The 144179-nt window shown below is 41.3% G+C and overlaps 1 protein-coding gene and 1 pseudogene across 2 annotated transcripts; one reads left to right on the forward strand and one right to left on the reverse strand.

Moving 5' to 3' along the window:
• Positions 1-22268: 22268 nt before the first annotated feature.
• LOC148037112 (serine/threonine-protein kinase PBL27-like) lies at positions 22269-69958 on the forward strand. Its single transcript, XM_087677070.1, has 6 exons — positions 22269-22385; positions 22805-23054; positions 23284-23412; positions 23532-23683; positions 69697-69798; positions 69902-69958. Exons 1-6 carry the CDS (start codon positions 22269-22271, stop codon positions 69956-69958), a joined length of 807 nt encoding a protein of 268 aa, XP_087533196.1.
• A 16101-nt stretch (positions 69959-86059) lies between these two features.
• Positions 86060-88701, reverse strand: LOC148037113 (dammaradiene synthase pseudogene; annotated as a pseudogene). Its single transcript, XR_015690577.1, has 2 exons — positions 88554-88701; positions 86060-88353 (listed from the first exon to the last, which is right to left on the reverse strand). The product of XR_015690577.1 is annotated as a dammaradiene synthase pseudogene (transcript).
• Positions 88702-144179: the final 55478 nt, after the last annotated feature.

The raw sequence follows: 144179 nt of genomic DNA on the forward strand, positions 1-144179 counted from the left end.
CTTTCTCTCTTTCTCTCCCTCTCTCTCTCAAATGCAAGATGAAGTTCGCTTTCCCTTTCACTCTCTCTTTCATGTACTCGTGCAAAATAATGCGCTCAGGTTTCGGCCCGCATTTTTTTCGTCTGAGCACCGTCGCTATTTGAGTCGCTATTAGCATCGTATTTGCGATGCAAATAGCGATGCCACTATTTTGCATCGGAAAGTGCTATCACTATACCTCCATATCCTTGTAGTAGTTCTAGTTCACTCTCACCATAAGAAAAGCATGCAATGAGAGATGCTAGTCTTGAGGTCCTAAAATGGGATGGATGCCCAAGAGGGATGCACTACAAGATATAAGCCTTATACTGACATTCATATTGGGGTAAAAGGTCCTTGGGCCTGCCCATATACAGTGACCACCCATATTTTTTATTCATATATATATATGAAAGTGCAATAAGACTGTTATAACATTGTTGACATCACCTACATTGTGTGTGCTCTTCTATCCCACGTCTAAGAGTTCAAGTTTGGATTTTGGCATGCTCAAGATGCAATGGTGATGTCGGATTTGTTAATTTTTGATGATATAATATTCTGTAACAGATTTGAGATCTAAGATAGCATGTATTTGTATGCATATGGCTTATGTGATGCTTCTATTGATGTCTATTGATACCAGATCACTTGTGGATGTTATGCCTCTTATGTGATAAGCATTTGGAGTTGACTTAGCTCAGCCATTGAATTTTTTGAACAGTCCTAGATCTGTCCAAAATAGGGCAGCCACCTATTAGTTCAATTTTATGCTTACAAGTCTTAGCATTTGATGCCCAATTATGCACGGTTGGTGCCTATACATACGAGAATGTATGCCTATGGATTTAAGCTTGGATTGAGTACTAATTTGTTAAGTTTATAGAGGTTATATGCTACTGGAAACTTCAGAGCTGAAGCTATTTACATGTTATGCCTATTGCGTATGGGGTGCTCCCAGCTACTTGGGTTGATGTATTCACGCATTTGGATGATACCACATGGTTCTTCTATGCTCCGAAATTGTTTTGAGCTGAGATTAGAGCTCAATTTTATGGTTCGCTGTCACTTCCTTGCAGCAGGCATTTCACTGTCATGACATGGTTTATGCCTAGGCTACCCAGTGCGAGTTATGATGTCTTGGTGAATGCTTTTGGTTGGTTGTGGATGGCAGTTGTTTGAGTCTCAACTTGACATTCATTTGAGTATTCCCTTGAGTACCTAGGCATTAACTTCGCTTTTTCCATTACGACTTGGCTTTTTCTATTACTACCTTGGATGCTATATGGGATTTGATGTTCTGATTATGGATCTTGGCTACCACTTGGATGCACTTACAAGTATTGAGTAATGAACTGCTCCCTTGTTTTGGCAGCTGCCTATTGAGTTGTGATTGCTCGTTTGCATTTGATATGCAGGATACTTACCGATCAGTGGACTTGGATAGTGCTTGGGATTTACAGTTATGGCCATCCTGCTTCTCGGTTGTATGGCATCTATGCTATTTGGGCTGCTATTGCCCGTGTATGTCAGGGAGCAGTTGATCTTTATGGCCACCCATGTATGCGCATGGTCTACTGCTATGTATTTTACAGAGCCTCTTACCTAGATTCTTGCAGGTTTATTTGTCACTTGCTGTTCTTGGCTAGATATGTATGTCAATACTACACGATATGAGACACTGCAAAGTTATGTATACTCCTATGTTTCGTGGATGCTTATGCATTTATGGCTCTGAGGCATGCTTATGCTTTTATGGTTGCAAGCTACAGTGGTTGGATATGTCATGCTTTTGTCTACTAGGCTTGTCTGTGTGGGAGCTTTTGCATCCGTGGTTGATGCCTTTGTATTCTCCCCTTCTGGTTTGAATGAGTCCCCTTTCCAGCTCTTCTAGTCATGCGGACAGTCCTCTTGATGAGCCTATTTTCTCTTATGAGAGTTTCCCTAATTCTTTGAGCTACTCATGCTATTACAGAGCAGTTATCCTCTTCTACAAGTTTCACATGTTCTGTTTGCTTTCATTGTGGAAAGACAAGGCATGTGAAGCATAAATGCTTCAAGTGGATTAGAGAGCAGAAAAGATTGCACCGCACTAGACATGAGAGTAGAGTCAGTGATACAGTAGGTGAGACCACTGCTGATAGTGGTATGGTGCATGTAGTTACCCATGATGATGTAGCTGAGCCCATACTATTGGCATCGTGTTACCCTACAGATTACTTGCTCAGTGATATGGCCTATACCTTTGATTGACTTTTAGATAGTATGGCATCGTGTCATGTTACTCCGCATAGAGCTTGGTTCTCTTCTTACAGGGAGGTTGACGGATGTATTTCTTTGAGCCTTGAGAAGGATTGTCATGTTATTGGTACAGATGATATACACTTGGCTTTGCGAAATGGGTCTTCTCTTATGCTCTGTGATGTCTTGCATATACCTACTCTCAGTAAGAGCTTGATCTCAGTCATTCAGTTGCATGGTGCAAGTTATTATGTCTCTCTTGGGGATACTTCATGGAAAATCCATCGTGGTTGCTTGGTATTGGCTAGAGGTGCTAGATATGGCAATGATTATGTAGTGCATGTCTCTCATGTGGAAGATTCTACAGTTGCAGTTACGCATATAGCATATGCATTATTATGGCATTGTTGCCTAGGCCATGTACGACACTCTAAGATGGATGCTTTATGTGATATGGACTTATTGCCTGCTCTTCCCCATGCTACTTGCCCTCATTGTACTCATGGTTCGTGCAGAGTCTCTTTGGCTTATGGCGATCATGTGAGGCATGCTCCTCTAGATCTAGTCCATGTTACAGTATATGGATGTATGCCTTCCTAGTCACTTGGTGGAGCATCGCATTTTGTGACCTTCATGGATCATACTACCCACCGTGTTTGGGCTTACCCTTTGGTACAGATTGAGGATGCTGTTACTATGCTTGACAGGTTTATGGATTCTGGTGGTAGCATGCCTAAATGCTTGCAAATGGATTATGAGAGTCATGCTATCTCTCCCAACTTACAGATCTCTTGTAAAAAACATGGCATTGATTTCTTATACCCATGGTATCATGGGATTGCTCATGGCATGTGTCTGACTTTACAGGAAAAGCTTGCTTCTATGCTTACCACAACTAGGTTGTCTTATGGATTTTGGGCTGAGGCCCTTATGATGGTAGTCTACTTGGTTAATCGGATATCTTTTTTCTCTTTGGACGTTATTACTCCACATGAGGCATGGAGTGGCATGAGACCCTTCTATGATCACTTGAGGATGTTTGGCTACCAGGCATCTGTCAGTATGCCACATGAGCCTATGTCACGTAGATGCATACTCCTTGGTTATCGAGATGGTGACTTTACGGCTTACAGGTTTTGGGATTTAGATGCCCAGTAGGTTCTACGCAGCCATCATGCTGTCTTTTATGAGACACAGACATCTCTCAGGCCTCTTGATGCGCATTCAGTGCGCTTTATGGCTGATTCTATAGCCATATGTCACTCTTCTGCTTTGCTGAGGCTGCATACTGTCTTAAGACTCCATTTGACTTGTGTTTGGGATGTTGGCCCTCTTTTGATGATTGACCTTGGAGAGTCTGTACTGATGCTATGCGCCACTCTGATGCTTTACACCTGTGGACTTATAAATTGTGTTACTTGCTTCATGGAAAGCAGTCATGGATTGCTCTATTGTCTATGGGATCTCTTGTAGCTCCTCATTGATCATCCCTCGACTCATCATGCTAATCTAAATATCTACAAAGATCACCTACACAGACAAAAATTGATGTTAATATAATCGATATAAATCATACAAAGCACGGTAATATAAATCTTCAAAAAATGATCTTCCTTAAAATACATATCTTATGTACCCTTATAAGTGATTCGTCAACAAATTGAGTAGATGGATGCTCCAAGTATGAAGTACCCTATGGTCCCATGCCAATCTCCTAACACAACTCCGCATACACTCGAAGATTGATAGACATGTCACCATAAAAGGATGAGTCCACCTCGTTCTCAAAGAATTCTTGGACTCCTGTATTTCATCATTGTTACCCGATTCTGGCTCCTCTATATGCTCCAAGCTTTCAGTGGCCTCCACCCCTTGCAATATCGACCCCTCTATTTACATGTTATCCTCATCTATACTCAGAACATCGCTTTGATAATATACTCTCGTACTTCGAGGAGCTAAATATATAACATACCACCATCGAGGTTGTCGAGGGTTTGGATAGAAAATTACTTATTCAAAATCACGTACAAGAGAGATTTAACGTTTATGACATGTACCATATGGTAATATAATTTAAAAAAAACATGAGTTCATGCACCTATTCACAATGGGCCGACAACACAAACGTGTAGTGTAAATCTGTCCATTTTTTTTTCGGAATCTATTTCGAGAAATCGAGATGGAACTTGTCGAATTGTTGCTCTACCTCCTTCAAGTACCACTTTGAACCACTGCACATCAAATAGGATCATGGAGAAGCTACGGTAATCCACCGTGACTATACTTTGCAAGTTTCCAAAATACTCCATCTAATCTAAAACAGTGTTTGGATCTGTTGGTCGTCGTCGGCTCTCTTACTCGAACTTTGCCATGATACCATAATCTGTTGTGGAGCGCATTTTGTCAATATGCTCCACGTGAAAATACCGTCCACGCAACCATGTCGCACTATATATTTTGTACTATACATTGAAACACTCAATTAGTTGTTACATATAAAATATAGATATGACAAACCCTAAACACGTCATCACCTTTGGACTACATTCCCTCGAGAATTCCCACTCCTCGGTTGAGACCTCCACCCCTTCGCGAGACGCTGCGATCAAAGCTCCATACAACCATCGCATTGACATAAACCGCAGCATCTCCTCCATGCCCTTGGGATATCGAATCGGTCAATAGCGTGTACTATGTCGAAATGAATATCACGCTTCTTTTCGATCTTTCTTAGCTTGCTGGTATCTAGCAAGCCACATCCCCATGGAGGGATGGTGCAACATACAAAAGTGATTCACTTTCTCCTCCACTGCAGCATCCATTCTTTTTTGTACCCCATTTCAACCACCACATCTCCGGTCAGTCTATCATCGTCCTTTAGCGACCATAGCATATTGTTGTCTGAATCCATACTTGGTAGCCATTGTGAAATATGCGCTAACGCCTCAGACACCAACCAACCTTCAACCATGCTACCTTCTGGCCAAGCTCGTTGTCCCAGAAAGACTTTTAGGGTTTTCATGAAGTACTCCAAGAAGAACATCCATCATGTATGGACAGGCCCAGCAATCTCCACTTCATCTACAAGATGCACAAGAAGGTGGATTTGTATCGTGAGTATGCTAGTAGATAGGTATTTCTCAAAGAGATGGACCGTCTCCACTGCTCCCCGCCTTGTAGATTCAATGGAGAATATCTTAATCTCCTTCTATGAGATCCATTGCACTAAAGTTGATAACCTGTAAATCGCCCCACGTATTTTTGGAGTAAGGCATCATGCGATCGCAATTGGTAATACAAACTATCACAAACAAGGAAGCATTATGAACAATGACTACACTCCAAATAACAAAATACACTGGCCACTTACAATCCATTGGTAGTACAAATCTGACATATCTTATGCCAATCATTGGATTTTAGCCCTGATAATTGGTCGTCTTTAGAAAACGCAGACTTGAGAGAATGCATCATACCTGTGACTATTTTCTTCACAATGTGCTCTTCTTTAATGGACAAAACCCAAGGAGTGCGAGGTAGCTACAAGTGACCATCAGCACTCGACTGCGGCCAAAGCATCTCTATCTTGCCTATCTCCTTCAAATCCATTCATCCTCTATAGCGTCTCTCTTTCTTGTGATGTGGTCCCATAGCAAGCTGCCCATATTCTTGAAAATATGCATGGGATCCAACAAGTGGTTGATTTATAAGTGGGTTCAATAGGCAACTCGTAGAAAACTAAGAACCGTTGCATTCTGTTTGGATGTGACTCCTGTGGACCATTTTCAGCTTGTATTAGCTTTGGGCATTCATGCGTGTTGGAGGTCATCCAAGAAAACCTTCCCTGAGTTCATGACCCTGTGGTAAGAAAGCGGCATGTCCTTGAGATACCATCTTCTTCGAGGTTCATGACCTTCAGGAGTCTAACTGTGGCCCACACAATGACATGCATGATAACTTGAGGTAACCAGACCTGTCCCAACACCTCTATTTAGTGAATACAAACTTGAATGTGCTATGATAGATATTACCAATGAGAGCGGAAGCCTACTTACCTCAACACTCTCTGAATCCCGGAAAGTCATGCATAGTCCACATGAGAATGGCTCGAATATTACCGAACCGTCGACCATGGCACTTGCTCATATCTTCCATGGTGACCCCCTCCTTCCGCAAAATCTTAAGCTCATCGACTAATGGACTAAGATACACGTCCATATTTTTTACTTTGTAGCGGCCGGGAATGAGCAAGCTAAGGATGAGATGTCATTTCTTCGTAGAAAGCCATGGAGGGATATTGTAATTGACAATGACTATAGGCCACACATTGTAAGAAGTTGAGCGCAGACCGAATGGGTTCACGCCATCCATAGCAAGACTGAGCTGAAGATTCCTTGGCTCTCGAGCAAAGCCTTGAAAGGTAGAGTTGATGTGGCTCCAAGTGCGTAAATCCACTGATATTCGTTGAACTCCATCTGTGGATTTATTCTATGCATGCCACGTTGTTAAGATCGCCATGCCGGACATATGAAACATGTAGTTTATGCGGGGAATAAGCGAAAAGTGTCTAAGAACTTTTTGAGGGATGGTTTTCCCTTGCAAGTCTTGTCGATACCTATGAGCACTAAACTTTGGACATGTCTCAATAGTCTCGCATTCTCCTCGAAACAGTATGCAATCGTTGATACATGCATGGATGTTGTTGTAGTCCATGCAAAGCTTTCATAAAATATGACGCGCATCATCAGGAGACTCGAACATGGTATTTGCAAGTGATAATATATGATACTTCAGTAACCTGAAAAAAATCATAAAACACCTTGAAAAAGCACAAATGTTTTTTAATGATAGTGCCGAAAAGAAATCAACGAAGTGTACATATAAGGTACCTAAACAACTCGGTTACACTCGCATCACTCCACTCGTATTTTGCTTGCACACTTAGGAGTACAAGTAGTGTTATCATGTGAGATACTTGGCACCAATAATATAATGTTATGGATGCTTTCTCTCTAAGCGGATCAGATGTCTTGATATCCATGGGCATTAATGCATCGATCATTGTCTCCATCTCAAGCTCCAAGATTGTAGAAAAGTCTGGAAGGCTACATGTCCTCTTTGGTATTGATGGTATAGATTAGGTAGTACCTTCCAACTGGTGGATTGACTCAGGCATTCCATCCATCGCACATCCATGAACTCTTCTAACTAGTCGCAAAGGGTGCACTCCTCCTTGGGACGAGACGTCACCTCCCAGGATAGAAAATTTGCTATCCACATCCAATGTTTTTGTATATGATATTCAATTAGCTTACGAATACAATGCATGATTGATGTACACTTTTCTTACCGTTTACTCAAAATATAAGATCACCCAATCAATGATCTCTAATTGAAACTCACCGAAGCATCGTACATATTCTATAGAGAAACAACGTTTTCGTCTAATTGCCAGCTTACATATTGAGAGCAAGGATATGGGACACGCTGATTAAGATACGTCTCGCGATCTTGAACATCACAACCTTTATCATTTTCCATTTGGTCTATGTTACGATTAACAATTGGTTTTTGTTATCATTTTTTTTTTCTTTCTTAAATTGTTTGAGAAGGGATTTCTTCTCTTGTAACTCAACAAAATTAACGTATGTAAAGTCTCCACCTACCCACAAATTAACGTATGTCACAGTATTTCCCGTCTCGTGGTGTTGCACTGGATTTCGCCACCACCACTACCACCACCACCACCACCACCACCACCACCACCACCACCACCACCACCACCACCACCACCACTACTACTACTACTACTATAAACAAGAAAAGAAGAAGTTAAAGAATAAGATCTCACCCTCTCTTTGTTTTTTATCCATTCATTCTCTTCTCTTCTTCTATCTCTCTCTCTTTTTCTCTTTCTTTATTATGTTGTATGTTTATTCCCTCTCTCTCGTTCATTCTTTTTTTTTTCTATTCTTCTCCCTCTCTCATTTCCTTTAACAAAACATATCTCTCTCTCTACTACCACTACCACTATAATAAATAAGAAAAGAAGAAAAACAACAACAACAACAACAACAAGAAACAAGAAAAGAAGAAAAAACTACTATTACAACAACAACTACAACAACAACAACAACAACAAACAAGAAAAGAAGAAAAAACTACAACAACAACAACAACAAACAAGAAAACTAAACAATAATAAACAAGAAAAGAAAAAAAACTACTACTACTACAACAACAATAACAACAAACAAAAAAACAACAACAACTACTACTACTACTACTGCTACCACGATAACAACAAACAAGAAAAGAAGAAATTAAACAACAACTACTACTACCACTACCACCACCACTACTACTACTATGACTACCACAACAGCAACAAATAAGAAAATAAGAAATTAAATGACAACAAATACCACTACCACTACCACTACTATAACTACCATAACAATAACAAACAAGAAAAAAAGAAAAAAAGAAATAAAAAAATAAAACAACAACAACTACTACTACTAGTAGTACTACTACCACTACCACTACCACTACCACTACAAAAAATAAGAAAAGAATAAATTAAAGAACCACTACTACTACTACACATAAGAAAATAAGAAATTAAAGAACTACTACTACTACCACTACTACCATAAACAAGAAAATAAGAAATTAAAGAACACGATCTTACCCTCTCTTTGTTTTTTATTCATTCATTCTCATCTCTCCCTCCCTCTCTCTCTCTTTCTCTATTATGTTTAATGTTTTTTCCTCTCTCTCATTCATTCATTCCTTTTCTCTCTTCCTCTCCCTCTCTCATTTCCTCTCTTTCTCTCTCAATACATATTATTTTTAACAAAAACAAGCAAAACAAAATGAGAAAAAACAAAAACAAAGCAAGAGGGAACAATACACTCACCGCAAAGGCTCGAGGATGGATTCGGCGGTTCCTCTTCGCCCTCCGTACACTTTCTCCTCTTCTTCGCAAACGGTGGTGGCAGGGGTGAGAAGCTATCATTTTCCCTCTTTCTCTCTTTCTCTCCCTCTCTCTCTCAAATTCAAGATGCAATTCGCTCTCCCTTTTGCTCTCTTTCATTCGTTTGCACAAAATGACACGCTCGGGTTTCGGCCCGCTTTTTTTCGCCTGAGTACCGTCGCTAATTGTGATGCAAATAATGACGCTGCTAATTCACGTCAAAAATCGCCGTCACTATACGCATGTATCCTTGTAGTGATGGAACAACCCTAACCCTAGAAATCATATATAAAAATTATAAGAATGAAGAGAACAAGCTATTCATGTGTGTGCAAACTTTGTACACATGCCTTCCTATTGTCATTGTGAGAGAGATTGAGAGAGAGAGAGAGAGAGAGAGAGAGAGAGAGAGAGAGAGAGAGAGAGAGAGAAGGGGGGTGAGGGTCCAAGAGAGTGAAGCTCTACTTATCTTCTCTCCAAGCACTCTCACTTGCAATGCCCATGCTTTTCTTTTGCATATGGAGGTTGTAGAGGGTTGACCATCGAAGGAGCACTCTTCTTGGATCTTGGAGTGTATAAGCACATCCTTCATGGGATTGAAGGAGGACCGTGCCACTCACTAGAAATGAATGCTTGTATTCATATGGAATAGACTATGTGAGAGGTAGTCGTTGGTTCTCGTGTGTCGAAGCTCTTGAAGGAATAACATTGTGTACAATATCCCAGTACATTGAGCTTATTTAGCACAACATTTTGGTTCCATCAACAAGACCTAGGACACCTTGACCATGAATTCACTCATGTGTTGCACATATTGAATAGGAGGGGTATGAAAGTGCTAACTTTGAAACTCAAATGCATAGTCAGGGTTTTGTGTTTAGAATGAAGGGATACGATTTTGTTGGCATGAAGATTGCAAATTTTCATTAGCAAGAATAATCTATTTTATTCCTTTTGTTATAGATATACGTTAGGGTATTTTAGTGCAATATATATATGTTAGGGTAGTTTACGATTTTGCCAATGGTTGAGATTGCATTTTAGTGATTGAGGTGCACTAACTCTAGTTGGCATTTGCATTTTGCTACCTAGAAGAAGAAGACATGGTTGTATTAAGTCCAAGTGGTGTTCACATTTTGGGAGAAGGAGAAGAAGGAAACACGAGTACATTGACTTTAGGTATTGTTCACATCTCATAAAGGAGAAAAGGAGAGGAAGAAAAGAGATTAAGAAAAATGAAGAAAAGAAATAGAAAGAACGAAGAAGGGAAGGAAGAAGAAGGAGACAAGAAAACCGAGAAGAAAAAGAAAAAGAGAGTAGAAAAGAAGAAGAAGAAGAAGAAGAAGAGGGGAGGGAGGAGGAAGACAGTGGGGAGGGGGGCACCCATTGAGCCCCCGCCTATCTCAAAAAGAAAAAAACGTTTCCCCTGCTCTGCTGTGCTGAGTAGGGCATCACCATCGCATGCGAGCCACCTTACCCACAAAGCCTGCAACTCTTCGCCACACGCACCGCCCTGGACAGCCCCGCCGAACAACTCTGTAGCCTACAACCTGCCATTCCCGCGGGCCGTCCTCCATGTCCACTCGTACCCCGCTCCACAATGAATTGTGGTATCATGGCAAGGTTCGAGCAGAAGAGCCGACGACAAGCAACAGATCCAAACACGGTTATAGATGAGATGGAGTATTTTGGAAACTTGCAAAGCATTGTTATAGTGGATTACCGTAGCTTCTCCATGATACTATTCGATGTACAGTGGTTCAAAGTGGTACTTGAAGGAGCTGGAGCAACAGTTTGATGAGGTCCATCTGGATTTCTTGAAATAGATTTCGAAAAAAAAAGGACGGATTTGCACGACACCTTTGTGTTTTCGGCCCATTGTGAATAGGTGCATGAACTCATTTGTTTGTTAATTGTATTATGACATGATACATGTCACAATAGTTTAATCTCTCTTATACATGTTTGTGAATAGGTAATCTTCTATCCAAACCCCCGACAACCTCGATGGTGGTATGTTATACCTTCAGCTCCCCGAAGTGCGAGAGTATATGATCAAAGCAATGTTCCGAGCATAGATGATAATAATATGCACATAGAGGAGTCGATATTGCAAGGGGTGGAGGCCACCCAAAGCTTGGTGCATGTAGAGGAGCCAGCATCGGTTAACAATGATGGAAATACAAGAGTCCAAGAATTCTTTGAGAACGAGGTGGACTCATCCTTTTGTGGTGACATGTCTATCGACCTTTCAGTATATGCGGAGTTGTGTTAGGAGATTGATATGGGATCATAGGATACTTCATACTTGGAGCATCCACTTACTCAATTTGTTGACTAATCGCTTATAAGGGTACATAAGATATGCATTTTAAGTGAGATCATTTTTTAAGGATTTATATTACCACGCTTTGTATGATTTAAATTGATTATACTAACATCATTTTTTATCTGTACAGGTGACCTTTTTAGGATGAGTCAAGGAATAAGTGATGAGGGGTTGCAGGATATCTTCACGCGCATGTCTCCAGATTAGATGGTGAGATTTAGAGACATGCCGGACCAAGAGCTGTCTCGAACATCGTCAAGCCGCTCTACTAGATCTACTTCGGCAAGATCAGATGCTTCAGCTTCGAGCGGACGAGGTCGACGCTCCAGACTTGGACGAGAGAGAGAGAGAGTGCTTCAGGGTCAGGGGGATGATATAGAGATACAGAGGCAGTGAGCCCGCGGTCGACACGGGATACATGTACTACTCCTCACACTCATGGCGGTTCCAGGGAGTGTGGCTCAAGTGGATGCTGTGGAGGCATGGACGCAGTGTCTCTATCTCGTCGTTCTACTAGAGTTGCGTCACCTCCAGGATTTGTCACACCTGTGGGGATGTCTACTCCAGTTACTCTGGCTTTTGCTCAGCCATCTGCAGGTGGTACCCCTATGGGTGCGACTCCGATAGATACTACCCCGGTCGGTACACCGGATGTACAAGGGTCTCCTGGATATGCCTAGGAGCATGGATGTAGGTGGGAGAAGACCCATCTTAGGCATACCTCAGAGGGATATGCCTATCTTGTCGATGATAGGTCAGGAGCCATCATCATGAATGATGAGGGGAGGAGGGTGATGGCTCGCATGAGAGAGTTGTGCCAACAAGTTTTTCAGCACAATGTCTTAGATCATTGGAAAAATATACCGGAGGGTTACATAGTAGCATCCTTGCATGAGGAGTTTCCAGTTCTAGCTACAGCAAATAGATTTTCTATGGGTGGGGCTGCAAAGCTCGAGTGGCTAGACGCGGACGACTGGCGCCGACTGAGGGAGGAGGCTACAGATTCTCCACGACGTTGGAGTCAGCAGTGCGAGGCAGCGAGGGCACGACTAGAGGCTAGAGTGGTCCATCATCTTGGGAGTAGTGGCCATAGGACATATCTAGAGAACTTTGTAAGTTTTTCTTTTGTTTTGCTTGCTTATTTTTTTGCAATATCCTTTGTACCGACAATCATGTTTCTAACAGTTAGTATTTTGTTTTCTTTGCAGCACTCCATTACAAATCGCGATTCGACTGGCCTTGAGACTCGATATGCAGAGAGACATGGTCTCACTGCATTGATCGACCGATTGTATAGATGCGGTGGCCTTGTAAGTCACTCATCTTTCTTGTCCGTAGTTACCATGTTTAATTAGAATGCATTATTGTATGGTGGACTGATGTGTAATTGTTTCTTTTTTTGCAGAGTCCGTTCGATGCTCCTTTGTGGTGGGACGAGCTTTCGGATGGTGAGGATATGTAGCTCACCCTTGGATCCTTGGAGCTCACACACCCTTCTTTTTTGGTCGCTTGATCTGTGTAGACATTTTCTATGTAGTAGTGATATCTTATCATGATTGTACTAGTCGCTTTCGTTATGCGATCATGTATTTATTTCATGTATTAGTGTTATGATTTCAGTACACTTTGTTTTTGTTTACACGAGCATTGTATACAGTGCATAAACTATTTTATCTGGCCCAAGCTGCCTTGCCACAAATTTTTTTTTCCATGTTACCGTCGCTATTAGCGTCGCAAAGTTACCTACATGCATCGTTATTTGCATCATTATTAGCATCACTGATACCAACGCGAATAGCGACGCTAATACTGACTATTCTATGGTGTCGCCAATAATGACACTTTTTGTGACGACGGGGGCAAATTTTGTTATTTACATTTTCGTTGCTTTTAACGTCGGTATAAGGCCTATATCTTGTAGTGCTTGCATGAAATTGATTCAAGCACACAAAATCTCTCTCTTAACATGTCAAAGTTGGATCTCTCGAGCATGATAAGGCCATTTAGAAGCTTAGAGGAGGTTATCTTCAATAGCATGTTTCTACTTGGTCACATTGGTCACCATATTCGAAGTTGATTATAAATGACCATGTGATATATGAGAAAGGTAACATGTTCTAAATGAAAGCTTGATCAATGTGAACTACCTTAAGATTGTGGAAAGTTGTTTGATAATATAAGGGCTATCTGGACTAATGAGAAAAGACCGAATTTTATGTGGAGATGGGTGGTGAAATGAAGATGAGGAGAGCTTATCTAGTAGTCTCAGATCATTCCAACATGAAGGCTAGGAAAAGTTCTCACCTCCACCTTAGATACATGCTAGCCTTCAAGAAAAGAGATAGACTACACATGGAGCAATCAAAGTTCCAGGAGATTGGTCTGAGACAATCAACCTTTGTAGGAGAAGAGAATGATGATTTCACACAGACGTACCATTTCTCTAACAAAGCCAACAGCCAAACCATCCATCTAATTATGCATACAACCAAATGAATGCATCTCCAATTTCGTTTGTTAGGGCCCTTGGCAGCTCAATCTAAACTCTACACAAGACAAGCAATGCAAGGTGGTAGTCTTTCAAAGAAAGATGCAAATGCATTTGTTTGTGCGGTTAAAATATTTGGAGACAAAAGTTGAATTGATATGATTGTTGTAGAATTAGGAGGGGTTTTTGAGAATTCACCTAAACGAGCACAAGTACAGCTCTAGGAAGATCTTGTAAGAGGTTGTGAAGATGCTATCAAGAATTTTAGTTCGAATGGAAAGGGGGCTATCTTGGAATTCTAGTTTGAATGGCAAGGGGGAATATCTTGGATTTTTTTTTGTGTGTCTACAAAAGCTCAAGAGACTCTTGATAGAATCAAAGATCTAAGTTTGTTAGCAAAGCACATAAACAGATATCCAGATGTCGTTTCCAACTTTTCCACCTTAAAACACATCCTAAAAACCCTTCATGGTCCAAGTCTTGCAATTGAAATCAAGTTGATGATGGTAGTTAACATAGATGGTAGGCATCGAAGGTAGTTTGGTTATTGAATTACACAGTAATAATGGCAATGTATATTCTGGTGGCAGACAGGATGGCGACTATGGATCGTGATGATAGGTTAATCACGCAATATGGCTATTGATTGATGAAGTAGAATGGCAATGATAATGGCATAATTGAAGGTCAATGCAAGGCGGAAAATGACATTCTACGCAATAATGATAATGGTGGCAACGTAGGTAGATGAGCAATTATGGTGACTTGACGGTATTGTGCAAAAAAATGGCATAAACACAATTCTGTTGTTGAAGTAGATAGCATTTTGACATGGCGGCACAATCAAGAGGATAATGGCATATTCTACGAGTCATTGATGGTGCTAGTCATGGAGGCGCAACTCGATCTTATCGCACTAGATCTCATGGCATTGACAATACATTAATGAATGAAGGCATTGCAGAAGATGGCAGCTTGATTGGCTCTCGAACATGACGATGGCTTAATCATGGGTAATGATTGCAAGCAAAAGGGTAGCAGTTTAAGTGTTTAAGATTTTAAGGTTATTCATAGTGTTAAAAGCATAACTTTAACGTTTTAAAGCCAAACGTTTAAAAAGCCTTATGTTTTTTTTTTGGTAATGAAAAGCACAACATGAAGATGTAGGAGAGAAAACTATATAAGGGTGACACTATAAGAGTCTTAGGGGGCCATCAAAATCAAGAGAGAGAGAGGCTTGAGGTGGAGCTTTGTATCCCTCGCCCTCTTTGAAGATCTTGCCATCAAAATCAAGAGAGAGAGGCTTGTGGTGGAACTTTGTATCCCTCGCCCTCTTCGAAGATCTTGCTATCAAATTCAAGAGAGAGGCTTGAGGTTGAGTTTTAAGCCCCTTGCCTACATTGAAATTTATGCTATCAAGTTGCTTATGAAGGTGGCTTGAGTCTGAGCTTGGTCCTCCTTGCCTACTTTGAAGGTTGTCATCAAGTTCCATGGAGTGGCTTTTGAGTCAAGCTATGAGCTCCTTGCCTTCTTTAAAGTTCTCCTCATCAAATTCTACGAGAGTGGCTTGAGTGAGCTTTGAGCTCCTCGCCTTCCTTGAAGATCTTTCCATAAAACCTGACATTCCACCTTCTTGTCTTCTCTCTCAGATCAAGATTTCAACCTTGTCTTCCTTGAGATCTTTTGATCATATCTGAAAGTCTTTTGATCTTGTATCATGCCTATATCTTTAATCAAAAAGTTTGTTTCCTCATTCGTCTTGAATCTAAAATTCTTCTAGAAAATTATTTTGCATTGAGTACTTGATGCCAAGAGGCATATTCCACGGTGGATTCCATGAGGTTTTGCGGTGGATTCCATAAAATTTTATTTATTGCAGGGGCTCATACACAAGGTGGATTCCTTGTGTGAAAAGTCGATGGGGACGCATGTCCTTTTCGAGTGTCTTGTTAATTTAATGTGCAAGTGGGTGATTTCGCAAAATACATATTTAAATTAATAGATGTTCATAAGTTTAGAGTGCGCACTCGTAATAAATTAAGGTTAGGATTGAATTCTAACCAATTTATTTATTTTGTAGCTGAAGACTGCTAGGTATTCACTTTTGTCGGTTTAATTTTATTATTTTCTAACAATTGTGAATGCTTCAGTTGATATATAGAGCAAGCAGCGGTGGCGTTGGAAAGCACTAGGCGATAGCGTGTATTCAAGTTATTTAGAAGAAATTATCATTTTTTTATAGGCGTGCATCTTAGGCATGGCACCAATATTTATTTTGACGTGCTTATTTATTGAAGCGCTTGATATTTATTTATTATTTTGTATGTGCTTGGGTGCACGATTTAAATATTTGTATTGGACATTGTATTTGGACATCGCTCGACTCTTTGGGCAACCAATAGCTTTAATTCTTTAGTGGGACAAAAGTAAACACAAAAGCTAAAGTGTGCTAATTATAAATTGGGCTATTTTTTGAGCTTGGAGATGAATAATATATCAAATGCATACTTTGTGGAGTGTTCATATAAGGCATGGGGGGAGATTGTATCCAATTAGTCTTTTGCTTCATGTCGTGCAAGCATTCTCTCTTGTTTTTTGTACAAAAGTAGAGTTCTTTTGTTCTTGGGAACCTTCCAGTGCTCACTATGCACACATACAGCATCCGATCTGTGCGCTAGTGGTATCAAAGCGAAGCTGAGATCGAGAGCTTCCAATCGCTTACCATCTCGCGTGAAGGCGGAGCTCCTAGAACGATCGAGCTCTACAGTCAGTCTCATGGCAATCCGTCAATACCAGTGTATTCCTAGCAGTGAAGAACCCCCTGCTAAGCACTCAGATCGCGAAGGATCGACCTCTGCAAAGGCGAAGGACCATGCGAGAAGCTTCTTCAACAAGACGTTTTTTCTCTCAGAGCAGATAAGCAATTCTTCATTAAGTTTGGATTAGAATCTTATTAAGATTTATAAAAAGCTTTTATAAAGCTTAAGGCCCATAATTTTTTCGTCGACGGCAGCAACATGTACTGCACGTCGCCGAATCCGCCATCAACATCCTCTTGTCCCAAGCGTTTCAAAAAAAAATTGTTAAGTTTTTACTAAAGCCTAAGGCTTTAAAAGCTTACTAAAGCTTAAAGCTTTACTAAGGCTCAAAATCCCAATTTTCAACTCTCTTCCATAGCGGCAATTCCCACCGAACTTGTCTTCAACCCTCTGCAAGCCCCTGTTTACATATATGGACTGACAGAGCGATATTCCAGCAAATAGTTTGCAACACGCAGTCTAGACACACGAATTGTCTTATTGGAAGATGACCATGATATCAAATTCTGCATCTGCAAAGAAAAAATACTACAAAAAGCCATAAAAGAAAAAAAAGAGAAATAAGCCTTGTAAATTCGACTTTGAGCTACGCTCATCTTGCTAACAAGATTTCGAGTGTGTGAGGTCTTTTGGAATTTTGTAGGATGTCCGATCAAACCATGGAAGATTTTATGGCTGAAGGTGACCTACCCGAACCAACGATGGAGCAAAAACTAGATTTGATTATGATGCAGCTTCAAGATGAACAAAGAGCACGTCAAACCTTGCAAGCTCAATTGGCCAATCTACAACAATCTACCATCGACCAAGATGGACCGCAATCTAAAGATCTTATACGACTTACGATCGATGCAACACTTGAAGTGCAATCTATTCGAAAAGAAACAAAGATCAGTAAAAGAAATTTTAAATTTCATACTTTCAATGGGTCACGCGATGGAAAGACTGTACTTGCTTTTATAAGTCAATTTGATGATTATTTCCATGAAGAACAGTATATTGAAAAAGACAAAATTAAGTGTGTCACTAATCATCTAGTGGACCGAGCATCCCTATGGTGGACTATTGTCCGCAAGAGCATTGATTGTCCTACTACTAAGGAGACTTTCCAGAAGAAATTTTTGCAAAATTTCCTTCCACCCCAATTCCACGAAAAAGCAATCAAACAATAGGATCTTCTGCAACAAAGGGATCGTGAGCTTATTTCACAATATATCGAGTATTTTTGGAATGCTTTATTGCAATTATGAATGCTTGAAGATGTAGCTGAGGCAACCTATATACGCAAGTTTATGTCTGGCTTATTTGGATATTTTTATGTGGAGGTCAACATGTTCAAACCAATGGCTCTTGAAGATGCAATTTTCTTGGCCCATGACTCTGAAGACAAAATTCGAGGACGAGAGAAGCGACCACAACAATTTCAAACTAATGGTAACTTTGGTTCAAAACAATTCAGTTCAAATTTTTGAAGATTTAATCAAAATCGTTTCCTTCCATCTTCATTTCGTAAATCTTGGACACGACCACCTGCTTTACCATCAAACACAAATCCAAACCCTAATTAGTCATCTCCCCAGCCAAATCCCAACATTCCTAAACTTCTTGCTATTACTAATAATGTATCTAAAGCCAAACCCATAGTCCGTTACAAATGTCATCAACCTGGACATCTAGTGGCGAATTGTCAAACCAAAAAGCCAACTGTTCATATCAATTATTTGGGAGCGACAGAGGATGAAGAACATGAAGAAATGCCGAATTTCACGGAAGACGATAACGATATTGGTATTACTTTAGATACTTTACCAGGTATGGCAAATCTCCATTCTTTATTAACAATGAAATGTCTTGTGCATGGTAAAGAAAAGACTGTTTTACATGATGATGGGAGCACACACGACTTTATTTCTGCAAAATTGGTCAAAGAATTGAATTTACATACTGTTTCTACACATTATCGCATTAAGGCTGTATCCTTAGGCACTAGATATAATGGAACACAAGAAGTGCATGACTTAGAAATTAAAATTGGTGATTATGTTGAACGTAAAATTTCTTAGTTGTGCCTTTGTAATCTAGTGATATTATCTTAGGAATGCCTTGGCGTCATCAGTACAATCCTGATATAGATTATTCCACGCATTCAATGAAGATTCATTCTAATGGGAAACAAATCACATTGCATGGTATGCACACTTTTGATAAATTTCCATTGCTTAGTCATACACATGCTAAACTACATAGGCTAAACGTGCATTACAAAAAGATAGCAAATCCTATTTAATATGGGTGAATGAAATCGAAGCTAAAGAAAATCAAATGCATCCTAGGCACACACAATTTCTTTCACAACTTCAAGGTTGTTTTACTGCTAACTTACCACCTGGCTTATCACCTATACGTCCCGAAGATCACAAGATAGACCTAATTCCTAGATCACAACCACCATGTAAAACACCATATAGACATAACCAAATTGAACAGAAAGAAATTCAAGCCCAAATTGAAGAATTGTTAACCTGAGGACTCATTAGACCTAGTAGTTCTCCATTTGGTGCACCTGTCTTATTAGTGAATAAGAAAAACAATACCTATCGCATGTGCATTGATTATCATGCCCTAAATAAGATCACTGTTAAGAATAGATATCTGATTCCTAGGGTAGATGACCTTATGGACAAGCTACAAGGATCTCCAATATTTAGCAAGATATATCTTAAATCTAGATACTATTAAGTAAGATTGGACACATCTGATATATTCAAAATTGCATTTAAAACACAATTTGGACACTATGAATTCCTTGTTATGCCTTTTGGTTTAACTAATGCACCGGCCACATTCAATCGTATGATGAATCACATATTTTTGATGCATCAACATTGTGTCATTGTTTTCTTTGATGACATATTGGTTTTCAGTAAGAATGAGAATGAGCATTATGAACATTTATCTTTGGTTTTCAAATTATTGAAAGAGAATCAATTATATGCCAATCCAGAAAAGAGCGAATTTTTCCAAACAAAAATTGAATACCTAGGATATATTGTTTCATCTGAAGGTATTAAAGTTGACCCTAAAAAGATAGATGCAATTTTGAAGTGGCCGATACCTAAAAATGTGTACGAATTACGTTCTTTCTTAGGTCTTGCTAGCTTTTACAGAAAATTTGTGAGAAATTTTTCATTGCTTGCATTATGTTTGACAAAACTATTAAAGAAAAGCATTGTGTATCATTGGTCCGACAATCAACAAAAGTCCTTTGATTTACTGAAACATGCTTTAACTCATGCTCCTGTATTGCAATTACCTGACTTCAATAGACCATTTTTCCTAGTAGTCACTGATGCTAGTGGATCTGGAATAGGAGTAGTCCTTATGCAAGATTCTCATCCCATAGCCTACTCTAGCTGCAAACTTAAACATTTTGAACTTAAGTATTCTACCTATGATAAGGAATTGCTAGCTGTAGTACAAGGTTTATGTCAATGGAAACACTATTTAATGGGATTTGAATTCATGATCAAAATTGACCAACAAAGCATTAAACATCTCCTTAGTCAACCACAAATATCTGACTGACACATTAAATGGGCTGGTTTTATTCAAAGTTTTCATCCACTCATACAATATCAACCCGAAAAAGAGAATGTTGTTGCCGATGCTTTAAGTAGAAGACCGACTACACATAATATTTATGTGATATCTTTTGACTCTCTTCTCCCTATGAAAGATACTTATGACCAAGATCCTACTTTTCAAGTTGATTGGAATAAATTAGTTACAAATAACTGGATTGCCATTGATTCATTATCTTACACTGATGGATTTATGTTTTATGAAAAAAGATTATGTGTAACTGTTCCATTTCGATCATTTGTTTTGCATGAAATTCATTGTCCCCCATACCAAGGCCATAGAGGAATTATTTCTACTTTACGTACACTGATTGAAGATTTTTATTGGCCACATATGGAATCTGATGTATCTAACTTTGTATCTGAATGTTTAATTTGTCAAAGAGTTAAAAGACACCATGGTAAACAATATGGTTTATTAATGCCTTTACCAATCTCAGAACGACCATGGGAATAGATCTCAATGGATTTTATCATGGGTTTAACTAACACTAAAGCTAATCATGACATGATTTGGACTATCGTTGATAGGTTTAGCAAACAAGCATATTTCATTCCATGCAAGAAAACATTAACCGCATCTCAAGTTGCTCAATTGTTCTTGAAAACAGTTTTCACTAATCATGGTTTGCCAAAAGTTATTATTTCTGACCGTGATTCTTGATTCTGCAATAATTTTTGGATTACTTTGTTTGTTAATTTAGAAACAAAGATTTCTTTTTCATTTACATTTCATCCTGAAACAAATGGGCAAACAGAAGCTACTAACAGTACCATTTTAGATCTTTTGCGTGCATACAAAATTTCAAAACCACAAACATGGGATAAACATTTACATTTACTTCAGTTTGCATATAATAACACACCACATATAGCTACACAGAAAGCACAATTTGAAATTATTTATGGATATAGATTACCTACACCTGTTACATCATTGTTAAACAAAGTTCAAGCTGCTGATGATATTGCTAACATACATGCTACTATTTTTTATGAAGTTAAACAAATGATTGCCAAAGCCCAGCAATCATACACAAAACAAGCCAACAAGAAAAGAAAAGCTATGAGTTTCAAAGTTGATGATTATGTTTGGTTACATATTGAAAAGCGAAGATTACAAAGTGTTGACAAACACCCTATTGTAAAGTTAGCCCCTAGATTTTATGGACCTTTCAAGATCATTCACAAAATCAATGACAATGCATTTAAACTGGAATTACCACAACACTAGAAAATCCACAACACTTTTTATATCAGTTTATTACGGCCTTTTAGAGGCCAATTACCTATACACCCTGTCTATGAAAACCCCCCTTTGCTAGAAGAAGAAACTGAAATCCTTGAGCCTAAAACTATTCTAGATACTGACTTTATGACCACTAGAACTGGCCGTTGTCGTGTTGCTGCGCATCCGAGTCGTATACACCTCCATTTCTTTTGTTGTGCATTTGTGTTAATTTCTGCGTGTGATTCATTGTTTGTGTGGTGCATTTTAATAATCCGCATCCAATGTATATATTCCCTTAATGCATTGCACACTGATCATGTTCTGGAGTTACTATCTGAAGTTGAGAAGACTGACCTCAAACCACTCCAACCATGTTTTGACAGTGCCATGAATATGTATTTGCAATTGAAGTGCTAAAAAGAAGTGGAGTCTTTGTTCGACAGGGTAAAGGCTGCGAATGTGCGGCCTGCACATGCTACTTTTAATATGCTTATAAAGGCTTACATAAACAGTGGACAGATGGAAAAGGCAGAACGTGTTTATCAAGAAATGAAGCAAACTGGTGGTATTGGTGCAAATTCACTCACATACAATTGGATGTTAGAGGCCTATGGTGTGACCTGTCTTAAAGATAAGGTACAAGAAGTTTTAAAGGAAAAGCTAGTCTATTCTGGGGAGATAGGGGGATATTTTTGAAAAAGGAAGAATGGCGAGCTGTGGGCGGACCAGAGTGGAGGAGTTCGGCAACTTTCGGAAGAAGGGAGGATCGTGAAGATTTTCCTTAAGCAGGGATCAGATTGACAAAGAAGGGCAATTCGTCTCCTCAGCAATTTGGGATCATCATGGCATCGTAGGCTAACCCGTTGAGCAACACCATCAGCTAAAAAGGATGCTGAAGGAAATCAGAGAGAGAGAGAGTAGAATCGGAGCTCGCCCTCTGTCGGCGTGCGTGTATTCTGTCTCCCGCACTGGACGAGGAGGAGGAGGAGGACAAAGAGGAAAGTGGAAGAGTCAGCCGCAGTCACAAAACCTCTAACGGAAAATTCAAACTAAAGCCATCTTCGGATGGGAAAAAGGATAAAGATGTCAGTAATATACGCCATATCGTTGCCCAGACTTTTACATTCAAAGAGCTTGCTGCAGCTACAAAAAATTTTAGACCAGAATGCTTGATAGGTGAAGAAGGTTTTGGTCGAGTGTACAAAGGCAAATTGGAGAGTACTAACCAGGTTGTGGCAATGAAGCAGCTTGATCGTAATGATCTTCAAGGAAACAGAGAATTCCTCGTTGAAGTCTTAATGCTCAGTTTGCTCCATCATCCCAATCTAGTTAATTTGTTAGGCTATTGTGCCGATGGTGATCAGAGACTTCTTGTTTATGAATACTTGCCGTTGGGGTCTTTGGAAGATCACTTGCATGACCTATCCCCTGAAAGAGAACCCCTTGATTGGAATACATGCATGAAGATTGAGGCAGGATGGAAGAACATCACAGATGATATTCCCTATTCCTGATCTGATTGAGGCTATTTCAGCTTGTATTACTTTGAAGCCTGGAGATATTAAAGCCACTGGAACGCCTGCTGGTGTTGGATCTGACTTCAATCCTCCAAAACATCTTTTGCCAGGTGATGTGGTTCGCATAAGCATTGAAGGCTTACGAGGTGTTGATTGATCTTGTCAAGAGACGAATTTTTGACTCCACAGATGAATTTGATGATGCAATTCCTGGAGACTGCGATCCACAGGATTTCTTCAAAGTTTATGGACCTGTTTTCATAAGGAATGCTCGATGGTCAATTTGGTACAGATCTTGACTTGGCTACAAGATTGGACATTGCTATTGATGTAGCACATGCAGTTAACTACCTGCATCTATATGCAGATGTGAAGAGTATTTACCTTCTTATTGCAACTGTCAACATACACCTGAATGTAAACAGTTTATGAGATACTTCGGATTATTCTGAACATGATTTTCTTGTAACTCATTTGACAAACAATATAGATTACTTTGGCATAAAAAAATTTGAGTTTTTCTTGTTAGCTCTTCCATTGCTGTACCTTGAACCCCGTGTTCTGCAGCCCTTACACGAAATCTACGACACCGTAAATATTCTAGATATTTGGTTAAGTTTAAAAATCATCCTGTTGAAGAGGCCCAATGGATGCATGCTCGAGACCTAAGTGCTTACCCCTCACTGCTGGCTCCACATTGAGCTTATAGCAATTGAGGACAATTGCTATCCCACCCCGGGGGTATGATGCCAAGAGGCATATTCCATGGTGGATTCTGTGAGGTTTTGTGGTGGATTCCATAAAATTTTATTTATTGTCGGGGCTCATACACAAGGTGGATTCCTTGTGCGAAAAGTCGATGGAAACGCTTGTCCTTTTCGGGCATCTTGTTAATTTAATGTGCAAGTGGGTGATTCCATAGCAGGTGATTCCGCAAAATACATATTTAAATTAATAGACGTTTATGAGTTTAGAGTGCGCACTCGTAATAAATTAAGGTTAGGATTGAATTCTAACCAATTTATTTATTTTGTAGCTGAAGACTGCTAGGTATTAACTTTTATCAGTTTAATTTTATTATTTTCTAATAATTGTGAATGCTTCAATTGATGTGTAGAGCAGGCAGCGGTGGCATTGGGAAGCACTGGGCAATAGCATGTATTCAAGTTATTTAGAAGAAATTATCATTTTTGATAGGCGTGCATCTTAGGCGTGGCGCCAATATTTATTTTGACCTGCTTATTTATTGAAGCGCTTGATATTTATTTATTATTTTGTATGCGCATGGATGCACGATTTAAATATTTGTATTAGACATTGTATTTGGGCACTGCCAGACTCTTTGGGTGCCCAATAGCTTTAATTCTTTAGTGGAGCAAAAGCAAACACAAAAGCTAAAGCTTGCTAATTGTATATTGGGCTATTTTTTGAGCTTGGAGATGAATAATATATCAAATACATGCTTTGTGGAGCGCTCACACAAGGCATGGGGGGAGATTGTACCCAATTAGTCATTTGCTTCATGTCGTGCAAGCCTTCTCTCTTGTTTTTTGTGCAAAAGTAGAGTTCTTTTGTTCTTTGGGACCTTCCGGGGCTCACTATGTGCGCATACAACATCCGATCTATGCACCAGTACTCATCACAAAGTGTCCCTATGGCGAGTGACTTTCACGAAACCCCCCCTCATGAATTCCGTGCGACACTGCATTGTAAAAGTAACCATAAATAGCTTGCATTGTAAGACATACACTTAGACATGCACCTCACATTGAGTGTGAATAAGGGAGGTGCAAGCATCAACATAAAACACCTGGGATATACAAACACTAGGACCCACAATAGTTGCACGTACATATACTAACTCAGACATCCACCCTAGAATCCATACACCTAAGCATTCCCATTGCACCACATGTCCACGTGTACCTAGGACAAGGTGGCACGTAGGTTAGATCGCACCATTGCACATGTGACACTTTGATTATGCAGTGAACTTTCAGGCATAGACACTAAATGCAAAGCGGAACAAAGAATTGAGCAAGGAAGATGTGAGGTATGAGGAGCCAAAGGATGCATGAAGCCAATGAAAGCCGAAAGCTCACGAGCCAACAAAAGCAAAGTGTACCACAATTCATACAATCATTGTTGAATTATGATTAGCTTGTTAAAGTGCTATAAGATATTTTCAAGATCCATGAGTGTTGAAAGAGAGGAAGCCTGCTTGTGCACTATGCACCTGCATGAAAGTAGAATCAAGGAAAAGGGCAATCATTTGCTTCTGATTGTCAACATGTGATTGAGGAAATTAGAATCAATACAAACACAAAGTCTAGGGATGCATAAAAGGGAACGAATCAAAAATTTGAGAGCACTTAACATAAAAAATGGACCTAAGACTGATCACTCACTTTCTTTATCAAACTCTTCACCTTGATCACTAGCCAAAAATCCTAGTTCCAACAAAAAGTCTTGCATTACTTCATGAATACAATGGATCCTTCTCAATGAACTTTGATATTAGAATTGTTTGTGATAATCTCAAGAGCTACAAGATTGAATGATGAAGTAAACATCCTAGGAAGCTGTAAGTTTGAGTACCCTCCCGTTGCCAGAAAGCAAACCACCAATGCACTCGACTCAAATCAAAGAACCCTCCATTTTTCAAATGATTGAAACTTGAATAGAGATAAGGAATTGGAGGCCAACTTTGCCTCCCAATCCATAGATAATCGAATCTTTTGAGTCTTGTAACACTCTCTACCTATAACCATCTTTTGTAGCCTGATTTATAAAGGCATCTCATTGTGGATTAAGGGGGGGCATCCTATCATGTTTTATCCAATGCCACCTAGCATTGAGCGGGGATGTTGAGAAGTAAGCATGTGAACTCTCCTTATACTGGAGAGGATAAGGGTAGCTAGGTGTAAATGAATTGGAGGATAGGGGGGCAAGGGGAAACCCTAACCGTTAACTTCTCTGGGGGCTATATAAACTGCCTAAAGGTCACTCTCATAGTTGAGGAGAGTGTACTAGTTGTACCTTTGAACAACTTACTAAGCAAGATCTTATTATTGTACTTGGGCTCTGTCTCTTCCTCTTGTGCACACTCTTTCATGCTTCCAACTTTGATTTCTCATAGTGCAAAGTTCCCTAGTCCTAGCAAGGAAATTCAAGTAGCTCTAGCCCCATTTTTAATATTGCAAAAATCCGATTCTCATGCAAGAAACAACAAAGATCATGGGGATACCACCACAAATGCCAGTGGAGAGTTAGAACAATGCCCCGATGGGTATCCAAAGTGTTGTTACATACTCAAGGGTATTACACAAGAAACTGATGGATTTAGTTACATAAAGCACCTGTGTCACCAACTTTATCAATCATAGCTCAAATGAAATGAAAAAAAGAACCCAATTATGGATCACAATCTAGGACAAAAATCACCCAAGAATTATGATAGCTAGGATAGAAACCATGAAGCCAAGCTACACCTGTAAGAAAAAGAAGAATCAGCCTAACATTGAGATACAATTGCTTGTGCATGTCAAATCCAAGAAAACGTTGGCTCTAACTCTTGAGACAACAAGTGCAAACAAGAAACCTAAGTACCCTCCCCATGGTAATATTCTAGCTACACAAGAATACTCAAAAGACAAAGAAGTTGCATCACCCACAAGCAATGAGCAGCCACTACAAGCATCTAGCCTTTTTAAGAGTTCTAGGTTTCCTAAGAATATTTTGCATAAGTAGAAACAATAAAGCCTAGCCGCAACAACCTTGTGTAGCTCCTCAACCTACACATGTAAACCCATAAAAACAAGCACAAGACATTTCCACACTTAGCCACGGTAAGGATTTGACCAAGCAACCTCCCTCGAGTAATAAAAGTAGCCGGTCCAACCCAAAAATAAGAAATAACATACTTGAATATTTACTAAATATGTTAGAAGTGTGGAACTCTAACAAGATAAATTGCCAAATATGAGCAAATCGACAACACTTAAGCCTCTTGTAGCCACAAAACACATGTAATGTAGAGCATAGACAAGCACCCAAAAAATAAATTTCTTAGCTCAAAAATTTCTAAATTCACGAAACCACAAAGGCTAATTCTACAATCCTTGAAGCTCATACGAATCAAAGCTCTTTACAAAAGCCCTTAGCCTCTTCAATCTGATTTTTTTTTGGTTTGACCCTCCTCTCCTCACATGAATAATTTTTTATGAAAAGAGAATGGCTCCTACTCCCTATTCTTCAAAAGCTTTTAGGCTTTTCTTTAACGTTTAAAAGTCTTGAGGCTTTTCCTTTTTTTAATACTTTTTTTAAAACATAAACCATCGCCCTTTGTTGTTGCCGATCTTGTTAGTCCACCTTTCTCCTTAACACATTTAGAAAATTTAGAGATGATCTCCTGTTAAAACATATCCCAACCCTATCTTAGTTTGCCTTCAAGATTTATGATGACCTCTTAAGTACATCAAAGCATATCTTCTATCCCACACTACTCATTGTCTTCATAGCTCGATGTCAACAAATCGACCCACTAAGGGCCTTGCCTTATAGTACTACCTCAAGCCTTACTGGTGTTGATATCTCTACATAGCAATCATCTTCCACTCACGCAATAAGTACATAAGCTCCGACTATAGCAGAAGCCATCTTTCCCATAACAACTGGGGCCTCTTTCAAATGCATGCTCCATTTCTTCCACCTTGACTTCTAGAATTGATTGATTATTTGCCTTCGTGAAGGATGTATGCTTCACTTTCTTCAGATCATCCTCATTGAGAGAGAGAGAGAGAGAGAGAGAGAGAGAGAGAGAGAGAGAGAGAGAGAGAGAGAGAGAGAGAGAGAGAGAGAAATATAAGGATTGGAGCAACAGAGGGGAGCTGTGTACTCTCATCTCATTTTTTTCAATATTCCATATCACATATATCTAAAGTGAATACAACACTCTAAGGTCAACAGACCATTCACACACAGCCTAAAGTCACCAACTTATTTAATGTCCCACACTTGTTGATACAACTGGACACAACTAAGACAATATCGGTTCTACATAAGAGCTTGAAGTCTCAACACTCCCCCTCAAGCTCAAGATAAACGTGTACATCAAGTAGCTATCGGAATCGACTGAAATTATATTTACCCAAAGACTTGGTAAAGATATCTACAACATGTTCATCAGTCTTTACATGTATAAGATCTACTTTCCTTGCAAGAACCATTTCTCTAATAAAATGGTAGTGTACCTCAATGTATTTAGTCATGGCATGATAAACTGGATTTGTTGCTAGTAGTACACTAATGATATTGTCGCATAACAAGGTCACTGGAGCATCCACCTATATGTCAAAATCAACCATAAGCTTGAGCAACCATGCAATCTCACATGCTGCCAATGCAACACCCTTGTACTCTACCTCAGTGCTAGACAATGCAACTGTAGGTTGCTTCTCGCTGCTTCAGTTGATCATTCCACTTCCAAATCCAAAGGCATAACCACTTATAGATCTACGGTCATATGAGCATCCTACCCAATCTGCATCCGTGTATCCAACCAGTGTCAAGGGCTTATCTTTCACATAAAAGAGCCCATAATCTATAATGGACTTTACATATTTCATAATCCACCTAACAACATCCAAATGTAGCTTTCTAGACTTCTGTATGAACTAACTTATGAGCCCAACAACATAACTCAAGCCAGGCATGCTAATGGTCAAGTAGATCAGACTTCCAACCATCTGCTTGTACATAGTCACATCATCAATTTCAGCTCCAGTGCTAATGTCCAACTTGACATTCTGATCAAGAGGTGTATCGAGTGGTTTACATTCAACCATGCCATATTTCTTTAGCATTTCCATGGCATAGTGTTTTTACATCAACCATAAACCATTTTCAGCCTTAATCACCTCAATACCCAAGAAATACTTCAATTCACCTAAGTCTTTCATATCAAATTTAGATTTCAGCATTCGCATAACATGTTATATCCCCAAGTCATCAACACCTGTGATTATCAAATCATCAACATAGATAACCAACACTACCAAATCTTTTTTTGTCATTTTCATAAATAGACTATGATTAGCCCTGACAACAATGAATCCCAAACTCTGCAAGTAATTATTGATGCTTGCATGCCAAGCTCTCGAAGCCTACTTTAGCCCATGCAATGCTTTTTCAGTTTGCATACATAATGCTAAAAATCGGGTGTACATGCCCTTCAGGTTGATCCATATAAACATCCTCTGCTAAATCACCATTGAGAAACATATTCCTAATATCCATGTACTGTAATTTTCAGCCTTTAGCAGCAGCCAATGCGATCACTGTTCGTATGGTTGCCATCCTGGCAACATGGCTGAATGTTTCCTCATAGTCTATAACCCATACTGCTAGGCATAACCCTTAGCAACTACCTTGGCTTTGTAACTCTCTACGCTACCATTTGACTTGCATTTAATCTTGTAAACCCATTTGAAGCCAATGGTCTTCTTTCCTTCTAGTAGTGGCACAAGATCCCATGTTCAATTTTTAGCCAATGTAGATATTTCCTCATCCATAGCTATGCACCAATTTTTTTCCATCACTGCTTTAGCATATGTAGCAGGTTCCTTGACCTCTATCACTTTTGTCATGTAAGCATAATGCTTCACAAAATAACCACTATAAGTTAGCCTATCCACAGGGTACTTGACTCTCTGCGAGCATCTTAGCTGTGGTGCACTACTCGATTTCCCTCTCTCATGAGGCGGAATACCAAGCTCATTGTCTAGACTATTAGCTAAGTCATAGCCTGAAGTCATCCTGCCAGGTGTCATCACACCAAATGTATCATCAATGAATTTTAATTTTCCTTTGTTGTCCATCACATCATATCTCCCCCTCACTAACATACTAGTATCAGTGGACGGTGGGCCAGAGCTTCGCATTCTCTCTGTCCATGGAGATACCGTCATACCACTAGGGCCTATCAATGCAGTACTCTATTCCAAATCAACTATAAAAACATGTATAAAAGATATATTTGATGGCACTGCAACTAGTGTAGTCCCTCGCACATCAAAGTGAACCAATTGCAATGGTCGCTTACTATTTCTTACATGCTTGATAAATGGCAACATTGAATATTTACCAAACTGACAAGCATCATAGACATGACCAATATCAGTGTAAGCAAACTTAGGTAGACCTATAACAAGATGTTTTTTCTGCATCATTTGCAGCCGATGAAGATTAACATGTCCCACTCTCTTATGCCACATTTCTAAATCTCTAATTGTGCTAGAGCCATGGGCAAACATGGCTAATTTTAGCTGTGGAAAAGTGGCATCAAGAATAAACATCCTACCATTCCTATGAACGTAAGCAATCAATTTACAGCCATTACCAAACTCCTCAATGAAGCAAATGTGCTTATTAAACCTAACATGCAAATTCTGCTTAGTCAGGTGGCCCACAAATAATAGATTTTTAGTAATTGATGGGACATGTAATACATCATGTAAGTTCTTCTTCTTGCCATCATGGATTACAAAAGGCACTTTGCCTTTATGTTCAATGCTATGCTATGTGTCATCCCCTATGCATACATTGCCATTCCTCTCAGGCACCATGTTAATAAACCAATCACCATGAGAGGTCATATGATTCGATGCCCCCAAATCAATATACCAAACAACATCCTCAGTAGAATTGTCAGCAGGCCTATCTTTCACATATGTCATGGTAAACAATTTATCCCTAGAAGCATCATCTATCTGATTGGAAGATGCATAATGTCCATGTTGCTTGCCCTTTTGATTTCCGTGCTTCTTCTAGCAGTCCTTTGGCAATATGACCTCATTTTCCATAGTAGTGATAATCCTTATCCTTATTAGGATTTTCAAATGAATGTTGCTATTGCCAAGAGCCTCTGCCTCTAAGGCTAGATCTCCCCCTGACTTTGAAATTTCCACCTCCTCTTGCATTCGAACCCTACTAGTTATTATTGCCATAAGATACATTTAGCTGGCCTCCTCTACCAGAACCATAACCTCTACCATGACTACCACGACTGCATTGATGCAAATAAAAGACAACATCTTTGCTCTTGGAGCTGCTAGAGCCTGTAGCCAAGCCAAATTTAACTTCCTCATGAATAAGCAATGCAACCAGCTCATTGAAATTTGGCATTTCAACCCACACAGATATGAAAGTATCAAATGACTTATATTCCGATTCCATGCCATTTAACGTCATTGCAACCATGTCTTCATCCTCAACCTGTGTGCCAATTGATGCTAGTTGATCCACAATCATCTTAATCTCTATGATATAATCATGTATAGATCTACCTTTTCTCTCCATGTTGTTGAATTTATGCTTTACCTATATCTTCATGGCAATGGTAGTTGTGCCATAATACATGATTAATATGTTCCATGCATCTGCTAGTGACTTGCAGCTCATGATCTGCATTAACATAGCATCCGAGATACACAAAGATAACTAGTGTAGCACTCTATGAGCTCTTTTCAACCAAGCTCGATGCGCTCATCTAGCTATAGGATTCCTCTCTAGGATTTTAGGTTCAACTTCAACACCTATCACCAAGTCCCAATATCCTTTAACTATCAAGAAGTTATCCATGTGGAGCTTCCATATTGCATAATTATTGCTATTAAGCTTTTCCCCATTATCTGGGTTATGTTGTCAGTCCTATCTGCATTTGTCATATTGTAACAGACAATGGCTCCTGACTTCCTGCAAGCCAACACATCTAACTGACCAACTATGCTCTTTGACTATTTATGACAATTTTTTGCACTTAACTATCTATTGTAATCATGATATTTCAGCCCATTAACTTCTCAAGTCCATCCACAAACATGTGGCATATCCTGTAGATACATCAGTCGACACATAAACCATGTAGTTGTTATAACTCTGTATCATGCAACCTTATTGCAGTCAACCAAACATGCATTCTAAAATCTGCAGACTGTCAATGACCAACAACTCTTTCAAGGCCAAAACTAAGATGTATACATGTCATACATACTCCAAAAACTCTCAGACATCTGTTAATACATGTAGGAGTCCATACATGATCATGTGGGCATAGTTCAGTGCATATACATCAAGTACAAGTGTTAAATACATTTCTTGTAGGTTGAAATCAGCCAATAATCAGTCAAATCATGTTTATCCAGCTCCAAAAAATCCTCAAAGTACTTCATACATGTGCTATCAAGTGTAGAGGTCAATACATGACCATACAGACAACCATAGGCACTCTGTCTTCAACAGACAATGTCATAGAATGCATTCGCTATTTGTAACGAGCCAATATAATATCAATGCATTTGTTTCCAGCTTCAAAATTTAGCTTTCATGAGCATTCAATGCTCGTCTCAGTCCTCTAGACATTTAGCATAAATATGCCATGCCATACATTTGATAGAAGCTAACTGATGTATGTAATGCTTCAGGACCAATGAGTACTTGTTGTCCACAGTTTTATGATAGTTTTAATCTTATCATATACTCCAAATTTGAGTATTTTCTTCAAGAAATTGCAACTCAAATGCATAAGAAAGAATACATGTCTTCCAAGAATGCATGTCAGATAGCTTCAATGCTTCACCAGGATCTAATATATGCTATACATTCACTATTTACAATAGTTCATGCTTTGTTCCAAGTCTGTGTACCTATGGATCAGTTCATATCTCGTCTACAAGTCAAGCATTTGCATATTAGATCATCAAAGTACCTTCCAAAGTTGTATGCAAGCTGTAAATCACTCAAGTAGTGATTATTGTCATGATTAGCAGGCATAAACAAATATTTTGATAGTAGGCGCAATCACATTGTCGAAAGGTTTTCGAAAGCAAAGTCGCAACCACAGAGGTTCTTGAGAAATTCCAAGATGGAAGATCAAGCGAAGCAAATAATCAAGACAAATATGATGCCAAGTAACAATTGTATTATTGCCAAGTTATCACTGTGAGCATAGAGAAACATCATAACAAAACCACATGTGATCTATGCAATTGACCCATGCCATGTATACAAGCTCTTATTAGAGTCCAAGCTTATGAAAAGAAAGGTTTCAAATGCACACAATTGACAACAGTTTCTGGCTGCTTTGCATCATCTATATGTGTTTGCAACAGTTGACAAATCTGTGCCACCCTCTCATGAGCAGTATGATAACTGAGAATAGATCTTCAAATCATGATGATTAGACTCTTGAAAATGACGACTTTGTAAACATAATCAAGCTTCTCATTATAGTTGTTATAGCTGGCCATGCTGCAGAACTAGTTCAAGATGATGAAGGGAACTAATGGGATGTTCACATCTAGTTTAAAGAGATGCATCAAGGAGCCATGGTAAAGTCCTGTCCATTCCCAGCCTTTGACCCCATGCAATAAGGGAAGGTATAAGCTTGGCAGTAGTAATTAGATGTAACAGCAACAACCCTTGGCCTTAATTGAATATCTCCAGTTGTGTGTCTCCAAAGTTGAGTACAGTCTTTGGACTCCCCAAATGTTTTGCATCGCTTCATAGGAATTATCTGACTATCAGCGCCTTGACCAAGACTTTGAATGGATAGATTTTGTTGCTGCTAGTTGTAGAGAATAGAATAACAGTTCCATGAATGTGCAAGCAAAAGGGCAATCAACCCCAAAGTTGGATGTACGAAAACAATCGAGTAGCACCGAGAAAATCATAGCAGTAAATGCTGGTCGCTTTCTGATACTTGCAAGTATCCATAAGGAAGACAAAGCAGTAAGTCGATGTTCCCAAATTTTTTTTACATGTGCCTCTCTGATAGGCCTTAGAGAGTTCACCCCATAGGATAGCGGCCATGCTTTTTCCCTTTTTGCATATCAAAGTGTGTTTTTGCTTTCTCCTCTAGATTGACGGAACTGCTGATCAAATCCAGGTTTCATCGCACATTGAACTTATTTGCAATAATTGGCTACACATCCTCAACACCAACCAAAGTCTCCAAAAAGGGCTTTTGATCCAGAATCTCCAAGTGTTGTAGTGCATACTGTCATCGCTGAAACCTCATCACATAACAGTAGTCTTCGATTGGAGCCAAGCCTCCCCTTTTAAACTCTACAGCCATGCTGATCGACCTGCGTTTGTTGAGGCTTCTACACTTCATCAACTCTAAGAGCTTCCCCTCTTCATTATCTTTAGCTGAATCTCCAACCTTTTGCCTGATAACGCTCCTCCTCTATTGCTTGTTTTAATTGACGGCCACCTCCTCTAGTCGGTGAGCGCAGGACAGTTCGTTGAATTGGGAAATCTTGCGACAGGGAACTTCACAGGAGTGCCACAGAGAAGAATTTTTATGCAGCATCACATGATTAGTATTTCCAGTGATCTGATTTGATCCTATGACAGATTGTTAACGATGGATTTTCATGAGTTCCCAATCGACAGCTCTTCCTCAGCTGTATTACCCTGTTCCGCTTCAGTGGCATTACTTTACCCTCTTTCTACATTACCCTGCCTTACTTCAGTAAGTCGAGCAGAAACTTCTGCTTCTGATTTCATGTCAATGTCAGCACTAAACTTTGCTCTCCACTATCAGTGGTCATCATATGGCCTAATAAGATCCCTTCCACGTTCATTTCAACACTTTCTGCATTACTGATTGTGCGATTGCAATCATTGCTAATATTTATCTCAGAGCTCTGAAGGCTCTCTCCATCCAAAAGCAATTATCTTCCTCCCTCTGTTTTCTTCCCCTTCCTAAAACAAAGGCGCCTCCCTTCATCGTCCCATTGTTTCCCCCAAAAAGCCTCTTTTCAAAAATAGCATCCGTTTCAAAATAACCATCCGTGGCTTTTCCTTTCCCCAGGCTAAATTTGCCATAGTCATAGCGCAATGCAAGTCCAAGGTCTTGAATTGAATCATCCCGAGTAAACGTGTGATTGTCATGATTATAAGTCCCAATCACATAGAAATCCAACTTGATATTATCCATGCTGGCCTTAAGGACATATTTCACAGTGTCCCCATAAATGGAGGTATCAACACCTGCAGAATCACCCGAAACTAGGATAGGATAAAAATCTAGGCATTGCCGCATGCCAATGCTTTCTAATATCAAAGCATGATAAGATCCTATCAATATGATCTGAATTAGATGCGGTAAGCTGAAGATCTAAACCAGCATGACCTTCTACAATCCCCAAAACTTCCTGAACTTGTTCAACTGTATCATTCTCGCCATAAAGACTCAGACTTTTTATAAAGTCCTTGATACAACATTGTGCTCAACATGTTCACAAAACACGATCTCCACATCCATAATATTTCCAAACTTCCCATACATACCCATCACTATGCTTCCAAACTTCTCTCCACTATACTCGCACACAGAAAAAAATGTAAACACAACGACTAAGTATGTACAAAGTAACAAATGTCACACACACAACTTTTCGGTGGATTCCACACCTCGGATGCAGAAGAGTACGACATCCATCCCCTCTAATCCTGTGCATCCTCCGGATGGGCCAACTACCCATGATCATTATCATTAAGATCCACGAATAGATCAATCTCTTCATTGTGTATTTCCGATACTTCAGCAAGATTATCTATCATACCATCTCTCTTCTACTGGAGTTTCTTCTCGTTGCTCTTTTCTTGCAAATTCTTCCAATGCATAATCCTCATCATCTCTTTTCTTGAAAATCTTGATTCTTTTTCCTACAATAGGCACTCTAAGCACTGTCCCATCCAATTCTGTCAGCTCATATGTTGCATTGTCAAAGACATGTCTGACTATGTACAGCCCAAACCATCTTTTCACCATCTTTCGAAGTGTAGTATGCTGATTTTCAAGGCTGCTATCAAAGACTAATACCCAGTCTCCCTCTTCTATTGCTCTAGGCCGCAAGCGATGCCTACTGTCAAACCTGTCCTTATTTCTTAGTCTAGCAACCTTCAACCTGTCAATAGCTAGCTGAATATCCTCTGGTCTTCTCTCCAACTGCCAAATTCAAAGAGCTAAGAGCTCCTCTCTCGTCAAATCCTCCTGCCAAGGTAAAACTGACCAAGTCAAAGCAAAGTCTCAGTCAGCATAACTGGTTTCTGACCATACATCAACTCTGCGGGCATATATCCTGTGGTAACACTGTGAGTCGTACGATCAGCCCACAAAGCAAATGGTAGAAGTCTCGGCCATTCTCCAATCCGTCCTCTGCATGCTTTGGCTAATGCTTTCACTATCGGCGAATGCCCTCTTTCACTCTTCCCATTTCCCTCTGGATTGTATGCTGTGGTTAGAGCCAACTTGATTCCTAGTTGAGATAAAAACTCCCTAGCTTCATCTGCATCCAATTCACCGTGATCTGCAGTGATCTTACCCACACAGCCATATCTGTAGAAAATTTCTTCCAATAAGAACTTACACACTGCACTAGTGGTCTTCATTCTCAAAGATCTGCCCTCAACATGATTGGTAAGATTCTCTCTAGCCAAAACAATATATCTCATTTGCCATAGACCCATAGGCATAGTAACCAAGTCAACTACCCACTTATAATGAATGCATAGCGGATAGGTCGGATGAAGCTCATCTCGATGACGCACTACCAAATATATCTGGCAGTCTTTGCAAGTCTCTACAAAGTGAGAAACATATCTATACATGCCTTTCCACCAATATTTCTCCTTGATTTTCTCATAAGTAGCCCACACTCCTCTATGACCAGCCCAAGGACTCTCATGAAACTCCCTCATTACCTGTAACTGTGTCTCTTTATCGCAGATAACCCGCAAGGATAATCCACCTCTTTTCTTCGGATGCTTCCAAAGAAATCGGTCCTTGAGAAAATAACCATAGGCTTTTCTTCTGATCTTCTTGAACTCTTCATCTGTCCATTCATCTCTTTTGCTTAGTGTACTAAGGTACTTGCCAATCTGCAACCAATCTCCAACATAGAGTTCTTCTATGAAAGCCACAATATCATAGACATAACATGATCAACCATAGCAGCTGAAATTTCTGCATCATCCTCTTCTGCAAGTAGTGTCTCCTTATCATCATATCTGGCTCTAGACATCATATCTGCCCCACTGGATTATCCTTTCCTACTATGTGTTTAAATTCTGGATTTAATGACTTGATGTATGCAATCCATCTCAACATAGCTATATCCAGAGTAGAGCAACTCGTAATCATACCTATCAATGGCAAGCAATCTGTCTCTACCACAACTGAGGCTCCAATAAAGTACTCCTTGTCACATTTGAGAGCCGTAACAATTCCCAGTAATTCCCTCTTGATTTGCGGATATCTCCTCTGTCTCTCGTTTAGGACTTTCGCCCCAAACTGAATAGCATACCTGTTTCCATCTGCATCATCTTGACCCACAGCCCAACCTATGCCAATTGGACTAGTATCAATTGTCAATACAATAGGCCTTCCGCAATTATAATCCGCTTTCCTGAGAGTAGGAGCAATCTGCAATAACTTTTTCAATTTCCGCATGGCTCTAGTGTGGCTCTCATCCCAATAAAATTTCTACCCTTTTCGAAGCAGCTGATATAAACAATCTGCTATGTGTGCAAAATGGGGTATCCAAATCATATAAAACGCACAAGCTCCAATGAATCTTCGTGCCTCTGAAGTGGTAGAACAATACTCCATAATCTTGCCTATAGCATCCACCTTCTTAGGTGAGGGTTTCCTGCCATAATACCCACACATATGTCCAACAATGACAACCTCATTTACTCCAAAAACAGATTTTTGCCCTGATAGTGTCAAATTCACTTCTTCTAACCTGGCCAAAATCTTTTCACAAGCTGAAATATGATCAGCCACAAAATATCTGCATCCTTGCTCATTTAGACTCTCATTCTTCTCTTCTTCTGTACATCCCTTAATGGGCACATCATCCAAGAAAGGCATGGTAAGCTGAGGTATGTAATCATGAAGGACCTTATGCATGGCATTCATCATATGCGCAACAGAATTAGTGGCACCTTGAGGCAAGGTACACATCCTGACAAGCCCAATAGGAGTTCTCATAGTGGTTATGTCCTTGCTTTCCAAAGCTAGCTGAAACTGATCATATCCCGAATACAAATCACCTAAAGAATAGATGGCACATCCAACAAATGCTTCTGCAAACTCATCCACAACTGGACCTATACCAACATTCTTGATAGTAACTCTGTTTACTGGCTGCATGTCCTATATAAATCGGAGAGTACCATTCTTCTTTGGAACCGTAAACCACCTATTTGATTATGGTGCAGATGATGGCTCTAGGATTCCCATCCTGATTTTCTCATTCAACAAGTCAATTACCTTTGGCAGGTGTGCTTTAGGCACTGGAATAGGTTGGAGGTTCCATGGAATATGAGGAATAGTAAAGATCACCATAGGAGCAACAATATCTGGATTCACACATCCAATCTCATGTGGGAAAAAAGAAAACCCCCTTCCATGTTGCTCAAGCATCTCCTGAAAGCATTGCTTCTCTGTGGGTAGCAAGAAATCACCATTTCCAATTTTTAATTCAGCAAGAGTCTCTGCTGAAAATTTATGGCCTATATGCTCTGGATTCCTCAAAATTGGCTGTTTGGTAGCCCTCTCTATTTGCTGATCACTGTTAGGTGGAAGCGGTACAGCTAGCGGCTTCACCTTCTTATCCAGAGTCTTGTATTTCGTGTCAACCCTGGCTTCATTATGATCCTCTGCATTACTCAAATCTTGCTGTAAATCAGCAATTCTGCACTCTAGTGGCTGAATATCCTCAGCCCTCTGCTCTATGGACTGCATAGGAACAGCCCTAGACTCTTGATGCTAAAATATTTCAGCAGTAAACTCTGTTGGCTGAAAATTTTCAGTCCTCTATGTCTCTGTAAGCTGATCATAATCAGCCGAAAACTTTGTTTGCTAAATTTCTTCAGCACTCAATACTTTTTGCTGAGTCACCTCAGCCTCTGACTCTATCTGTGATACAAAATCTGCAATTTCATGAAACATGTCCAGGGATTGCACTAATACATTACTGTGACAACTCTGCATATCAGTTTTCAGCATATTTTCCATCTCTATCATTGTATCTGCACAAATCATACTATCATACATCCCATCTATATACTCATCATCCTCTAAAATACCTGCATTTTTCAAAATTTTCTCCTTCCTGCATATGTACTACCTGGCAGATCTAGGCAACTTAGAAGTCTTCTGATAACTTATCGAACTGTTTGCTAAAATTCCAACAAAACTAGAGGAGAAAACACTGCTGCCAGGAGGCGAGAACTCCAATCTCCTCTGCTCTGTACCACCATCGTCTCGCGAAACAGCAGTACCTAATGAAAACCCGAATCTCTCACAGTGGGCAAAGGTGCATCTCTAAGAGTATCCCTGTTTCTAACATGGTTCACACACACAGTCATAAACTGAACTGCTCTCATGCCATCTTTACTGCGAATCCGTGCATAAGTAGATCCATCATCCTTTACTTTTGTTTCCATGCGCATCTCTGTGATGAATGGCTGTCCAAGAATTATGGGATAAGAGCATGAATCCTGCACAAAGAAATGGAAATCCTCCTCTACATCTCCAATAGAAACCCTGACACTGGGACAGGCAGCATACGAATCACCTGTAGTGTTGTTGGCGGCTCTCATATGCCACCCATGCTCTACATCCATAGGCTATCTATTACTTTCATAAACTCCACGAACTATGAGATTAATGTCTGAACCATGATCCACCAAAGCAACATAAGGCACCTGTTTCTCTCCAATTTTTACCATCGTTTCTGTATTGCCCTAGCCCAATGACTCCGCAAAAAGTGACTACGCGGTATCAAGACAGGCTCATTAGTTTCAACATAATGCATAGGCTGAACCCTCTATCTGTGGAAAAACAGAAGCATTATCAACCATAACCTCATCCTTATCCTCATCCAACTCCCCAATCAAAACTCCCTCTGTATCAGTAGTAGGCAATGCATGTCTTTTCCTCTTCAAGAATTCTCGGAACTGATCTTGAAACTCTCTTTTCGAGATGCCCAAAACCTCAAAAATAGTAAAAGTCACCTCACTGCCAAGTATCTTGTCATTAAATATTTTCTTCATGTCCGTAGATGTCTCAATATCGGACATCAATCTAAACCCTGGCTGCTTTCTCTCTCTAGGCTCTTGCCTCTTTTCTTTCTTTTGAGCATCTTCCATCTGTCATCCTGGCCCTGGTCTCAAAGATGGTCCTGCAATGGATGGAGTAACAAACTCACCCCCTCTAGTCTTTTTAGCTGCACTTGGATTTTCTTCATCCCTCTTACGCTTCTCCTCAACAAGTACTTCTGCTCCCTGAGACTTAGCCAAGTAGGCATAAATAGTGTACCTGTCAATATGCGAATCCCAACCTGTCTCAGATCTGATGCTAGAGCCTGTACTAGTCAAAATAGTTTGCTGAATTTTTCCCTTGTTTGCTGTCTCCATAGCATAAGTCCATAATGCTGACTGATTCTCTGATCCTTTCTCAATCTGGACTCCATATGCAGAAGCATCTCCTCTAGCTGCCACATAAGAAGTACGCGCAGCCATGTCATCCACTAATTTCTTCATTCCGCCTTTCCCAAAATTGGTAGCAAGCGGAGCTCCTATTTCAGTCAACCAAATCTTACCATCTTGTCCCCAAAATACCAAATTCCTCCTCCTTGCATCCTGAAAAGATTCACAATCCCTACAATGCTAATGGTCCGTACTATCACACCAAATACATCTTCGATCTCTCCTTGGTGCACTAGGAGCACTCCTAGGTGCAGTAGGAGCACTAGAAGAAATAGTAGGCGCAGTCAAAGCAAACTGCTTTTTCAATTTTCCCACCAATTCTGCTTTAACTAACTCTAGTGTCAAATCCATTATGCCTTTGATTATATCATCAAGAGAGAAAGGCACCGATGGAGTGGATGGTTTTGGAGCAGAAGGAGCCAGCATCAGTCTTGGAGCAGGAGGAATAGGAGGAGTAGAAACAGTAGGCACTGGCATAGGCCAAGAAACTGGCTGAGGAAGAGAAGAAATAACAGGGATAGAAGCAGGCATAGGAGCAGAAGACTGCATCGGTGTCATAGATCCATTCTGTAGGTGGGTCTTCCATATCCTCCTCTTGGTCAAAGTCGAGACTGCATCCTGGGCATCTTGCCAATCCGTTTTAAGACCCATAGGCTTTGTGCGATCCTCAAGAAGCTCTCCTAATTCTTCCTGAAGAGCAGGATCTGCAGCTTGCAAGAAAAGCTCAACTTTCTCAACATCCAATGCTCTTTGTTCAATGGCATCAAGCTGACTATACCTCTCTTCAAATTCTCGTATCAACTCTGAAGTAGCTAGACCTTTATTTGGCATGTAGACCCACTCTCAGAATGACCATCGTGTAGCCATCCCAAAGTCCTCAAGGAAATACTCTTCTTTTAGGGCATTCTTAAAATCTTGCCAATGCGAATTTTGAATAAAAAGATCAATCACTTTTGCCCTCAAGGCGGGTGTGACAAGACGAATGAAATACTTACTCATAAGTCCAGCTGGTACTCCAAAAAATCCCATCTTGATCTCATACGTCTTCAAGTAAGCTGAAACATTACGGCCATCAAATAGCTTCTTCTCATTCTCAACTGCTTCAATCACCTTAGTCACGCTGATTGCATTTTCCTACTCTGAATATAGTTTCCTTTGCTGAGACAACTGTTGTTGATGCAATTGCTGCTGCTGCTGCATATACAATTGTGTCTACTGATTTTGAAGCTGCATATACATAGACATATTCTGCAAAATTTGCTTTAAATCATCCGTTGAAGTACTTGAAGCAGCAGTCAATGATGGATCTTAAGTAGAGGACGAAGCAGGAATCATAGAAGAGGCTGAAACTGATGCTAAAGTATCTCCCATCCTAAAATTTATGCGACGCTTTCACGTCGGGTTCACCAAAGATGTCGAAAGGTTTTCAAAAGCAAAGTCGCAACCACAGAGGTTCTTGAGAAATTCCAAGACGGAAGATCAAGCAAAGCAAATAATCAAGACAAATATGATGCCAAGTAACAATTGTATTACTACCAAGTTATCACTGTGAGCATAGAGAAACATCATAACAAAACCACATGTGATCTATGCAATTGACCCATGCCATGTATACAAGCTCTTATTAGAGTCCAAGCTTATGAAAAGCAAGGTTTCAAATGCACACAATTGACAACTGTTTCTGCCTGCTTTGCATCATCTATATGTGTTTGCAACAGTTGACAAATCTGTGCCACCCTCTCATGAGCAGTATGATAACTGAGAATAGATCTTCAAATCATGATGATTAGACTCTTGAAAATGATGACTTTGTAAACATAATCAAGCTTCTCATTATAGTTGTTATAGCTGGCCATGCTGCAGAACTGGTTGAAGATGATAAAGGGAACTAATGGGATGTTCACATCTAGTTTAAAGAGATGTATCAAGGAGCCATGGTAAAGTCCTGTCCATTCCCAGCCTTTGACCCCATGCAATAAGGGAAGGTATAAGCTTGGCAGTGGTAATTAGATGTAACAACAACAACCCTTGGCCTTAATTGAATATCTCCAGTTGTGTGTCTCCAAAGTTGAGTACAGTCTTTGGACTCCCCAAATGTTTTGCATCGTTTCATAGGAATTATCTGACTATTAGCTCCTTGACCAAGACTTTGAATGGATAGATTTTGATGCTGCTGGTTGTAGAGAATAGAATAACAGTTCCATGAATGTGCAAGCAAAAGGGCAATCAACCCCAAAGCTGGATGTACGAAAACAATCGAGTAGCACAGAGAAAATCATAGCAGTAAATGCTGGTCGCTTTCTGATACTTGCAAGTATCCATAAGGAAGACAAAGCAGTAAGTCGATGTTCCCAATTTTTTTTTACATGTGCCTCTTTGATAGGCCTTAGAGAGTTCACCCCACAGGACATCGGCCATGCTTTTTTCGTTTTTGCATATCAAAGTGTGTTTTTGCTTTCTCCTCTAGATCGACGGAACTGCTGATCAAATCCAGGTTTCATCGCACATTGAACTTATTTGCAATAATTGGCTACACATCCTCAACACCAACCAAAGTCTCCAAAAAGGGCTTTTGATCCAGAATCTCCAAGTGTTGTAGTGCATACTGTCATCGCTGAAACCTCATCACATAACAGTAGTCTTCGATTGGAGCCAAGCCTCCCCTTTTAAACTCTACGGCCACGCTGATCGACCTGGGTTTGTTGAGGCTTCTACACTTCATCAACTCTAAGAGCTTCCCCTCTTTGTTATCTTTAGCTGAATCTCCAACCTTTTGCTTGATAATGCTCCTCCTCTATTGCTTGTTTTAATCGACGGCCACCTCCTCTAGTCGGTGAGCGCAGGACAGTTTGTTGAATTGGGAAATCTTGCGACAGGGAACTTCACAGGAGTGCCACAGAGAAGAATTTTTATGCAGCATCACATGATCAGTATTTCTAGTGATCTGATTTGATCCTGTGACGGATTGTTAGTGATGGATTTTCATGAGTTCCCAATCAACAGCTCTTCCTCAGCTGTATTACCCTGTTCCGCGTCAGTGGCATTACTTTACCCTCTTTTTGCATTACCCTGCCTTACTTCAGTAAGTCGAGCAGAAACTTCTGCTTCTGATTTCATGCCAATGTCAGCACTAAACTTTGCTCTCCACTATCAGTGGTCATCATATGGCCTAATAAGATCCCTCCCACGTTCATTTCAACACTTTCTACATTACTGATTGTGCGATTGCAATCATTGCTAATATTTATCTCAGAGCTCTGAAGGCTCTCTCCATCCAAAAGCAATTATCTTCCTCCCTCTGTTTTCTTCCCCTTCCTAAAACAAAGGCGCCTCCCTTCATCGTCCCATTGTTCCCCCCAAAAAGCCTCTTTTCTAAAATAGCATCCGTTTCAAAATAACCATCCGTGGCTTTTCCTTTCCCCAGGCTAAATTTGCCATAGTCATAGCGCAATGCAAGTCCAAGGTCTTGAATTGAATCATCCAGAGTAAACGTGTGATTGTCATGATTATAAGTCCCAATCACATAGAAATCCAACTTGATATTATCCATGCTAGCCTTAAGGACATATTTCACAGTGTCCCCATAAATGGAGGTATCAACACCTGCAGAATCACCCGAAACTAGGATAGGATAAAAATCTAGGCATTGCCGCATGCCAATGCTTTCTAATATCAAAGCATGATAAGATTCTATCAATATGATCTGAATTAGATGCGGTAAGCTGAAGATCTAAACCAGCATGACCTTCTACAATCCCCAAAACTTCCTGAACTTGTTCAACTGTATCATTCTCGCCATAAAGACTCAGACTTTTTATAAAGTCCTTGATACAACATTGTGCTCAACATGTTCACAAAACACGATCTCCACATCCATAATATTTCCAAACTTCCCATACATACCCATCACTATGCTTCCAAACTTCTCTCCACTATACTCGCACACAGAAAAAAATGTAAACACAACGACTAAGTATGTACAAAGTAACAAATGTCACACACACAACTTTTCGGTGGATTCCACACCTCGAATGCGCAGCAATACGACAACGTGATGCAGCCTGGGGTGTATTTCAGCAAATCTTCAGCCCAATGAGAATCAATGTTATCTCGAATATGGTCAATGAAGCCTCCAAATGCTTGGCACACTCCAATAGCAAAGGAAAACATGAATGACCTAACACTTACTCAGCATGAACAATGGCAATCTGCTCCTCTTCACAGAGATCCTATGTCTTCAATCTTCATGCCTTTTTCACTTTGTTAAGCTGTAGAGAGCCCATCCGAGATGGCTCTGATACCATGTTGAGAGAGAGAGAGAGAGACAAAGAGAAGGGTTGGAGCAATAGAGAGGAGCCGTGTGTTCTCATTTTATTTTTTTCATTATTCCATATCACATATATCTAAAGTCAATAGACCATTCACACACAGCCTAAAGTCACTGACTTATTTAATGTCCCACACTTGCTGATACAACTAGACACATCTAAGACATTGTCGGTCACACATAAGAGCTTGAAGTTTCAACACTCCTCTAGATTTCCATGGTTGTTAACCTCACATGTTATCCTAGGGTCACAGTTATGAGATTGAGACAAATTTTCTATTTGTTGCAAGCATGCTACCTTAAATCAATGATGTAAGCGTAGCTCCTTATCCCTCTCGACTCCCTCTCCCTATCCTTCTCTAGAGATCAATAGCCCCTACTCCGTGTTTGCAACTTGTATATCATCCACCCTCTTAAATTATGTAGCCACCTATATATCAATCAAGTAGCCTCGATCTTGTCTTGAGCGGATGTTGCTACATTGTATTCTTGTTTGAAGTTTAATATGATCAGCAAAAGGGTCTTCCCTTGTAAGAACTCTACCACATTTGAAGTAGCCATGCAATGCATTGTCAAATCTTGTCTTGCCTACCTTCATTGTCATCATCTTCATCACCAGTACCATACTCAAATCCAAGTAAAGATAAAGTCTCACCAGGGTTATATCCATTAGTAGTAGCAGATCCATGTCTCTCCTTAACAAACCCTACAATTAGTTCCTTATATTTCATAATATCTGTATAGTACTTGTGAAGATAATGGTCAGAATTGAGAAACCCAAACATTGTATTTTTTCCTTGCTTCACCTTTAAAGAAATTTCAAACTAGCTCCCATGTTCAGAGACAAACTTTACTGTGGAAACAAAGTGTCTCTATAAATGGTCTTGCATGTCAACTTTCTCTCCCAATTATATCCCAAACAAGCCTCTCATTCTCTTCCAACCATCCAATACACCTTTAATATTTTCCCATATTTCTTCATGAGTGTATCTAAATGATCCCTATTATAAAAGCACTCCAACCAACACAATCTATTCAAGAGATTAGCCAAACACTTTAGAACCTACAAGAACATCTTCAAATTACAACCTCCGAATATTCCAATCTCCCTTAATAATTCTCCACAATCATTATTCCATAAATCCCACTATGGTGTACAAATCTCTTAAGTCTTCAAAAAGTAATATTTTTTAAAGATGCATCTTCCTTTGTTCATGCAATATGTCCTATTCAAAAAAATATGCTTTGAGGATGAACTTTATACTCAATCATACATGAGATTGAAAAGAAGTGCAATGTTAAAATCTATGCCATTCAATCACACAATCAATGAAATATATAAAACGATGAATGCACTGAAGGAATAGTGCCTAGCATATCTACAAGTGGCTATGCATAATGCAAGATACAAACATAGTTCTTTGCTTAAATTATGATCCTTAATCTTACCTCTCATAGCTCAATGGAAGAATGAGATGTTGTACTCTATCCCACCCACCCGAATCTCACAATAACTCTGAAAAATAGTGTTCCTCATGATGTTGATGAATTAGACAACCCATCTCACAATTGAAGGCATACTTTACAACCCTCAAACTCACCCAACCACCTTTTCCACTCATCTAGAGGTTCCTAATTATGTGATGAATATCCCAATTCTTGTGTATGTAAAGAACCGTGCATGACAATGAAGGCGCTCTCTCAAGTACACATGCATCTAAAGTTTATTGCATATAGCTATAATGGACATCATGCCATATTAGTGCTCAACATTGATGCAAAGAGTGCATCAACCCAACCCATGGTATGGAAGTAACTGAAAATATTGAAGTGCACAGACCACAGAGTACAAAGCTTCTATGGATGCAACAATGTAGGTTGAGATATATATATATATATGACATAGTATAGTTCCCTCGAGTAATTCACTATATGTATACCCTCTATATCACGTGCGTTCCAGGCCTTTTTATAAATATCCTTATCTATGAATTTTCCCTTGACAAAATATAACCCTTTTCTATTCAATCTATAAGCAATCCCTTTACATGGGACCCTTCTGTATGTAAAAAAATGTGTAAAAATTATATTTTAAAAAACCCTTATGTTGAATCCATGTGGTATACACATATATTTATGATTGAACTCCCCGGGATAGTGCCTTAATGAGGTGGCATGGGCACGATGGCCCTTTATTCCCTACAACCTCCTCCCTATAAAGGCAACATGCCTAAAGATAGAGGAAAAGAATAAGCTAAGTCTAAGTATGTACAAATATGAAAACCTATATCTATCCAACTCCCATCATCTGTAGGGTTATCATTAGTATGTACATTAACTAGCTCAATGCTCTTGTTGGTGTCAAGTACTTTCCTGATGAAATGATACTTCACATGTATGTGCTTTGTCTTTGCATGAAAGGCATGATTCCATGCTAACATGATAGCACTTTAGCTCTCACAGTGGAGGATAGGAACATCTGTGATACCAAGCTCACCAACCATACGTGAAAGCATAAGGGCTCTTTGCATGCCTCAATGGCAGCCATGTACTTTGCCTCTGTAGTAGATAGCATAACACACTTCTGCACCCTGGGTATCCAAGAGACTAATCCCCCTGTGTAGACTTCATCCAATCTACATGTCTATCATAGTCTACATTTGTAAAGCCAACAATAGATGCCTTCTTCTTTCCAAAGAAGATACACAAATCCTTTGTGCCCTTGAGGTATCCCATGACACCTTTCACTATTTCCCAATGCTTCTTGCTAGGGATTGCCATGTACCTGCTAACCACTCCCACTACAAAGGCAATGTCAGGACATGTGGCAACCATAGCATACATCAAGCTACCAATAGTTGAAGAATACAAAATCTTGGTCATTTCAACCTTCTCATCATCAGATGTAGGGCTCTCCTCTGCATTGAGTTTCACCTAAGGAGGCAATGGAACACCAATCGCTTTCACCCCTCCATATTGAAACACTACAAAATCTTGGATACATACTCCTATTGGGACAGATAGAGAAGCCCTTCAATCTATTCTTGAGTATCCGCATTCCAAGGATATGATTTACATAACCAAAAGTTACCATGTAGACTTTGCTTCAGAGAGTCCAAGGCATGAACATCCTTGCCTACAATTAGTGTGAAGGGGATGCAATGCAATGGAGAAGAAGAAGAGGAAGATGCGGGAGAAAAGCGCACACACAATGTAGGTGTTGTCCAACTAAACTGATAGCCTTTTTGAGCTATCATATTATATATGAATAAATAATGGGCAGTCACAGTGTACACGAGCAGTCCCAGAGGCCTTTTACCCCAGCAACCTCCCACTAAAAGGCCAATGTGGCTAGGGAGTAAAAACAAAGAAAAGAAAAAAAAAGACAAGGTGAGGAATCATGACATCTCACCCAACACCCAATCGGAAAGCAAGCTATGCAAGAAGTGTCGATAACCTCTGTAAAACAAGAGTCAAGCATCCCCGAGTCCATGACATCCAGGAGATAAGCGATCCCGCAGCTCCATACAATGGAGCAATCCAAGAATGCTTCTCATGAAGCAAGCATAACTCATTAGTGCATGGCTGTAAAGCATTAGAGTCATGCATAGCATCACCGTAGTGCATACAAGACAACGAAGAGTAGTAAAACTCTCTAGAGTCAATCATTGAAAGAGAGCCAACATCCCGGACACTCGTCCAATGGGGTCTTAAGACTACATGTGGTCTTAGTGAAGTGGAAGACTGACATATGGTTGGATGTCCAGCTTGCAAAACTACAATAAAATGGCTCTCATGAGCCTGCAAGGGGTCTAGTAACAGATCACCAACATCCTGACTCTGACTGCTATGCATAGCTACATCATCTAGGCCAATAAGTGCCTCATTTTTAGCATAAACAACTTGTTGTAATGGCATTATAGCTAATGTAAAATTAGCCATAAAGCGTATTGAATTCTCATCAAGAGGCTTGAGAGGTGTCTTGTCTCATAAAGAACAACATGACAACTGCGTATGACCTATTGGGCATCCAAATCCCATAATCTGTAGGCCTTAAAGTCACCATCTCCATAACCAAGGAGGATACATCTACGTGACATAGGCTCATGTGGCATACGTACAAATGACTAGTAGCCAAACATCCTTAAGTAATCATAGGAGGGTTGCATGCCACTCCATGCCTCATGGGGTGTAATACGATCCAAGGTCAAGCACGACGTCCTATTAACCAAATAGACTGCTGTCATAAGGGCCTCAGCCCAATAGCCATAAGACAACCGAGCTATGGTAAGCATAGAAGCAACCTTTGCCTATAAGGTCAAGCACATTTCATGAGCAATCCCATAATACCATGGGCACAAGAAATCAATACCATATTGTTGACAAGAGGTTCGAAAGCTGGGAGAGAGAGCATGACTCTCGTAATCCATCTATAAGCACCTAGGCCTACTACCAACAAAATCCATAAACCTGTCAAGCATAACTGTAGCATCCTCAATCTGCACCAAGGGAAAAGCCCAAACACAGTGGATAGCATGATAAAAAAAGGTCACAAAGTACAACGCTCCACCAAGTGACTGAGAAGGCATAGGTCCATATACTACACAATGGATAAGATCTAGAGGAGCATGCCTCATATGATTGCCATAAGCCAAGGGGGCTCTGCAAGGACCAAGAGTATAATCAGGGCAAGCATCAAGATCTATAAGTGACATAGGAGGCAACAATGAGTCTGTTAACCCCAAGCCGAGAGGGTGGAAGAACGAATGAAAAAGCAGAAAGAAGATGGAAAAGGAGCAAGGACACAGAGGCAGGCTCCAAAGCTAAGCCGGGGCCAAAAGCGTAGTTTTAAATAAAAGGCGCCTCAAAAAATCCAAAAACTCTTGTAAAAGAGCGCCAGGCTCCCTCCTGTGCCACCTGTAAAAGAATAGTCGAATATAGGCCTAGGGCATGAAGCAAAAAGAGGGATTTAGAAAAACGGACCTTGCCACAATGGCCGGTCATGTAAAAAAATATGGGTTTCCATGGGGTCTTAGGGTTTGTATATATAAAGTTCAAAAAGTGAATGGAAGCTCATTCTTTGGTGTGTGCCCAACAAGAGCTCTTCTCTTCTTCTCTTTCTCTCCTCTCCTTGCTTGTGTGTGCTCTTGAGATAGGGAGTGATTGTGAGAGTGAGGGAGGGAGTGAGTGGAAGTGAGGGATCAAGGGGGTGAAGCTCTTCACCATCTTCTCTTCCTTCTCTTCTCTTTTCTTCTTTTGCGCGCATGGCTATGGCAGTTGGAGCTGGGAGAAGGAGGAGGCTTGAGCATGCTTGAGCTAGCATCTCGGATTGTGGAGCTACCGGAGTGTGGAAGAGAGGAGGAAACTCATATCGGCATCAAGGTAAGCTCACTACACTCGTAGGATCGAGGGCGCATTGGCTATGTGAGAGGTAGCCATTAGAGCTAGCTTGGAACGCTTGAAAAAATAAGCGGTCCGTGGGTCTTGGCGGTTGAGCAAAATCTCCCACATTTTGGTTTTGTTTCCAGGACTAACGGATTGAAGCTTGAGCACTTGCACACCCTATATCAAGCATCGAAGTAAGGGATTCTCCCCCAAAATGGAGCTTGAGGTAGGTAGGAAGATTGGGTGTTTTGATCTTCGAAACAAGTAAGTATTTTGGGTTAGTTTTTTTGTTTGATGATTGGAAAATAGGGAGAAATAATGTCAGTTTGTTGCTTTTGAATCTCGTCGCATTTAGTGTAGGATAGCATTAGGAAATCGAACCGGGAAAGGGTAGGGCTTGATGTTGCAACCAGGGAAAAACAGAGCATAAAACATACAAAAATTTTCAAAAAGCTAGCTTAGGATGCTTAATGTCGGCAAGTGAATGATTGAGAGTGTCAAAGCCTTGCCGAGAAGGGGTTTAAGGGCCAGGAGGCCAAGGGAGAGCTCATTTGCAACCATTGCAGTGAGAGAGAGAGAGAGAGAGAGAGAGCCCCTTGCAAAGATTCGATTCGATCGCGTCGTCAAAGAGCCTACCGCTCACCCCAGGTATACCAATCACTTCCCTTGGTGCCTTAGCCCCAGGATCTAGAATTTTATGTGGGGGATGATTGCCTGACTAGGGAGATCGATCAAAATTGTCATTGTGTGGCATTCGTCGTGCCGTGTTCGGCCCATCCGAATGGCCCTTGTTAGGCTGAGTCCTAGACTCGGTCCTCGGACCTGATACTCGATTCGGCCCGTCCGAGTTACTTGGTTCGGCCCATCCAAGTTACTTGACTTGGCCCTTTGACCAAACTAAGACTTGGCCCGAAGTCCACTCGACCCAGGACATGATACTCGGCCCTCAGTCCAACATCTGGCTCGGACTGTCCGAGTTACTCCACTCGAACCTCGACCTGCGAAAAAACTTTTTGCACTAGGATAGGCGAGATTCGGCCCGTCGGAGCCACTCTCTCAGCCCCTACAATTCAAACCAGTTGGGCCGAGTGTGTGCCCCAACTCAGTCTAAGAGATTTGACTTGACCCAACTGGAGCTCAACGGCGCAACTTGTCGTAAGCCTTCCTGACGTTTAAAGCCTGATTCTAGCACACCAAGTAGACAAAATTGTAAGGCATGACCGCTTAACAGTTTGAGTGGGCTGTTGCAATACCTAGAAACCCATAGACCTAGAGATAGCCGGTTGAGCCATAAAACCCTAATCGAGCCCAAAAGAAACGGAAAGGCAACGTAGCCAAGAGGCCCTAAATCCCTCCTAGACGGCCAAAGAATTGATCTACCAAGCCTATGAGGCCCCAAGGGTGTATGAGACGCTTAGAGGCTGTTTGTCGCACTCACCTTGAATTTCCGCACTTTAAGGGCACTTAAGGAAAACTGAAAGCCTAGTTGAACACATGTGCACCAAAAAGAACACATGCACGGAGTGGAGATAACTTGAGAACTGCATTTAATAAGTTAAGGAACTCACTCAGATAAGCCACTCAAGGAATCCACGAATAGGAGAGAATCCACGAACGGAGACAAACCATCAACACGCAAAGTGGGACCAAGCAAGTGGCACAAACAAAGGGGATTTGACAAACCCACTCAATCCGATTGATAGCTTGGTGAAGTACGAGAACCCAACTATGGCAGAGGAAATCTCAGACCTCAAGTCTAACGAGGAACTCGACTTGGGCATCTTCCCAGAGGCTATTCAGCAATTGGTCAGCAGCTACGATGCACATGCTCAATATGAGCACCGCAATCGGACATCAGAGGCTCTCATCACAGACTTGGAAGAAAGAGAAAGCTAGCCCATAAGGCTTTGCAAGGCATAGCCACGTACAATAGAGACCAACATGCCAGGAGCCAAAGGCAAAGCACAGAGTTGCGTGAGGTATAGCGAGTGCTGAACTTAGCCGGTAGAAACCGAACGGATAACGAGAGAGACCTAAAAGGAGACTTAATGCTGAGTGAACTTCTTATGAAGCGATTGTTAGACAACACCGCATCAGAGTAAAGTGCTGCAGTGTTAGCAACCTCACTACTGACTGGATTAGGAGCAACCCAAGGCTCTAAAAGCCAGTCTAAAATCCCGATAGTTGCAAAGCAACTCGACAAGTACCAACCCCATGACGACCCATATAGCTTTGTAGAGCAGTTCGAGCAAGTCTACGAAGCCAATGGCCTCAGCGACTTGACTCAGCGTTCTCAAGTGTTCGGACTCTACTTAGGTGATAAGGACAGGACTTGGAATACAAGTTTAGATGCTGCAGAGCGAGCAAACTTCAATAGCCTCAAGGATCTCTTCATTAAGAGATTTGCCGAGCCTGGATACTCCGACAATCTGCTGGTGCGATTGATAAATGTCAAGCAGAAAGAGAAGGAGGACATTTGCGATTATGCAACCCATGTAAGGAGCCTCTTCAAGAGAATCCCTACAGGTGAACAACTGATTGAAAGAGCAGTTTCAACTGTGTTCATCAGCGAAATTCAAAACGAGAAACTGTAGAAGGCGTTGACAGTCAACTCAAGCTTGTAGCGAGACACGCTAGCTAGGGTTTTTGAGGAAGCTATCAGAGTTGACGACCAACTGAAAGGGAGGAGCTCCATGAACTCCAATTCAGAAGGAACCGGCTCGTGAGGTTTGGAAAGAGCACCAACCTCTGGTGAGTGACCCGCACCATCATCCCAAGATAAGGGGAAGGCCACCGAGACGAACCACGACTTGGCTGATGTCAAGATGGAGATAGTCAAGCTGTAAGACCTGTGGAGAAGACCAACACGGTCACACATCCAATGTGTGTATTGTGGTGGAAATCATTTTCCAGCCGAGTATCAAGACCCTTAGTCGACCTTATGCTAACTGCAGTAGGTTCGGTCACGATGCTATGCACTACAGATTGCCCAAGAGACTTTCGAACTCCCAACCATATGGTCAGCCTTACCTAGCAAACAGACCGCAACCACTTTTCGGAAGGGGAGCCCCATTGGCCCTTCCTGCGCCTAACGACATGAAGTCGGCTATCCCCAGGATGGACATAAACCCTACAGGTATATCTAGGCTGCCCGGTCCCTATGTGACCCATCCACCGAGTGACTCTCCAGTCCACTATGTGGAAGAGCCAAATGAGAAAGAGAATCACTTATACCCTTATGTCTTTCACGATGAAGAGGGTAATGCCGTCCTCATGGACTATCGACCAGTACCCGCAAGACGGCCGAAAAGGGGAGTGCCAAGGTAGGGGAGTACCCGCATCCGAAGAGCCAACTCGAGGTCATAGAGAAGATTAGGGACTGGGTAAAAGAGACACAAGTGCACTTAAGAGGCATTGAGCTCATCCTAGAGGATGGGAGCGAGGATCTCATCAGCATGACCATGGCAGACTCACCCCCTCAACCAAAGTTAGGAAGGGCAACTGCACCCCAGACAGCACCCCTTAGGGCAAGCCTTGATGCTGAAGGCCACAAATTAGTCACGGCCATTGGCTAGGACAATTCGGCACAGGAGAGGGACGAGCAACCGATAGCCTCCTCACCATGCTAGTGATCACCCTAGTGACGTTAAGCCTAGGAGACCTGCTTAAGCAGCACCCCACCCTATGGCGAAACCTCAAGCAGTGGATCGAGGAGTCACGAGAATAGGCGTCGGATCTACAGGATCAGGAAGCAGAAACACAAATATCGAGTCTAACGCTACACTCTGTGCCAAAATCCTTGCACATTAACGCTTTCTGGGAAGGCACCAATATGCATGCAGTGTTACCAGTCCTAGTCTTAGGAGACACAACAAGAAAGGGGATCATAGACACGGGAGTCGGGGTTAGTGTGCTAAGCCATGCGGTATTGCAAACCTAGGGAAACCCACCTGTTGAGACCGCTCGGTTTAACGTCACGTTAGCAAATGACATGAGGGTGAGGCCATTCGGGGTACTTAAAAATTGGCCAGTAAAAATCGTAGGTGTCCAGTTCTTGGTCAACTTTATAGTCATGAAGGGGGTGGACTACGATGTCCTGTTAGGCCAGCCCTGGATGCGCAATGCCAGAGTTATCGAAGATTGGGGTAATGGCTTGATATTCTTAGGCAACAGGACGGAAGCTGTGAGGGTGGAGATGGACACTTGGAAAACCTCACCAGTCAACTTAGATGCCATCTCCTCGATGCTCAAGGGTGACAGTCAGGTCAAGAAGTCTTATGGGCCCTTGACCAAGTATATCCGATGTCTAGAAGACGAGCAGGATTAGATGCATGTCCTTGCTACAATCGACCTATCGTTCTCGAACTATGAAGCGCATGAGCAAGCCATCAAGATGATGGGCAATGGCATGCCCACTATACCGGTGTGCATGATGGAAGGAACCCATCTTGGGAGTCCTAAGCCCATCACATTCCAAGTGCTAGGCAACAAGAAAGAACTCCAGGAGGCCCTGGAACACTTAACCGATAAGATGGCTGACAACTCAACAGCAAACCTCACATCTCTTTAGGACCTCTTAGGCGAATCTGAGTGGCAATGGACCAAAGTGCATGACTTGAACCTTATGTACAACTGGGCCAGATCCGAGTGTGGTGACTCATAACATACCCATGACACCAGACGCAGCACCGGTGAAGCAGCGACCGTACCCAATGAATCCTAAGCACGCTCATGCTGTCAAGGAAGAAATTGATAAGCTGATGAAAGCAAGATTCATTTACGAAATTGAGCACACAGACTGGGTATCACCCATAGTCATTGTGATGAAGAAAAACAGAAAAATTAGAGTGTGCGTCAATTATAAAAAGGTGAACGCTGCTACAAAAAGGGATAATTATCCATTGCCATACACCAAGCACATGCTTGAAAGAGTGGTAGGCAAGGAGGCCTACAGTTTTCTGGACGACTTCTCAGGATACAACCGAGCGCAAGTGCATCCTACCGACAAAGCATAAGACTGCCTTCGCCACCGAGTGGGGCGTCTTTGTATACATATTCATGCCTTCCAACGTCTCATGTGTACCATATTTAAAGACGTGCTTTGCAAGGAGTTAGAAGTCTTTGTCGATGACCTCTGTGTTCACTCGACCTGGATGGAACACTTGAACAAACTCCAAGCAGTCTTTGAGCGGTGTTGCCTATATTGTCTCTCCCTGAACCCCTTGAAATGCCAGTTTTGGGTGAAATATGGATGCATCCTCGGCTATGTGGTGTCGAAGAACGGCATTGCCACTGACTTCTCGAAGGTCAAGGCTATTGTCGACCTTCCATCCCCAACCAACTACAAGGGAGTTCAATGCTTCTTAGACATACGGGATACTATCAATGGTTTGTGTTGAATTGCGCATTGATAGCAAGACCTTTATACAAACTGCTAATTGTCTTCGAATGGACTGAAGCCTACCAACGCGCATATGAAGAGATGAAGAAGGCTCTAACCGCAACACCAATTCTACAAGCCCCAGATTGGACCATAACCTTCCACGTGCATATCGATGCTTCTAAAATTGCTGGGGGGGTAGTGTTGTGCCAACCTGGCCAGCACAACATAGATTATCTAGTGAGCTTTGCTAGCTGATAGCTGACGGAGATGGAAATGAACTACTTGATGACCGAAAGAGAGGCCTTGGCCATGGTGTTTGCTGTAAAGAAGTTTCGGCATTATCTATTGGCTATGCCCTTTACCTTCTTTGTAGACCATCAAGCCTTGCTATACCTAGTGAACAAACCTTGCGCTACAGGATGCATAGCTTGGTGGCTCCCTCTACTTTTGGAGTTTGACTTCTTTGTGGTTGTACAAAAAGGGAAACAACACTACATGGCTAATCATATGTCATGCATCCCCACAAGGGAATCCGTTGGAGAAGGCATTGCCGATGAATTGCCAAACGCCCACCCCTTTAATCTCTCCAATGGCAGGGATTTATTCAAGGCCGATTTAACACCATACTGGGCGGATGACATAGTCCAACTACTTGAGTACGAACTGCCTAAACGACCAATAAAGAAGACAAGACAGAGGCGAATTATTCTCAAAATCCAGCCCTACCAATTGATAGCAGGCTAGCTATATCGCTTAGGGCAAGATGGATTGATGCGCAGATGCGTATGCAAACATGAGATGCACGACGTGCTCTTGGAGGCACACAGTGGGATTGTTGGTGGACACTTTTGTGGAGACAATGGCCTGCAAGGTGTTGCAATCTCAACTATGATGGCCAACGACGTTTCATGATGCCACGCGATTTGTTAAGCATTGTGACAAATGTCAGCAGAAAAAGGTCCCGATTCACAAGGATCAGATGGAGTTGACCCCAGTCATTGCACGACAACCCTTCAAAAAATGGGGGATCGACTTCATGGGACCCATCAGCCCTGCTGCATAGTATTCTTAGGCCAAATACATCAATGTGGCCACAGACTACCTAACAAAGTGGGCAAAGGCAAGAGCAACCCGAAAGAACGATGCTCGAATGATTGCCAAGTTCTTATGGGAGCAAGTGATCTCACAATTCGGATGTCCCATCGAACTAGTCAACGACCAGGGGACACACTTCATCAATGAAGTTATAACTCATCTCCTATCCACCTTCCTAATTATCCATCAGAAATCCTCTCCATACTACCCTCAAGAAAATGGCCAGGCAGAATCCACAAATAAGATTCTTGTCAACATCCTAACCAAGGTAGTCTCGGCCTCACGCAGTGACTGGGATAACAAGCTGATGACAGCCTTGTGGGCTTACTGCACAGCTTACAAAATGGCCATCGGACAGACCCCCTTTAGGCTGACCTATGGAACCGAAGCAATTCTCCCCGTAGAATTCTTCATGCCTAACCTACGGATTGCACTTCAGGAGCGATGGGAAGGAAAGGAAGCATGGACGCAATGCCTAGTAGAACTCAAACGCCTCTCGAAGACCCGTCTTCTAGCCACTCATGCACTCATATGTGAAAAGGCATGACGTAAGAGCTGGTTTGACAAGCATGTCAAGCAACGTTACTTCAAACAAGGCGACCTAGTGCTCCTATACTCAGTCAAGGGGCACAAGCAAAAAATGAAGTTTCAGGGTCTTGGACCTTTCAAGGTTCGTGCGATCAGCCAAACGGGCAACATCGAGCTTGAAACTCTAGCCGGTGAAGGAATATGCTTCTTCAATGGCAGCCGTGTTAAGAAATACTATCCCCTCGCGCATCCTTTGCATGAACCACCAATGTTGGAACCACCAGTCAAATGTCCAAGTAGCCACTATCATCAAAATCGATGACGTGGATGAGAAAATCATGGAATGTGCATACCTGCATATCACGGTCACTACCAAGCGGACATGCATCTTCAATGCCTTAATTGACGAGGGAGTGGACTTCAACGTCCTAACTCACAATCATTGGACCCAACTTGGAAAACCACCACTACAACCCACTAGCTCTAGGTTAAATCCATATGGGAGCCGCTCCTATGCACTCCTCGGCAAGTGTAGGACTGTCATTTCTATCGAGACTGAAACTGTACCAATGGTCTTCTACATGTTGCCAAACACCAAGGACGCAGGCACGGAAATGCTGCTAGGGTGAACCTTCAAGAAGTGAACCCGTTGCCACGTCGATTATGAGTCGCAACATGTTCACCTCGCCATCTTTTCAGCAAGGGTGGTGTGATGGAACAGCCTGCACGACCACCAATTGAACTATTAGCATCCAGATCTAAGGAGAAGGGTAGTGCCCGGCCGCCCCCCACCACCTCTCAAGAACCACTACTCGTGGTGACAAAAGCTAAGGCTCAACAGCCTAGTTTCCAATGGATGCCTAAATAGCTGCAACTGCCACCTAAGAGCCATCACACACGAAGTCATAAGACCTATAGCTCTAAACCTAGGACACCAAGGCGTAGCTGTAGAAATCAGGGCATGATCCGACAAAGGTGGGTCTCCAAAGCCCTGCTGCATGCGCAAGGCTACTATGAGGGAAACACCTGGTTATATATCCTTAAAGCCCACTTGGCCGAGACCACCACTCGTATGCTATCCCTGAGCTTGATCACCCCTAGCCCCATCAAACCTCAAAACCATGAGTCATAGTGCTCCCTAGGCCCACATCCATCAAGCCCATCTACATATATGCCCGAGAGACTCAAACAAGCCTACCGGCCCAAAAGACAAACACCATCGCATGACACATCACCCACTAGAGTCCATTTGACAACAATGATCCACTCTGAAGGTAGCAGTCCATCAGAAGTAGCTGCTGCTCCCCGAGCCCTAAGCCCAGAAGCCCGACCGCTACCTAAGGCACACCCACAACCACAACTATCCACTATCAAAGGCTCTAGTGCCATCAAACCCCAACCATCAGCACGTCTTAAACCCTCCCACAAGTGGAAGTCATTTTTGACACTGGCCTCAGATCTAGCCACGCAGATACAAGGGATGACATGGTTGATTGCATTAGACGGCTTGATGCCTTTTGCAACCAAATTTCGCACAATGCCTTGTTCTTGGGAGACGTTTGAACTTGCCTTCGCAAAGTCAGCAAACTCCGCTGCTGTATTGCTCGACAGCAAGGTCTCTAAAGAGCAAGCCCTCAAACAACGCCTCATAACGTCATACGATTAGCGAACCACTTCTACCATCACCGACCAACAAATCGCAGAATTATTCCAACTTGCTGGGAGTGAATCCCCATTTTTGCGGCACTGCTACACTCTTAGGTTGCAATGGGAAGTAGAGGAATGCCGAGTCATGACCAACATGGAGCAGCGCCGCGCAATCAAAACAGCGGAGTACGACCCCACTTATATCGCGCCAACCTCCTATAGAGTGTTAACCACTCTTCACAACCGCCCCCTAGAAGAGCACATCAAGGGACATCCTCACCTCGATCGCCTGCTGACTGAGGAGGAACTACACATTGCTAGCCGTGGTGCCTCCGATGACTTTCTAACATATGTCCTCACTTACATAACACACGTTGGCACTCGCCCCTTTGATCTCGATCGCACATCTCAGTTAGAGTACAACCCCGATTTTTACACTTGGTTCCTACACCGATGACTCCTAAGACCCATTGCCGAAGGTCCTCAATCTCCCGCCCCTTCAATCCTAGTAATGATTCTTCTCGAGCTGGGAAGGGAATGGGAGTAAGATGAACCAAGAGATCAATTAAAACCAGTGAAAATCAAGCAAAACGCATAACCACGTGGACAAAAAGCGAGGTAGAAAGATGCCAAAAGAACTTTAAAATAAAAGGCAAAAAGTTAAAGCTGAAAGGAAAGGCTCCACATTGGTTAGGATTTTTAAGGCTTTTATTCAATAAACACATAGAGTCTTTCATTTTCAATCTATGATGTTTTTGTATTATTACTTTGGAAGAACTAATGGAAACTGGGGTTTATGACAGGAACGAAAGATGTCGCAACAAGACCATGCCCACTGACTTTCATTCACGGAAGAGGAAAGAGCGCAGTACAGCATCACTCTGGAGAGCCGCGCCTACAACCAGCTAAAGTTCCGAACCATCCACAACATAGAAGGTTTGGTGGCCAAGGAGGAGGCGGCCATGAGAGTCATTGAAAAATGCAACTTCACCAAGTACCTGGAAAGATTCACACAAGAACCTGATCACACAAAGTGTGTGGAATTTCTCATGTCTTACGACCCTGACAACGAGTGTGGCACCATCACAATAGGAAGGGGACAAAACGCCAAGCAGGTGCCGGTTCACTTAACCCTTGCCTTGGTGGAGAAGGCGCTAGGACTAGAACCAAAAATAGAAAAGAAGCAGAAGAGAGATGTGTACGCCATGCTGGGATGAGAAAGGAGGACGTACTGACGAATGACGGCATCAGCATTCAGGACATCCCTGATGCAGAAACCAGATTTCAAGAAAAACTGGTGCATGCGCTCTTCTCCAACCAGTGCTACAATGCATTGATGCACCAAATCAGTGTGCCTGTGTGCTGGAGAATGTAGCAGCTCATACCCTGCATGAGGTTGATTGGAATGGCTATGTGCGCAAAACTATCGACCAGGTAGCTAAAGTGCTGGCTTTAGAAAGCACGCCCGCAAGAGGAGAGTCTCCAGCATCTAAGGCCATAGAAACAAAGAAGGCCTTGTCCAAGGATTCGTTCATCGCCTATGGAAGCATTTTAACAGCGCTCATCCAGGAGGCCGTGAAAGAGACGCAGGATGTAGAAGAGGGGGAAGGGGAAATGCCTGATAGGTTAGCCCCTCATCAGTACCAAGAGAGGTCCAGCGACAAGACTGAGACCGATAAGGAAGGACAGGGGCAAGAAGAGCAATCAAGAAAAAAGCAGGTCAAGCAAACCAAGAAGAAGATAGCGCAAAAGAAAAAGAATCCGGATGAAGGCCGCAGAAAGAAGAAGGATTTGGAAAAATCAAAAAGACAATCCCTCAAGGAGGCCGAGGAGAGGGAGAAGAAGAGGAAGTAGGAAGAAGAAGAAACAACAGAGCAAGTCAGGCTAAAAAGGCATCGAAACAGGAGGTTGAAAAGAGAAAAAGAGAGGAGCAAGAAGAAAGGGAGAAACTGGAGGGAGAATACAGGAAGGTCAAAAAAGAAAGACAAAGAAGAGCTGCAGAGGAAGAAGTGCCACAACGTCTCGCGAAGGGACATAGGTCTCAATGGAGGAGTGGAAATTCTCGAGGGGATGTTGTCCAAAGGTGATGACGTGTTTAGGATTTGTCGTATCTAAATTTTATATGCGACATCTAATTTGAGTGTTTCAATGTATAGTACAAAATATATAGTGCAGCGTGGTTGCACAGACGGCATTTTCGCGTGGAGAGTATTGACAAAATGCACTCCACAATGGACTGTGGTATCATGGCAAGGTTCGAGCAAGAGATCCGGCGATGAGCAATGGATCCAAACACTGTTCTAGATGAGATGGAGTATTTTGAGAACTTGCAAAGTATTGTTACGGTAGATTGCCGTAGCTTCTCCATGATACTATTTGATGTGTAGTGGTTTAAAGTGGTACTTGGAGGAGCTGGAGCAACAGTTCGACGAGGTCCATCTAGATTTCTCGAAATAGATTCTGAAAAAAAATAGACGGATTTGCACGACACCTTTGTGTTGCCAGCCCATTGTGAACAGGTGCATGGACTCATTTGTTTGTTAATTGTATTACGACATGGTACATGTCACAATGGTTTAAACTCTCTTGTACGTATTTGTGAGAAGGTAATCTTTTATCCAAACCCCCGACAACCTCGATGGTGGTATGTTATACCTTCAACTCCCTAAAGTGTGAGAGTATATGATCAAAGCGATGTTCCGAGCATAGATGAAGACAATATGCAAATAGAGGGGTTGATATTGCAAGGGGTGGAAGCCACCAAAAGCTTGGAGCCAACATCGACTAACAATTATGGGAATACAGGAGTCCAAGAATTCTTTGAGAACGAGGTGGATTCATCCTTTTGTGGTGATATGTCTATCGACCTTCCAGTGTATGCGGAGTTGTGTCAGGAGATTGACATGGGACCATAGGATGCTTCATACTTGGAGTATCCACTTACTCAATTCGTTGACCAATCACTTATAAGGGTACATAAAATATGCTTTTTAAGTGAGATCTTTTTTAAAGGAATTATATTACTGTTCTTTGTATGATTTAAATTCATTATTCTAACATCATTTTTTTGTCTGTGCAGGTGACATTTTCAGGATGAGTCAAGAGATGAGTGATGAGGAGTTACAGGATATCTTCACACGCATGTCTCCAGACCAAATCGCGAGATTCAGAAATATGGCAGACCAGGAGCTGTCTCAATCTTCGTCAGGGCGCTCTGCTAGATCTACTTCAGCGCGATCGGATGCTTCAACTTCGAGCTGATGAGCTTGACGCTCTAGACTTGGGCCAGAGAGAGGGAGTGCTTCAAGGTCAGGGGGATGCTGCAGAGATACGGAGGTAGAGAGCACGCGGTCGACACGGGATACATGTGCGAATCCTCGCTCTCGTGGTGGTTCCAAGGAGTGTGGCTCAGGCTCAGGTGGATGCTATGGAGGCAATAACGCGGTGTCTCCGTCTCGTCGTTTAGCTGGAGTTGCATCATCTCTAGGATTTGTCACACTTATGGGAACGTCTATTCCAGTTACTCTGACTTTTGCTCAACCGTCAGCAGCAGGTGGCACCCCTATGGGTGCCACTCCGAGAGATATTACCCCGGTCAGTACACCAGATGCATAGGAGTCTCCTAGATATGCCCAGGAGCATGGACATAGATGGGAGAGGACCCATCTTAGGTAGACTCCAGGGGGATATGCATATCTAGTGGATGATAGATCAGGAGCCACCATCATGAATGATGAGGGGAGGAGGGTGATGGCTTATATGAGAGAGTTGTGCCAACAAGTTTTTCGGCACAATCTCTTAGATCATTGGAAGAACATACCGGAGGGGAGCAAGGACTACATAGTAGCATCCTTGCATGAGGAGTTTCCGGTTTCAGCCTCAGTAGATAGAATTTCTACGGGCTGGATGATGGATTGCATGCATGCATATATGTCACAGAGACGATCCGACGCACGCAAGGCAATTAAGAGTGGGGTTGCAAAGCCCGAGTAGTTAGATGAGGACAAGTGGTGCCGACTGAGGAAGGAGGCTACAGATTCTCCAGGACGTTGGAGTTAGTAGCGCGAGGCGGCGAGGGCATCACTCGAGGCTGAAGTGGTCCATCACCTTGGGAGTGGCGGCCACAGGACATATTTGGAGGATTTTGTAAGTTTTTCTTTTGTTTTGCTTGTTTATTTTTGTACAATATCCTTTGTACTGATAATCATATTTCTAACTGTTAGCATTTTGTTTTCTTTGCAGTATTCCATTACAAATTGCGATCCGACCGGCCTTGAGACTCGATATGCAGAGAGGCACAGTCTCACTTCATTAATCGACCGATTGTATAGATGTGGCGGCCCTATAAGTCACTCATCTTTCTTGTCCGTAATTACCATGTTTAATTAGAATGCATTATTGTATGGTGGACTGATGTGTTGTTTCTTTTTTTGCAGAGTCTGTTTGATGCTTCTTTGTGGCGAGACGAGCTTTCAGAGGGCGAGGATATGTAGCTCGCCCTTGGATCCCTAGAGCTCACACACCTTTATTTTTTGGTCGCCTGATCTATGTAGACATTTTCTATATATTAGTGATATCTTGTCATGATTGTACCAATCGCTTATTATGCCATCATGTATTTATTTCATGTATCAGTGTTATGATTTCAGTATACTTTGTTTTTATTTGCAAGCCCATTGTACACAATACATAAACTATTTTATATGGTTTAAATAAAGCATACAATGCTAGCTGCCCTGCCACAAATTTTTTTTCCCTGTTACCGTCGCTATTAGCATCACAAATTTACCTGCTCGCGTTGTTATTGGCGTCATTATTTTTGTCACAAACCGTCGCTATCAGTGTCGGTATTGGCGTCGGTATCGCCAATACCAATGCTAATACCGACTGTTTTATAGCGTCGCCAATAACAACACTTTTTGCAACGACGGGGGCAAATTTTGTTATTTGCATTTTCGTCGCTTTTAATGTCGGTATAAGGCCAATATCTTGTAGTGTAAAGCGTACTAATTATAAATTGGACTATTTTTTGAGCTTAGAGATGAATAATATATTAAATACATACTTTGTGGAGCGCTCACACAAGGCATGGGGGGAGATTGTACCCAATTAGTCTTTTGCTTCATGTTGTGCAAACCTTCTCTCTTGTTTTTTGTGTAAAAGTAAAGTTCTTTTGTTCTTGGGGACCTTCCGGCGCTCACTACGTGTGCATACAACATCCGATCTGTGCATTAGTGGTATTAGAGCGAAGCGGAGATCGAGAGCTTCCAATCGCTTACCATCTCGCGCGAAGACGAAGCTTCTAGAACGATCAAGCTCTACAGTGAGTCTCGTGGCAATCCGTCAATACCAATGTGTTCCTGCAGTTAAGAACCCCCTGCTACGCACTCAGATCGCAAAGAACCGGCCTCTGCAAAGCAGAGGACCATGCGGAAAGCTTCTTGAACAAGACTTTTTTTCTCTCAAAGCAGATAAGCAATTCTTCATTAAGTTTGGATTAGAAGCTTGTTAAGCTTTATAAAAAGCTTTTATGAAGCTTAAGGCCCATACTTTTTCCATTGACGGCGGCAGCATGTACTGCATGTCGCAAAATCTGCCGTCGACGTCCTCTTGTCCCAGATGTTTCAAAAAAAAATCGTTAAGTTTTTACTAAAGCCTAAGGCTTTAAAAGCTTACTAAATCTTAAAGCTTTACTAAGGCTCAAAATCCCAATTTTCAACTCTCTTTTATAGCGGCAGTTCCCACCGGACTAAACACAAACTTGTCTTCAACCCTCTGCAAGCCCCTATTCACACATGTGGACTGACAGAGCCAGATTCCAACAAATAGTTTGCAACATGCAATCTACACGCACAAAGTATCTTCTTGGAAGACGACCGTGATATCAAATTCAGCATCCGCTAAGAAGAAATACTACACAAAGCCATAAAAGAAAAAAAAGAGAAATAAGCCTTGTAAACTCGACTTTGAACTACACTCATCCCCCTAACAAGATTTCGAGTGTGTGAGGTCTTTTGGAATTTTGCAAGATGTCTGATCAAACCATGGAAGATTTTATGGCTGAAGGTGATCTACCCGAACCAACGATGGAGCAAAAACTGGATTTGATTATAATGTAGCTTCAAGAGGAACGAAGTGCATGTTAAACCTTGCAAGCTCAATTAGCCAATCTGCAACGATCTACCACCGACCAAGATGGACCGCAATCTAAAGATCTTATACGATGTATGATCGATGCAACACTTGAAGTGCAATCTATTCGAAAAGAAACAAAGATAAGTAAAAGAAATTTCAAATTTCATACTTTCAATGGGTCACACGATGGAAAGATTGTACTTGCTTTTATCAGTCAATTTGATGATTATTTCCATGAAGAACAGTATATTGAAAAAGACAAAATTAAGTGTGTCACTAATCATCTAGTGGACCGAGCATCCCTATGGTGGACTATTATCCGCAAGAGCATTGATTGTCCTACTACTAAGGAGACTTTCTAGAAGAATTTTTTGCAGAATTTCCTTCCACCCCAATTCCACGAAAAAGCAATCAAACAATGGGATCTTCTACAACAAAGGGATCATGAGCCTATTTCACAATATATCGAGCGTTTTTGGAATGCTTTATTACAACTACGAATGCTTGAAGATGTACCTGAGGCAACCCATAAACGCAAGTTTATGTCTGGCTTACTTGGATATTTTATGCGGAGATCAACATGTTTAAACCAATGACTCTCAAAGATGAAATTTCCTTGGCCCATGACTCTAAAGACAAAATTCGAGGACGAGAGAAGTGACCACAACAATTTTAAACTAATGATAACTTTGGTTGAAAAAACTTCAGTTCAAATTTTTGAAGATTCAATCAAAATTGTTTCCTTCCATCTTCATTCCGTAAATCTTGGACACGACCACTTGCTTTATCATCAAACACAAATCCAAACCCTAATTAGAGGTGTTGGAAAAGGTATGGTTACCTCAGGTTATCATGCATGTCCATTGTGCGGGCCATAGTTAGACTGCCGAAGGTCACAAACCATGAAGAAGATGGTATATTAAGGACATGTCGCTTTCTTGCCAGAGGGTCATGAACTCAGGGAAGGTTTTCTTGGATGACCTCCAACACATATAAATGCCCAAAGCTGGTATGAGCTAAAAATGGTCCACATGGTGTCACATCCAAACGGAATGCGAATGCGACGGTTCTCAATTCTCTATGAGTTGCCATATTGGACCCACTTACAAATCAACCACTTGTTGAATCCCATGCATATTTTCAAGAATGTGGGCAGCTTGCTATGGGACCACATCACAGGAAAGAGAGACACTATAGAGGCACGAATGGATTTAAAGGAGGTAGACAAGATGGAGGCGCTTTGGCCCTGCAGTCGAGTGCTCATGGTCGCTTGTAGCTACCTCGCGCTCCTTCGGTTGTGTCCACTAAAGAAGAGCGCATTGTGAAGCAAATAGTCAAGTCTATCCATACTCTGACGTGTATGATGCGTTCTCTCAGGTCTGTGTTTTCTAAAGACAACTAATTATTCGGGCTAAAATCCCATGATTGGCATAAGAAATGTCAAGTTTGTACTACGAATGGATTGTAAGTGGCCTGCGTATTTTGCTATTTGGAGTGTAGGCATTGTTCATAATGCTTTCTCATTTGTGGCAGTTTGTACTACTGATCGTGATCACAGGATGCCTTACTCCAAAAATATGCGAGGCAATTTACAGGTTGTCGACTTTAGTGAATGGATCTCACAGAAAGAGATTAAGGCGTCCTCTATTGAATCCGTGAGGCGGGGAGTAGTGGAGACGGTCTGCCTCTTTGAGAAATACCTGCCTACCAGCATGCTCACGATACAAATTTACCTTCTTGTGCATCTTATAGATGAAGTGGAGATTGATGGACCTGTCCATACGTGATGGATGTTCTTCTTGGAGCGCTTCATGAAAACCCTGAAAGGCTTTGTGCAACAACAAGCTCGGCTAGAAGGTAGCATGGGTAAAGGTTGGTTGATGTCTGAGGTACTAGTGCATATTTCACAATGGCTACTAACGGTGGATCCAGACAACAGTATGCTATGGTCGCTGAAGGACGATGATAGACTGACTGGAGATATGGTGGTTGGAAATGGGATAGAAAAAAGAATAGATGCTGCAATGGAGGAGAAAGTGAATCTCTTTTGTATATTCCACCATGCCTCTATGAAGACGTGACTCGCTAGGTATCAGCAAGCTAGGCAAGATCGAGAGGAAGCACGATCTGAATTTCGACATAGTATGCGCCATCGATTGATTCGATATCCCGAGGGCATGGAGGAGATGCTGCAATTTATGTCAATGTGATGGTTACATGGAGCTTTGACCGCAACGTCTCACGAAGGGGTGGAGGTCTCGACCGAGAAGTGGAAATTCTCGAGGGGATGTAGTCCAAAGGTGATGACATGTTTAGGATTTGTCGTATCTATATTTTATATGTGAAAAATAATTGTGTTTCAATGTACAATACAAAATATATAGTGCAGCATGGTCGCGCGTACAGCATTTCCACCTGGAGCGTATTAACAAAATGCACTCCACAACAGACTATGGTATCATGGCAAGGTTCGAGCAAGAGAGCCGACGATGAGCAATGGATCCAAAGACGGTTATAGACAAGATGGAGTATTTTGAAATTTTCAAAGTATTGTTACGATGGATTATCATAGCTTCTCCATGATACTATTCGATGTGCGATGGTCTAAAGTGGTACTTGAAGGAGCTAGAGCAACAGTTCGACGAGGTCCATCTGGATTTCTCAAAATAGATTCTGAAAAAAATAGACGAATTTGCATGGCACCTTTGTGTTGCCGGCCCATTGTGAACATGTGCATGAACTCATTTGTTTTTTAATTGTATTACGACATGGTACATGTCACAATAGTTAAATCTCTCTTGCACGTATTTGTAAACAGCTAATCTTCTATCCAAACCCCCAACAACCTCGATGGTGGTATGTTATATCTTTAGCTTCCCAAAGTGCGAGAGTATATGATCAAAGTGATGTTTCGACCATAGATGAGGTCAATATGCAAATAGAGGGGTCGATATTACAAGGGGTGGAGGCCACCGAAAGCTTGGAGCATGTAGAGGAGCCAGGATCGGGTAACAATGATGGAAATACAGGAGTCCAAGAATTCTTTGAGAACGAGGTGGACTCATCCTTTTGTGGTGACATATCTATCGACCTTCCAATGTATGCCGAGTTATGTCAGGAGATTGACATGGGACCATAGGATACTTCATACTTGGAGCATCCACCTACTCAATTCATTAAAGAATCACTTATAAGTGTACATAAGATATGCATTTTAAGTTAGATTATTTTTTAAAGATTTATATTACCATGCTTTGTGTGATTTAAATTGATTATGCTAACATCATTTTTTATTTGTGCAAGTGACCTTTGTGGATACTTAGATCATCAGGATGAGTTGAGAGATGAGTGATAAGGAGTTGTAGGAGATCTTCACACGCATGTCTCCAGATCAGATGGCAAGATTCAGAGACATGGCAGACCAGGAACTGTCTCGAATACCATCAAGCTGCTCTATTAGATCTACTTCGGCGCAATCTAATACTTCAGTTTCGAGCAGACAAGGTCGACGCTTCAAACTTGGGCCAGACGGAGAGAGTGCTTCAAGGGGATGTTGCAAAGATCTGGATACAGTGAGCTCGCAATCGACTCGGGATACATGTACTACTTCTCACTCTCGTGGTGGTTCCAGAGAGCGTGGCTCAGGTGGTTGCTGTGGAGGCATGGACGCGGTGTCTCCGTTTCATCATTCTACTAGAGTTGCCTTATCTTCGGGATTTATCACACCTATGGGGTGTACATGGGTCTCCTGGATATGCCCAGGAGCGTGGTCGCAGGTGGGAGAGGACCCATCTTAGGCATATCCCAAAGGGGTATGCCTACCTTGTAGATGATAAGTTAGGAGCCGTCATCATGAATGATGAGGAGAGAAGGGTGATGGCTTGCATGAGAGAGTTGTGCCAACAAGTTTTTCGACACGTCTTGGATCATTGGAAAAACATACCGGAGGGGAGCAAGGACTACATAGTAGCATCCTTGTATGAGGAGTTTCCGGTACCAGCCGCAGGCAGATAGGTTTGGTACAGGCTAGATGATGGAGTGCATGCATGCATATATATCACACAAATGATCGGACGCACATAAGGCACTCAAGAGTGGGGCTGCAAAGCCCGAGGAGCTAGACGCGAATGACTGGCGCCAACTCAGGGTGGAGACTAAAGATTCTCTAGGATGTTAGAGACAGCAATGCGAGGCGATGAGGGCACGACTAGAGGCTGGAGTAGTCCATCATCTTGGGAGTGGCAGCCATAGGACATATCTAGAGAACTTTGTAAGTTTTTCTTTTGTTTTGCTTGTTTATTCTTTTGCAATATCCTTTGTACTGACAATCGTATTTCTAACAGTTGTATTTTATTTTCTTTACAGCACTTCATTATAAATCGTGATCCGACCGGCCTTGAGACTCAATATACAGAGAAGCACGATTTCACTGCATTGATCAACCGATTATATGGATGCGGTGGCCCTGTAAGTCACTTATCTTTCTTGTCTATAGTTACCATGTATAATTAGAATGCATTATTGTATAGTGGACTGATGTGTAGTTTTTTTTTTTTTTTTTTTTTTGCAGAGTCCGTTCGATGCTCCCTTGTGGCAGGACGAGGTTTCGGATGGCGATGATCTATAGCTCGCCCTTGGATCCCCGGAGCTTACATACCCTTCTTTTTTGGTCACGTGATTTGTATAAACATTTTCTATGTAGTAGTGATATCTTGCCATGATTATACAAGTTGCTTTCATTATGTGATCATGTATTTATTTCATGTATCAATGTTATGATTTAAGTACACTTTGTCTTTATTTACATGAGCATTGTATACATTGCAGAAACTATTTTGTATTGCCACAATTTTTTTTTCCATGTTATCGTCGCTATTAGCATCGCAAATTTACTGCACGTGTCGTTATCAGCGTCGCAAAGCATCGTTATCAGTATCGTTATTTGTGTCGGCAAATGCGATATTGATACCAACACAAATGGCGACGTTGATAATGACGCTAATACCGATTGTTCTATGGCGTCGCCAATAATGACACTTTTTGCGACGACGAGGGCAAATTTCTTTATTAATATTTTCATCGCTTTTAATGTCAGTATAATGTTTATATCTTGTAGTGAACCTTTGCAAATTTTCCAAAGGAGCCTATGCTATCATTACAACTTGCATGCTCGGCTTGTGGATTTCCATTATTAGTCAATACAATTGTTACAACCTCTTGGCAATTTGAATATATAAGTGCACATTATATTATGGTGAATTATTTAACGATTAATCTAAAAAACTACACTTCTTGTACTTGCTTACACATTGTATTCATGCACATTATATTGTGGTGAATGATTTAAAGATTAATCTAAAAAACCTACACTTCTTATGCTTGCTTACACATTGTATTCTATGTACTTCTTACAGTTAACCAATGCAAATGAGTCCCTTACAAAGAGTATATTCTCCTTCCTTCACAAGGTTGATCATAGTTTAAGCTTTGACAATGCCAAGATAATGTTCAATCATGCTTCATTCAATATAAAGGAGGTCATTTTATCCAACATGGATGTCATCCAAGATGATCTCAACACCTTTAAAGACCTTGTGGGCTCAAAAATGTTGTTGAAGATTCCATGATTTTCATATACTTTCCAAGAAAATAAGTATAACCCAAAGAGAATTGTTAGGAAAAGACTATGACAACTTCTTCATGATTGCAAGAAACATTGGACTATCAATTTCATAAAACTGAATTTTATGAATTATACTCTGGTTTCTTAATCTTTCTAGTTTTATATCAAGAAGAGCCTACTGACCCAACAAGGCTTGTTAGAGACTACTTCCTTATGCAATAGGATCATAGATGTTCAGGAAGCTAACATTGATATGGAGGAGATTCTACCTATTGAGCAACAGGACTAGACTATGTCAAATGTGCTAACATGGATATGGAGAAGATTCTGTCCATTGAGCAAGAGGAGGTTATTTCAAATGAGCTTAATATAATTAGTTGAAAGTGGATAATCTCATGAAAGAGGAGCATAACACATACCAATGACTATTGAATTTCTAACTCTAGCCAATCTCCACAAGAAACTCTAAACCACTTACTATATAGGAAAAAAAATAGAATTTGCTAGTTAGATTTCCACATAACTAGAAAGAGTCTAATATAGGAAAAATCAAACTTTACTAGATTGTCAATCTAGAAACATAGTTTCCAATATAGAAACATTTTTCTAGTTAACTTACCATATGGAAAGCTTTTTTTGGTTAACTTACTATATAGGAAGTTTATTATCATAACTATCTATATAGTAACTTTATAAAAGAAAGTTACTATATAGTAACTTCAGAAATAGACATTATCTATATAGTAACTTCATCGAAAAAGTTACCATATAAGAAATTATAACATATCACATCTATGTTTCCTGCTCTTTTATCATTCTCAGTCTGTCATCTCCTGGTTGTGAACTCCTGTCAGAGTCTGACAGGAGACAGAGGAGCTCTGTCAGTCCATTAGTGGCTGTTTTTTGTCAGTCTTCAGCCTTCGGGAGACACACAGCCCATACTGGGTTGTTTTTGTGCAGTCCGCCCAGTTTTCTGGGCAGGTCGACCAGATCTGGCCAAAGTCGGCCAGATTTGGCTGGTCGGCCAAATCTAGCCAGGTCGGCCAGTTTTTTGGCCTGGGGCTATATATAGCAGCCCCCCAGTCATTCCCAGCATTGTATTCTGCAGGTTCAGCACTGTCTCCGTCGTCTCCCGCTCTGGCATTGGTGCTGCCATTGCCTTCAGTCTGTTCTGGTGACCTCACTGACGCTCCGGGCTGCGTGCAGGGGCTGCTCTGTCCATTTCAATGTATTTCGCATTCATCTCAGTCAGTGCAAACTTTCTTCCTTCATTCCCTGCTTTCTCTCTCCTCTCCTTTGTGTTCATGTTCTTCTTTCGTTGCGCACTCTCACATGGTATCATCGCCTGATTGAGAGCACAGAGGACATACCCTCTGGAGAGAGATACCTCACTGCTGCTGTCATCTGATCAGTGACTGCCCAGGCAACATCTTCTGGAGGCTTTTCAGCCTACGTTTTCTGTACATGCTGACTACAGAGGCTTCCACGTCATCCAGCGACACAACAACCCTGCGTTTTCCACCAGGCTGTCCCTCCTTCTGCTGGGCAACTCATCTACAGCCTGCGTTTTGCTGTTCTACTGGTCGCTTCCACTCCAGGAGGCACATTTCCTACTGGCGACTCATTTCCTGGCTATTTCCTGGTGCTGGTGGTCTCTTTTCTCGTGATCATCATCAGTTATCTTTGTGTTTTGCAGATCCAGGTTTTTGTAGGCATTCTCAGCCTGCGTCTTGGTGGTTGGTGACCACACTGCTGGTCATATTTTGACATCGGCACAACTTTCTTTGGTATTTTGTAGATTTGAAGATGTCTTACCAGTTTTCGGGCTTTGATGACTCAGAGGATGAACTTCTTTCTCATCATTCCTATGAGCGAAGGCGGGATTATCACAAGGTTCGACATCGGGAAGAACCTCCTCGCACTCGTCCTTCTTCAATCCATGCATCTCAGAGGGTTCCATCTACCACAAAGGTATCTTCCGTGAAGACTGCTTCAGATGTGCGGATGCCTTCCTTGATTCCCTCCATTCAGGTGCCGATTCTCCCTTCCTTTCCGAAGGAAGATAAGTGGAGAAGGCTCTTGCATAGGATATTTGGAGACAGGCTATGCAGGCCGAGCTCGATTCCATCGAGCGAAACCATACTTGGGAGCTTGTTCCACGTCCCGAGAAGCGGAAGGTGATAGGTGTGAAATGGGTCTTTAAGACCAAGTATCTTGCAGATGGCTCCTTGGACAAGCATAAGGCTAGGCTTGTTGCCAAGGGTTTTGCATAGCGCGTAGGCTTGGACTACTTCGAGACTTTTGCTCCTACAGCTAGGATGTCCACCATTCGAGTTCTATTGGCTCATTCTGCTCACCACCGTTGGCCTGTTTATCAGATGGACGTCAAGTCTGCTTTTCTGAATGGCGTTCTTGAGGAGGAGATTTATGTTTCAAAGCCTCCTGGTTTTCTTGTCCAGGGGAAGGAGGATCATGTCTACAGGCTGCGGAAGGCAGAACATAGTAGCGGATCATATCTTCAGATTTACTAAGATGAGGCAGAACATAGTAGAGGAGAGAGAGAAATTCAATATGCTGCCAAGAAAGTGTTGTAACAGCAACCTCTGTTGTTTCAAAGATAAAAAATAAGGTCACCTACTGGTTATTAGGGTTCTACTGTCTGAAACCCTAATTTTTGCACCAACACTTGTCAATAACCTCGTTTTTGGGGCATCCTGTCATTTGCAGCCCTAGAATCTCCCCAACATCAAATTGCCCTGCTATCCTAGAGCTTCAGCACCTATCCCTTACTCACAACTAAGTTATCCTTCAGATCTGCCCCCAAACAACCCAAAATGGGCGAAAAATAACCCAACATGGAAGATACACTTTCATGCAACCCAAAACTAATCCAAACTTGGCATTAATCAATCGGGAGGGTGGGACTAGGCCTAAATATGAGGTGATTCCTTTCCACTCCCTATTTCCTTCAAGGAAGGAGGTGACTCATCAGCACATGAGTGGGATATGTGCCTATAAGCAACAAGGGAGGGGGGTACAGTGTGCTAGGGGAGATTCCCCACATGACCATATCAGAGGATAGAGTATGATTCTTTTGAACTATGATGCATAACTACCATGGCCTTTTTCAAAAATACTTCAGCAATAGAGAAGTGATACATGCCATGTATCATGCCAGATCTAACCTATGACAAAGAGGATACATGCAATGCATTCAAATATGTCCTCTGATGTCCCAAACTTCTAAGAAGCATAGGCCTGAACAATACTGGAATAGAGGTCCTGACCTTTGAAAAGTTCTCAATATCCCAAACAAAGAAACTATGATCGACATATACAACAATTGGAAAAACCAAAATATTTGATGTAAAAATAGTGATTGAAGAGAAACCTGACTAATGTATTATCAAAACTGAAGCACTTTAAGCCTAACAGCTTTAAGTTTCTTCTCAATGTAAGGACTCACTAATGCTATCTCAAAATAAAACTTACCAAGCTTGTGCGATGTTGCAAATTGACAAGCAACAGCATCAGGATATGAGATCCCATTTACATTATGTGCGGCAAGGTAGGACTCAGGAGCATGTGTTTGTATCTGTCAAGTCATGGAATCCAAATGGCGCTAGTCAAGGAAAAGTTGTAGTAAATGCAAGAGACTCAAGCATGAAAATCTGCACAATACCATCACTGCATGTAAAAGCAATGTGCAAACTTGAAATGGCTAAACCATGGCCTTGTCGAACCTGCAACAAGTAGTTGAAACTGTTGTTGATGTTTGCAAATAAGAAACCACAGAGAGATCCTTGCTTTCATATCAGAGGATACCTTAAGATTAACCCATTTTTTCAATGCAAGTTCACAATGTAGAAGGCATACTATTCCTGTTGAACATCATATATGTCAACCACAATTCTCAATTCACTAATTATACTAAATTAGTAGTAGAATCCATCTAGGACAAGACCTGAGCCTATTCAGATCATTGATGTCTTGCATTTGACCTGATAGTCCAATGTTTCAAGTGATTACCACCTGCTGTAACAAAAAAACTTCCATCTGAAGCAACATGAATCCCACTTTTTGGCATGGATATAGCTGTTGCTTTGACTTTGGCTATCAATGCTGCAAACTTGAAATCCCAGAGGCAAAATAAACCATCATATGGAAATCCAACTGAAGCAAGATGTTTTCTTGGGCACCAAAGGCATCATAAAAATTCAGCTAGAGTTTCCATATTTATTCCTATTAACGTATATGTTGATGTAAGTATTGCAAAAACATGTTGTACTAAAAACTTTGGCCTCCCATATTGATTCAAAAGAACAAAAACTTAAATCTTCTGATTCACCCTCATCATTTTCTAGAATGGTCTCTGCAACCTTGGCCTGTGCCCAATGCGGCAACAGGGACAAAAGACATCAGAAACTATGATGACAAATATTGTACACAATCCCAATGTCTTAAAGATCAAAAGTAGCAAATCTACAGACAGAAAAAGTGAGATATAAAGAGATGTGGCTTTGCCAATTATCTTCAAGTGGTCAACCTTAAGAAGAACAAGGTTCAATCCTTATTATATTGAGCTTTCTTATTTGAAGAGAGCAGAAATCCTTGTAAAAACATGAATTTGATCTTATGCACCATTTGTAAAACATCAAAACACACATACCTTTTTTGCCCTGTTCTTTACACCATTTGACAGTAAATTGAGCATGTGAAAATAAGGAATTCATTGTTCATACTTTTTTTGGGCTCAACAACTTCTCCTTCTGGTTTGAAGCATCTTACAGACTTCCCACTAGCAAGATTGAGCATGTTCAGCTTCTTATCCTGAAACCATACAAGACAAATAACTTAACATATTAGCCAATCATGTTTCAATATAAAACTTGTGGTAACCTTCCATGAAAAGAACTTCCAACCTGTCCAACAGTTACTGCTATCTTGTTGTATGGATCAATATCCATATCATAAACTATGCCACGAGAAGCCATTTCTTGATGATAATGTGTACTCTTGATGCCCATTGTTGTTGCCTCTATGTTGCAAAACACCACAAATCTACAGGTAAGTGGTTTTACAGTTGAGCCAAAACAAAATAGACTTGAGAATCTAAAAATTCAAAGTAAAAACCATGACTTTAGGAGGAAGCCATACTTGTCTGCACTAGCGCTTAGAAAATTGAAACCACCACAAGTAAATTTTGTCGCGCTGATTAAAGCTGAATGATCATCTCATGTCTCGATGACATCAAAGTTCCTAAATTCAAAAATCAAGCATGCTCAAAGAAGTACTCTATAAGACAAACTCTTCAATAGCATAAGACAAAAAATATATCTACCTCCAAAACATGAACTTTGAAAGTGAATTAAATGACCACCATGTTGACAAAGGAATGATAGACTATGAATGTACAAGTCACAATAGTTGCAAACATCATATATAAGAACAAGATAGTCTCTACCACCAAAAGCCAAAAGGGGAATTTCAATGGCATTAATGTTAGCACCCATGAGGGCCACAGCTCCAAGGCATTATTTCATTCAAGGCAATTGGTAATTCTACAAAATCCATGAGAAATGCTCTTCTCCAAAATTGTCATGATGCACTACAAGGATCACAAATGCATCAAGAGTGCACCAAAGAAGCTTACAAGGATTTTAAGATATCCCCAAATGTGAGCAGTTGCTGGTTCTAGAAAAATGCATGAGAGGGGCTCTTCAAAATTGTCATAATGTACTACAAGGATCATAAAATGCAAGAGTAGTGCATTGAAGAAGCTTACAAGTATTTCAGGATATCCCCAAATGTGAGTTGACCAAGGGCTTGCTAGACATCAGAGTGTCCTGGCCTCTTGTTGCGCCTGGGGATGTTCTTCTAGATGGCCCTTGTGCTTGGGCACTCAACTATTGTCCTTGCACTTCCAGACTATGCTGTGCCAACCCACCAACTCAGCACCTATACAAACTATAGCAATCCAACAATCCTGAACAATCAACCCATCTAGGTACTCCATTATGCCAAACAAGAGTACACCCAAGTCCATAGTATGCAAATTCTCCTATGACCAAAGGAGATTAAAAATGGATGTAAAATGTATCCCACGTCATGATATAATGCTGCCCACTAGATGCCTACCTTCTCCATCGAGTTCACACCAAAAGCTCACTTATATTAACATAGCTCAATAAGCAAAACTGTTTTTGCAAGAACATAGGTCTCTGCAACCTTGGCCTGTGTCCAATGTGACTACCACTTCAGGTGCCAGACTAAATAATCTAAGAGATTAATAACAGGATGGAACTCATGGCATCTCCCATCATGGCAGGCTCACCTCATACCCTAGATTGAATACAAATGACATAGCCGACATAATCTTCAAAAATTCAGCTGCCAAACTTAATAATGTATTTGCATTTACTCTTGCATCCAACTTCTTCTGTTGTCACTGACTAACCCTGAAGTGGCCAAAGCCCTTGATATGACAACTCACTTGGATCTTGGATCTTTGACTTTAGGCTTGTGCACCAAATGTCTCGATGTTCATTCACATTGCACGCCTATTCAAAGAGTTAGCCACAAACCCACTGTACTAGCTATAAGTGCTTCAGCTACATAAGGACATAAATATGGGAGATCCATAAAATTTAAGCTAATATATGTAACTAGAAAACAGTACATTGCCCTGTTCGAAGAAACAACTAAAGAAAACAAGTCAAAAAATGGTTGACACATCATACCATTGATAAAACCAGGAACTATCACCATGCAATTGCACATTCAGATCTTGAATGTAAGTCCCACATTGAAGAATGGTGAATTGCAATGATCCTCCTTCCTCTTTGATATTTTTTGAGACCCTGTCTCCATCCCAAGAACCAGGATATCAGCTTCACCTGCATCGGAACAAGCAGTACAGTATTACCGCCCGGCTCGGGCCATGAGCTGGCGGGCACCCTGCCTTTCCTTGGGAATTTCCTGCAGGTGGTTGGGAAGTCGCCACACATGTGGCTGCGCGTACTGGCCTGGCGATACGGCCCCATCATGTACCTGTGGTGGCTAGGCCGGGTCCTGTGCATCGTGGTGTCGTCGGCCGCCATGGTGCGCCCCTACTTCAAGGACCACGACCACGTCTTCGCCGACCGCCCGTGCTACGCATATGGCCGTCTCCTCATGTACCACTGCAAGGGCATCATCGGCTTCACCCCCTACGGCCCCTGCTGGTCCCTCATGCGCTGCCTGTGCACCTCCCACCTCTTCTCCCCCAAGCAGTTCCAGTCTTTCTTGCACTCCCAAGCTGCAGAGATCTCCTCCATGATACAATCCATATGGCTCGCTCACCATAAGCACCAATCCGTCAATGTCTCTCACAAGGTTAGTATTACATCAAATGAACTGCCTTGTTCTCTTTTGCTGTAAAAGCCACAAAAAGTTTAGAAAAAAAACCTAGGTTTAAGGTACAATGAATTTCAAAAAGGACCCCTTCGACAGTTTAAAGAAGGAACAATATTACTGGTTGTAAAAATGGCAAAGACGTCATATAATTTCGTTCAAAAATCTCTCCACATTTTTTGAGTTGAAGATTTCTATATCTACTACTACCAAAAATGTCTTTTGTGAACCTTGGACAAGGTTTTCACGTTGGCAGCCAACAACATCAGCCACATGGTCATGGGGAATCGTTTCTTCGAGTGGACTAGTGCTCCCACCCCCCAAGTGGAGGAGTTCAAGCAAATGATCAATTCTTACGAAGCCTTGACTTGCAAGGATATGAGGGAAAAATGAAATAGCTCCACAAGAAATTGGACTCTTTTTGGGAGCGCACCATACAAGAGCACTCTCACCTAGAGTGTGGAAGAGGGGGGCATTTCCTTGACTTCCTTATGTCTCTTACTACTTCGACTACTCTAGAATTGTACAAGCTCAACATGGAGGAAGTTAAGGGTGCCTTGATGGTTTGTATTGAATGGTTTTCTTCTTCTCACATCTTGGAAGTTAAATTTGGATCTTAGGGTTCTTCTTATTATGGTCATCTTGATGGGCATAGTTGCATATTATATTCATCTTCACCAAAGGTTGTCTCTGTGTACATGTAGGACCTCTTCGCAGCTGGCACTGATACCACGGCAGTTTGTTTTGAATGGGCAATGACAGAGCTCCTATATAATCCAAATGTGTTGAAGAAAGCTCAAGCTAAGCTTGATTGTGTAGTGGGAAAGAATAGCATGGTGCAAGAATCAGACATCCAACAACTCAAGTACTTGCAAGCCATTGTAAAGGAGACATTACGACTCCATCCACCATCACCCCTTCTTGGAGCACATGAAGCTTTAGACTCTTGTGAAATCGCAAGATATTCCATACCCAAGGGCACACGTCTCATAGTCAATGCATGGTCATTGGGACATGATGAAAGTGTTTGGGAGAGACCTTTGGAATTTATTCCTGAAAGAGTCCTGCACATAAGCATTGATGTTCACGAACACAATTTTGAGCTAGTTCCATTTGGAGGAGGTAGACGCATATGCATGGGGATACCATTGGCCTTGCAAGTAGGTAGGGAATTAGGGGGTAGGTAGGGAATCCGCCATCCTCTTCTTCTACTTCTTCATCCCCTAGACTAAGGGCAAGATCACCCTCGAGGAGCTCTCCTTCTTCTTCGACCACCGCTTTGGCCACAAGAAGAGATCGGTAGCAGTTGATGATCAATGCCGGGATGAGCCGAACTAGGGCACTCGTGGTGATGTGAATGCTTGTTGAAGCTGCATTAATATTGAATCAACGCATAGCTTCTAAGGCTTAAGGTTTAAATTTAAAGTTGCAATGTTGAATCAATATTTTCAGCATCAAATTGCATTCAAATCCTAACTTAACAGATATTTCCCCCTCACACTACCAAATCGGTAAACTTTACTTACCCTTGTTGTACTTATATTATATAGCCTTGAGAGGTGAGCCGCACACATAAGATGGTAGTCACAATAAGTGTAACCAATTAACTTGGTAGTTCCAACATGGGCACACATTTGGCATAGTTTAGCTATCCCAAGGTTTAATTTCTTTGAAGAACTTGAGGCACACATTTGGCATAGTTTAATTTCTTTGAAGAACATGAGGCCTACTCGTAAGCATGTACGTGTTAAATGTTTATCCACTATATTAAACAATTGCCCTTCATTTCATCCCCACTAAAATCAATAGATTGCATGCTATCCTTTTTCCTATAAGATTTGCTAATGTGAAGGGTTCCTAATCTATAAGAGAGCTAATTCATATTCAAAGAACCACATAGAAGCTTGAAGAAGAATTCAAATAAAATAAAAGTATGTTCTACACAATGCATACTAGATGTTCTATACAAATGTACTTGTGTGTCCACACTCGCACTTCAATTTCTCCAGACACGATACGTACATGTGGACTAATGTATTGCATCTTACTCTCACACATGTACAAATTGCCCCAAAGACCTTGTACCCTAGTTCTTATCCTAAGGTACTTGAAAGTGTGTGTACAAATGCATCTACAATGTGTGAAAGTATTTGCACTCTTGTCCAAGAATCGTGCAAATTTGGCCTTATATATTACCTGAGTGCATAAGGTAATCAGCTGCTTCAATATGTCTAAGTAATCGAGTGGATAAGGTGTTCTTTTAGTAAAATGCTATGAGCCATAATGACATAGAATGGCCATTTTCTAGCTTGCCATCCTAGACCTAGCTTATCCTCAAACCAACCCACATCCCAATCCCATCCACTTATAAGAGCCCTCTTTGATGGTGACAAAGGAGGGCAATTCTAGTCCACATCCCCATTCCCATTCCCAAAACCATCCACATCACTATGCTATGAGCACTAAGTAGTAGAGTGTGATGGTGGTATAGTGTCTAAGTATTATATAATCATGTGCTAATGCTACCTAGAGTGATTCATGAGTGCCTAATGTGGCCTAAATTGCTGAGTGAGGTTATTGTCATTAAAAATGAAGTTCTCAATCTGGTCAGAGGGTGCCTCGTGATCAAGGGTAAGAGAGTGGAGATGGTAAAGTGAGTTGAACTAAAGTGCATGATTGTGCAACTACGTGACTATGTGATTGAGTATGTGCACGTGGAAGAGTGTGCTTGAATTTTTGCCTAATTAAACATGTGGCCAAAGTGCTCCAAGTAGTTAGGATGATGTGCTTCAAGTGATCGAGTTCTCCAATGTGGCTAAACAATCTTGTGGCCTATCTACATAGTAGTTAAGTGGACTAAGGTGCTTAAGTGGTTGGGTGAAAAAAGCAATGTGTGGTCCGCATGATGAAGAGGGAAAAGACAGTGTGGTTCAAGGGTACTAACCAATGTGGTGAATGCTCATGCATAGCCATGGTTGATGCAAATATATACCCATATAATATTGATAGCTTGTAGATATGTTGCAAGATGAGACTCATGTAGGTACTTATGATATAGGGGAGATGCCATGTACACCTCAACCTATAGCTAAGTGAGAAAAATGCTACTCGATGCAATGGGAACAACACTCCACTCATCAATAAGCTAGTTACTTGTGCACAAGTGAGAGATCAACTTCTTCAACTAATCTTGCTAATTCTCAGTCCCTTAAGATAATCTATAAAGTATGTGGTGTAATATTTTAGTGGTTCACTACACTAATACTTCAACCATTACTTTGCTGCTATGATCATAGACCATGTGTAAGAATCAACTCCATGATATCAGAGCGATGATTGCAATGGAAATTTGAGCCAAATGAATTACAAAAGCATATTATAACTAGCATTAAACAGTGTAAATGAGGATGACTCAATCGCACTCAAAATTATTAGTTCTGACATAAGCCTCAACTTAGCTCTAATCTTTTATTTGTAATATTATAATTACAATTAATTAATAAAAAATTTAATGAATATGAATAAAATAAAAGAAAATAGAGACAACAATGCACTCTAAATAGATGAGTACAATCGCTTTAAAGCTAAAGCATATAAATTTTCTTTATGTGATAACAGCCTCCATAATAGTAATAATTTCACATTGCACTCCACTAGTGATCAATATTACAATCATTACATCTCTATACTTGTCTAGTTATTCACTCACCAAAAGTAAAACAAATTAATTGCCTATAATCGTCTGTTTAGCACAATATGATCATCATCACACATATAAAAAGTTAGAATTGTACTACAAATAGGTCAAAATTAATGAGAATCCACAAAATGACTAAATACAACTTATTTTAATAGAAGTAACACATGATGTATAAGCCTATCTTACTCTCTATATTCTTTACCTTAAATTAGAATTAGACTCAATATATACTAGGCTTATACTACATTAAAGGTTAGTGTTGGGGCTAGGCTTGTAGTAAGGTAGAGCTTAATCTTAGGCTTAGGTTTAGATTGGATTAGTTATATAGGCAAGGTATATGCATAGGCTCCTCGTACAGACAAACTGATAGAGGCTATAGAGTGGCTAAACATAGGTATGTCTAACATAAATACACAAGGGGTAGGCATAGGGTACACATATGGCAAGTTAGGAAAATACTAGGCATACTATAAGCCAATCCTATGTGTATACATAGTCTAAGCATATTCTAGGAAGAGTTTAGACATAGGGTAAGCGTATGCTAGGAGCCAACGCCTAACACAACCCTATCCTATTCTATGGTTACCTTGTGCCTAGAAAATGCTAGATATAAGTTGTATTCTTATGCATAGCATATAATGTTCCTACTTTATATTATCGAGCCAATGCCTAACCTAGCATGTGCTTATCCTATGCCTAATGTATAAGCTAGGCTATATATAAGCTATGGATAGGCTAGACTAATCATAGGCTACACAAACTAACGAGTATAGCTATAAGTGTGGAATCAAAAGCTTAGCTCATAAGTGAGTAATATACAAATGTAAATTTCAAATAAACTAATATTTATTTACTAGTTTTACCTAGCAAAATCGTGAGTCTACGTTAACTTGAAAGACTATCCATAATTTCCTAGTTAGATGATAGTACTTGCTAGTTATGACTAGTGAAAAAAAAAATCCTAGTTATGTTGATATTGTTACTAGATATACAATAACTTACTAGATAATGTTACTAGATAAGGCTTCAACTTTCTAGATACTATCTAGAAAAAGGGATTTACTAGTTAGAAGAGATTCCTGATGACAAAATTATCTAGTTATAACTAGAAAATTCTACATTCTTCCTAGTTTGGTTGCTATTCTTCCTAGTTATAGTGTGAACTTTCTATATAATAAGTGGTCTAGAGTTTGTTGTGCTCTCATCTTGGTTTTGGAATAATTCTTTTTCAATATTTCCACTTTCTAGGTTCTACATATTATTTTGTTGCTTGTTTACTCTTTTTTTTCTCTTTGTCCTCTTTCTCCTCTCAATATTTCTCTTTCTCTATGTCTCTCCACCCCATTGGAAGAAGCAATAAGGTTGATAAGGTAACTAGAATGTAAAGGTTGTTATGGTTTTAGAAGTTATTTTCACTAATGATAGGCCTTTTTCTTTAATTTTTATCTTTCTTACTATTGTCCTTGCTCTTTTTATGTATTTGCATGCTCCTTTGAAAGAGGCTTGCTAGGTCAATTGAATTGAAGGAATCAAGAAATTTATGAAGGTAAGTGAAATGCTAACTATAAGGGATTAAGAAGTCTTTTTTATTATAAGAGATGCTCTCTTGCTTTTTATGTATTTGCATGCTCTATTGAAAAAGGCTTCATGTGCCAATTGGTATGGAAGAGGCAAGGAATTTGTCGTTGTTATCTTTCTTCTTCTCTTCCATGTTGTTGGCCCTGTATATACAAATAAAGTGAGATAACTAAAAGTTTAAAAATGAAAAATTGGAACTCAAAATCTTTCTACAATTTCTTGCAAATTACATGTTAATTTTTAAGTTAATTATCTAAAGATCCACATAGCTCATAGTTCGGCATAGTGATATCCATTTATAGATGTGTAAAATGATGCATTCTTCTGCATCTCATATATTTTACCTATCCTATTACATGCCTTTTGACATGCTCTCACTTTGGATAATGCTCTATTAAGAGTTGTTTTAAACCACAAAAGTGTGCATTTATAGATCCATATATGGGGTTATTTTTCTACATCTCTTGCATACTTCTCACATTTTTACATGTGCTAAAACATGCTCCTACTCTGCATAATGCATTTCTTTCATTCCTAATGACCCAATGAATGAAGGGACCAAATGGGACATTTCTAATGGCAATGAGGAGAGGGGGCTTTGTTGAGTTGAGGGCCATTTTCATAACATGAGGGATAGGTTCTATCAAGAGAAAGCAAAAAGCGTGATTGGATGGGATAATTGCAGTAGGCCTTCTGAAATGAGTCAAGAGATGGGTGGGTAATAGAACCGCAACTCTATCTAGTCTAGAATTATAGGAGAGTGATTGCGATATGTAGCATCTAACACGTCTATGTCTTTGATGAAGCTCTCGTGGAAGGGTATCATGACTTATTTGTCTATCCATATTTCTTGTCTATGAATAAGAAATGTTTAATCGAAACTAAACAAAGTCAATGTCATTTGATTGCAGTGCTCAAAGTGGTATAACTTGTTGGTCAGTTAGTGCTTATAATTAATCAGAAGAAAGCTGTCCCGTTCAGATTTTTATTAGACTTCTTTGTAGCAGTTTGTTTGTTCGTGAGTTTATACTGCATGTGCGCCAGAAATAACGCGTAATCTTCTTTCTGTAAACACGAGTTTCAGACCATGCACATAAGCGTACGTTATGTGCTAGGTTATGTGCATGCTGTATTAGGGCCGGGTCGCACTCAGCGCCTATGGGGGAATGGGGGTGGGATCGACCAGTTATCGGGAGGTCGCACTCAGCGCTTGCAAGGCAAGTGGGGTTATCCTAAATTTCCATTACCCCCATTAGTCCTCTGGGAAATGGGAGTGCTAGGCTCTAGCGATGTGTTACAAGCGCTAACGAATCCTATTTGGAGAAGTATTTTTTGTTGCAGGCGATGGACGAATGACTAGCAAGCGAGCTTTAATTTGCAGCAGGATTCCGTTACCCCCATTAGTCCTCTGGGAAATGGGAGTGCTAGCGTTGTGTTAGCAGCGCTAACTGCTAACGGATCCTATTTGGAGAAGTATTTCTTTTTGCAGGCGATGGACGAATTACTAGCAAGCGGGCTTTAGTTTGCAGCAGGATTTCTTTAATTCTCTTGTGCCCCATAGCCTAAATAAACGCCGCACGAGAGAGCCAATCGTCTTGTTTACTTTTCTGCAATAAACTGGCCGTGCGTTACACTCAGTGCTACGGCGTGACCATAGACTTGGCAGCCTCTACGTTTCAGGTCCAAAAAAACCTTGGAAAGGCTGGTGCGACCGTGCGACCCGGGTCTTATAAGCGCTCATGAGTCATGATAATGTTAAATGCAGCGTCTGGTATAGATAATAAGAGGTCGGGCGACAACAGTCTGTACTTGAGCGCCGACTCCCACAAAGAGAAAGAATGAGAGAGAGAGAGAGAGAGAGAGAGAGATACGAAGTGGATACTCGGGATTCGGGATACATTATACAACAGCTGGCCACAATAGTGACTATACTCGAGCGCTGGCCCGCGGGCCGAGAGAGAGAGAGAGAGAGAGAAAATCATTCTTCGTACATATTACTTCGAAAGTACCTCCTAGTTTAAGTTAGATTTCGCAAACGGATGACCTTGGACGGTAGACCTAAGACCACCGTTTTGAGCTCCAGTCCTGTGGCCTTCCTATAATAATTGTAACCTAAGAATAAACTGGTCTACAATAGAGACGTTTCCCGTGTTTGCTATACATTAAATTGGACCTTGCTTTCTTAGGTCTATTTCTACTGTGTAGAAGGGCAAGAGGAAACGCAGTTCTGCAAGTACTAGAAGAAGTGCTACACAGCACGAGCGCAGACATGTCTCAAGTTCACACAATCCTTATTATATCATCAGTATAAGCTCCATGATTGTTAGGACCGATGGATTTCTGATACACTGAAGTCGTTGCTGTTTCAGTAACATTGCTCAGAGACATGACTGATCGTTAGGATCTATAAAGCCAGCGGATGGTACAGCACACTGTGAGAAAACCGGATTCAGTCCATTTTCAGCTTTATAAAGCAGTATTATTCCATTCCCTTGACAAAAGCAAGCATACATGTTAACAATCAGCTAAGACTGCCAAATTAATCGCATATAATTTTGGATAGAAAGACAGGGCGTTGGAAGATGGGGGTCCTAGAATACACAATCGACTATGTTTGCACAGGAAGATCAGAATGGCGCATGAGGATCTGCTTGGCGTGGAGACGACCATGGTAGCGACCTAATGCAGTGAGAGTGAAATGCTGCGCATAAAAGTGATATCGCAGATAGAAGTGGCCAGGAAAGCCCGTGCCAGTGAAGTGAGCCTCATGCCACGACCCGTCGCTTCTTTGGGATCGGATAAGATAGCCGATCCCATCCTCGATAGCATCGACCTCGTACTTACCCATCGTGTCTCCAGCCGCCATTAGCCCCATGAGAGCCCACGCAGTTTGGGAGGGTGTGCTGGGGACGCCTTTGCCTTTGAGGAAAGGGTCATTGTAGCTGTAGCAGGACTCGCCCCATCCGCCATCGCCAATCTGGGTAGTCCTAGAGCCGTTCTGCATGCGCACCAGCCACTTTGCGCCTTTCGAGAGCTCGTCTTGGTGGGACGAAGGGTCGACGAGGGACAGGGCGACCATGGCCCCGCAGGTGCCGTAGATGTAGTTGACACCCCAGCGCCCGAACCAGGAGCCGTCGGGCTCCTGCTCTCTCCTGAGGTAAGCCACGCCGCGGTTGATGGAGTGGAGGGGGGGCAGGCAGGAGTAGTACTGCTGGCACTTCAAGCGCCCGACCATCTCGAGGACACGCGCGGTGACGTCGGCCGTGTTGGGGTCGATCATGGCCTTGAGGTCACCGTACGGAGTGGCGTTGAGCCAGTCCTGGTCGTTGTTCTTGTCGAAGGCGCCCCAGCCGCCGGCCTTGCACTGCATGGAGGCAATCCACTCAACGGCGCAAGCGACGGCGCCCTGCTTCACGGGCTCGCGGTGGGGCGGCAGACGGACGGCCTGCAGGGCCATGACCACCACCGCGGTGTCGTCCACGTCCGGGTACCAGCGGTTCACGAACTCGAAGGCCCACCCGCCGCTGCCCGCCTTGCCGCCGTTTTTGAAGGCCCAGTCGCCCGGCTGGGTGATCTGCTTCTCCATCAGCCACTCCCCCGCCCGCTGCAGCGCCGGGTGGTCCGGAGCCAGTCCGGACTCTACCAGCGCCCGCACCACCAGGGCCGTGTCCCACACGGGCGACACGCACGGCTGCACCCAGTACTCCTCCTCCGTCTCCATGGCGAAGTCCCGTAGGGCCTTGAGGCCGCGCTGCATGACCGGATCTGTGAGCTCGTACCCTAGCGTCTTCATGCACAGCAGGGAGTAGAACATTGCCGGGAAGATGCCCGCCCAGTCGCCGGTATCCTCCTGCCTCTCCAAGACCCATCTCTCAGCTTCCCGCAGCCCCCACCGCCTGAAGGGCACCAGGTTCAGCTTCTCGGCCACCTTGAAGGCTCGATCGACGGCCAAGAAGACGTCCGTCCACTTGCCCTCGAACTTGGCGTACGTCGGCGCGTTCTTCCGCCCTTCCGCGTACAGCTCGTCGAAGGCGTGGGGAGTCACCACCTCCGAGAACACGGGCTTCTTATCGAACACCACCATCAGAGGGACAGTGCATCCCCGCGCCCAGCTGGACATCTCGTAGATGCTAGTCAGGAACCAGCTGGGCAGCAGCATGAACCAGACTGGAAGGGAGGGTATCCCCCTCCAGTCGAAGCAGCCCAGCATCGCCAGGCAGAGCTTGGTGAAGATGCGAGTCTTGGTGACGCCCCCTCTCTCAAGAATGAACTGCAGGGCTCTCTCCAGAGCCGGGTCCGTCTTAGGCACACCTAGGAGACGCAAGGCCAAATACGCCTCCGTCGTGACACTCACCTCGCCGCCGTCCCCGTAGAAAAGCTCCCATCCCCCGTGATCACACTGCTTCTTCCTCAGATGCCTCTCCATCTTGTCCTTGGGGTATTGGTTGTCCTGCATGCCCAGGATCTTGTACAGGAGCACGGTCTCAGCGGTTATGGACGCGTTGCTCTCCAGTTCCGCCCACCAGTAGCCTTCCGGGTACTGCAGGGACAGTAGAAAGTCTTGGCTCTTCTTGATGGCCTCCTCCAGCTGGGACGACGTCATCGCCATAGTTGGGCACTGTAACGGCCTCTGGCTGCCATCTAGCTTAGTTTCTAGGTCAGGACCCCTCAGCAGGCCGCTGCTTATGTCTTGACTGTAGGGCGTCTGCATGGCTGCTCACGAACTTTCCTGCAAAAAATGAGACATCAGATATGATCAGTGAGCTTCTAGGCCTGATTAAGCTACAGTGGGATACGTCAACACTAGTTCGTTGATTCATGATTCATGATGACAAGCAGCAGACTTCTCGACGGATGAAAGGAAACATTAACAATGACGGCTCCTTCGATACATCAGCTAATCGAATCAGGTAATTTGTGGTTACATGCCTGCTGGTGAATATAATTGCTGATGAAAAAAAGGACAATGAGCTGCTGCGCCTACTTAGTGCTGCTGAGCTGTTGAGAGTTTGAGATCGACAACACATAGGTGGATGCCGTCTCTTTATAGGGATAGTTTAGAATCCACAGAAGAGATGAATCGTGACGCGTGAGACCACATGAATCACCATATTTGACTTCAAGATTAAATGAATTGAATGATAGGGTTGACCGTCTTACGGGAATCATTAATAGTCTCGTCGCGGTTGGTCGACCAACAAGCGGTGAGTGCACAGTTTGACGCTGACATGGCAGGTGAGCAGCTGATCTTAGGATATCTTTGGGATACATCATAACGCTTTTAACGACAAAAAGCCTTGCTTAAAGCAGCATAACATGCGAAATCTATATCAAATTTGAATTTCGAAATACAGTTCAAATTTTTAATTTGAAGGGCTATAATAAAACCTCAATTTCTTTGTGAAGAGATTCGAACGGTAGCCTTCTTATTCTAATTCCTAATTATAAATTATGTCGTTATTTTGACCGGAAATTGTATTTCCAACCCTGCAAAGGCTGAACCCCCTTTCAAAGGCCATTGCAACCTTCAAATTGGAGCCTTGTATAATATAAGTATTTATGACGACTATTTGCTATATATAGGGTTCCTTTTTCAAAGAGATAGCAAACTGGGCTAACACTAAAGGGAAAGTTCCAATATTGTAAACCTAATCTATCACGTTTCTTTTGAAGATCAACACTCTCAATACTTAATGGAAGACCAACAAGTTGCTTTTGAAGATAAGCCAATCCCAATACTTTTAAAGATCAACTAGCTCCAATCACAAGTTACTTTTGAAGATCAACCAATCCCAATACTTACACTTATATCTAGAGATAATAAGCAATGGTGTTGAGATATCCTTGAGTGGAGTTACATCAGAGCCTAAAAACATACTTGTGAGGGAGCTAATGAGACCCCACAAAACATTAATCTTAAACCAAAATGTTTGAGCAATAGTTTGACATCCATTGGCTTTAATATCTTCTTGTTGTACCTTTAATAATAAGTAGAATGTTGACCAACTCTTACTCCTCACCTGCCCATCTTTTAGTAGGGAGACTATTAGCCCCTCTAAGTAGAAGCTCCTTCCATGAGTTTCATGAAGGTAGAATTCTTCAATGACAAAGTGTAAAAAACTAATGCAAAGGGTTGTTTTATTGAAAACTTTAATAATAAGTGTAAGTTACACTACAAGGATATGGAGGTATAGCGACGGTGATTTTTGAAGCAAAATAGCGATGGTACTTAGACGAAAAAAACACGGGCTGAAACCCGAGCGTGTTATTTTGCGCGCATACACGAAAGAGAGAGCAAAAGGGTGAGCGAACATCTTGCATTTGAGAGGAAGAAAGAGGGAGAAGGAAAGCTTCTCACCGCCGCCGCCACCATTCGCGAAGAAGAGGAGAAAGTGTACGGAGGGCGGAGAGGAGTTGCCATCGCGACAGAGGAGCTGCCAAACCCTTCTTCAAGCCTTTACGGTGAGTACATTATTCCCTTCTTGCTTTGTTTTTGTGTTTTCTCTTTCTCTTTTATTTGTTTTTGTTAAAATTCATGTGTATTGAGAGAGGGAGAGGAAATAAGAGAGAAAGAAAGGGAGAGGGAGAGGGAGGAAGAGAAAGTGAGAGAGGGAGAGAAAGAGGAAGAGGGAGAGGGAGGAAGAAGGAGAGGGAGAGGAAATGAGAGAGGGAGGGAGAGGAAGAGGGAGAGGAAAGAGAGAGAAACATTAAACATAATAGGGAAAGAGAGAAAGAGAGGGAGAGGGAGGAAGAGGAAATGAGAGAGGGAGAGGAAGAGAGAAAAGGAAATGAGAGAGGGAGAGGAAGAGAGAAAAAACATTAAACATAATAGGGAAAGGGAGAAAGAGAGGGAGAGGAGAGAAAAAAACCATTAAATATAATAGGGAAAGAGAGAAAGAGAGGGAGAGGGAGAGGAAGAGGGAAAAGGAAATGAGAGAGAGAGACGAGAGAGAAAAAACATTAAACATAATAAGGAAAGAGAGAAAGAGAGGGAGAGGAAATGGGAGAGGGAGAGGAAGAGAGAAAAGGAAATGAGAGAGGGAGAGAAGAGAGAAAAGAGAGAAAAAACATTAAACATAATAGGGAAGGAGAGAAAGAGAGGGAGAGGGAGGGAGGGAGAGAGAGGAGGGAGAGGTTGTTGTTTTCTTATTTGTAGTAGTAGTAGTAGTAGTAGTTTTTTTTTTCTTTTCTTGTTTATTGTTGTTTAGTTTTCTTGTTTTTTGTAATAGTAGTAGTAGTAGATTTTTTTTGTTTTCTTGTTTATTGTAGTAGTAGTAGTAGTAGTTATTGGTTTTTTTCTTCTTCTTTTCTTGTTTATTATAGTGGTAGTGATAGAGGTAGTGGTCGTGGTTATAGTAGTAGTAGTAGTAGTAGTAGTGGTAGTGGTAGTGGTAGTGGTAGTGGTCGTGGTCGTGGTCGTGGTTGTGGTTGTGATCGTCATGGTTGTAGTAGTAGTAGTGGTTTTTTTGTTTGTTGTTGTTGTAGTAGTAATGGTTTTTTTTTTTGTTTTCTTGTTTATTGTTGTCTAGTTTTCTTATTTGCTGTTGTTGTTGGAGTAGTGGTAGTAATAGTAGTTTTTAGATTCTTTTCTTGTTTGTAGTAGTAGTAGTAGTAGTAGTAGTAGTAGTAGTAGTAGTAGTAGTAGTAGTTGTTGTTGTTGTTGTTGTTGTAGTAGAGAGAGATATATGTTTTGTTAAAGAAAATGAGAGAGGGGGAGGAAGAGAAAAAAGAAGAAGGAACGAGAGAGAGGGAATAAACACACAGCATAATAAAGAAAGAGAAAAAGAGAGAGAGATGGAAGGATAGGAGATAATGAATGGATTAAAAACAAAGAGAGAGTGGTGGCAAGGACCGTGAGGTCCGGTGCAACACCACGAGACGAGAAACACTCGTTAGTTTGTGGGTGGGTGGGTTGAGATTTTATATACGTTAATTTTGTTGACCATAAATAAAACGCATCCTCAAATAAAGTCCACATCCTTTATAGAAGTCTAGCTAAGCTCAGGGAGGGGCGGTTTACTATATATAAGAATGTGTATCACATGAGTTCGAAAAGAAAGGAATATAAAAGAAAATCTATCTAGAGATACACATTCATAGAAAAAAATATTTTAAAATGTATCAATTTATTCATAGGAGTATTTATATTCCACATGCATGATTTTTATATAAGGGTTCTATTAATTCATAAAGTTGGCTTGAATTTTCTTACCAAAAAGAGGTCTTGAATAGTATCTTCCACTTGCATAGGGGAGGGGGTTTAGCTTGTAGCCAATAGAGCTAAGTAGATGTAATAGGAGCTAGGAGTTATATGTAAGGAGCATCGGAGCTCTTACAACATTGATGGAGTTATTCCACAAGTGGATGTCCAAAAGACCTATGAATGACGGTTTAGAGCATGGGTATGGTAGTTGTGTAGCCAAATGGTTTAGAGCATGGGTATTGTAGTTGTGTATCCAAATGGTGACTCCATATATCCCTAAGTATTTCCAAACTTGATTTGACATGTGCGTGGAATATCTCTTAATATCCCCTTATCATTATCCCTTAGTTAAAACCTCATTGAAACCGTCTTTATCCCTAATTAAAATGAGATTAAAGTACATCCATTTTCATGATCTCTCTCTCTCTCTCTCTCTCTCTCTCTCTCTCTCTCTCTCCCCCACCCCTTAAACACACATATACACATACACAATACACACTATGAATATGTGTGTATATGCATGCATGTATGGAATATTTCTCTCACTCACCCATTAAACATGAAGCTTGAAGTTTTCATGATGTCGATTATCACTCTCCCATTATACGTTGTTATGGATTTTTGCAAAACCCATAAAAACTCTTAAGTTTTCATATGAGTTTTTTGCAACACCAAAATAACTCCTACTAAGTTTCGTACAAGTTTTTGGCAAAACAAAAAAAACTCCTAAGTTTTGATACAAGTTTTTTGCAAAACCAAAAATGCTCCTAAGTTTGCAAAAGATGGCTATGATTTAAGATTTTATTTGTTTGTGTGTTAGTGGCATTTGAGTTTTGATCATTGAATAAGAACTAAATCTCCAATAGGTTAGGAGCTTATATGCTTGTACTTTGATTTTTCTTATGTGTATAACCTTTTTGTTGAGCATGGATGCATTGTAAAGGTTGAGAGGAGGAGCTCGGTCAACAAGTTCAATGAGTAATCTTGAGACAAGCATTGTGTTTATGAGCACCGACACTACTTGTGCCAACTCTAGCTCACTATTGGATCAAGAGCACCTTAGAATTGACTCCAACATTCAGATATTTGCAAACATTGATAACCCTAAGGAGCATTACTTTAAACTTCTCCAAAAGGATAGTGCCATCCAAGAGGAAGCCATGGCCTTTCTCCAAGAGGCAGTCACATCATAGTAGTATACCCAAAGGCTTCCAGTAGGAGCTCGTGGACCACCCACGCTTCCATCATCATGTTTGGATCCTAGTGCCTTTATAAAGAAGAGATGTTGAGAGGAGAGAGAGAATGAGCAAAAGAGAGAGAAAGAGACGCAAAAGAAGAGATAAAGACTAGGAGAGGAGAGAGAAAGATAAAAAAGGGGGGAGAGAGAGAGAGAGAGAGAGAGAGAGAGAGAGAGCCATGGAAGCTAAAGGATAAGGTGAAGAGTCAGTTCTTGATTATGTGTGGATACCCTAAACTAGATCTCTTACACCTTTTATATCCCAACAATGTGACTGGGTATCTAACCCCTAGTTCCTGTGCATCTTGCTCATTGCACTCTATCCCAACCTTGAAAGTTTTTATCCTAAAAAACAAAAGACAACTAGAGGGACTTGCCACTGTGGGTAGTGAGTAGGGCTATGGAGTACTACTCTAATTAGCATTACAAAGAGAAATTTTGATGGGTGAGGGGCTTGTATCTAAGAAGAATTGGGACATAAGGCTATATATAGCTAGCATGCATGCCATGGGTATAGGTGCAATGGAACAATGTCACCAATTCATTTTAATTAAGGACATGAAGACTATGGAAAGCACTCTATCGACCATAAGCCTACTGAGGTAAATCTACCATAACTTTTGATGAGCTAATCCAAAATGGGACATGTGGCATGTCAAAATGAAGCTTACAAAGAGCCTCGAGCAAGTTACTCATGAATGTATGTGTGCATCATATGGGTTCAAAATAAGGTATTTTTAAAATACCATTTATACATATTTTTTTACATACAGAAGGGTGTAATATAAAGGGTTTATTTACAGATTGTATAAAAAAGGGTTATGTTTTATTCAAGAAAAATTCACATATAAGGATATTTATAAGTAGGCCTTGAACACACGTGATGTAGAGGATGTATAGGTAACTTCTCATAGCAAAGAGCACTTTCACCCATGTATAAAGCTTGTGGCTCTAATTAATATAAGTACAAAACTATTCTAAAGTAGTGTATACTTTGTATATAGTATGGGATCAAAATAGGGGATATCCATCTACTCTTTAGCCCATTGGGCCTCTCATAAGTATAGAAAATATTCATTCTAGTAGCTGTTGAGAAATGTGCAATCACATCCACCATAGTCTCTTTCTATGGGACAAACAAGGCAACAAAGAAATGGGCTGCAAATAAAGCCTTAGACTAGGTCATGTATGCATGGTTTATTAAAACCATCGTTGTTGAATATCATGGTCCCTTTCCACCTATCTCCACCTACTAATACCACCTACTGTAAGCCTATAAAAGGCACTCATCCCCACACTCATTCCATCAGTCATTATCAATCAGTTGTACTTGCATTATGCTTGGATAATATTAGTTGTTCTTCCTTGTCAATGCCTCTGCCTCATTATGATTGTCTATTTACTCATCAGTGACCCTCCATATCATGCATTCTCAATACTTAAACATGGTATCAGAGTGGGTTTTAAGTCAGTGAGTCATCACGCCACTAATTGAGTCATTTCAATTTGAATTTCTGGCTCCCTTCACTTTTCCTTGGATCTCTCACCTACCTCTATAGCTACCCACCTTCAATGGAGGACTTGAAGCTCCCAATCCATGCCATTTTGACTCGTGCTTCCTTCTGGGAAAACCTTCCCTGACTCTAGACACTCCTCCCTATCACTTCAAAGCCCAGCATTGTTGCTTCTCTGCTCCAAAATTGCGCATGCAATAGATCGTTGTCTAGTTTGTGCCATCTATAGTTTGTATTGTCGATTCAACCTGCACATGCATCGATGTTGCCCATGACCGTAGGGAAATTGAAGCTACACAAACACTCTATCCTCAGCTCAGAGGGTTTGTAAAATGATTGAGTCTATGTGCTGCAATAATGAAAAAACCAGTCGCCTGTCAAAACCCTAAAGAGGACAGCCATAGCTATCAAGCTTCAAGCTCTTGTTTTACCTTCTTCTCTCACTCTTGTGGCTCAAATCAAGTCACTGACTCTCTAATCTACTCCAGCACTCAGTCTTCAACAAGCATTCAAGTTATTTACCAGCAAGGAGAGGAAATCTTAACAAGATTCTCAAGCATTTCAAGAAACAGTGTCCATTGACACTCATCTAGTGCTTTTAGCACTAATGTCAGTTAATACAATCAGCTTTGCCTCCAATCAATTTTTTTTTTTTTGCAACTCTAGCATCAAATCAAGGAGGGCAAGACTCAGACTTGCATCAGATCTTAAAGATTCCAACTTCAAGGGCATCATAGTCACCAAATTATCTAGTATCTCTTGATACTAATTACCTAGGGCTTCTTAGCGGTTGTGCTCAACTAAAATTGGAATTGTTTGGAGATAATTTGTTGCTGATTTTGCAATCTTAAAATGGGCAAGGATTCACTGACATCCCGATTCAATGATGTTGGATTCCATACATGGCAAACTAGGATCAAATTGATCCTAATGAAGAAATGCTTGTGGTCAATCACAAGTGGTCAAGAGAAGAAACCAAGGGAAGCCACACTTTCAATTGTATGGGATAAAAATGATGATAAGGCTCAAGCTATTATCAAGCTCAAACTTGATGATAGCTACATTCATCATGTTGATGATCGTGAAACTTCTTACACGACATGGGATTGATTAGAAACCTTATTTGGAGCTCATTCCAAATCCTCAAAAAATGGTTTACTAATTGAATTTTTTAGGCTCGACATGCAATGTAATACCCCACTTGCAACTCATTTGAATTATATGGAAAGCTTGTTGACACAACTTGCAGGAATCAACTTGAAGATGGATGAAGACATTTGCATTGGAGTGCTTCTCAAAAGTCTTCCACCTAAATTTGATAATGTGTCTACCACATTAATCAACATACCAAAGCCAAAACTTGTGGATATCAAAGCCTCTCTCTTGTAAAAGGAAAAGAAGATCAAGAACAAAGGAGAAACAAGCATCCCAAGAGGAGACCAACAACTTCTCTATGTGAGAGGGAAGAAGAGCGTAGTCTGTGACTTTTGTAAGAACCTAGGTATATTGAGAAATTCTTGCTACAGTCAAAGAAGATGAAGACAAGATTGAAGAAGAAGAAGAAGAAGAAACCAAAGATCAAAAGGATAAGACTCACCAATCTCTCTTTTGTAGCTCATTTACTAATGATAGATTGTTTTAAAGTTTAACATGTGGACTTGCCTTATATTCCCACCATAAGCTCCTAAACTCCTCATGTAGCCTCTGCACACTACAACCTCTACACACTTAGTGAAGCCTTGTAACAGCCTCTAGATTTGTATGGTTGTTTTTGTTTCTTCCATGTCTACACTTAGCAAGGTTCTATTCACGACAGCCTCTGTATACTCAGTGTCTTTTACGGTTGTGATTGAGAAGGGGTGTTGAGAAATGTGCAATCACATCCACCATAGCCTCTTTGTATGGGACAAACAAGGCAAAGAAACAGAGTGCAAATAAAGCCTTAGACTAGTGTTGGAGATAAAGGCGCCTTCGCCCAGCCGCTCGTGTATTACTACAGATGACTGTACCCACCACTGCACACTGCAAGTGGCGAGCACCCGTCACAGTCACTTATTCTTTATTCTTTTAGTGACAGCTTGAATAAAGGAAGGTACGGCCACACATTGTGGTTGTTGGAGTTTCCACTTTAAGTTTCACTCTCTCTCTTGCTCTTGCTCTCCATCCACTATAGCTCTCACCGCCAAGCTTCTTCCTCCTAGGTTCCACTTCCCTTTCAGCTGGTATGAGAGCAAAGGTATTGGAGCTTGCCCGACATTCTCTACAATTTGGATTTGAAAAGCTTCAACCCAAGCTTCAATGGCAGCCATGGCACCTTCATTTGCATGTATGTTTTGATATGTCGCCTCCTCCCCGAGCTTCCAGACCTTCATTGGCATCTTCCAAGGTTGCATCGGAGCCCCCTCGACATTGCCAAGTGCCCTCAAGCACTGTTGAAGACCTCCCAGCCCCCAAGAATAGCCAACGCAAAATGCGGCGCATTTTCAGGGGGTTGGGCTGACCTGCTCATGGCATTTCCCGCCAACTCTTCCCCGGCTTCCTGGCACTCTTGGCAACCTTCTCGATCATTGTTGGACTCCTCGGCACTAGTGCTTGGCTCCCGGTGATCGATTCAAGTGCTTTCCTCTTTAGCCCTTGCTATATACACAGTCCCAGGGCTGTCAAAATAGGATAGCACTTGACATTTACTATTTGATGCTTCTTGGTATTGCTCGTTTGTTGCTTATTGATGCCCGGATGTTATGGGATGTTATGTCTATGCTTTGGGAGTGATTTGGAGTAGATTTGGGCACCCTTTGAGCTTCATTTAACAATAAATCTGCTATTGTAATACAGTGGACTAAAGCTCATTTACTTGGTGTATGCATTGGTTCTTGGATACGGGGTGCTTACTAGAGCTTTGAATGATTATACCGATGTATTTGAAGATTTTCAAATGCTTTCTTTTGGTTTTGGAATGCTTTTGAGCTTGGAATAGGCTCTGACTTGGTCGTCCTTCACTAGTATTTGGCTTTAATTGGCATGCTTTGGACCGGTTTATGCCTATTGTCATTGCTTGACATTTAGGCTTCTTGCATTTATGCTTTGGTCAAATATGGATGCTACTTAGTTTGCCCATTCTTGACAGTCACTTGGAGCTTCGTCTTTAGATGTATTTGAGCATTTTGGACCTACTAGGCATGACATTTGGTTGTCAGTTACGTGCTCTTTGAATGCTTTCAGGATTATGCTTTACAGGTCTGAGATAGCTTGGGATTTATGCTTCAGCTGTACCCTATTGGGATTTGGTATGTCTAATGCTATGTATTCGATGTATTCGAGTGTTTCTTGCTCTCTTTGCATCTGATTTTACTTCCAGTGGGAGCCTCTTCGTATATTCAGATATACATAGAGTCTTACTTACACTTGAGCTTGAGCTTGTGGGATAGTTACATGCATTTGCTCTCTTGAGAGCTTTATGTCTACTGTTAGTCTGTAGTGGGCTGATTGTTGAGATATCGAGCTCCACTCATGATATGCCAGGGTGACCATTGTGCATTTATGTCACTGACTTGTCAGTTTGCAGATGCGGTTGGTACACTGCCCATGAATAATACCTAGATGACAGCTATCCTTATCTACTCTAGTTCGTGGCTCAGTTAGTATGCCACCTTAGTTAGTTGAGTTTGGTTTTGAGACCCATATATAGGGTTCTTCTATTTCTATGTACTTGAGTTCTTTTGGCTTACACAACTAAGAAGAGGAAAACTGTTTTCAGCCTCCACCTTTGTGTGTATTCCCCATTGTGCAAGCAAGAAAGCCACAAGTGAGACTCCTTCCTTCTCTCCCACAATCTTGACATGGTATCAGAGCCTTGTTCGTGGAAAAGAGCTCAAGAAAGCAAACCAAGTTCGCGGTGTTCTGGTAAGAGGACCAGTGTTGCTTTCATTTTTCTGTTTTGGGAGCAAGTCTCTGCAGGTAGTAGAGCTAGAAAGTGCAAGAGTGCATTGTCTCAGATTGAGACGCCCTTTGCGGTGTAGCCAGAGGGTAGTATATGCTACGGGACAGGGCTTTAGCCCTTGGTTGCTCTATTTTTTTTAATTTGAGGCCATTTCAGGGCCTGTTTTGGAGGCGGAAGTTTTTTGCACGCACTCAGGAAAAGGCCTTGTTTTATGCTGTGCGACCACTATTCTGCAGTTTTGCAGATTTGCCTTTGTGAGGCTGAAGCTGTGTTCTTTGCAGTGACAGAATTTTTTGCGGTGTTTTGTAATGGCATCTGATTCTCTTTCACATATTGTCACTGAAAAGCTTGACAAGAACAACTTCCAAGCATGAAAGTTTAGAATGACGAATTTCCTTATGGGAAAAGGATATTGGGAATTCGTTGCAGGAATGAATGAAGAACCAGTTCTTCTTGATGTTCCCAATCAACAACAAATGCAGGCATTCAAAGCATGGCATGAGAGAGCCAGGAAAGTTATGTACTGGCTGTCTATTAGCATTTCAGACTCTATGATTGTGCATATTCAAGATGTAAGTACGTCAAAGGAGGCATGGGATACTTTGTCAAAAATGTATAGCACAAATACGCAAGCCAGAAAAATGCAACTCAAGCAAGAGTTGTACAATGTGCAAAGAGAAAATATGAGCATCAATGACTACCACATGAAGGTGAAGAAGATTGCAGATGCACTTGCTTCCATTGGGTCGCCAGTGGAAGATGATGATTTAGTTTCTGTGACCTTGAATGGTCTAGGAAAGGATTATGCACAGTTCCGAACATCCATTTTCGTCCGTGAAAGATTTCCTGATTTTGAGGAGTTGATTGCTCTTCTAATTTCTGAGGAGCAGAGAAATGGTGGTGCATCTTCTTCAGGAGAAACTTCAAAAGAAGCTGTCTTCTACTCAAATGTTGGAAGAGGTAGAGGCAGAGGTAGAGGAGGCCGATCTGGAGGTCGTGGTAGAAATCAGAATATGCAGCAAACTCAAGAAAACCAGTCCTATGGAGGAGGACGTGGTAACTCTAGAGGCAGGGGAAGCCAAAGAGGTCGTGGTGGATGGCAAAGAGGCCAAAATGCAAACAGTAATGTTGAATGCTACTACTGTGGTAAAATGGATCATATGGCTAAAGACTGCTATAAAAAGGAGAATGACATCATGAATGGAAATTTGCAACAAGGGAATTATGCATCTTCTAGTAGATAGGGTGATGAAAGAAATGAGCATTTGTTAATGGTGCAGTACATGAACAATTATGTGACAAGTGCAGAAGAAAGCAACGATGTATGGTTGTTGACTCAGGTGCATCAAACCACATGATAGGTCATGCAGAATGGATGGAGGATGCAAGGAAAATGGAAAAACTAGGATTTGTGGAGACTGGTGATGATACTGCACATCCTATTGTGCAGATTGGAAAATTTCATTTATCTATGTAGGATGGGAAAAAGAAATACATGTCCGATGTATTTCATGTCCCGAATATCACCAAGAATCTGGTTTCTGTTGGTCAAATGGTTGAGCAGGGCTTGCAGGTCAGATTTAATCCTCATGGATGCTTTGTTGAGGATATGAAAAATAAAGGTCGCTTGATAGCAAAAGGAAATAAGAAGGGCAGAATGCTTACGTTGGATGCAAACATGCCTGAATTGAGTGCAACAATGTTTGCACATGGGACCAGTGTAGTTGCAGATATTGATATCTGGCATGAACGCATTGGTCATGCTAATGTACAGCGACTTAAATCAATGCAAGCCCAAAATATTGTTGCAGGATTGCCTAAATTCAAGGTTACAGAAATGCATAAGGTATGTGAAGCCTGTCAATTTGGAAAACAGGCAAGGAAACCATTTCCTAGACATGTTCAAGAGAGTAAGAAGCCATTGGAATTAATCCACTCTGATGTGTGGACTACTAAAGCTGCATCTCTTGGAGGCTGTCATTATTTTGTCACTTTTATTGATGATTATAGCAGAAAAGTTTGGGTGTATTTTATGAAAAAGAAAAGTGAAGTTTTTGGGTATTTTAAAACTTTTAAAGCTATGGTTGAAAAAGAAACAGGCTTGCAAATAAAATGCCTAAGGTCAGATGGAGGGGGAGAGTACCTCTCAAATGAGTTTGCAAGGTTCCTGCAGGAGCATAGCATAAAGCAGCAATATTCATGCAGTCATACCCCACAACAAAATGGAATTGTAGAAAGGAAAAACAGGCATATTGGAGAGGTATCTCGTGCCATGCTCAATGAAAAAGACTTGCCAGATTTTTACTGGGCTGAAGCAGTTGCTACAGTAGTCTACATAATGAACAGGACTCCCACTGCAGCAATACATGGGATGACTCCAGAGGAGAGGTATACTGGTAGGAAACCAGATATTTCTCATTTGAAGATTTTTTGTTGCATTGCCTATGTTCATGTGCCAGATGAGTTGAGATCCAAGTTGGATCCAAAAGCTGAGAAGTGCATCTTTATTGATTACTCTCTGCAGCAGAAAGGGTATAGATGCTATAACCCTTCTACTTGTAAGTTTACAATGAGCAGAGATGTTGTTTTTTATGAGATGAGTACCTGGTATAAACCAGTAAATGTGATTGATGATGTAGATGCACAAAATGGTAATGCTGCACAGAATTCATAGCAGCAGTCACAAAATATTAGTGGACCTGGAGTGTCCTCTAGCAGTGGTTCACATTCTTCGCCATGGACAGGCAGATTGAGATCAGGAGAATCTTCTCAAAGTAATGTAGATAGTGGTATACAGGTATCGTGAAAAGGAAAAGAGAAGGTAGATCAGCCCATGTTTGATGTGAATGTAGATCACTCTTATGTGGATGGTGAATCCAGTGGCTCAGAATAGAGCATTGATGATGAGTTGGGTATTCCTTCTATTGTTACACTTGGAGTAAGGAAGACCATGGATTTTTTGAGAGCACCTGGGAGTAAACCTACTTTGCGCAGGTCCACCAGAGCTAGGTATCCTATGGATAGGCTGAAATATGATGGATTTACAGCCATTCACTATGCATATATGGTCAAAGTGATACAAGAACTAGAACCCACTTCTTTTGAGAAAGCCATGGGAAAAGAAAAATGGGAGAAAGCCATGGATGAAGAAATGGATGCCTTGGAAGAAAATGCTACATGGGAATGGGTACATTTGCCTAAAGATAAGAATGCAATTGGTTGTAAGTGGGTTTAATGTGAAACACAATGCAGATGGTTCTGTGAATAGATACAAGGCAAGATTAGTAGTCAAGGGGTATGCACAAACATATGGCATTGATTATGAAGAAACATTCAGTCCAGTAGCAAGGATGGCAACCGTAAGAGCAGTCATTGCTATGGCTACATCAAAGGAATGGTCTTTACATCAGATGGATGTAAAGAATGCCTCCTTGCATGGTGATTTGCAAAAAGAGGTATATATGGAGCAGCCACCAGGTTATGTGTATGCTATTAATCCTGAGTTTGTTTGCAGGTTGAAGAAAGCCTTGTATGGCTTGAAGCAAGCACCTAGAGCATGGTCTGACAAGATAGGACAGTATGTTGTCACTATTGGCTTTTAGATTTCCAAGGTAGATTTCTCACTTTATGTGAGAAAAACAGAGAAATGTATTATGCTACTTGTCATTTATGTTGATGATTTGATTATGACAGGTGATAGTGATGAAGATATCCTTCATGTGAAAATGCTATTGAAGCAGAAGTTTAAGATGAAGGATTTGGGAGAGCTGCATTATTTCTTGGGCATTGAGGTGATTAGATCACCAAGTGGGATACGGCTCTTGCAGAGGTAGTATGGATTGGACATGCTGTCCAAATATGGGATGACAGGCTATAAGTCTATTTCAGTTCCTTTGGAGCAGAATGTGAAGTTGAGCACAGATGCAGGTGAGCTTCTCGAAGACCCTACTATGTACAGACGCATAATAGGAAGTTTGATTTATATGACTATTACCAGGCCAGATTTGAGCTACGCTGTTGGATTGGTAAGTCAGTTTATGCAGGCTCGAAGGAAATCACATTTGGATGCGGCTAGATGCATACTCAGGTATGTGAAGTCCACATTGCAGTATGGACTACTTTATGAGACTGGGGGTCAGATATAGTTGCATGGATACACTAATGCTGATTGGGCTTGTAGTATTTCTGATAGACGATCTACCAGTGGATATGTGTTCTCTTTTGGGAGTGCTGCAGTCACTTGGAGCAGCAAGAAACAGCCTACAGTTGCCTTGTCGAGCACAGAGGCTGAGTACAGGGGCGCAGCAATGGCTGCATGTGAGGTGGCTTGGTTGCATAAGCTACTTTATGATCTGCATCAGCCTATAGATGGGCCAGTTGTCATTTATTGTGACAACATGAGTAGTATACACTTGCCAAATAACCCAGTCTATCATGCTAGAACAAAGCACATTGAGGTGCATTATCACTATGTGCGGGAGAGGGTTTTACTAGGTCTTATTGATCTAGTTTATGTCAGCACAGAGAATCAGGTAGCTGATATATTTACGAAGGCGTTGGGCGCAGAGAAGCTGTGCAGGTTCAGAGACCTGCTTGGTGTGCAGGAATTGGGATTGAGCTCAAGGGGGAGTGTTGAGATATCGAGCTCCACTCGTGATATGCCAGGGTGACCGTTGTGCATTTATGTCACCGACTTAACAGTTTGCAGATGCGGTTGGTACACCGCCCATGAATAATAGCTAGATGACAGCTATCCTTATCTACTCTAGTTCGTGGCTCAGTTACTATGCCACCTTAGTTAGTTGAGTTTGATTTTGAGACCCATATATAGGGTTCTTCTATTCTATGTACTTGAGTTCTTTTGGGTTACACACCTAAGAAGAGGAAAACTGTTTTTAGCCTCCATCTTTGTGTGTATTCCCCCATTGTGCAAGCAAGAAAGCCACAAGTGAGACTCCTTCCTTCTCTCCCATAATCTTGACACTGATTTGATACCCCTATTGGGACATGCACCTATCTCTATCACATGTTTGTCAGTTTTGTATGCATCTTGGATGGTTATACATTGAGCTTCTTGCTCTGTCAGTTGTGCTTGTGCTTGGTCTCTTCTATTATCGCAAAATCCATTACATGCATGACTTCTAGACCTATGAGATGTCTCTTGCCTGACAGGTTATTGGTTTGACAGTTCTTGGTACCTTCTTGCCCCTTGACACTCACTGTTGGATGTATCTTGCTACCTGGCAGTTGCAGTGACATATGTATTAGTGATTGCTTCATTTTGAGACGGATTTACATACTCCTTTCATTTATTACAACAAGCTAAAATCTGCAAATTTCGAGCACTTCTATGAGGGTAATGCTTACTATTTGATTTTATCTTGGTCATATTTGGTGCAGGTGCTTCTCTTGGTGATATCCACTCTTTTAGCCAGTTTTAGTAGTGATTTTAGTACATTTTTTGCTAATTACAACAACCTGCAATTTAATTTTTTTGCTTTGATTTGGAATAGTATGGCTGGTCATCTTAAAGACACAATCTCTTTAACATTGCCAAGTTGGATGGTACCAACTATGGGTATTGAAAGTCCTAGATATGGCGGATTTTGGTGCAGAAATTACAGATTAAACCCTTGTGTTTTAAGGGTGTTAAACCCGGGGATATGGATTATGATGTTTGAATGGAAGTTGATGAGCTATGCAAGTCTACCATTATCTTGTCACTCCCATCATAATGTTGTTGAAGATGAGAATCAGAGTGTATGGGATTTATGGGAGAAGATTCAAGAGCTCTATGCATAGAAGAGTCTTGCGTCACAGATGTATTGGTTGAAGCAGTTAATGGACCTTCGCATGAAGGAGTGAACCTCCCTATCATCTCATTTCAGTCAGTTTTATGCTACCATGAAGAATCTGTTGTCACAGGATATTGAGTTCAAGGACAACTTACACCCGTTGTTTCTGCTTGGCACCTTGCCTGAATCATGGGATGTCTTCCATACTACCATATGCATGAACAAGCTTGATGGGCTGAAAATCAAAGATGTTGAGAGTGTTTTATTGACTGAGGAAATCAACAGGAGAATCAATGATGCTTCCCGCTCTTCACATGCATTGACCGTTAGAGATGGCAGACATGGCAGGCATGATAATGATCATAAGGGCGGCAGGGACTCTCACTCGAGGGGTTTACTATATATACATTCTCTATATAACGTGCGTTCATCGCCTATTTATAAATATCCAAATCTATGAATTTTTCTTGCATAAACCCTTTTCTATTCAATTTGTAAGTAACTCCTTTATATGATACCCTTCTATATGTAAAAAAAAGTATAAAAATGGTGTTTTAAAAATCCCTTATTTTAAACTCACGTTATATATACATATATTCATGAGTGATCCCCCCGAGGACTCTCAGAAGTCCAGGTCCAAGTCAGGTGGTCGCAGTAAGTCCCGTGGACAAAAGTCTGATCTTACCTGTCATTATTGTGGGAAAGCAGGACATATTAGGCCACAATGCCATAAAATGCACGATGATAAGCGCAAGAAAAAGGGCAAAGAGAAAGTGCATGAAAAGTTTTCTGAGTGTAGCATTGTACCTGCAAAGTCTAGTGTGAAGATAGAAGAGCTTAATGTCATGTAGGCCATTGATTCAAATACGATTACATACTTGCAGCTACTTCATGCGATGTGTTACAGGCTTCTGAGATACATTCTATGTATGCACAGTGCTGGCTCTTAGATTTGGGTGCGTCATTTCATGTGACACCCTCTCTAGAGATTGGTTTCATACTTATCGTACCATCTCTAGTTCTATGTGTCTTGGTGATGACAGGTCTCTTGATATTGTGGGTATTCGAGATGTTAGGCTGTAGTTTCCTTCTGGGAGTTCTTTTGTTTTGCATGATGTACGCCATGTACCTGCGTTGACTCGCAGCCTTGTGTTAACTAGACAGCTTGATAATGCAATGTATTTTGTGTCTTTTGGAGACTCTACATGGAAGATTACTCCTAGAAGGATTGTGCTCGCAAGAGGTGCCAAGTTTGGCAGCCTCTATCCCTTACCTGTATTTGGAGCTACCTTGGATCATGTTTTGTCTGTGGGTTCTATCCCTCATGTATCCCTTTGGCATGCTCGTTGGGGCATATGTCCCTTAAAGGAATGAAAATGCTCTATGCTTTGTAGTATCTTCCGCCTTTTGACTCTTCGCATTTTGATTCTTGTGATCATTGTTTGTATGGCAAGCAGACTAGAAATACACATAAAAAGTCTGTTAAGAAACGCATGGGTAAGCCCTTGGCTCTTGTGCACTCAAATGTATGTGGGTCCATGCCCTGTCAGCCACTAGGTGGGGCAAAGTACTTTGTTACTTTCATAGATGATTACTCACATAAGGTTTGGGCTTATCCCATAAAGAGAAAATTCGATGTCTTAGACACATTTCAGCATTGGCTTGCATTGGCAGAGAACCAGACTAGGAAAAGGCTAAAATGCCTAAGGTTAGATAATGGGGGTGAGTATGTATCATATGCTTTTGAGCAGTTTTGTGATAAGTGAAATATTAAGCGTTAGTTGACTGCCCCTTACACCCCTCCCCACAATGGTATGGCTGAGCACATGAATAGGACCATTCAAGAAAGGGTATGTAGTATGCTTACCTAGGCTGGCTTGCCGCAACACTTTTGGGTTGAGGCAGTTACTATTGCAATACATCTCATTAACAAGTCGCCTAGCAGTGGCAATTACTTTCAGGTTGTAGAGGAGGTATAGGCAAGCAAGTCCCCCTCTTATGATCATTTGCGTGTCTTTGGATGTGAGGCATTCTGCCATGTGCCCAAGGACAAATGCAATAAGATGGATCCTAAAAGTGTCAAATGCATTTTCATTGGCTATGGAGATGCATGAGAGATAGGTTACCGTCTATGGGATCCGCAAGCACGAAAAGTGATCCACAGCCATGATGTCCTCTTTCATGAGGACAAAATGCATATGCAGCCTAATAAAGTGGTCTAGGTACGCAGAGTTATCTTTTAAGAGGAGCCATCTACTCCCGTTCAGTTTGCTCCACGGCAAGCTAGATAGCATGTAGCATCACCTAATGCTCATGGCCCAGATGTTAGACATATTGATGTTAGACAGTATGCTAGTCAAGCATCAGGCCCTAGGTTGAGGCATTGTACCAGAGATAGATGACCTCCTGATCGTTTTGCACCCTCTATGAATTATGTACTAGTTACAAATGTAGGAGAGCCTCATACTTATGATGAGGCTATGCACAGGGTGATTGTCACTCTTGGGAGAGGGCTATGCAGTCTGAGCTTGACTCATTGCATAAGAATCAGACTTGGGATTTGGTTTCCTTGCCTTAGGGTAAGAAGGCTTTGCCATGCAAGTGGGTGTATAAGCTGAAAAATGCCCCTGGGCACCCCAAGATGGCATACAAGGCTCGATTGGTTACTAAGGGTTTTAAGCAAGAGCATGGTGTTGACTTTGATAAATTCTTTTCTCTTGTGGTCAAGATGACCATCCTATGCTTAGTCTTGGCCTTGGTTGCACAGCTTGACCTGGACTTGTACCAGATAGATGTCAAGATGACTTTTTTACATGGGTACTTGCATGATGAGATTTACATGGAGTAGCCTAAGGAATCTGCCGACCCTGGAAGGAAACACCTAGTGTGCAAACTAAAGAAGAGTATATATGGCTTGAAGCAGGCACCTAGGGAATGGTACCATAAGTTCGATGCATTCATGTAGTCACAGGGCTACAACCGTAGTGCTATGGATCCATGCTTATACACAAAGATGACAGTTCTTTACCGATTTTGGTACTCTATGTGGATGACATGCTTTTAGTAGGGACAGCTCATGAGGAGCTAGATGCTCTTAAGGCTCAACTCAAGAAGAGCTTTGAGATGAAAGATCTAGGACAAGCCTCTCATATACTTGTATACACATTATGCACGATAGATCTCAAGGACTACTCTATCTATCACAGAGGGAGTACATTCATAAAGTCCTTGAGCACTTTTGTATGTAGGATATTAAGCCTATTAGCTGTCCATTACCTTCTCATGTGAAGGTTTTATAGACTGATTGTCCGCAAATAGATGACCAGAGAGCCGAGATGGCCAAGATTCCCTATGCATCAACCGTGGGTAGTCTTATGTATGCCATGATAGACACCTGTCCAGATATTGCTTTTACAGTTGGGGTTGTGGCACGTTATATGGCTACACCTGGCAAGAAACATTGGGATACTGTGAAGGGTATCATGATGTACCTGAAGGGTACAACAGATATGTGTATTTGCTATGTCAGCCAGGATACAGGAGTCCTGGGGTACACTGACTTTGATTATGCAGGATATGCAGATAGTAGGAAGTCCACTTCTGGCTATGTGTTCACTTATGCTAGAGGGGCTATCTCTTGGATGTCCAGGGCGCAGAAGTGTACCGCCCTTTCAACTATAGAGGCCGAGTATATTGCAGCCACAGAGGCTTGCAAGGAGGCTATCTAGTTAGGCCGTTTGATTGCAGACCTTGGTATATTGTCAGATGATATGCCTACACTGCATTTTAATTCTATGAGTGCCATTCAGATGGCCAAGAATTCGGCCAAGAATCCGGTCTTCCATGCGAAGACGAAACATATTGAGATGAGATATCACTTCATTTGTGAGGTCATTGAGGACAAGTCTGTTGATCTTGTTAAGATTTTGATTGAGCGGAATCCTATAAACTTGCTCACAAAGAGCCTCACTACATAGCGATTTGCCTTCCTCAGGAGATTGATGGGCGTTGGATGAGATGATATCTTTTTCCTCATCATGTTGTACATGTGTACATGTTATACTGTCTTTTTTTTCTCTCTCTCACTGGGGCAGATTCACCTTTAAGTGGGAGGTTGTTGGGGGTAAAGGTGCTTTCGCCTAGCCACCCATGTATTACTACACTGACAGTACCTGCCACTACACATTGTAGGTGGTGGGCGCCCATCTCACAGTCACTTATTCTTTATTCTTTTAGTGACCACTTAAATAAAGGAAGGCCCGGCCACACATTGTGGTTGTTGGAGTTCCCACTTTGAGTTTCACTCTCTCTCTTGCTCTTGCTCTCCATCCGCCATAGCTCTCACTACCAAGCTTCTTCCTCCTGTGTTCCACTTCCCTTTCAACTAGGTCATGTGTGCATGGTTTATTAAAACCATGGTTGTTAAATACCATGGTCCCTTTTCACCTATCTCCACCTACCAATATCACCTACTGTAAGTCTATAAGAGGCATTCATCCCCACACTCATTCCATCTGTCATTATCAATCAGTTATACTTGCATCATGCTTGGATAATATTAGTTGTTCTTCCTTGTCAATGCTTCTGCCTCATTATGATTGTCTATTTGCTCATCAATGATCCTCCATAGCATGCATTCTCAGTATTTTAACAATAGCTGAGTGCTAGGAGGCTTCTTCTAGGTATAGGCTTTGCCATTTGATGAGGTATTCCTTGATGGATCGAGATCTCAAGTGTTTATCTTACTTTCCAATTGACTCAGGGATATACTAAATGATGCCTTCTTCGTCTATGGGAGGTAACTCTTCCATATAGTCCAATAAGGTGCCAATGAAAGGCTTCAACTGGCTGATATGCAACACATTGTGAATCTTTATGGTAGAGGGAAGCTCAAAACAATAAGCCAAGTCACAAACTCTCTTTATGATCGAGTAGGAGCCATAAAGACAATGGGTTAACTTATTACTACTGCCCTAATTGGAGAGTAGAGTAGCAGGACTTAGACACTTTCAAGAGGACTAGTTCTCCCATGAAAGCATAGGAGAAGACTTGGTCTACCATCACATGTTCCCCTTGTCGAGCTTGCTCCCTAGACGAGTGGGAGTTCTTGTCATCATCGTGCATCCGAGAGGTATGAAGGCCTTCTCACATGCAAGTGCAATGACTACCTACATCTCAACCGATGTTAGTAATCATGTTTGTGTTACTCTCCCCCTCACTCTTGGAGGGTGGCTCCCCTCTTGTTGCGACTACATGCTGCTAGTGATAATAGCCTAGGTCGAGGAAATTTAAAGTCCTCTAGAGGCTCGTCAGATTTTTGCTCTCTTTCTTATAAATAACGATCCAAAATAAGGTAAAAAGAGGAGATAAAGCGACTATAACAAAAATCAAGAGAGGAGATGCTTATAGTCAATTTGATTGGCCATTGCACAATTGTATTTTTCTCAAAGTCAATCTCAATATTACCAATAACATCAAGAGAAGGTGGACATGCTTCCATGATGTAGATGGAAGGTAAGAGAAAGCTTATAGTATCGGAGAGTGATACCAATGTGAGGAGAGAAATGACTAGCAAAGTATCCAGGTGATTAGTGCACAATAGGGATGTGGCTACATGCAAAGTAAGAAGAAGTGAACGTAAAAAACATAAAAGGAGCACATGACAGATGCTTGGGATATTAGCGAGACTGCTCTCATAGTCACTTGTGATAAACGTATTGTGCAAGCTTGCATTGAAGACTAGTTGGAAACATTGATGGTGAGTGGTTATAAGAGATGGTAATATATTATTGAATATGGTTTTTATTTCTTTACATTGATATGGATATTACTTCATTATGTTGTTTGGTTTCCATGCCTACAATAAGGCAAGTTACATCAAGGTATACGGCAACTCTTAGAGACGTTTTTTAGCAGTGGGTATGTTAGAGGGATGGCTATATTCATAATATCATTGAAGACTCCAAGGCACTAGTACAAGACGGTTGATGATACAATTACAAAGGAGTAGGACCGATTAGGCATGAGGAGTTCAAGGTAGAAATTAGTGGCACCAATTAACTGTTTGTTTCACCCTAATGTATTTTTTCTCAATGCAATAACGATGTCCTTAATTACCAAGTGTAGGATGATAAGTATGATATGGCAGTACAGTCAACAGAAACGAACACAACTCTCTAACTCTGAGTTTAAAACCAAGTGGAGCAAGGTGTACTATAGTGTTAATGAAAAGCTTGTTAAGAAAACTCAATATTTAGAACCAAGTGGGACAAGGTTTATTATAGTGTTAATGAAGAGCTCATCAAGAAATCTTAATGTTTGCTAAGAGTTGCAGACCATAGCCTTAGAGAGAAGTAGTATCAGTAAGTTGCTACCTCTTTGTACTTGCTTTTCATATGTATTCAAACTACATTGGCCCAAAGTACCAATGCTTTTATCATTGTAGAATAGTCTCATGCTTGAACTGGGGCTCCAAGACCAAGGGTGTCTTGAATGAGGAGAGAGTATACACATTGACATTCTCAAAGCTAAACGAAGTAGATCACATAAGGATATTGAAGGCCATGGAGAGTTCTGACAAGAAAATTTTAATGTTGATGGGCATGCCTAAACGTAGGTTATTCTCATTCGGCTATACTATTTGCATCATAAGTCCAACACAATATTATTAAATCACATAATTTGGATTTAAGAAAATGAAAATGCACATTTTTTAAGTTGGTTGGTGAGACAAAAGATCTTTTGGGCCATGTTGCAAGATGATAGAAGGAGAGTTCTCTCAACTTAGGAGGACTATTATAGCATTCGAGTGGAATACGATTTGTTGTTCATGTACACGTAAGAGATAAAGAGAAAACATAGAGAGCAAATGTTTTGCACCATTTTCCATGATTTCAAGCTGGATGAAGATATAGAGTCACATAAGTTTCTATACACATAAATCACAATATCCTTTCTTATAGCATGTTTGCAATACTATCTTGCCAATCCATTCTAGAAATGTAATGGTGACTTTATTTGACAAGTTTATGTACAGGTAGATGGAGAGGGGGGCTATACAAGCTTTGTCATGGGTGGACCTACAGGATAATTAGTCCATGTATGAGGATTACCAAATAGAGAAGAAGTGGGATGAGGAGGTATATTGGAGATGCCCTATCTTTCTCGATTACCCAAAAGGTGAATACCCCTTCAACGAGAAATTTTGTACTAGAAATACTCAAGGAAAAAATGAACGCAAGAGACACAAGGTTTCAAAGGCATGGTAAGTAAAATGACTTGCATTTTTAGGAGTATATTGCACTTTGTTGTATCCTAGAAAAGAGACAATGATTGGTTTACAAGAAACTAATACCAATAGTGCGGTACTAAAAAAAAGAAAATAGAAGAGTAAGCAAACACCTAGTATTGTTGAAGAAAGACCAAGGACCCTCATCGCTAGTTGATTTGGTTTCTACAGAAAGGTTTGATACTTTAAAGTATTGTAGCCAAGACAACTCTTGTAGTCTTGTAGTGACAATATAACACTGAACATTGAAGAGCAAATCACAATCCCACCAATGCAATGAACAATGCACTCGAGCAGTAGAGGTAAGACAATTAGAAGTTATAAGTTTGCCATCTATTAAATATACATATAGATTGTCCTAAATTATTTGTATTGTTTTATCTCCTAACATATTTTTAATGGAATTGATATGTAGTAGAAGGTACCACTAAGGAGGTCCCTATCATTGGCATAGATAAAATGATAGAGCGAGTTCGTCCAGATCTTGCGATGGAGAGGTTTACCTTATAGACCACTATAGAGAGACATGCAATAGCGACGGAAAGCAGTGAGGGGATAGTCAAGGACACGACATCGGACCCCACTAAAACATGTATTGTAATGAGATGGTAAGCTTGATTATGTAGAAAACTCATGATGTGAAAGCATGTAAACCTTCTTCATCATTGAAGTAACAACAATAATACTTTATACTATGTAGAGGGCAAAAGAACTAAAGATCTTGGATCTATAATGAAGACAGACATGGAAGATATGCATAGAGGTAAAGAAATGATGCTCATGAATTTCACATACAGTGATCTAATGACATGATAGTTTACAAACACTCTATCATTATACGATGTCAATAGTGATGTTTCATTCTATGCAAGGAAGAAAGAATACAAGAATATGGACTAGCAGTGCCAAATGATATGGCAGCTACTGGTAAACAAGTGTGACTTGTGGTTTTCTTTCCACGATACAATATCAATAAGGATGATTCGTCTATTTTCACGGGGGATACAATTCGAGATTATGAAACCACAATAGTGAAGGATGTGCCAGCCACACACACATGTGAACAAACATGCCTCAATAACATTATCTATAGTAATATTTAGAAAGAAAAATATGTTGCTAATTGTGAGGTCTATGTGCAGAGGTCCATACTAAAAGTCATGTGGAAGCCCCCTTGCAAGACACTATCTCCCATGCCACTATGATGATGAAGTGGTATACAGTTCTCTATGACCCATTCGAGACAAGAAATTTATTACAAAGTGATCAATAAAGTGAGGCATTCTTTCAATTGGCAAAGATTTGAAGAAGGTCAATCAATGCAAATTGATTGAGGTTGATGAAGAAACCACAAACACAACATGTGATATCATGGTGGTCTGTCTTTCCAAAGATAGTATTGTGAATGATTTAGGGGATGGAATTTCATCGTGGAACTCCCATACTGAAGGAGAGTTAGTTGATACCATGCATTTGGCTGATCATATGCTCAAGGAAACAAGGATGTTAATTTTCCTTGCCACAACACACTCCATGGTAGATCGAGCAAGTTGTGGAGGATGGATGATGCAAATGGAGTCAAGGGAGAAGTGTTGGGCCTTACACATGCTACATATTATTTATTACGAGACACATGTCAATGTCATTGGAGGTAAAGAGGTGAGAGTTTTAAAGTCATGATATAGTCATGTTGGTTATTTTTTATGTATCACACTTTGTTTACTGGCTCCATTTAGTATGTGTAGTTAGTGAAATTAGTATTTTATGCTTTAAATATAGGTACATGTAATATATATTCTAGTATACATGCGATCGAATGTCAGTTGCAATGAAATTACTTCTCCAAAATTCACAAACGACAACATTACTACGAATGAGTAGGTGCTAGATACATCAAGATCCCTAATGAGCGGACAATATGCGATCTAATGTTGTTAATCTACTGCATAGATATTTTCTAGGTATTTAGTAGATTCCCAATCCCTTATATGAATACCATGTACAATAGGTGGCATGCAATGTGGTAGGTCTTTTTGGATCTCATTTTTGCAAACATACACAAAAGAAGGGGACACCATTTTAGATTGTAATGTGGGATGTGGTGGTGACCTTGCATCAGTAGCACTAAATTCCAATACAAAACTTGTATATCTATATCCTTTTGCCAAAGATAAAATATTTATAAGAGCAAAGGTAATATGGTTACATAAACTTGTACAATATTTGATCATAATAATGTAGTTCTTGTTTTTATCATACCAAAATATGCATGTTCACATTTTTACGTGTGCATGTATAGCTTCCTTCCACAACCTAGAAATTAATTGTGTTCAATGTGAATGGGATGCTTCTACATAGGCAAGCAAAGTAGAAGGGACCATTACTAGTAAAGCCCCTGGAAGTGGGCAGGTATTGGGTGATTTTATGGCTAGCGCTCGCTAAGTTTTTTAAAGAAATATCCACATTGTTTGACATTGCCATTTGGAGCTCAATGAAGGAGGATAACTTGAGCAAGCTACTCCAATTGGTTAGAAGTGAATGTGTGAAGTCATCAAAGCAAGCACCAACCTTTGTATTTTAATATGGGCAATGCATGTGCAAAGCAACTCCCACAACTACTTCTTTCCGAAAAGGAGTCACATGAAGCTCCTTTTCTTGAAATGTTTTGATGATATTGATTGGTCACACTTCAGCCCAACAAGGTTACTATTTGTGAATGATAGCGCGGAGAAAATGCAAAGAAACCCACCTAATATCTTTATATGCCCACTCCCATTTGAGGAAAACCCCATGGACACTATCCTCTTGGAATATATGCTTCCATACTTAATTATGCTAGTGTGCTTCCATGGTCCTCCTAGACTTTGTTAGGGATCACCAATTCCATCCTCTAGTGATGGAACTCGATTGATATTTGCATATGTGCACAATGAATATGTACTTTTATAATTATTTGATTGTGTTGATTTTCAAGCATAATGAAATGAGGATGAGAGAGAATAGAAGAAAGAGAGAGGAATGTGTAAGTGAAGCAAATTTTGTATAAGGTTTCAATCAATTGTAATACTATAAGATGTGTAAATAAAGCACATGCAAAGAATCGAGGGAGGGATGGAATGTAGATGAATGCATGCATGTGAATATATATGTGCAGTATTGATTGAGTAACAATGAGGTAATATTGTTGTCCTGATATTAACTATTTGAACCATTTTAAAAATAATAGATATTTCATGTTTTTATAGTAAGTGTAACAAAAAGTTTGATATCATACTCTCTTGTAGTAAGTTCACAGAATAACACTCAATTGAATGTAGCAAAAACCTATGCAATGTAGTTTCGCTTACATGTGTACAATTGAAGTATTGATATATCGGGATGTAATTATAAAACACACACATAAAAGAGAGAGAAATGTGAGTGTATATATGCATGTGAGAGTAACAATATGATATTCTTATTGCCCTCATATTAACTACTAAAAGTGTCAAAGGCAATAGATCTCATGCAAATCCTTAACCCTTGTAAAATTAATAAGATTGTGAAAAATGGATGCATAATGTGGATCTGTGAGAAATAGAGAGAGAGAGAGAGAGAGAGAGAGAGAGAGAGAGAGATGTACTTGAGGTACTTAACATGGGGGGAGAAATATGGGTGGGGATGGTGGTGGTGGAAGTCATGGAGGTGGTAGTGGCAATGTTAGCAGTGATGAAGGTGGTGGTAGAGGAGGCGGTGGTGGTGAAGGAGGTTATGATGGTGATGGTGGTGGTGGTGGACATGGTAGTGGCAATGGAGGAGAAATAGTGGTGCTTGATATATTCCCAAGAGAAGAGGAGGAATAAGTGGACTATGTGGAATAAGAAATGGGCGTTGCCTAGAAAATCTCACTCAAAAATCTTTCTTTTCACATGCACTCGTTGGATACTATACATGGATCTATTTTGTGTATACAACATTATCAAGCTTACTATGCTTGACATTCGAAACATGTGATAGACACATGGTATGAGTAGAAAGCATTTGAGAGCCTTCTAAGGGACCATTTAATCTTGTATGACTTGGTGATACCTATCTACACCACACTTTGGCCATATAGTCATGGACTCATATTCTCCTTAAAAGAAACAATGATTATAATAGATATGCATTATTGAGGGCTAAATTGACTCTTTTTTTTGGATTGATTTTTGTTATTTTTATAAGTTGAATGGTTGATTTTGTAATAAAATGATTGTTTTTTGTTGATTTTGAAAGTATTTTAGCAATTTTTAGATTAGACTGAGTAGGTTTAAGAAGCTCATGATGGACTTTGGTTGAGATATGATGTTTTGATAGGTTTTGTAAATTGTCTATTTAGTTCTAATAAGGTCTATTTTGCCTTTATTTTGGTTTATTTTCTTTCTATTTGAGAGGTTGAGATTGTGAATGAATGAGTTGAAGAATAATTAAGAGTATGTTAGAAGGTTTTTAGTAGGTTGAGTTGATTTTGGTCTAAGCTGTATAGTTTTTATGCCTTTTATAGATCTTCTATAGTGTTTCATTTGCTTCTCTATCTAGTTTGTAAGCCTTTATTTGCTTCTGTATGTGTTCTAAATGATGGATGTTTAGCTTGAGGATATTTTGCAATCTTGTAAGAGGAAAAATGAAAGCTCAAAATAACTCAAAGAGGAAAAATAAGTAGATGATAAAGACTTGTATTAAAGACTAAAGTGACACTAATACTATTGAGCTCTCAAGGGACATTGTAGTAGCTTTGGTGACCCTTCATATCAAGCATACCTCTTAGGAGGGGTATCCATGACCAAGAGAGGATTATTAAGAACTATTATTAGTTGTTACAATGTACTATTGTGAGAGAGAACATGTGAGAGATATTGTATGAGAGATAGCCAATTTACTATTTAAAAAAATGTATCTATGAGTGAGACTATGAGACAGATTGAGAGAAAGACTATGAAGACTATGAAGATGATGAAATATGAATACTATATGATGAATTCCATTCAAACTTTATCATTTCTTTGTATTCTTTTGACTCTTGATTTGTTTCTATAAAGATAATGAAAAATATGTTGAAGATTTATTGTGATAAATCCATGGGAGTTTTGCTATATGATGTTGTGTGAAGATTGGTTGCTCTTGGTGTACTTTTTTTTCTTGTGGTTGATTAAAGTATGAAGAACATGCTTGTTGGTGTGACAATATAGGTTTTCTTACAGTAGTTTTCCTATTTTCTTGGTGTTCCTCTTGGAACTTCACTGATCTTCATGTAGCAGAGTTCATGGTAACATCTGTAGTTGACAATGCTAGAACTCTAGAGCATTGGTTGATGATATTTCATGCCAATTTTAAAGGTGCAAAATTTAAGTATTGTGAGAGACAAGTAGTAGGAACTTTTGGCACAAGGTGGGCTTTCCCACCAAATTCAAATGCAAAGGTTTTGAAGAGCAGATGTGAGAGGAGTTTATAAAGTTAAGTAAGTCCTCTGGAGAATGGGTGGAAGCATATGTCTTTAGAATGGAATCTATACTAAAGAGATGAACTAACCATAACTTGGATGAAGGCCTCCAGAAGGGAGTTTTTCTTAGAGGCCGACAACTAGAAGTTTATAAGTTTGTGGAGTTGAGAAGACTAGCCAACGTGCAAGTTGTAGTGAAAGATGTAAGATTGTATAATGAAGTGGAAGCAAGGCTATTGATGACCTCAGAAGAGTCTTACCTCCTCCCATGCCAGGAATGATATACCCACCAAATGCAGTCCCAATGACTATTTCCTATCTCTATCCACAAATGCAAACAATGCCACAATACACTGCATCAAATTCGTAGTGGCCACAGATAGTAGTACTTCAAATGATGGTTCAACCATCCACATTGTTTTCCAACACCTGATTTCGCTCGGTGCAAGAAAGAGAGCATACACACATCGAGTGAGCTTTAAATTGAGGACTATTTGTAAATAATAAGGAATTCACTCAGACCTAACGATCAGAACAAACCCACTAGTAGGAGAATACCCTAAAACATAGTTAGGTGATCGAGAACCCCAAGTATAGGACCAAGCGCAGACACCATTGGAGAAGTGGATCTATCCGACTTGATCAATCTCATCCACAACCTAGTAGAGTACGAGATCACAAACATGGCAGAGTCAAGCACTTACCACAGACATGGTGAAGAGCTTGAACTAGGTGGTTTCCTGATAGAAATCTAGCAGCTAGTCACCAATTATGCCCTATACAAACCCAAACAGACCACCATGGTAGGACCTTCAAGGATATTATAGCAGACCTTGAATAGGAAAGGAGACTAGCATGGGAAGCTTTGCAAGGCATAATGATCTACAATCAGGAACGTCAAGCCAAAAGATTGCAAGACAGAGTATTGAAATGTGTGAGACTAGCCCTAACAAGCAGAAATAGAACAAGCCTTGATGCAGAGAGAAAAAGAGCTCTAGAAGGGGATCTCACATTGAGTGAGCTTCTACGAAGCAATAGCTAGACAAATCGTCAGTAGAGCAGAGCACCGCTGCAATGGCAACCTCGTTGCTTGCATCCTTATCGTGGCTAAGTAATTAGACAAGTACCAGCCAAACGATGACCCATATAGTTTTGTAGAGCAGTTTGAGCAAGTTTGCAAGGCCAATGGCTTCATCGATGTTACTATGCACTCACAAGCTTTCGGTCTATACTTAGGAGATAAGGGTAGGACCTAGTACACAAGTCTAGATGCTGCTGAGAGCGACTTCAACAACCTCAAGAGTCCCTTCATTAAGAGATTCTCCAAGCCCAGGTACTCCGACAACCTTCTAGTGTGGCTAATGATGAACGTCAAGCAGAAGAACAAGGAGGACATAAGAGACTATGTCACCCATGTGTGGAGTCTCTTCAAGAGAATCCCAACTTGTGAGTGACCTATCGAAAGAGCAGTCTCCACAGTTCTTCATCAACGAGATACAAAGTGAGGAACTCTACAAGGCCTTGGTAGGCAATTCAAGCTTGCAGCGAGATGTGCTAGCTAGGGTCTTTAATGAAGTAATTAGAGTGGATGACCAGCTCAAAGAGAGAAGCTCCAAGAGCTCAACTCAAGAGTCGAGAGGAAAATAATGCTAGAAAATCTGAGAGAGTTTCAACGTCAAGTGAAAGATCAAGCCCAAGTTCTCAGGATAAAGGAAAGGGCACCGCTGACGCAAGTCAAGAGCCAGCGGAGATAAAGATGGAGCTAGCCAAATTACAAGAAATGATGAGATGATCAACATGACCTCATGTCCAATGCATGTATTATGGTGGAAAACACCTGCCAATCGAGTGTTAGGACCCTAGGTCCTGACCTTGTGCTAATTGTGGTAAGTTTGGCGCGCCATGATACCTTGCATTGCAGGTTACCATGAGGAAACTTCCATATTCGCAACCATACAAACAGCCTTACCTAGCAAATAGGCCACAAAACTTTTTTGGGAGGGGAGCCCCATTGGCTCTTTTAGCACCTAATGACACCAAACTGGCAATTCCTAGGATGGAGATAAACCCCACATGCATTCCTAGACCACCTAGATCCTACGTGGCCCATCCACCGAGCAACGCTCCAGTCCACTATGTGAAGGAGCTGAATGACGAAGAGCCTTATGTGCACCCTTATGTGTCATATGATGATGAGGGAAATGCAATCCTTATGGATTACTGACCTGTTACCAGTGATGGCATTAGGAAGAGGTAGAGGCAGAGGCTTTGGAGGGCAAACCCAAGAACCAATCTTGTGTTGGACTTGTGGACATCTAGGACATATCTCCTCACGCTACCCCGAATGAGAGCAACCTAATCGGGAAAAGGCCGATCTTAGATGCCCAAAATGTGAAATCACTCACCTGTTTATCGAATGCCCTAGACAAAGACCACTCTCTAGTGTGGCAAATGAGCCATCTATGTCATTGGGAATATTTGGATTTGAGACATTTAATAGAGAAGACACACACATCATGTTGCATGTCATGACCCATGTGCAAACAAAGCAAGTTGGCATATCATTGCCAAGGCCGGAAAACTTAGATGCAGCCTCAATCGGAAAGAAAAGTCATAGGAAAAGGAGAAAGAAAGCTGACACCAAGGTCACGCTAAAAACTGAGAGTGCCATGATGCTACTTACCAGAAAAAAGACGACAGATACAGAAGCAGAAACATCAACTCCAAAGACAGCCAAGAAGGGGAGTGCAAAGGTCGGGGAGTACCCCAACTCGAAGCACTAACTTGAGGCTATCAAAAATGTGAAGGAGTAGCTGAAAGAAGTCCAAGAGCACCTAAGGGATGCTGAGCCCATATTGGAAGATGAGATCAATGATCTTTCAAGCATAAGTACACTAGCCTTGTCTTTGTGAGACGAGACCAAGGTCGAGGAACGTAGCTGTACCACAAGCAGTGCCACTTAAACAGAGTCTACATGCTATGGGCCAGCAAACCAATTGGGACCATTTGATAAGAAGCGCAAAGTTAGGAGAGAGGCAAGCAACTAACGACCTCCTCACCATGCTAATGACCACCCCAGTGACTCCAGGCCTAAGAGATCTGCTTAGGCAACATCCAATGCTATGGAAAGAGGTGAAGCAGTGTGTTGAAGGACCAATGGAGCAAGGGGAAGTTGATCTACATGATTACAATGCAATAACTCAAATATCCAACTTGACGCTGCACTTAGTGCCCAAGTGCTTGCATGTCAACACTTTTTGGAAAAGCACCAAAAGGCATGCAGTCTTACCGGTCCTAGCCCTAGGAGACACCACAAAAAAAGGAATTATAGATACGAGAGCAGGAGTTAGTGTGATGAGAAATGCAGTACTCTAGGGCTAGGGCAACCTGCCTATTGAGAATGCTAGATTCAATGTCACCCTATCCAATGGAATGAAAGTGCGGCCATTTGGAGTGTTAAAGAACTGGTCCTTGAAGATCTCAAGAATCCAATTCTTTGTTGAATTTATAGTCATACAGGGAGTGGATTATGATATCCTATTAGGCTGGCCCTCGATGTGCAATGCACAGGTCATAGAAGACTGGGACAATGATTTAATCTTCTTGGGCAATCAAATGATACCTCGAAGACCACACCAGTCGACCTGGATGCCATCTCCACCATGCTTGAAGGGTGATGTGCATATTAGAAACTCTTACAGGCCACTCACAAAGTATATTCCTTGCCCAAAGGATGAGCGAGATTGGATGCATGTACTTGCTACAATCCATCTGCCATTCTCAAATGAGGAAGAGGAGTACAAGAAAGCTGTGAAGAAAGAGAGAGTGCCCAAGAAGGAGCCTTTAGTGCCACTCTACATGATGGCGAGAAGCCCTTGCAACCAATCGAAACTTGTCACGTTCCATGTTCCTAGCAATAGGCCAAGAGGTCTTGGAGTATCTGATGGGCAAGTTAGTTGGAAACCGTGCCGTTAACTTGAAACCTCTCAACAATCACTTGGATGAACCCAAGTGGCGGTGGACTAAGGTGCACAACCTGAACTTAATGTATGATTGAGCCTTAGTCATCAATAAAAAGAAAACACTGCGTCAAAACTTAGGAGATAATGAGCAATCAGATGAGGATAGTTCTCTCATGACGAATACAAAGATTGCTACTCCTTTAGTGATGAGAGCAAATATGAGGACCGCTACTCCTTCAACACCAAGGACTACTACCCACTATACAAGCCTCCATTGCTAGAATCCCATGTCAACGTACGAGTGGCCACACTATCACGAAAATCAAAGATGAAGATGAGGAAGCCATAGCTCTGGCTTACTTAGGAGATGATGAGCAATCGGATGAGGATAGTTCTCTCACGAAGAATACAAGGATTGCTACTCCTTCAGTGACGAGAGAGAATATGAGGACTGCTACTCCTTCAACACCAAGGACTGCTACCCACTATATGAGCCTTCATTGTTAAAATCCCTTGTAATGTTACGAGTGGCCACTATCACAAAAATCAAAGATGAAGATGAGGAAGCCGTAGCTCCGGCTTACTTGTGCATGAATGTCACTGCCAAGCAAACACACACATTTGAGGTATTGATCGATGAGGGCACTGATTTTAATGTCTTGACTCATGATCATTGGGTTCAAATTGGCAGACCACAATTATAGCCCAGCAATGCCAAACTCGGCCCATTTGGGAGTCGATCACATGCACTTCTGAGAAAGTGCAAGGTTGCAATCTCTATTAGGAGGCCATAGAGGACAAGTCTATTGAGCTTGTCCAGACCTTGACTAATGAGGATCTTATAGATTTGCTCAGTAAAAGTCTCTCAACACATCACATATCATGAAGGTAGCCACATTGTCCTAGAACTATGATCAACCTAGGCCATCCATGCATCAAAATTGGTGTCCCAAATCCTCCTTTGCCACTTAATTGGCTGCACCTCATAACCTCGGATGGTTTTGGGAAACTGATAATAGACCTTATCATGCCAGTAGTCCATAGGTTTCCACCTCCATTGTGTGATTACGATGCTCCGCTCCTCGATCCATTGATTCGCTAAAGTATTGCCCAAACGAATGATCCTTTCCACTATCTCCAGTGGTAAGACTTGGTCCAAGGCTTGTAGGTAGAGGAAGGAGAGCTCGAAGGGTTGGGGTTGGAGATCTTTCTATTGCCAGATAGTCAGCTCCTGTGGCCAATTGATGGGATGGTGATCCTCGCGTAGTGGCATGGGCTCATCAGGAAGCTACTGTGGCCGTGCTTGCGCTCTTTGCTAGGCTTGCTCCACGAGTTCCCATCTTCTTCTTGCAGCAATAACTCGCTCAAGAACCCAGGCACCCTCTAGATCTTCTGGGGTAGGTTAGGCAAGGGTGGACTGGGCTCTCTCATGGTTTGTGATTCTTCTTTGAATTTCTTCTTAAAGTCCGGCGGTGTCTTGTTCCATTGTGAGTTGGACTGGGGGTGGATGGGGCTGCTCTTGTTCCTCGAATCCAAGTTCCCTGAGCTCATTGGTGGAGAGGCCGACTTGTTGCAAGTAGCTGCATTGCTGCTCCTTGGTTATGCCCATGCACAACTCCTTCGACACAACTCCTATCTCTCTCTTCCTTCTCCTTCGATACAACTCCTATCTCTCTCTTGCACCTTCTTTGCTCCTCCATTGCTAACCATAGCCTGAATACTAGGGTATCCTCCTTTTCTTGGCATTGTTCTTCTGATGCTTGGTCCCCTTCCCGTTGGCTCTCCCATAGTTCTGCATTCATCTCTTCCACCTGTGCCATTCGTTGATGGAGCTCATCGTATTGTTGAATGAGCAACTTGTGGCCCCACTGCTCCGCCACTAGGTATTGGGCTTCTTCCTCTAGCCTGTGCCTTAGGCGATCTTCATTCTCTTGTGCCTCCTTTTCTTTGAACACCATATTAGAGAATTTGGGAATCACCCAAGTTCCACTTTCAAATAATGGGTAAAGATTGGCCATGTGGCTAAATCTTAATCCATGCTTGAAAGTGAGACTTGGAAAGATAACCTATATAGTAGTTAGGTTCGACTCCACTTTCAAGTAACATAATAATATTTAATCATATAGCTAAATATTAACTATATTGGGAATTCCCAAAGTATATGAGAATTTCCAAATTCTCTAATATAGTGTTTTTGGCATTGAGTTGCTCTTTTAGGTTTCGAATTTCTTTTTGATGTTCTATGGCTTGCCGTGTTATCTCTAGCCTTAGCACCATGGAAACTTCTCTTTTAGCCTCTAGTTCTGCAACCGCAGCCTTCTTCTCTTCCTTAGCCTTCTCTAGCTAGGCTAGGAGTTCGGCTACATAGGCATCTCTAGCTAGGCTAGGAGTTTGGCTACATAGGCATCATAGTCTGCAACAGTTGGATGCATTGTTGGTGTTGTTGTGGTTGTGGTGCTAGCTTCTATGTTGTGGAGGTGGTGGTGGCGGTCTGAGATGTGAGAGTCAAAGGGAGGGGGTGCAGTGGGGCTTTGCCCTTTCTTGCAACAACTGAGGCTGCTTCAGTGCCGCAACTTGGTTTGCCTTCATGCAGTGGGCTCAAAGTGGCCATTTATTTGGCACTGTGGGTCTCCTCTATAGACTTGTGTATGGCCTTCGCCTTGTCTTCATCCTCCTTTCTCCTTAGCTCCTCAGCCTCTTCTTCCACTCTCCTTCTCTCCTCCTCGATACTTCATGATTCTTCTCTCACTTTCTTCATTTCTTCATCCTCTTTTCTCCTTCGTTCTTCTTCCACCCTTTTGGATTCTTTTTGTGCTCTTTTCATCAGCTCCGCCCGTTCTTCCTTCGTCATCTCCTCTCTCCTTCGTTGCTAGGGCTTTGGGCCCTTCTCCTGGTAGTCTACACCTCCTACTCTCTCAGGTCACTAATGGTTTTCTCGCTGGATTGATCTACGTTAGGGCAATGTTGAAGGGGATGCAATGTCAGTGGAGAAGGAGAAGAGAAAGATGCGGGAGAGAAGAGCACACACAATGTAGGTGCTGTCCAACTGAACTAACAGCCTTATTGCACTATCATATTATATATGAATAAAGAATGGGCGGTCACAGTATACACGGGTAGGTCCATAGGTCTTTTACCCCAACAACCTCCCACTAAAAGGCCAATGTGGCTAGGGAGCGAAAACAAAGAAAAGAAAAGAAAAGACAAGGTGAGGAATCATAACATCTCACCCAATGCCCAATCGGAAAGCGAGCTATGCAAAAAGTGTTGGGAACCTCTGCAGAAGAAGAGTCAAGCATCCCCGAGTCCATGATATCCAATAGATAAGTGATCCCGCAGCTCCATACAACGGAGCAATCCAAGAATGCTTCTCATGAAGTAAGCACAACTCATCAGTGCATGTCTGTAAAGCATCAGAGTCACGCATAGCATCAGTGTGGCACATATCAGACAGTGGAGAGCAATCAAACTTTCCATAGTCAATCACTGAAAGAGGGCCAACATCCTGGACACTCATCCAACAGGGTCTCAAGACTACATGTGGCCTCAGCGAAGCGGAAGACTAACATATGGCTGGCTGTCTAGCCTGCAAAACTACAAGAAAACGGCTCTCATGAGCCTACAATAAGGGGTCTAGCAAGACCACCAGCATCTTGACCCTGACTGCTATGCATAGCTACGTCATCTAGGCCAATAAGTGCCTCATTTTCAGCATAAACAACGTGCTGTAATGGCACTGTAGCTGCTATAAAATCAACCATAAAGTGTACTGAATGCTCATCAAGAGGGCTAAGAGGTGTCTACGTCTCATAGAAGATAGCATAACGGCTGTGTATGACCTGCTAGGCATCCAAATCCCATAATCTGTAGGCCTTAAAGTCACCATCTCCATAGCCAAGGAGGATACATCTACATGACATAGGCTCATGTGGCATACATACAGATGCTTGGCAGCCGAACATCCTCAAGTAATCATAGGAGGGTTGCATGCTACTCCATGCCTCATGAGGTGTAATACCATCCAAGGTCAAGCACGACATCATCCTCTTAACCAAATACAGTGCTGTCATAAGGGCCTCAGCCCAAAAGCCATAAGACAACCCAGTTGTGGTAAGCATAGAAGCAACCTTTGCCTGTAAGGTCAGACACATGCCATGAGCGATCCCATAATACTGTGGGCACAAGAAATCAATGCCATACTGTTGACAATAGGTCCGAAAGCTAGGAGAGAGAGCATGATTCTCATAATCCATCTATAAGCACCTAAGCCTGCTCCTAGCAGAATCCATAAACCTGTCAAGCATAACTGCAACATCCTCAATCTGCACCAAGGGAAATTCCCAAACACGATGGGTAGCATGATCAACAAAGGTCACAAAGTACGATGCTCCACCAAGTGACTGGGAAGGCATAGATCCATATACTACACAATCGATAAGATCTAGAGGAGCATGCCTCATACGATTGCCATAAGCCAAGGGGGCTCTGCAAGGACCAAGAGTACAATCAAGGCAAGCATCAAGATCTGTAAGTGACATAGGAGGCAGCAATGATTCTGAACGAGACAAGATCACCATCTCTCTGTGGTGCATATGGCCTAGGTGATAATGCCATAACAATGCATGTGGTATCCGGATAACTACAACCATAGAATCTCCCACATGAGAGACATGCACTGGGTAATGAGAACCAACTTGAGAACCTCTGGCCCCAAAACCAAGCAACCATGATAGATCTTCCATGACCTATCCTGAAGAGAAACAGAGTAACCTGCATCATGCAACTGACTGACAGAAATCAAGCTCTTACTGAGCATGGGAACATGTAGAACATCCCTAAGCATAAGAGAAGTCCCATTAGGCAAAGCTAGGTGTATGTTCCCTATACAAACAATAGCATAAGTCTGCTCAAGGCCCAGATCAATAGATCCATCAGCCTCCATATAAGAAGAGAACCATGCTCTATGAGGGGTAACATGACAAGATGCCATAGAGTCGAAAAGCTAATCAAAGGCATGGGCATGATCATTGATCAAGTAAGGTGTACGGAAACTAGATGACAGGAGGACATGCTCAACTGCATCATCATGGGTAACTACATGTACCTCACCACTAGAAAGAGTGGTAATACCTGCTGCATCACTGATTCTCTGCTCATGTCGAGTCCATCTCTGTCTCTGCTGCTCTCTAATCCATCTAAAGTATTTTCTTTGAACATGCCCAAGCTTCCCACAATGGAAGCAAATAACATTCGAAGTACAAGAACCTGTAGAAGATGACAAGGAATCCAAGTCATCATGAATAGGGCTATCCATAGCATCCATGAAGCTCAAGCAGTCGAGGGCTGTCCCAACATAGGGAACCTACTCATAAAGACAATCATCTGCTAGTACATCAGTGGTAGAAGCATGCTGCAAATGCTCATGAAACCTTAATGGATGGGAGGACATAAAGGCATCAATCAAGGATGCAAAATCTCCCACATGAAAAAGAGTCATAGCCAACTGCATGACATAACCAACCACAGTACAATAAAGCATAAGACATCTGTCATAAGAGCATATGATATTCAGCCATTAAATCAGCCCATAACCATATGCATACACATAGCTCTATAGTACATCATGCCACCAAGGAACATCCAAGTCAAGTAAAGGATAAGTGGAAAAGCATCTTGTAAGAGTTAAGCTTTAGGTGAAGCCCAAACATTTATACAACAACATCCAAATAAGTGGCTCTATAAGGTATACAACAGTAGACCATGTGCATAGACGGGTAATCATACATAGCATCTGCTCTCTAACATGGACGGACAACAGGAGCCCAACTAGCATACAAGCTAGACAATAGAGGAGCAAGAAAGCCATAACTGTAAATCCCAAGCACTATCCAAGTCCACTGATCAATAAGTATCCCACATATCAAATGCAAATGAGCAATCATAGCTCAATAGGCAACTGCCAAAACAAGGGAGCAGTTCACTGCTCAATACTTGTAAGTGCATCCAAGTAATAGCCAAGATCCATAATCGGAGCATCAAATCCCATATAGCATCCAAGGTCGTGATGGAAAAAGCCAAGTCGTAATGGAAAAATCCAAGTCAATGTCCAACTGCTCAAGGGAATACTCAAATGAATGTCGAGACGAGCTCAAACAATTGCATCCACAGCCAAAGCATAAAGCATTCACTAAGACATCATAACCTGTGCTAGGTAGCCTAGGCATAAACCATGTCATAGATGAAATGCTAGCTGCAAAGAAGTGATAGTCAAACCCAAATCGAGCTCTAATCTCAACTCAAAAGCATTCTGGAGCATAAACAAGACATGTGGCATAGTCCAAATACATCATGACATCATACCGAGTAGCCGGGAGCACCCCATGACCAATAAGCATAACCCAACTGTAGCATAAATAGCTTCAGCCCTAAAGTTTTCAACAGCATATAACCTCTATAAACTGAGAAAATCAGTGCTCAATCCAAGCTCAAATCCATAGGCAAACCATAGGCATGCATTCTCGTATATATGTATAGGCACCAACCGGGCATAATCGAGCATCAAATGCCAAGACCTGTAAGCATAAAATTGAAGTAACACGTGGCTGCCTTATTTTGGACAGATCTGGGATTGTTCAAAATATTCAATGGCTAAGCTAAATCAGCTCCAAATGTGTCTCACATAAGAGGCATAACATCCACAAGTGATCTAGTATCAATAGACATAAGTAGAAGCATCACATAAGCCATAGGCATACAAATACATGATGTCTCAAACCTGAAATCTATTGTAGAATATTCTGTCATCAAAATTTGGCAAATCCGATATCACCATCATGTCTGTAACGTGCCAAAACCCCAACTTAGACTCTTACCTTGCTTGAATCGGGTTCCGAATGCCCAAGATATGACAAAAATAGTGATTTTTGGGCCATATTTTGAAGCAGGCGCAAAAAAAAGTGAGCTAGCTAGGGGAGGTCTACTGTCCCACATGTCAACAATGGGGTCCAAGGGGGCACAAATGGGGGCCAAAGAAGGCCTACAGCAAGCCTTGATAGGCTGGAAGCAAGATCTAGGTGAAGGAAGCTCCAAGAGGTGTGAGCTATGGCTGCCCACAACCTGTGAAAACCCTGTTCAGCTGAAAACTTAGTGAGAATGAAGATCTCATACCTCGTGTTGTGGAAGGCCGGGATGAGCTCTTGAAGACCCGCTCTGATATCAGTTGAAGGGGATGCAATGGCAGTGGAGAAGGAGAAGAGGAAGATGTGGGAGAGAAGAGTACACACAATGTAGGTGCTGTCCAACTGAACTGATAACTTTATTGCACTATCATATTATATATGAATAAAGAATGGGCGGTCACAGTATACATGGGGTAGGCCTAGAGGCCTTTTACCCCAACAGATGTGACTGATAGGGTGTCTCTCCCACTTCTTCCTCAACTCCTTCTACCTCCTTTATTGCTTCTTATATGATTGCTATCAAGACCCTACTGCCAAATCTGGCCTAAAGGAGGGGGTATGGTGATTAAGAAAACATAGGCAAGAAGGAAACAAAAATCCTTAATCAAAGTTAAAAGCAAGAAATAATAGAGAAAGAAAAAGGGGTTGGATGAATAGGCTATTGTTCAAAAATTTCATGCCTTTAATTCATATTGTTCATTCTCTTCATGGAAGCAAAATCAATTTCCTGCTTACCGAAAAGTCATCCGAGGAATACTAATGTTGGATTACAATGAATGACAAGTATCCACAATGGCGAGGCAAGATAAAGGTGGCAAGCTCCCTTTCATGGAAGAAGAGCAGACTAGGTACGACCTAAGTGTAGAGACAAGGGGCTTTAGCTAGTTCACCTTCAAACACACACTGAACTTGGATTAATCCATCCTAGAGGAGCTAGCTGTAAAGTAGAAGGTGGAAAAATGTGCCCTCTGGAAGTACATGGAGAAAGTAGGGCAAGCAATTGACTACAACATGTGTGTAGAGTTCCTGGGAAGTTTTGATGATGCAAGGAATCGCCACACAGTAATTGTCAAGACAGGAGAAGAAGAACGTCAAGTGGAGGTACCATTGAGCACTGCAATGATCGAGAAGGCCCTAGGTTTGGCCCCCAAGAAAGAAAAACACCATCGAAGAGATGTATATGCCATGCTGGGAGTGAACAAGCATGAATATGTGCACATGGTGGATGGGATAAGTCTGATAGACATCCCAAACCCAAAAGTAAGGATGCAAGTGAAGATGGCCCATGCCTTATTCTCGGGATAGAGGTACAATGCATTGATGAATAGAATTGGCATGCCGCTGCTGGAGAGCATAGCTACAAGGTCCCCTAAAGAAGTGGATTGGAGTATTGCTACCAAGGCCTTGGAGGCAAACTTCTTACCTGTTAATCCGGCCGTTGAGGTTGGGGACTCCTCTCCTGATGGTGCTGCACTTGTGGCTATGGTGGCCGATGGTTTTCAAGACAAACCCGTTCTAGTCCACTTCTTCAGGGGACCTTGCAGCTATGCTCTCCAGCAACGACATGCCAATTCTATTCATCAATGCATTTTACCTCTGTCCCGAGAAGAGGGAACGGGCCATCTTCGCTTGCATCCTTACTTTTGGGTTTGGGATGTCTGTTAGACTTATCCCATCCAACGTGTGCACATATTCATGCTTGTTCACTCCCAGCATGGCATATACATCTCTTTGATGGCATTTTTCTTTCTTGGGGGCCAAATCTAGGCCCTTCTTGATCATTGCAGTGCTCAGTGTTACCTCGACTTGATGTTCTTCTTCTCCTATCTTGACAGTTACTATGCCACAATTCCTTGCATCATCAAAACTTCCCAGGAACTCTACACACATGTCGTAATCAAATGCTTGCCCTACTTTCTCCATGTACTTCCAGAGGGCACATTTGTCCACCTGCTACTTTACAGCTGGCTCCTCTAGGATGGCTTCATCCAAGTTCAGTGTGTGTGTTTGAAGGTAAACTGGCTAAAGCCCCTTGTCTCGACACTCAGGTCGTACCTAGTCTGCTCTTCTTCCGTGAAAGGGAGCTTGCCACCTTTATCTTGCCTCGCCATTGTGGGTACCTATCATTCATTGTAATCCAACATTACTATTCCTCAAATGACTTTTTGATAAGCATGAAATTGATTTTTCTTCCATGAAGAGAATGAACAAGCTAAATTAAAAGCATGAAATTTTCGAATAATAGCCTATTCATTCCAAAACATTTTTGACATTTTTGACATTCCTTTCCAACCCCTTTTTCTTTCTCTATTCTTTCCTGCTTTTAACTTTGATTAAGGATTTTTGTTTCCTTTCTTGCCTATGTTTTCTTAATGACCATACCAGAAATGATGAGAACCCTTCGTAGGATTGGACATGGGAGAGGCAAGGCATTTGAACACAGTATGGTGCTATCTACTTTCGCATAAGCCAATCGTAGAAATCAGGGTTATATTCCAAGTGGGCATGACGATCGAGATTACGAGGGCTAACACATACTTAGGTAATGTAAGTTAGGACATCAATTAGAAAATCACCTGAGTTAATGCGGCTAGCCACATGTAGCTCCTCTTTCATAAGGATGCGATCAATGTAAGGGTGGTCATCTTGGTGTTTGTTTCGAGTGATGGCTAAGAACTTGAACGAGGTTGCTGCCACATAAGTTGGGTCATACTCGGTTTTTTTAATCACATGTCACTACTCAGCATTAGTCATTACTTGGCAATCGTGTTTCTCCCATTGGAGACGTAAGTTATACCATTTTTGTAAGAACGATGAGTCAGAGTCAGCAAGGTGAGTGAGTTCCTCAAGCTCAACGAGTGATGTTATTAACTGTTTGATGAGCGCGTGTTCTTTTGAGATTTTACCATTATCTATCAACTCCTTTGCGACCTTGAGGGATTTTACAGTCATGAACTCGTATTCTTCCCAAGTGTAGGATAAAGAACAAACATCACAGGCAAAGGGGTTCATCAAGCAAGCTGAGGTCAAGTCTTTCATAGCTCCTAGTGAACGTGGTAAAAGTGTTGTTCAAAAGCCTGATGCAAGTCACCAAGTCATCTCCCGTATTCTCAGTAAGGTCCTTGGTGACCGATAGAAATAAATGTCACTGGTAGGAAGGCCTAAGACTTGCTGGTGGTTGGGGTGGAATTGAGCTAGACAGTGATGGTTCAAGGGGTAGCCGACTAGATAGTGGTGTATCTAAGGGTAATGTCGTAGTCTAATCCGTGTGTCCAATGCTGCTTTGGGGTACTGAGGGTAGCTCCAGTGGCATAGATGGTGCATTGCTTTTCTCTTGCATAGCCACTAGGGTGCAAAGCTCTCTAGACTTAGATGACTCTGGAGTATCAAGCTATTTTTTCAGTCGATATATTGGTTGGGGTTTGATGACCGCAAACTGTAGCGGGCTTTGTAGAGTTTGCAGCTCCAGTTTCCTGGGTGCTCAGTGCCTTAGCAGGAGTGGGGTTTCTTGGGGATGGGGTGGCAAATGATAGTCGTGGTTGGGCTATGCTTCTAGGATTTCCCTTCCTACATGATAACATGGCCCGGGAGACTAGCTCATTAGCAACCTAGTCAAGTTAAAGCTCAAGACTTTACAACCTTTGGCAAGGGTTTTTACAAAGTAAATACACTAAGGGAAACATAGAGATCCACTATGGGAGCAAATTCCTTAGAACAATCTGTCAGAGTTGTTGATGGTAGTGGAAGCATCTTTTTCTTCTTCTGAAGATTCATGAATTGGTTTTGGTGGTGGTCATTCTACATCTACTATGCTCTTTTCTTGTGAAAACATTCATTGGCTTGTCGGTGTTGAATCCTCGACATCTTTCTTTGGGTCTAGCAGCTCCTTTGGTGTATAAGAGATTTTCCCTAGATGATGGGATACCATCTTTTGCATTCTTGTTCTTCTGTTTGTTCTCTTCATCAAGAAGAGAGTACTCAACATCTTTAAGTGAGAGACTCGGAACATTACTTAGTGTTGAGATAAGGTTCTCATATGGTTCGTGATTAACATTGGCAATTGCCTCATCCTCATCAATGTTCTTTTTAAGAGTTGCTAGCTGAGTTTTAAGGCTCTTGAACTTATTGATGTGTATAGTCATAGATGAACTTTCTTTTACATCCAACTTATAAAACTACATAATTAATTTTTCCTTTGAGTTCTTTGCTTATGTACTAAAGATCTTGTCAAGTTCTTCCTATGCCTTCTTTGCATCCTTGATGCCAGAGATGTGGTGTAATACATCATCTGATAGACCCCAGGCAATAATGCCTAGAGCTTTATTGTTCATCTTCTTCCATGCCTTTATTTTAGGTTGGTCTTCTGCAACATCTTCCTCTTTAGCATCTTCTTTCTTGTCATTTGCATCATCTTCCTCAAAGAGATCTGAGAGGTCTTTTCTCATGAGATGGTACATGATTTTCTCCTTCCAGGCATGAAAGCCTCCACCATTAAATTTTTCTATTTGTTCTAGTTCAGTCATCTTAGAAGGATGTCTTACCACGAGGACACTTGGGCAGTGTCTATCCTTTTACAATGAGATTGAGACTTACAAGGAATTGGAAAAATTTCAAATCATTGCAAACTAAGAGTAGGCTTTAAAGCAGCTGGAATGAGATCATGAGATGATTTACTCTTGATTAAGTTTAAAAACCCTAAGTGCCAAGAAGCACTTGTTGAGTATAAATAGATACTAGATTTTGATATTGGACTTGATGTTGCTAGGTAATTTTTGAGCTTCCTTGGCACTTCCAGATCTGCAATAGACTTTAAGGGTAATGTCAGAGTGATCAAAATCACTATTGATGATGGTAGTGAGAAAAGAACAAGGTTGCCAAGCTTTTTCAAGTTTTTGGCTATGGCTTCCTTTAGGGTTTCAGACAGTCGACTGTTCTTTCAGCTCATGCAGCTCAAGGGGTTGACCATTGCATGAGGAGTAGGCTTGCATAGTGAGCTTCCAAAACCTATGCACAGGGATCATCGCGCAGCGTAGGAGACGAATCTCTATACTACTTGAAATCAGCATAGTTCTAGGCAGCAAGGTCAATTTCTCGTAATGTCAGGCTCCATAGTGAACAATGTCACACTTTGATGTGATAGGGAGCTATGATGGGAGTAGATGAAGAGTTCCCAAGAAGACACCTCAAGCTGAAATCTCTTGTATGATGAGATCTAAGTGCTCAACTGAAGGTAGATGCAGTCTGGCTATGGTGGCCAAGAAGAGGGGTGTGAGAATAAAGTAGGAGATGAACTCAAACACTTGTCCTGAGTTGGAGCTGAGCTATGAGAAGTTGGAGAAGTAGGGAAAGGAGCTAAACTGAGTTCACCATGGCTCTGATACCATGTTTACAAACATGGATCTTGAACACAATTTAGTTATGGAGGCTTGAATGCGTAAGCAAGAGACGTGAAGACTGATGACTAGACACGGACTTTCACTCAAGTGAATTAGGTTCCAAGATAGATTTGCTTGGACTCATAAATGCAATCTTGAGTGGATAGAGTTATAGACTCTAAGTACAAAGTACAATATCATTGCATTAAAAAGTGAACCAAGTACATGCTTTTATAGCTTTCCAGCTTCTCCACTATCCTCACTGTGCATATGGGATTCAGGACATCTCTTCCTAGAGCATACATCGTTTGTTATTTCTCAACAACTCACGACCCCCCTCCTTAGGCTTGGTCCTAGGTAGCTCTATCAGTGGTGTGGCAGGCTTGGATGGAGCCTCGCTACCCTTGTTGAAATCTGTCACGATTCGAACATTGCCAATGGTAAGGTGAATACGCTACAGATCATAATCTACGTCGCAATCTTCTTGCTTCTTGAAAGTGCATCCTAACAGCGATTCTTGACATTCATCCTTCGTATTTGGCAATACATAGAAGATGACTGATAGGATCTCAAACTCGATAGAGACTATGATATTGCACTTCCCTAAAAGTGCATATGACTTTCCCTCGAATGGGATGAGTTTAATGTTGGTGGGCTATAACTGTGGCTAACCAATGAGGATCCAATGAGCATAACTTAAGACATTGAAGTCATCTCCCTCGTCAATCAAGGCATCAAATGTGTGTGTGCACCGGGTGGCGATCGTGATGCATAGGTATGTTGGTGCTACTACCTCCTCATCCTCGTCCTCTAGTTCGATGATGGTGGCGCATGTAGTGGATGTGTGGGAGGGTAGTACTTCTTCATGCGACTGCAATTAAAGAAGCCTATGACCTCACCTTCAAGTGTTTCAAGTTCTACAGTTCCTATCCTTCTAATGGTGCACACTCGAAAATGTCCTAATCCTTGGAATTTCATTTTCTGCTTGTGACCCTTTACCGAGTAGAGCAAAACAAGGTCTCCCTACCCAAAGTCGCATTATTTGACCATTAGGAGAAATATGGACTCTCTTTTTTGCCCCTTAAGGTGTGAATAAACAAATATAGGCTTAACCAATGAGAGAGCTGGGATTTCACATTCATGTAACATGAATCTTCTAGCCATATCTTGGCCCAAATCTTCCCTCAGCCAATAAAATAAGGGAAAATATGGGGAATATAATGCTGACACTTCTTGGAAGTTTGTGACTCAAAATTTCATTTTTTTAATTTTTTTATGTTTGACTTTTCATTTCTCCCCTTTTCAATTTCCCTCTCTTTCCTAGGCAAAACTCAAATTTATCATATCTCTTTTCCCTCTTCTTCTTTCTTGACGAAATTTTACAGCCTCATTGTTGCTTGCCCTATCTATAACCTTGTGAAATTTCATTTCCTCTACACAAACACAAAGTGAGTTTCACATGTTTTATGAGAGCAGAGCTTGTTCTACCAAAGCCCTAAGATTTTCTTCACAAAACTTTACAAGTATATTGTTATCTTCCATGGATGTTCTATGGTAAAGTTTTATCTCGTTTGGACAAAACTTGTGTAAGTTATGTGCATTCTCTAACATATAATTTCTTTTGTTTTGGTACTCTAGAAGTCTCTTATAGTCAAGAACAATGATTTTTTGAATACTCAACTTCTTCTTCAACATCTTACAGTTTCTTTATAAGCAAAGTTATAAGTACATTGTCTTTTTTTTTTTGCTGCTCCATAGTTAAATTTTATCTCGTTTGGACAAAATGTATGCAAGCTATATGCATACTGAGTTTTCCTTTGTTTTTTTACTCCGAGAGTCTTCGAGGGTGGAGAACAATGATTTTTCAAAAACTCAACTTCTTCAATATCTTTGGGCTTCTTTGCAAAGAGAGCCATATGTATATTCCAACTTTTTTCTATTGCTCCTGGTTAAGTTTCAACTCATTTGGACAAAGCCTATGTAAGTTATGTGTATGCTTTGACTCGATATTTCTTTTGTTTTTTTACTCTAGGAATTTGTCAGTGAAGGAACAATGGTCTTGTTATAAGTCAACTTCTTGTTCAACATCTCTGGGATTCTATGTGAAAAGCATTGCAGATACAATGTTTTTTTTTAATTTCTCCATTTAAATTTCATTTCATTTGGAGAGAACATTTGCAAATTATACGCATACTGATAAGGTAACTTTTCTATTTGGTTATCATAGATGTCTTCACAGAGGAAAAACATCAGTAACATACTTGCATTGGAGGTCTTCAATAGGAAAGATAGTGGTGGTAATTGGATTTGTGATAAGTACTATAAGTTGGATTGGATTTTGATGCACCCAAGTACTCAAAGGAGTTTCAAGGTCATGCATAAGGATGTTGCAAACCCTAGCAAACATTGGAAAAGTAGAATTTTAGAGTCCAAGATAAAATTTGATATCAATAGTGCTATGAAACCCACCACCACGGGGGATTCACTAGTAATAATAAGGAGATGTCACCTACATGCAAGAAATATATGAAAATACCCCTTATCTACCTCCTATTTATGGGACCTTACCTTATAAAATGTACATTTCTTCCCTTAAATAACCCCCCTCCCTTACACTCATTTGGTACCATACGGTAAACCCTAGTGGACCCCCAGGCCCACCACAGGCTCCAAAGATGTGCATCTTAGTTGGTTTATTCCATTCTCATTGTTTGCACATTTGTTTGGTTCATGTGATGTTATGAAGAAAACAAAGATTACTTATCAATGCAAGTGTCCATCTGAGGAATGGATGAGTCAGCTATTGGGTGAGTCTTGGCAAGTCAAAAGAACACATTTTGATGAGATGATTGAGTGCAGGGTCAACCAATCTGATCTCACATTCAGATAAATCTTTTTTACTACTTTGAATGCCTTGATTTAATTGACATAGTTCTTGCTTGGATGAATTTTTGTGTTATTCGCATTTACTTACCATTTTTTTAATTTTTTTTATAGGTATTTCATCACTAGACAAACTCTGTGCATTCGCTTTCAATGTAGAAGATGGTGATTTTTGCGAGGGGAGTGGATCAGCTTGGATCAAGATACCCGAGATGAGATACATACAACTCTCATAGATGTGGTTATCTTGTGGAATGGTCATAATCCTTTTGTGGTTAGAGCAGAGAGCCATTGGCCCATTTCTTTTCTTAGACAAGAAATCCAATTAATGTCCAATGAGCCCCTCTGCAACTTCTATTTCAAGTTAGATAATAGAAAAGCCAAGATTCCTAGTGAGGAATCCATGGCATGTAAATAATATGCTTCTCTACATATCCTTGAGATAGTGGAATCCTTGTAATTTTTTTAAATTAAAAATGAATATAAACTTTTTTTAAACTTCTAAGTACTTTCAATTTAGATAATCTTAGTTTACTATGATCCAAGCGTGCAAAAATACATAATGTAATTAGTCAATCGTGCTGGTTAAAATCATAATTAAATTGCACTCTGGAGTTCTATAATATATGAAATATTGTCTTTGCATAATGATATATTGTAGCTAAATATTAAATATTAAATTGAATCCAAGGGATTTTGAAGGTCTTTTAGATTTCTTTTTTTAAAAAAAATTTGTAGTTGGACTTGAATATACTCAGCGATCCAAGTATATTTGAGGATATAATAATGTAGAACGAAGCATTTGTCAGTATGAGTAATTTTAACAGTTACTTTAAAGTATTGAAATAAAGAAACTAAGGTAAGAGTTTTAATTTGAAACTTTAGGGTTAAAAATGAATCTTTATTTAAAACCCTAGATACATAAAAGCTATAACTCCAAACTCATTTTCACTTTCATTCTCTACTTCTCTACATTTGTGCTCTCCTTCCTTCTCTCAAGTTGTATGCCATGGCTATCACTCCCACCTTTGCCGCATGGATTAGCTCCACACTCTATGCATACATAGGAGACCAGATATATCCTAGGTTTTGTGTGACCTTGAGTCTCGAGAGCTCGCTTTCTATTGTAGACCCTAGCTTTAGTATACTAGTATCGTTTTGTGATGCGGCAAACCCTCTCACCTACTTTATTCCAAACTCTGCACTCAGATGGGTCCCCATAGATTTCTTATATAGTTTATATGCTGGATCAAGCCATGAAAAGGTAATAAATCAAGCCCTCGCGCATGTGGGGCAGCATCTCCGTGCCAGAGCAGTCCCCACCTCATCCCAGGACCACACCATGATGGATCTCATCAAGCACAATGCAGCATTTGCCATATATGGTTTGTGCATTGAGGTGTAAGAGAACAGTGAGAAAGATATCGATACACCCTCTTGGCCACAGCTAGAGTATTTCGAGAGGGAGCCTAAGGAGATCACACTTAATCCGAGAGTAGAGGCAGCATAAAGCTTAGCCATTGTGCACCCATCTCCTTGCCCTATTGAGATGCTGACAAGCGATGAGCCACCCCTCGCTTCTCTCCATGCTATCATCATCAAGGGGGTAGAATATTTACTTATGCAGAATATACTAGAAACTTTGGAGCTAAGGGAAGAAGAGCTATATTGTATCATGGTGCATGATGCACCTGATGATTTTATAGATTTTGATATACAAGATGTGCCAGTACATGTTGATGAGGTGGCTCAATATGATGGCACAAGTGTCGATGACATCTCTGCCATTGTGAGCATCTAAGAGCAGATTGAGAATGCGCCGCCACAATATAAGATCTTAGATGAGGAGTTCTAAATATTGCAAAAAAGCATTTTTGGATCTCGACCCGACTATGCAGTACCTTCCCAAGAGAGAGATGAGAGTGTTTTGTGAGGAACTTTAGTCCTTTGGCACTCACCGCAATGCTTTACAAACTTAGTAGCATCGTGGAATATGGTGGGCCACCACAACTGAGATTGCAGCACCTTACGGGCCGTCGTATCCTCACTGAAGTGCCCTTCAGCAATCCCAACATGTGCTTTGCTTAACACGTCGTGCATCTTGTGCTCGCACATGCATCATCATAGCAACCCAGCTTGCCCTAACCTATAAAGTTGATCGGATATCAAGTGGTAAGGTTGGATCTTCAGAATAAGTCTCCTAAGCCTGGCCTTCTCAATAGGTCTCTCGGGTAGACCGTGCTCTAGCACTTGGACTATATCATCCGCCCAGTACGGCATTAAATCTGCTTTAAACAAATCTTTCTCACTAGATAGGCTGAAAAGATAAGTGTCTGACAAATCGCCATCTATGCATTGTCCAATAGCTTCTCCTATGGTTATTTGGGACAGGTGATTAGCCATGTAGTGTTGGTTGCCCTTGCATACCACCATAGAGAAATCAAATTCCAAAAGGAGCAACCATCTTGCAATGCATCCAGTAGCACAAGGTTTATTTACAAGATATAGCAAGGCTTGATGGTCTATAAAAAATGTGAAAGGCGTGGCCAGGAGGTAGTATCGAAACTTCTTTACAGTGAATACCATAGCCAACCCCTCTCTTTCTATGGTGGAGTATTTCATCTCTGTGTCAGTGAGCTACCTACTAGCAAAACTCACAGGGTAATCCAAGCTATGTTCACTAAGCTAGCATAAGATAGCTCCAATAGCAAATTTAGATACGTCTATATGCATGTGGAATGTGATACTCCAGTTTGGGGCTCGTAAGATTTGGTGCAATTGTGAGAGCCTTATTCACTTCCTCATATGCTCATTGGCACTCATCAGTCCACTCGAATATGATCAGCAACTTATACAATGGCCTTGTAATCAATGCATAATTCAACACAAAGAGCCAATAGTATCCCATGTGGCCTAAGAAACACTGAACTCCCTTATAATCCTTGGGTGGCAACAAGTTAATAATGACCCTCACTTTCAAAAAGTCAGTGGCTATGCCATTCTTGGACACCATGTGCCCTAGAATGCATCTCTGCTTGACCCAAAACTGGCACTTCAAGGGGTTCAATGATAGGTTGTAAAGCCTGCATCATTCAAAGACCACTTGCAGCTTTTCCAAGTGTTCTGCCTAGCTAGAGTGCACGCACAAGTCATCTACAAACATCTCTAGCTCTCGTCTAAGAATATCTTTGAAGATGGTGCACATTAGACATTGAAAGGTTGTAGGTGCATTCATCAACCCAAAGAGCATTACGATTTAAGAAAAGATACCCCACTCAGTGCCAAACGTGGTCTTGTGCCTATCATCAGATGTACTTGCACCTGGTTGTATCTTAAGAAGCCATCTAGAAAGCTATAGGCCTCTTTACCTGCTACCCTTTTGAGCATATGCTCTATGTATGGTAATGGATAATTATCTCTTTTTGTCGCAGCGTTAATCTTCTTATAGTTCACACACACTCGGATCTTCCCATTATTCTTCATGACTATCACGATCAGTGACACCCAATCTGTGTGCTCTATTTCACACATGAATGCTGCCCTCATTAGCTTATTGATTTCCTCCTTCATGTCTTCGGCATGTTTCAGATTCATAGGGTACGATTGTTGTTTTACAGGCACCTCATCAGGGGCCATTGGTATGTTATGCATCACCACTCTAGGATCCACCCCTTTGAGCTCATCTAAGGACCAGGCAAACACATCCACGTACTCTTGCAAGAGTGCAATGAGACTGGTCTCTTTCCCCTCGTTCAAGTCATAAGCTATAAACATAGTCGAGGCTTCTTGCCTTCCCCTACTAAGTTGACTTCCTTGACCTTGGTAGGTCCCTCGATTGGCTCACTTGTCTATCCTTTTCTTTTCGCCCCCAGCAGGATCACTACCCTGTCACCTTTCTTAAACTTCGTGAAATTTTTTGGTAGCTCCTGCGATTTCTTCTGCTATTCCACCTCCAATTCCTTCATTCATCCTCTCCTTTCTTCCTTCAATCATCTGCACCTCAGGTGGATTGACAGGTCCCCCTTGGTATGTTTGGTCTTAGGAGGTCATCGTATCTCTGGGTCACTCTCCGTACTGACCTCTGATTTAGAGTTAAACTCGCAATGCTCACTAGAGGAGGGAGTCTCCCCTAGTGATCGTATCTCGATGGGTGCATCATCCTAAGCAGGGGTGTTGTGGGTGGTTGGGCTATCCCTACTTGTTTGTAATCTATTGCTCCTATGTGCTCCAGCCAAGAGCAACAAGATTGCACTCCATCCTCATGACTCCTCTCTCAATCTTGTAAGCACTCTCTTTTTGAGGCTTGGAGTCCACTCTTATCTACTCTATCACTCTTCCCTCAGCGTTGTACTCTATAGGGTCTATTTCTTCTTTGCCTTCCTCACTAATAGAGAGCCATTCCTCATACTCATTGTTAGAATCATCACCTTTTGATTGCTCATCATCTCCTAAACTCTCATCTCTAGATTCTCCCTCATTGGTGACTAAGGCCCAATTATACATTAAGTTCAGGTCATGTACCTTAAGCCATCTCCACTTAGGTTCATCCAAGAGGTCTTTGAGGGGCTTGAGATTAGCAGTGGGGTTGTCGGTCACATTGCCTATCAAATACTTGAGGATCTTGTAAAGTTTTAGCCTATTGGTTGGTTGATTGAGGTCTTGGCCATCATGCAGAGTGGCACTGTGGGCTCCTTCTTCGACAAGCTCACAGTTTTTACAGCCTATTTGTATGTCTCCTCTTCATTTGAGTGTCAAGATTGTGGGAGAGAATGAAGGAGTCTCACTTGTAGCTTTCTTGCTTTCACAATGGAGGAATACACACACAGGTGGAGGCTGAAAACAGTTTTCCTCTTCTTAGTTGTGTAAGCCAAAAGAACTCTCATACAAAGAAATAGAAGAACCCTATATATGGGTCTCAAACCAAACTCAACTAACTAAGGTGGCATACTAACTGAGCCACAAACTAGAGTACATAAGGATAGTTGTCATCTAGCTATTATTCATGGGCGGTGTACCAACCGCATCTACAGCTAACAAGTCGGTGACATAAATGCACAATGGTCACCCTGGCATATCATGAGTGGAGCTTGATATCTCAACACTCCCCCTCGAGCTCAATCCCAATTCCTGCATACCAAGTAGGTCTCTGAACTTGCACAGCTTCTCTGTGCCCAATGCCTTTGTGAATATGTCAGCTACCTGATCCTCTATGTTGACATAAACTAGATTAATAAGACCTAGTAAAACCCTCTCCCGCACATAGTGATAATGCACCTCAATGTGCTATGTTCTAGCATGATAGACTGGATTATTTGCCAAGTGTATACTGCTCATGTTGTCACAATAAATGACAACTGGCCCATCTGTAGGCTGATGCATATCATAAAGTAGCTTATGCAACCAAGATACCTCACATGCAGCCATTGCTGCACCCCTGTACTCAGCCTCTGTGCTCGACAAGGCAACTGTAGGCTATTTCTTGCTGCTCCAAGTGACTGTAGCACTCCCAAAAGAGAACACATATCCACTGGTATATCGTCTATCAGAAATACTACCAGCCCAATCAACATCAGTATATCCATGCAACTGTATCAGAACCCTAGTCTCATAAAATAGTCCATACTGCAATGTGGACTTCACATACCTGAGTATGCGTCTAGCTGCATCCAAATGCGGTTTTCTTGGAGCCTGCATAAACTGGATTACCAATCCAACAACATAGCTCAAATCTGGCCTGGTAATAGTCATATAAATCAAACTTCCTACTATGCGTCTGTACATAGTAGGGTCTTCCAAAAGCTCACCTGCATCTGTGCTCAGCTTCACATTCTGCTCCAAAGGAACTAAAATAGGCTTATAGCCTGTCATCCCATATTTGGACAGCATGTCCAATCCATACTGCCTCTGCAAGAGTCGTATCCCACTTGGTGATCTAATCACCTCAATGCCCAAGAAATAACGCAGCTCTCCCAAATCCTTCATCTCAAACTTTTGCTTCAATAGCATTTTCACATAAAGGATATCTTCATCACTGTCACCTGTCATAATCAAATCATCAACATAAATGACAAGTAGCATAATACCTTTCTCTGTTTTTCTCACATAAAGTGAAAACTCTACCTTGGAAATCTGAAATCCAATAGTGACAAGATACTGTCATATCTTGTCAGACCATGCTCTAGGTGCTTGCTTCAAGCCATACAAGGCTTTCTTTAACTTGCAAACAAACTCAGGATAAACAGCATGCACATAACCTGGTGGCTGCTCCATATAGACCTCTTCTTGCAAATCACCATGCAAGAAGGCATTCTTTACATCTATCTTATGTAAAGGCCATCCCTTTTATGCAGCCATAGCAATGACTGCTCTTACGGTTGCCATCCTTGTAACCGGGCTGAATGTTTCTTCATAATCAATGCCATATGTTTGTGCATACCCCTTGACTACTAATCTTGCTTTGTATCTGTTCACAGAACCATCTGCATTGTGCTTCACCTTATAAACCCACTTACAACCAATTGCATTCTTATCTTTAGGCAAAGGTACCAATTCCCATGTAGCATTTGCTTCCAAGGCATCCATTTCTTCATCCGTGGCTTTCTCCCATTTTTCTTTTCCCATGGCTTGCTCAAAAGAAGTGGGTTCTGGTTCCTGTATCACTTTGACCATATAGGCATAGTGAATGGCTGTAAATCCATCATATTTCAGCCTATCCACAGGATACCTAGCTCTGGTAGATTCACTCCCAGGTGCTCTCAAGATATCCCTGGTCTTCCTTACTCCAGGTGTAACAATAGAAGGAATACCCAACTCATCATCAATGCTCTGTTCTGAGCCACTGGATTCACCATCCACATAAGAGTGACATGCATTCACATCAAACATGGGCTGATCTACCTTCTCTTTTCCTTTTCGTGATACCTTCATACCACTATCTGCATTGCTTTGAGAAGATTCTCCTGATCTCAATCTGCCTGTCCATGGCGAAGAATGTGAACCACTGCTAGAGGACGCTCCAGGTCCACTAATATCTTGTGACTGCTGCTGTGAATTCTATGCAGCATTACCATTTTGTGCATCTACATTATCAATCACATTTACTAGTTTATACCAGCTACTCATCTCATCAAAAACAACATCTCTGCTCACTGTAAACTTACGAGTAGAAGGGTTATAGCATCTATATCCTTTTTGCTGTAGAGAATAACCAATAAAGATGCACTTCTCAGCTTTTGGATTCAACTTGGATCTCAACTCATCTAGCACATGAACATAGGCAATGCAACTAAAAATTTTCAAATGAGAAATATCTGGTTTCCTACCAGTATACCTCTCCTCTGGAGTCATGCCATGTATTGCTGCAGTGGGAGTCCTGTTCATTATGTAGACTGCTGTAGCAACTACCTCAGCCTAGTAAAAATCTGGTAGGTCTTTTTTATTGAGCATGGCATGAGATACCTCTCCAATATGCTTGTTTTTTCTTTCTGCAATTCCATTTTGCTGTGGGATATGACTACATGAATATTGCTGCTTTATGCCATGCTCCTGCAAGAACCTTGCAAACTCATTTGAGAGGTACTCTCCCCCTCCATTTGACCTTAGGCATTTTATTTGCAGGCCTGTTTCTTTTTCAACCTTAGCTTTAAGAGTTTTGAAATGCCCAAAAACTTCACTTTTCTTTTTCATAAAATACACCCAAACTTTTTTGCTATAGTCATCAATAAAAGTGACAAAATAATGACAGCCTCCAAGAGATGCAGCTTTAGTAGTCCACACATCATAGTGGATTAATTCCAATGGCTTCTTACTCTCTTGAACATGTCTAGGAAATGGTTTCCTTGCCTGTTTTCCAAACTGACAGGCTTCACATACCTTATACATTTCTACAACCTTGAATTTAGGCAATCCTGCAACAATATTTTGGGCTTGCATTGATTTAAG

Source organism: Lygodium microphyllum, chromosome 4, assembly GCF_053477565.2.
Source record: "Lygodium microphyllum isolate KBCC chromosome 4, Lygodium_microphyllum_v1.1.10, whole genome shotgun sequence".
NCBI classification, from domain to species: Eukaryota; Viridiplantae; Streptophyta; class Polypodiopsida; order Schizaeales; family Lygodiaceae; genus Lygodium; species Lygodium microphyllum.

Coding starts and splice junctions, on each gene's coding strand:
- LOC148037112 (XM_087677070.1), top strand. CDS start 22,269: ATGGAAAAGGCAGAACGTGTTTATCAAGAAATGAAGCAAACTGGTGGT. Junction 23,413..23,531: donor AAGCATTGAAGGCTTACGAG/GTGTTGATTGAT, acceptor TGTTTTCATAAG/GAATGCTCGATGGTCAATTT. Junction 69,799..69,901: donor TATATGGATGCGGTGGCCCT/GTAAGTCACTTA, acceptor TTTTTTTTGCAG/AGTCCGTTCGATGCTCCCTT.